The 144,179-nt window shown below is 44.3% G+C and overlaps 3 protein-coding genes across 5 annotated transcripts; 2 read left to right on the top strand and 1 right to left on the bottom strand.

Annotated features, from left to right (window-relative positions):
- Nucleotides 1-49,072: 49,072 nt before the first annotated feature.
- Nucleotides 49,073-90,570, top strand: EGLN1 (egl-9 family hypoxia inducible factor 1). Its single transcript, XM_065400546.1, has 5 exons — nucleotides 49,073-49,951; nucleotides 80,510-80,629; nucleotides 83,813-83,949; nucleotides 87,958-88,025; nucleotides 89,762-90,570. The coding sequence occupies exons 1-5, from the start codon at nucleotides 49,073-49,075 to the stop codon at nucleotides 89,824-89,826; spliced, it is 1,269 nt and encodes a 422-aa protein (XP_065256618.1). The 3' UTR covers nucleotides 89,827-90,570.
- Nucleotides 89,057-119,029, bottom strand: SPRTN (SprT-like N-terminal domain). Of its 3 annotated transcripts, XM_065400543.1 has the most exons (6): nucleotides 118,761-119,014; nucleotides 116,840-116,939; nucleotides 115,838-115,966; nucleotides 114,276-114,546; nucleotides 112,976-113,065; nucleotides 112,097-112,851 (listed from the first exon to the last, which is right to left on the bottom strand). In XM_065400543.1, the coding sequence occupies exons 1-6, from the start codon at nucleotides 119,012-119,014 to the stop codon at nucleotides 112,097-112,099; spliced, it is 1,599 nt and encodes a 532-aa protein (XP_065256615.1). The 3 variants fall into 3 exon arrangements, with proteins under 3 accessions (XP_065256616.1, XP_065256615.1, XP_065256614.1); XM_065400544.1 differs by lacking the exons at nucleotides 112,097-112,851; nucleotides 112,976-113,065 and adding an exon at nucleotides 89,057-89,101; XM_065400542.1 differs by lacking the exon at nucleotides 112,976-113,065 and having other exon boundaries at nucleotides 118,761-119,029.
- A 429-nt stretch (nucleotides 119,030-119,458) lies between these two features.
- Nucleotides 119,459-122,702, top strand: EXOC8 (exocyst complex component 8). Its single transcript, XM_065401125.1, has 2 exons — nucleotides 119,459-120,979; nucleotides 121,662-122,702. The coding sequence occupies exons 1-2, from the start codon at nucleotides 119,459-119,461 to the stop codon at nucleotides 122,268-122,270; spliced, it is 2,130 nt and encodes a 709-aa protein (XP_065257197.1). The 3' UTR covers nucleotides 122,271-122,702.
- Nucleotides 122,703-144,179: the final 21,477 nt, after the last annotated feature.

Raw genomic sequence — 144,179 nt, 5'->3', positions numbered from 1 at the left:
TAAAGAGTGCCATACCAATAACATCCCAACAAAGGGCTCATGGGGGATGGGGAGACCTTCTTGCTGCCATCCTATCATAGCTCTGATGGGGAGGTGTCAACAGAGGCTACCTCACAAAGTGCCCTTCTCAGGTGAGTGTGAAAGGAGTCCTCCCTTCTCTATGAAAGACCAGACTTCTGTCTGACTGAAGATAGCAGAGGAGCAGACAAAGCTTGCCCGAAGAGGAGTGGTGACAGGACCCCCAACAGACAGCTCTTGCATGGGTGACTTCAACATCTGCAGCTCCAAGAAGGGGTGGGGCCACTGTATGAGGGAAGGGCCATTGTGTGCAGGCAGAGCCATGGGGTTTCCATGTATGGTGTGTTCATGCCCTCAGATTGCCTTAATCCAGCCCTGTGGAGGTTGAGGGTTCATTAGAACCAGAACTGCCAAGAGTATGTCTACCCTGCAATTAGACATCTGCAGCTGGCCCATGCCAGTTGACTCGGGCTCCACCTTCCCCCTCACAGGGTCCTAGAGCCTGGGCTCCAGCCCAAGCCTGAACATCTATATCAAAACTGCCCCTTAGCCCGAGCCCCATGAGCCCAAGTAAACTGGCACGGGTCAACTGCAGGTTTTTAATAGCAGTATAGACATACCCCAAGTGAACTTGCAGGGTTTAGTCCACTGTAAATGGACGTGCAGAGTTTGCATAGGCTTAAACAGATTTGTAACACACTCACATGGTTGAATCACCCTTATGCAAATCTGAAGTTTTTATTAAAGTTGCTGCTCTCATGGTAGCACCCATTAGGTAGCTAGATTTGAAATTTACTGTATCTTTTTTTTTCTTTTTATCTCACTGCACCGTACGCACAGAGAGTGATGATGTGATGTTGCCTTGGAGATGGAGAGTGTAAGCATAAGGCTATCTATCATACTACTGAAATGTTCACATCAGGCAGTGTAACTTCGGACGTTTAAACAAATAATTGAGTAAAGTGAAATGGCAAAAAGTGTATGACACTGTCACAAGGGAATCATGTAAACTGTGGTCAATGTGCAATTCAAGGCTGTTGCTTGACCTAGAAGCCTTGCAGCTGGTTGACAAAAGGAAATGGGAGGTCAGTCAGCTGGTCTCTGGTTGTTATAACAACAACCTGTTATGTTTTTCAGGCAATTTTGATGCCCAGAGCCTGTTGGCAGTTGCAACCAGAGGTTTGGTTTGCGGGGGGGGGGGTGGTGGTGGTGTTTGTTTTTCTGGTTTGTTTTTTTGCCTCTCTCTTTAACTGGAATAGTTTTTGAAAATTACAAAACTTTTTCAGTCAGTTGAAGTAGGGACTTCCCTTGGAAGCCGTGAATTCCCACCCTCTATTGTTACAACACTGTGCAAATAGCTTCTGGGGAGGGTTAGCAAAATGATTTTTGCTATACACCCTAGACTTAGCTGACTTATAGCCAAACTGTTTGTGTGTGTGTGTGTGCTCGCGCGTGTGTGTGCGTGTGCATGTGTGTACCAATACTGCTGCAGCGCGTGTGGTGAAGAAGCTCTATGCCGATGGGAGGGGAGAGAACTCTCCCATCGGCATAACAAAATCACCCCTGCGAGCGGCAGACACTATGTTGGGGGTGGGAGGGGTCTCTCATCAATATAGCTGTGTACTCGAGCACTTATGCTGGTGTAACTTATGTCGCTCAAGGGGATGGTTTAATCAGACCCCATAGCAACATAAATTATGCTGGCATAAGCTGTAGTGTAGACATAGCCTCAAAGAGGGAGAACCTTTAGGTTTCCTGCAATCTCCTGCTGCAGAAGTAGACCCAATTCATTCTTTTCAATCTTTGTTATTGGCTTACACTTTCAAGACAGTTTTGGCAAGTGATCAGTTATAAATAACCTACCCATATGGGAAGTTTCTTCCTAGGCCCAAGTAACTAGTGTTTGGCTTGTGAATGGCTGGGTGGTGCTGGCTGTCTAACAAAGATAACCCTTCAGTCTACATTAAAAAATGCTACAATGGAATCAGGAATGAGAATACAACATTAACCCTGCATCTACATTGACATCTCTAGGATAGTAAAAATCTGGAGGCAAATTGGTCTCTCTCATCCCTCCCAGTAATTGCACCCATGCACCCTTTATCCAAAATATTCATTTGGCACTGACGTTAAATCGCGGTTAACAAAATCAGACAAAACAGAGTTTTTCATAGTGTGATTTAAAATCCCTTCCCCTCTCCATTGCTCAATTTTCTGTCTCTTGACATGTCATCATTTCACTAGTTCTGTTATCATAGGCTTTGTCTAGACTAGTGTTTGTCCTCCTGTTGTAATTGATTGCCAATTGCTTGTTAAATGATTGTAAATGCTAATCTAGACACTCTGCAAATGTTTGTATCAGGACATGGGGGCTCAGCCTCAGGCAAACCACAAAACTTTTTGCTCCAGAACAAACATTTGTGGAGAGCTTCAGTTATCAACATAATTAGCATTTATGATCAATTAGCTCAAATTATAACAGGACCACCAACTCTAGTCTAGACAAAGACAAAGCATAAATCCCTCAGGCTAGACAGGACATGGATTTTTAATATAAAAAGAGGCCCCATAAATATATCTTCCCTCCCCAAAAAACCCCAGACAAACAAACACACAAACATAAAATAGCTAGGCCCTCAAATCTTCATGTATTCTTTACACATCCGAAAAAATGAAACAAAGGCACAGTCTCAGTTATTGCCTGTTTACATATCACCTTTAAAAATGAAATTATCCTTTACATTCCTAATTCCCCAAAATCAGGGTAACTGCTGACTTTGTGGGGCTGAAAGACTGGATCTGGGTGTGAAAATTTGTCCCTTTCTACCGTTGCATGTACCGTACATAGAGAACAGAGCGCTGAGAGCACAACAGAAAAATAGGTTAGGGTAAGAGAAAGTCCACTGGGGAAAGAGGCTCTCAAAAAACCCTTGTCTTGAAAATAGCCATGGGGTTGGTTTAATAGTCGAGATTTTTGAAATCGTTTGAGTGAGATACAGTCCCACTAAAAAAAATCACGCGGCATCCAAATTTTACACTGATTGTGTGTAAAAAAAACAAAAAACAAAACAAAACAAAAAAACTTACTTGGGGCTCAAACTGTGGTTCTGATCCTGATATTACTCTCTCAGGATCAATCGTGGATAATCTTCACCACCCACTTCCCTTTTGGGGAAGCAATGATTCAAAAGCTATTTAAGGACTGGGATAGAATGTATGCTGCAAATTTAGGTCATTTGATCAAGTCAAGAGGTTCCCAATATATGTCCTCCCCCTGCATTATGAGCGTCTTTTAATTTTCAACGTATTCTAAAATCCACATGCATAATGAGGTTATCTAGGATAGTGGTATGCCACAACAGAGGCAATGGTGCAAGTTTGGAGAATTTGGTTCAGGTGTTGCTCAGATACTGTCCACCCCCGTCCCAATAAGAAGATTTTAATATTCCAGTTGCTCTAAAACCAACATACATAGTGAAAATAACAGGAGTACTTGTGGCACCTTAGAGACTAACAAATTTATTAGAGCATAAGCTTTCGTGGGCTACAACCCACTTCTTCGGATGCAAATTTATTAGAGCATAAGCTTTCGTGGGCTACAACCCACTTCTTCGGATGCATATGTATATATCCGAAGAAGTGGGTTGTAGCCCACGAAAGCTTATGCTCTAATAAATTTGTTAGTCTCTAAGGTGCCACAAGTACTCCTGTTATTTTTGCGGATACAGACTAACACGGCTGCTACTCTGAAACATACATAGTGAGATTACCTTGAATAATAGTATTCCACAACTGAAACTGAGATAGAAGGGAACTCCAATTGAGATGAATGGGTCATTTCACACCACCTGGAGCTATTGTGTTAGACTATTAATCTCTTTGGGGTGTCCTAATTCATCTGAGCACACCCCCATTGAGGTGAATGGGCCATTCCACACATCTACGGTACTCCTGTAATGCAGAGGGCAGTATAGAGCTCCTTCCTTGGCAGTAGCTCCCTGAACTGGATAGGACACCTGGGGCTCCCTGCTATTCCCTTTGCTACCTCCAGCTGGTAGATGTACTCCTCACAGCCCATCAGTTACCATCTTCCTTTCTTCCCATGGCCCTTCCAGCCCTACCGGGGGCATGGGGGGGGGCAGAAGGAGGGAAGAGCTGGTAGCTAAAGTGGCAGATCATTCCCCTCCCACAGGTGCCCTCCAATCATGCCCCCTCACTAACACCTCTTCCTCAAGAAACAAGGGAAATGAACTGCTCAAAAACGTGGTTAACACAGGCCTTGTTTACACGACAGGGCCTTTGCCAGCATAGCTATCCTGGCAGAGCCCCCTATTGGAGACATAGGGTAAGCTGACAGGATTTCTGTCTACATAGCTACATCACTTCGCCAAACAACATTAGCTAAAATGACAGAACCATTCTTCTCATAGTGTAATTGTGTCTACAGCAGGGTTTTTGCTAGCATTGCTATGTCAGCTGGGGTGTGATTTTTTTCACACTTCTAAAGGACATCATTATGCTGGCAAAACTTTGTAGTGTAGATTAAGGTCTGCAAAGTTAGGGCAACATAAGTTACCTTGTATCAACCTAATTGTGCATGTGTCTACACTCAGATTTGTCTTCTGCTGATGTAGGTGCCTCATTATACTGACACAGTAACTTCACCTCCCCGCATGGTGTTGAGCCAGGGTCGACCCTACTGTGGTTGACGCAGTGTGAGTATAGACATTGCATCACCTATGTCGACCCTGCCATTCCTCCAGCAGCTGTCCCACAAGGACCACTCTGGTCACAATTGTGAATACCACTTCCCAGGGATCACATGCACGGGAAGCCAATTCCCCCCTTTAAAAAGTCCACATATTTTTTCAAATGATTGTCCAGCTTGGTGAGCACACCTAACCACTCTCCATTGTTATATGCAACTGCCCAACTGATCATGCCAGCTACAGATGCGCTCCACACAGGGAGCTGACAGATTAGGAAAGCCTTGTTTACCATACCTAAACCCCCCACACGGAACTCCCCGCCATTTGCAATAGATAAAGATACATGCTAAACAACACATTCATTAACTCGCCATAACGCAAAACCTTAACATCTGGCCTCAGCAACACTAATATTTTTATGGCTGACACATGTAAACTGGCTACACGTGTGATGATGGGGAATATATGAGACTCACCCCCCTTAGTACTCTCTTCAGCTCAAGAAGTGTGTTTCAGATTCCTGCTGACACTGCCAGTATGACATGCCTTCTCTGGCTTGTCAGATTGGGTTTATATCTGCTGGTGAACCACAGTGCCACTTATTAGACTGCTTCCCAGGCTGGTGAACCACTGTGGGTTATTAATTTTATGCCAGTGTAACTCCACTGATTTCATTGAGGTCATTCCTGATTTACACTGCTACAAGTGAGGAGAGAATCAGACCCAAATATACCTAGAAAGCATTACTGATAGGGTAGGTTTAGAACAAATTCTTTTGGAGCAGGGACTGGTCTTTTTATTCTGTGTTTGCATAGAGGCGCCTTGGTTAATGACTGAGGCTCCTAGACACTACCACAATACAGATAACTAATAATAATAATACATTGGGTACAGCTGCTAACTCTGTTTTGAAAGTCAGGGTGACTGATAATTCTCCTGGGCACACGAGCAGTTTATAGACCATGGATCTGACTCACCAATGTGAATGGAGTGGCACCACAGTAAAATAGGGGTAATGCATTGGTGAGTCAGGCCCCATGAGTTCTTTTGTGGGCACTAAATATTCTTCTGTGGTTTAGTTCAGTTTTGATTTGTCTTTTTTCTTGAAAAAGCGTGGGAAAACTCCCACATGTCCCTACAGCTAATTTGCATTTAGAAGGAAGCATTTCAAACCAAAGGACCAAATCCTGACCATACAATAGCCCCTTAATGATGTATAACTCTGCTCTACATCCTATCTAGAAAATGACTAAGCATGGTGTAAGCCTCTGGGCAGAGGACACCTGCAATTGCTCCATGATCTGGAGCTGCTCAGGGTGCAGAGATCTCATTGTAGCCAAATTATAGTGCAGAATTGTTGCACTAGTGATTACTGACTACATCTTCCTAAAGGTGTAGCAAAGATGGCCCTCACTGTGCTCCTCATAAAGAACAGGAGTACTTGTGGCACCTTAGAGACTAACAAATTCTATATGCATCCGAAGAAGTGGGTTGTAGCCCACGAAAGCTTATGCTCTAATAAATTTGTTAGTCTCTAAGGTGCCACAAGTACTCCTGTTCTTTTTGCGGATACAGACTAACACGGCTGCTACTCTGAAACCTGTGCGCCTCATAGAGCTTCTAGACTTTGGCCTCAATCCTCAGCTTCAGGGCTGCTCTCACTTATGCTGGTTTGCAACGTATCCCTAGGGACTGTTACCACATTGGGGACTGTCTGTGAACGTAAAATGCTGCAGCTGCTCCACGCTAATGCTTTAGTGAAGACACTACCTACACCAACATGAGGGGTTCTCCTGTCAGCATAGGTACTCCACCTCCCTGAGAGGTGGTAGCTAGGTCAACGGGAGAATTCTCCTATTGACCTAGTGTTGTCTACACCAAGGGTTAGGTACGTTTAACTGCATTGCTCAGGGGTATGGATTTTTCACACCCTTGAGCGACGTAGTTGTACCAACCTAATTTCCTAGTGTACACCAGGCCTGAATGCAGCATGCTCCGGTTAAATCTCCTCCTACCACAGACATGCCCCTATGCTGGGGAGAACAGAAGAAGGTGTAGAGCTGGCTATGCAGGTTCTCTGGTGGCTGGGGATTCCCCCACACCAGGGGAATCCTAAACTGCTCATTTAAGGCAGCTTGGTGGCTTGTTTCCAGCACAGGAATAGCACAAGGAGGGCATAGCATGGCCCAGGATCTGACCTTTGATATAAGGCAGCATATCTGCCCTCCCTACAGCTACACCTACTGCTTCTCAGCCATTATGTTTCAAATCAATGCACCGATGGCATGTCCTCTCTCCCTGGGCATTTCTCAGACATTATGTCTCAGGTGGACATTCAGGCAGTGCGTACCCTCACACTCCCTAGCTCAGCTCTTCTTAAGTGGCATAAATGAGCCCTTAATGGTGCTAAGCTAGATATTTAATGTCATTTAGTATAAAGGGTGCACATTTAAATAGTTTGTGACACTTGAGAATTATCTCATGATACTGATATTTCACAAGCTTATGCAGCAAATGTGCTGCACACAAGGTTTGACCTTTGTTATATAATGGCTGTCGAAATGGACATCCTTTGTAATCAATAGCATAAGTGTCTTTCTTGGGAAGATTTGCATTACATGATGAACAGCAACATTAGTCTAAACCAACTTGATGGAAGGGACAGTTAATCCCAAAGAACTAAGTGACCAGCATGTGGTCAGTTCCGTGGATGGATCATTTAGCAGCCAGTGTGCAGCTGGATATATCTGTCATATAGTGGTTTAGCTGAAGTTGGTACCTAGCCAGATTTTGCTTTAAAAAAAGCCAACACAGTTGTTCCATAGAAAAAGAACAAGTAATCTACCCATGTGGAATAAATGTGATCAACTTTACTTTCTCCTTTGTTGGCTTCACCCTTTATTAATGTAAAGAGGGTAATGGGATTTTCAAAATGCATAACTAGGACACTTGTTCTGAGTACAGTTGCCAACCCTCCAGGAGTGTCCTGGAGTATTCAGGAATTAAAGATTAATCTTTAATTAAAGATTAAGTCATGTGATGAAACCTCCAGGAATATGCCCAACCAAAATTGGCAACCCTAGTTCTGAGGAGAGGGTAATGAAGGGGTGCATCCAGAAGTTTTCTAACAGTGGTGGGCAGTGTTCCCTCTAATTTTTTACGTCCATGTGCGGAATGAATTTTGTTATGTGCACCAATATGGAGGTGATGTGTGGTGGGGGTGGGGCTGAGGGATTCGGAGTGTGGGAAGGGGCTCAGGGCTTGGGCAGAGGGTTGAAGTGTGGGGGGGATGAGGGCTCTGGCTGAGGGTGCAGCCTCTCGGGTGGGGCTGGGGATAAGGGTTTTGTGGTGCAGGCTGCCCCGGGAGAGAGGAGTCTCCCCAACCCTCTCTCGCTGCAGCAGCTTGGGGGCCGGGTGAGAGGCGCCTCTCCTGGGCCGCAGCAGTTCCAGCAGGGCTGGGCTGGGCCAGGCCTGGGCCAGGCCTGGCTGCGGGAGGGGCGCCTCTCCCCAGCAGCTCTGGTGGGGCAGGGCTGGGCTGGGTGAGGGGCTCCTCTCCCCAGTGGTGGCAACTCCAGTGGGCCTGGGCCAGGCTGTGGGAGGGGCTCCTCTCCCTGGCAGCCTCAGTGGGACTGGGCTGGGCGAGGGGCACCTCTCCCCGCCTCCGCGGCCCTTGATAGCCTGCTGCGCAGCCACACAGCTTACAGGGAACTTAGGTGGTGGGTAATGTGTGCATGGGGCAGGGTTTCTGACTCAGGTAGGCCTTGCACTATTTTGCAGCAATAGACTATATTTGCCTGAATAGCCCTATTCCATCATGGTAGGGTAATGAAAAAGGTTTGATCCTCCACTGCCTTGTGCTCTGTGTATGTAGTGTAGTCGTAACCATGTCAGTCCCAGGCTATTAGAGAGATGAGGTAGGTGAGGTAATATCTTTTATTGAACCAACTTCTGTTGGTGAAAGAGACAAGCTTTTGAGCTACACAGACCTGAAGAAGAGCTCTGTGCGACTCGAAAGCTTGTCTCTCACACCAACAGAAGTTGATCCAATAAAAGATATTACCTCCCCCACGTTGTGCTCTGTGTAGTCATTTATTTCTGTGCAGAGTGAGAGCAAATAGGAATGGTGCAAGTGAATACAGGTGTAAACAACTACACGAGTTGCAAGGCAGTTAGGAATATTGGGTGTCCTAGCCATTTTCAGTACTGTGTCATGTAAACTGGCTCAGAGCAGGTTCAAGCAATACAATGTTCAAAATGCCTGTAGCAACCCTTCAGCACAAGGGTTCTCCGTGTTGCTGACACTGTGGAGCTGAATCAGTGCTAGCAATGGTGAGAATTTTTTAGAAAAAGTCCCTAGTATAGACAAACCGCAGTGAAAAGGGGAGATTAGGTGTTCAATTAGAAATTATGTATTTTGTTTGCAAAGGTAGAAAAGGTGCCCATTTTTTCTCCGAGTGCCACTCAACAGTACACAAAGAAAGTTGCAGCTTTTGGGCACACCATTGAGTCCATCAGGTTATAATTGCCTCTGCCCTAGCACTGTAATGCCTGAAAGAACTCTAGCATTGCAACTCATTGACTTTGAGGTTTTGTTTATTTAAAGGCACAGTCAGCCAAATTCCGAGTTTGTTATTTAACTGTTTAGAGACTGACAGAGCTTATGGCTTGGGCCACCCTGCTTCAGGGAGGCAGCCCAAAACTTGTGGACTAAGGCACGGACCCCTGCTGTACTAAGCGTGGTCCCGGAAGGGTGCTACAGCCACCACCACCACCACCGGTGTATTGTTGGAGAAATTGTCTCTCCATCCTGCAGCACTTGATTAGAAGTACCCTTAGCCTGCCAAAACATACAGCTGTCTGCATGCCCCCTGCTACCAGAGTCAGGTCATGGATCCAGCACCACTGGAAGACCTCCTACTTATAGTTTCACTTTTTTCTGGAAAGGAGCAGATGGCGATGAATGACAAATCTACGGTGTTGGTGTCACTATCAAAAATGAAATGATCAGCCAACTCTGTGAATTACCAGTTAGTATCAGTGAATGACTCCTGTCCCTCTGCCTTAAACTTGCCAAGAATCAGCATGCAACACTCATCAGTGCATATGCTCCAAACCCTTGATGCTGATGATGAAACCAAAGAAGGATTTTATGCCAACCTTGACCAAATTCTCTCCACCATCCCCAAAGAGGACAAGTTCATACTCCTTGGCAATTTTGCAAGAGTTGGATGTGCCTTGGAGCTTTGTAATGGGGAGGAATGTGCCAGACCAATTCCAACAGAATTCTTCTCCTGACCAAATGTGTGGAACATGACCTAATTATCATGAACACCATGTTCTGCTGAAAGAATAAGACATCATGGGAACACCCACAATCGGCATCTGATCTACTATGTCATAGTCCGTGCTCGTGATCATGAAGACATTTATGTTGCCAAAGCGAAGACTGATGCCGACGATTGTTGGGCAGACGGTCGCCTTATCCGCTCCATCACTTCCATCAAACTTGCACCAAAATGACAAATGCTGAACAAATCAGCCAGACAGAAGATCAACATCAGGACTCTTAAGGACCCAATTAAACATGACCTTTTCCAGCAGTGCCTCACCAAGAAACTTATGAATATCAAAACTGAGATGGAGAGCCCCAAAGACCACTGGAAAGTGCTCAAATTGGCTGTGCATGCTGCGTATGGCACAGCCTGACTATAACAGGGTTCAAAAAAGAACTAGATAAGTTCATGGAGGAAATGTCCATCATTGGCTATTAGCCAGGATGGGCAGGGATTGTGTCCCTAGCCTCTGTTTGCTAGAAGCTAGGAATGGGTGACAGGAGATGGATCACTTGATGATTACCTGTTCTGTTCATTCCTTCTGAAGCACCTAGCATTGGCAACTGTCGGAAGACAGGATACTGGGCTAGATGGGTCTTTGGTCTGAGCCAGTATGGCCATTCTTATGACTCAACAATCCAGATCCGCCCCTTCCATTGGGAAATGTCTGCCCCAATTGTGACAAGATCTGTGGATCCTGGATTGATCTCATTAGTCACCTGTGGATCCACCAGCAATATCTGGCTATCATTTTATGGAGGACTATCATCCTCAAACTCCAAGGGACCATGACGATTGTGGTCAGACTGCACAATGTTTGCGAGGTGAAAGGAGAGCCATTTCACCAGGAGTGGATGCAAGACACTGCTGGATTACAGAAAAGTTACATGAAACCAGAAAGTGCACCTATCCTTACTGGGGTGGGATCCCCATCCACAATGGAAATCAGGGATCCTTGTGCGCCTGCATGAGGGGTTTACTGGGTGCTATGGATGAGAAGGAATGAAGTAGTGTAGTATAGTACAGTTTTCTCACACTTAAATTATCCCACAAATTTAGGGGCCAATGCAGCTTATAAAATTTAATAAAAATTGTTCATGAAGCTCCATCTATTCAGCTTATATAGTGCTGTGCTGGTGTTTTATTTTTTATTAAGTCAATAAAATGTATTCATGTAACCTTGGGACTTGTTCTTGTTTGCAAACAAAACACTTGATTTGAAACATGTACCTGTATTTAAATAACTAACAAACTTTATAGGCAGACCAGCTTCAAACAAGAGACAAAAGCCATTAAAACAAAAAAAAAAGTGCAGAATGAACCACGTAAGCAACAAAAGTTCAAAATGTCCAAACTATGTACTGTGCAACAACTACAGTATCACAGGTACTGGAACTGTATGTCCCCTGTTTCTCCTTGCCCCTTCTGGAGAGCTTTGCACTTGTGGGCCTTGGTTGCACAGGGGTGGACTTACAGTGGGTACAAAATTGTTCATTGCCTGGGGTCAGCCAGTCCCATAATTGTCTATTGGTTGCATAGACTGAAGGACATGGTAGTATGGAAGGGACTGAGCTCATGGAGGTTGGACAGTAGCTGGAGTTTCAGTTGGCAATAGAGCTGGTGCTGGGCTTTTGATGTGGGAGTAGATCAAAGCACACTAGGGAAGTGTTTGGGCTTGTGGACCCAGCTGCTGCACACTCTTAGGCCTGGTCTACACTACAAAGGTAGGTTGACATAGGCTGCCTTGCGTCAACCTAGTTCTGCATGTGTCTACACTTAAATTTGTCTCCCACCGATATAACTGCTCCGTTACAGCAGTGTAGTAAAACCACCTCCCTGAACAGTATTGAGACATAGTCGATGTCCTGAGGTTGATGCAGCACAAGTGTAGACACTGCATTACTTTTGTCAACCCTAACAGTCCTCCAGCAGCTGTCCCACAATCCCTGACCCTTACTGCTCTGGTCACAATTGTGAATTCCACTTCCCAGGGGTCACGTACACTGGAAGCCAATTCCTCCCTTTAAAAAGCCCACATATTTTTGAAATGCCTTTTCTTGATTGCCTAGCTTGGCATGCACACCTAGCAGCTCTCCATTGTAATATACAACTCCCCAGCTGACCACACTAGCTACATGGTCCAGACATGCTCTGTCTTGGAGTAGGCAGGAGATATTGGATCTCCTGGACTTGCGGGGAGAAGAAGCTGTACAAGCACAGCTATGGACCAGCGGTAGAAACATTGATATCTACAAGCAGATTGCACTGGGATTCAGGAGAAGGAGTATGACAGGGATCAGCAGCAGTGCCATGTGAAAGCCAAGGAACTGTGTCAAGCACACTAAAAGGCCAGGGAAGCCAACAGTCAATCTGGTGCAAAGTTGCAGACCTGCTGCTTTTATAAAAAGCTGCATACCATACTTGGTGGAGACCCCACCACCACCCCCAGAACACTGTGGATACCTCTGAGGAGCCCAAGTCCTAGGCCCAGGCGTGAACAGTTAGGACAAGGAGGAGGAAGAGAATGGGGGATATGGGACCGGGGGTTCAGCTATGCTGCAAGCCGGGACCTGTTTGAGACTCCAGTGCATTCCACTGAGTCCCGGCATTCAAGCACAGGTGAGCCTGATGCAGGGGAAGAAACTCAGGGAAGTGTGAATTGTATTTCCTATTACAATGATGTACTGAGGGCACTCCCAACTTAGCAGGACACAGATGTCAACTTTTCATTAATTTACTCGTACTAGAAGAGGTAGAGGTACAACAGAGAAAGGTAGTGTTATCTGCTTTTCATTCCACTGTACCATTAGGCAGGATGGGCCATGCAGAGAAGTTTGTTTATGGACACAGGGATGTCCCTTGAATCTTCCTGACAGAACTTGATGAAATTTTCATGGAAGTACTCTGCAATCCCCTCCCAAAGGTTTCTAAAGGATGGCAGCCTCATTTCTTCCTCCACAGTAGGACACTTTCCCACGCCAGTCTGTGATAACTTTGGCAGGGACTATTGAAGCACACAGCCTAGCTGCATACAGGCCTGGGTGGCCTTGGGACACCAACAGCAGCTGTTCTCTCTGTGCCTATGTTATCATCAGGAGTGAAATATCAGCTAAAACCACCACCCCGTGGGGAAAATAGTGTGAGTATTCAGTGCCATTGCCCTATGCTCATAGTTCTTGCAACCGAGTAATTCCCTCCTAATTTCCTTCACCCTGATGGGCCATATTCATCATGGCTGGCACAGGCACCAGCTTCCTCTGGGCCCCAGGGGTACTCAAACCCACACTCTGCCCCAGGCCCTGCCCCCTCCCCTACCCCTTTTTCCCAGCCCCTGCCCTACCTCTTCCCACCCAGTTCTGCCCCCTCCTTTGAGCGCGCCCCATCCTCACTCCTCTCCCTCTCCCATCCAGCACCTCCATCATGCATCTTCCCTGACCAGCTAACACTGATGTCAGTGAAGCATCCCCAGTGATCCACCAACGCTTTCATAACCACAGAAAAGCAGCCCATTCTGTTGATGTACTCTGTGGCAAGGTGAGCTGGTGCTAAAATAGGGTTGTGTGTGTCATCTATTGCTCCACCACAGTTCAGGAACCCCATTGCTGCAAATGCATCCACTATGTCCTGCATGTTTCCAAGAGTCCACATTTCCTGTGTAGCAGGAGATGATTATTAGCTCTGCGCACTTGCATGGCAACGGCCCCCACAGTGGATTTTCCAACTCCAAAATGATTTCCCACTAATTGGTAGCAATCCAGCATTGCCAGGGTGATGGGTTCGGTCACAGAGATCCTCTTGGGACTGTCACCTGATGTGCTGAAGTTACCTCTAAGCCAGTTTTCCCTGCCAGCTTGGGACTCCAGAACCCTGCCTTGTTGAGCCAGACATGCTAGCCTGCTGCAACACAGACTTAGGTCTGGTCCACGCCCCCAAAGCTGCAGACTTTAATTAAAAAACGCTCCACAGGTTCCCTGCCTCCAGCATCCAGACACCCAGCTCCCAATGGGATCCAAACCCCAAATAAATCCGTTTTACTCTGTATAAAGCTTATACAGGGTAAATTCATAAATTATCCACCCTCTATAACACTGATAGAGAGATATGCACAGCTGTTTGCTCCCCCAGGTATTAATCACTTATTCTGGATTTATTAATAAACAGAAGTGATTTTATTAAGTATAAAAAGTAGGATTTAAGTGGTTTCAGGTAACAGACAGAACAAAGTAAGGCACCAAGCAAAATAAAGCAAACATATGCAAGTCTAAGCCTAATACATAAGAAACTGATTACAGGTAATATCTCACCCTCAGAGATGTTCCAATAAGCTTCTTTCACAGACTAGACTTCTTCCTAGACTGGGCCCCAATCCTTTCCCCGGTACAGTCCTTGTTAGTTCCAGCAGACATCTTAGGTGTTAACGAGGGGTTTTCACATAACTGGAAGCCTCCTTTGTTCTGTTCCACCCCCTTGTATAGCTTTGGCACAAGGTGAGAATCTTTTGTCTTTCTGGATCCCCACCCCTCCTTCTAAATGGAAAAGTACCAGATTTAAGATGGATTCCAGTATCATGTGACATGGTCACATGTCCTGTGAGACCCCAGCCTCCATTCTTCAGGAAGGTTTGCAAGTAAACAGAAGCCATTTACAGTTCATTGATTCTGAAGTACCCTTAATGGCTTCCACTTACTATGTTTACATCAGTAATACAAGTTTATATCTTATTCTCCTGACTCCAGACATAGAAATACATGCAAACAAATAGGATGAACACAGTCATAGGCACCAATGTCTGCTCACGCCAGTGGGTGATCGACCCCCCCCTGCCCCCGGCCCCGCCCCCATTCCAACCCCGGCCCCGCCCCCATTCCAACCCCGGCCCCGAAGTCCCCACCCCAATTCTGCCCCCATTCCAACTCTTTCCTCAAATCCCCACCCCAGCCCCGCCTCTTCCCCACTTCTTCCCTTGAGCATGCTGCATTCCCACTCCTCCCCCCCCTCCCTCCTGGAGCTTGCTACGCTGCCAAACACGGCAAGCGCTGGGAGGTAGGGGGAGATGTGGGAACACGGCACGCTCAGGGGAGGAGGCAGAGGCGAGGTGGGGTGGGGTGGGGTGGGGTGGGGAGGGGAGCTTGGCTGCTGGTGGGTGCAGAGCACCCACTAATTTTTCCCCGTGGGTGCTCCAGCCCCAGAGCACCCACGGAGCTGGTAACTATGCAATCAGTAGATTATAAGCTTTGTAATAATACTTTACAAGAGACCTTTTGCATAAAGCATATTCCAGTTACATCATGTTCACATTCATAAGCATATTTTCATAAAGCGTATGGAGTGCAACGTCACAGCAAGTTTCCACAGTGTGATCACCACTCACTTGTCCACTGTCAGTGCAGCCCTTCTTTTGGTGTCCCTGCACTGGAGGGCCAGGGCAAACTTGGCACACAGATCTAGGAATGTGGCCTTGCACATCCAGAAATTCTGTAGCCACTGATCCTTGTCCCAAACCTGCATTATGATTCAATGCCAATAGTCAGTACTTGTTTCCAGGGCCGTCCCTAGGGGGGTTCGGAGCCTGGGATAACCTCCCCCTTCCACCCCAGGCCCTGTCCCACCTCTTTCCGCCCCACCCCTCCTCCCCTCCACCGCTTCCCTCAAGCCACCACCCCTGCCCTGCCTCTTCCCGCACCTGCTCTGACCCCCCCACTCCACTCCACCCCTTCCACCAAACCCCCACTAATCCCCCAGGCCACCCTGGACCCCATGTCCCCCTGAAGTTCTTCTTACAGCTCTGTGAATACCATAGGATTGCTTATAATGCTTATGACAACAGTGCAGAGCTATGCAGACTCCATGCTTCTGTCACAGATGGTATGGTTCTGTGGGATTTTTTTAAAAGGCATGAAAATTATGGGATATAGATGACATTACAGGATGGAGAGTTTCATGCTGGGAAGTTGACCCCTTGCTCCCAGTGACCCCTGCACAACTCGTTTCCATCCCACTATGCATTGCTAAAAATTCCTAAAAGACAGTGCCCGGGATGGTGGTGGGTTTCACACTGGGATACCTCCCCATGATGCACCACACTGCAGAAGCGGATTTACCATGAAACAAACCGTGCAGTGGTACGGGACACCCAACGACGGGGGGCCCCCCAAAATGCAGGACAAATCTCATCTGACAACCTGCCCCTGAGTCCCGGCCTGCAGTGCAGCAGCGCTCATTCAGGCAGGCTGCCTGCGTTCCCGGCTGGTGGCCCCACGCTGCTCCCAGAAGCGGCCAGCTGCTGGCACGTCTCTGCGCGTCCCTGGCGGGGGTGTCTCCGCGCACTGCCCCTGCCCCAAGTGCCAACTACGCAGCTCCCATTGGCCAGGAACTGCGGCCAATGGGAGCTGTGGGGGCAGCACCTGCAGGCAGCGGTGTGCGGAGACCCCCTGGCCCTCCCTGCTTACGAGTCACTGCCAGAGGGGAGCCGTGCTGCCCGAGGTAAGTGCCACCCCCTGACCTCCTCCCGCACCCCAACCCCCTGCCCCAGCCCAGAGCCTGCACCCAGAACCCAAACTCCCTCCCAGAGCCCTACTGCCACACCCCCTCCTGCCACACCCCCTCCTGCACCCCAACCTCCTGCCCCAATCAAGGTACCCCATTTTATTTTCATTTACTTCCTATTAGTTATAGGACGAGGATGAAGAAAAAAGAATGAAAAACGTGGGGAGATAAGAGAGAATGTTCTTTTTCTTGGCTGGGTCCCAAGGGGTGGCCCCCAAAAATGAAGCTGCGCACAGGGCCCCACTAACTCTAAATCTGCCACTGCCACACTGTGCATTGAAACAACTCCTGGTGAGTATACGTAGTGTCGATACAAGGAGCCAAGTATGTACGTGCACAAGTGATATACTAACTGCGGTGGCTTTCTGCCATTGTGACTTGCGTCAAGCAAACACTGATGCGTCAACCAAAGACTAATAAGCAAACACTGACAGAGGCAGATTTTTCTCAAATGTTTACAGTTCATTCTCAGATTTCAACCCAGGTGGGTTTCAAACTTCAAAGTCGCAGGCTTATGTTCAGCATGACTTGCGTCAACCAAACACTGACTGACACATCAGTCAAACACTAATAAACAATGCAGATATGACCTTAGTGTGCAGCAGAACATAAGCGTGGCCATATTGGGTTAGGCCAAAGGTCCATCTAGCCCAGTATCCTGTCTTCCGACAGTGGCCAATGCTAGGTGCTTCAGAGGGAATGAACAGAACAGGTAGTCATCAAGTGATCCATCCCATCGCCCATTCAGCTTCTGGCAAACGGAGGCTAGGGACACCATCCCTACCCATTCTGGCTAATAGTGCAGGGCTAATGAGGGGTAGATTTACACACCAGCTTACTGTGAACTAAATGTTTGTATAGACAAGCCATAAGGGACTTACCCAAAGTCACACAGGAAGTCTGTGGCAGAGCAGGGAATTGAACCCCAGAGCAGAATATTTACATAAAATATTAAACACAGATGATGCTACATGAGATTAAGTTACATCAATTGGCTAGGTTTACCTCCCAGTATTCTGAACCAGGGTAAGTATCTGGTCAGATCTCCCATTTGTTGGTAATGCTGGCCTGGACAGTTTCCCTTGGATGTGTACATTGAAGGGACTCTGTGCATAGAAGCTTCTGTTGGAGTTGGAAACAGAGTGCTACATTCATGATACCAGACACACACACACACACCACAGCACCTCATGCCCATGAGGGGCTGGGCACAAGCTGGCACAGAATGTTCTGGGTGAAAGAACAGAACGTTGGGGCCAGAAGGTTCCATGGAGGTTGGGAATGACAGTTGGAGCAGGGCAGTTGGATGGGGGTGGAAAGTGCAGTGGCAGCAGCAGAACCTTCTAGAGGTGGGGAGGAATGAACAGGCAGCAAGAGAGGGGTGGGGATGGATCGGCGCCTGTCCTATATACCCTATACCCTCCCTGTTCCAGGTCTAGGCAGTCAGGGCCGGCTTTAGACCGATTCCCCCGAATCGGGCCCCTCGCCTAAGAGGGCCCCGCGCCTGCGCCTAAGAGGGCCCCGCACCCTAAAGAAGAGCACCTAACTTAGGCGCCTTTTGAATTTTTTTACTCACCCAGCGGCGGTCCGGGTCTTCGGCGGCACAGCGGTGGTGGGTCCTTCACTCGCTCTGGGTCTTCGGCGGCATTTCGGCGGCGGGTCCTTAAGTGCCACGGAAGACCTGGAGCGAGTGAAGGACCCGCCACCGAAGTGCCGCCGAAGACCCGGACCGCCGCTGGGTATTCAAATCGGGCCCCGCACTTACTAAAGCCGGCCCTGTAGGCAGTGACTGAGGGCCACAATGTAATTAACACACAGGCTAACCTGGGAGGCAGGGCAGAGCCACTCCACACTGTGACAGCTCCAGTCAGAGACATAACTCCCCATGCCTGCCCATAGGCACACAGGAGTAGGAAATAATGTTCCTAAAGACTGGTCCAGTGTTGTTGCCCCCTGTCCATGACTGGTGCAGAGTGGGGCTGGAAAGCAGGACCACAGGCCTGCCTCCTCACCAGCCTTCCCCTCCACCACACACACACACACACACACACACACACACACACACACACACACACACACACACACCATCATGTGCAAGGGCCAGGTGTCTGCCTGGCCCTTTCTAGGAGGGGGGAATGATCTTTGTGACTACCACACCCCTTCCTCCCACCTCTCACCCACACAAGGGCCAGGCATGGTTGGTCTCTAGTCTTGACAAGTTTTCAAAAAAATATTTTAATCACACTATGCCCTGCCCGCAGGGGGATGAAACTGCTCAGCGAAACCCTTTTAATAATCTGTTTTTAAAGAGAGTTTCTAAGGCCTTGTCTACACTACGAGAGTACTTCGATTTTAGTTAATTCGACTATGTGGAATCGATATTACTAAGTCGAACGTGTGTGTCCACACTAAGGACAGTAATTCGACTTTGTGAGACTTTGTGAGTCCACACTAACGGGGCAAGCGTCGACATTGGAAGCGGTGCACTGTGGGCAGCTATCCCACAGTTCCCGCAGTCCCCCCTGCCCATTGGAATTCTGGGTCGAGCCCCAAATGCCTTCTGGGTAAAAAAATGTGTCGAGGGTGCTTTTGGGCGCCTGTCGTCATCCGTCCGTCACTCAAGCCGTCCCTCCCTCCCTCCCTGAAAGCGCCGGTGGGAAATCAGTTCGCGCGCTTTTCTGATTACTGACAGCGCGGACGCCACAGCAGTGCGAGCATGGATCCCGCTGCGACCATCGCTGCAGTTGTGGCAGTTCTCAACGCCTCGCAGCTTCTCCTCCACCTGTACCAGAGGCAGCTGCAGATCAATCATGAGAGGAGGCTACGGCACTACCGTGACGGCATGAAGTCGGACACTAGCTCCGACCTCTCTGAGAACATGAGACCCAGCGCCCAGGACATCTCGCTGTCACTGGGTCTTGTTGATACTGTTGAACGGCGATTCTGGGCCCGTGAAACCAGCACGGAATGGTGGGACCGCATAGTGCTGCAGGTCTGGGATGAATCCCAGTGGCTGCGCAACTTTCGCATGCGGAAGGGGACTTTCCTCGAACTGTGTGAGTTGCTGTCCCCTGCCCTGAAGCGAAAGGACACCCGGATGCGGGCAGCCCTGACTGTCCAGAAGCGAGTGGCCATAGCCCTCTGGAAGCTCGCAACGCCAGACAGCTACCGGTCCGTCGCTAACCAGTTTGGCGTGGGCAAGTCTACCGTGGGGGTTGCTGTTATGCAAGTAGCCAGGGCAATCGTCAAGCTACTGCTATCTAAGGTAGTGACCCTGGGAAACGTGGAGCTCATCAGAGATGGCTTTGCCGAGATGGGATTCCCAAACTGCGGTGGGGCTATAGATGGGACTCACATCCCTATCCTGGCACCGGACCACCAGGCTAGCCAGTACATCAACCGGAAGGGCTACTTTTCCATGGTGCTGCAAGCACTGGTGGACCATCGGGGACGTTTTACCAATATCTACGTTGGATGGCCTGGCAAGGTTCATGACGCTAGGGTGTTCAGGAACTCTGGTCTGTGTAGACGGCTGCAGGAAGGTCTTTACTTCCCGGACCACAAAGTAACTGTTGGGGATGTGGAGATGTCTACAGTCATCCTCGGGGACCCTGCATACCCGCTAATGCCCTGGCTCATGAAGCCCTACACTGGCGCACTGGACTCAGGGAAAGAACTATTCAACTACCGGCTCAGCAAGTGCAGAATGGTGGTGGAGTGTGCTTTTGGCCGTCTCAAGGGGAGATGGAGAAGCCTACTCACTCGCTGTGATCTCAGCGAGACCAATATCCCCATTGTGATAGCTGCTTGCTGTGTGCTCCACAATTTGTGTGAGAGCAAGGGGGAGACCTATATGTCGGGGTGGGAGGTTGAGGCAAATAGCCTGGCTTCTGATTACGTCCAGCCAGACAGCAGGGCGATTAGAAGATCACAGCGGGACGCGCTGTGCATCAGGGAGGCTTTGAAAGCCAGGTTCCTGACTGAACAGGGTCTCCAGTGACTTTTTACTTTGTGGACACAGATGCTGAACCTGCCCCCGTTTCTTTACCCAGTTACTGTTGACTATCCTTCCAAGTTACATACCCCCTTCCCCACCTTCCCAACAAATAAAATCTGTTCTGTTCTGTTAATGAACAAGGTTCTCTTTTTTACTGTTTTCGCGGGAATGTTTTAAACCGGGGACGCAGACTGTGGCGGGGGGCGGGCTTAGTGTTTTGATGCAAATGATGCTTCTAAAGTCCGGGAATGACAGGCTCCGCAGTGCTGGATTGGTTGTTTCAACGCAGCCTGCCAGCAGTCCTGGGCGGGACTGGATGTATGTGTCGGCCAAGTGACTTTCTGGCAGGGGGCGGAGGGTAACAGATCCCCTGCTGCGTGGCTCTGTGATCCAGGATAAGGACCGCGGCATAGGATCTCTAACTGCCCTCCCCCGACACAAAGTCACAGATCAACCCCCTCGCACCCCAGAACAAGAAAACCGCCTCCCAGACTGACCAGGGTAACTGGTGACTGTGCTGTGTATGTGTCCTGATGCTGGACCTGCCCCCGCCTCTGTAGCCTGCTACAGGTGACTGTCCTGTCCAAGTAACAAACCCCTTCCCCCCCTTCAGACAGAATCCCCTCCAAAAGACACTCTCGGAAACAGTACTTAACAGAAACAGATGTTTTATTATGAACCGCACATGAAAAGGGGGGGGGGGGAGGAAACTTGGACATGGGCTAGTGTGAGATGGGTAGGAAAGGACTTTTCAAACTTTGGAACGAGAGCCTTCCATTGCTGCAGCAGTGTGCAGTGGCCGACTGACAGTTTTAACGGACCTTGCCGCCCCTCCTTCTTTGGACTTTTGGTGAGGGGGGTGTGGGACTTGGTGGCGGGGGAGGGCGGTTAGAGATAGACAGCAGCAGTGCTCTGTCCTCCTGCCTCCGGTCTTGCAGAACATCCACTAGGCGCCGGAGCGTCTCCGTTTGCTCCCTCATTAGTCCAAGCAGGGTTTGAGTAGCCTGCTGGTCCTCCTGGCGCCACCTCTCCTCCCGTTCCATGACTGCTCTGTGCATTTGTGACAAGTTCTCCCTCCACTGTGTCGTCTGGGCTGCCTGCTCTCGTGAGCACTCCATAAGTTCATAAAACATGTCTTCACGAGTTTTTCTCTTCCTTCTTCTAATCTGCGCTAGCCTCTGGGAGTGTGATGCCAGGCTGGGTTGGGAGACAGTCGCAGATGTGTCTGTGGGAATGGGAAAAAGGGAGTAAATTCCTGAGACAGATAAATGAAGTTGCTAACAAAGAGCATAGTCTTTCTCTGTGAACAACACCATGCACTGCACCTTTCACATGCGCACTCAGGACAAGGTCGAATTTTCGGCCCTCGCCTTATGTGTCTGGGGTCCTGCAGTTGCGATCAGAGAAGCGTTGCAGGACACCTCTACTTCTGCTGCAGGAAAACATGGTAAGCCGTAGACTTGTGGCAGCTTAAACATGTAATAGTAGCACTGGGCTCCTTTCGCACTGAATGCAAGGCCACTCTCTGCTGGCAGCAATCAGGGAAGCATGAGCTCTGCCCCTGTCCCACCACCTCGCGGCTGTCCCCGGGAAAGATCCCTGTATGCTGCCCCTCTGCCGCCTCCACAGCGTGGCTGTAAAGCAGTCCCAATACTAACATTCCCCTCCCTAATTTAAAGCAGGGCGTCATGTGTGACATAACACTCATGAGGATCTCGGAGACCGAGAGGGGAAGGATGCTGCGTGAAAGCATGCAGAGGCCTGGGCCGTATGCCGCCATGCTGTGCCGCGCACTGATCCCCGACTACCTGATGGACTCATGGCGTGGGAACGTGTGTTACCACGGGGGACCAAACAAGATCGCCCTGCCGTTGAACCTCGTGCGCATGCTGGAGCGGTACCTGCAGGAGAGCTATGCCGAGCTATCCCAGGAGGACTGTCTGTCCATTCCCGGGCACATTGACCGCCTTTTCATTTAAGTTCAGCATTACGGACTACAGAGTGGAGCGTCCTGTGGTGGACTAATCATGAATATCCGGACAGTACTTGATTTTCTATACATAGTTAGGAGTAAATAGTTCAGTAAGCCAACTAAATCATGAACAACAAATTACTAATATAGTTAATATTCCTGTTTTGTTATAAATAAAAGTTTCTATGTTTAAATGAGTGACTGAAAAGCCCATTCTTAACAATATAAATATTCCACTTATGTTAAAATGAAATGTTTAGATGTTTAAAGCACTCACTGCTTGATCCTTCCCCTGATTCGGTGTCCGGGGTAAGGTCTGTGGACGGTTGGTAGGGGATCTCGGTAAGGGTGATGAAGAGCTCCTGGCTGTCGTTGAAATCAGCGGTGCAAGCGCTGTCGACTGCCTCGTCCTCCTCATCTCCTTCCTCATCTTCCCCGTCACCTAACATTTCCGAGGAGGAACCGGCCGTGGACAATATCCCATCCTCGGAGTCCACGGTCACTGGTGGGGTACTGGTGGCGGCCGCACCTAGGATGGAATGCAGTGCCTCGTAGAAACGTGATGTGTGGGGCTGGGATCCGGAGCGTCGGTTTGCCTCTTTGGTTTTTTGGTAGCCTTGTCTCAGCTCCTTGATTTTCACGCGGCACTGCGTTGCATCCCGGCTGTATCCTCTCTCTGCCATGGCTTTAGAGATCTTCTCGTAGATCTTTGCATTCCTTCTTTTGGAGCGCAGCTCGGAAAGCACGGACTCATCGCCCCACACAGCGATGAGATCCAAGACTTCCCGATCAGTCCATGCTGGGGCCCTCTTTCTATTCTGAGATTGCACGGCCATCTCTGCTGGAGAGCTCTGCATCGTTGCCAGTGCTGCTGAGCTCTCCACGCTGTCCAAACAGAAAATGAGATTCAAACTGGCCAGACAGGAAAAGGAATTCAAATTTTCCCGGGGCTTTTCCTGTGTGGCTGGTCAGAGCATCCGAGCTCGGACTGCTGTCCAGAGCGTCAACAGAGTGGTGCACTGTGGGATAGCTCCCGGAGCTATTACCGTCGATTTCCATCCACACCTAGCCTAATTCGATATTGCCATTTCGAATTTAGCGCTACTCCCCTCGTTTTCGAGGATTACAGAAGTCGAATTTAAAAGAGCTCTATTTCGAACTAAATAGCTTCGTGGTGTGGACGGGTGCGGGGTTAATTCGATGTAACGGCGCTAAATTCGATATAAGCTCCTAGTGTAGACCAGGCCTAAGAAGCACAACAAGGAGTCTGGTGGCACCTTAAAGACTAACAGATTTATTTGGGCATAAGCTTTCGTGGGTAAAAACCTCACTTCTTCAGATGAAGTGAGGTTTTTACCCACGAAAGCTTATGCCCAAATAAATCTGTTAGTCTTTAAGGTGCCACCAGACTCCTTGTTGTTTTTGTAGATACAGACTAACACGGCTACCCCCTGATATAAGAAGCACAGTGGCATTAGAGACAGAAGCCAGTTGAAAAAACCAACAGTGCCCTGGAGAAAATTAGAGCACACCGAAAGAAAGAAACTAAAAGTGAAATCCTCCTGAAAAGATAAATACTATCATCTTTCACTGCAGAGTGGGTAGATGAAGAGAGTGTAAATTGCTGCCTGACCTGTTTTTTGTTTATACAGTATATCGAAATGAAAACCTATTTCTTTTATCACCCATGACTACATCTTATCTCTGGGACAATAGTTAGCTAGTTCTGATGAGGAGTAAACATGTAAGATTCAGAAACCACCCAACCCTAATTACAGCTATATACCACACATTCCAGCTCTCAGAGCAGTCCCAAAGAGTTAAAAATCCAGATTCACTCTCCTATAGTTAAGGTTAAAACTTTTTATTTTTTTATTTTATATTTATTTATCTTTTTATTTAAAGCTTGACTCTTATAATTGATCTTAAATCTACATGGCTATTTGTATTGCCTTGAAATTTGGTATGCCTCTGGGGGGTGCATGGTTCTGTTAATGATCCAAATTTGGCGCTATTTGACCAAGTAGTTCCCAAGATACTGCCCCCCAAAAATGCTTTTCTTAAAGTTGACAGATTTTGGAAACCTATTTGCTAACAGAGAGAGAGCTCAAACCAGGGCTCAAATAATCACACTAGAGTTTCCAAAAAGCAAGGGTTACCCCAACAGAGTGTACACTTGCACACACCAGTCCTTTGGGGGAAATCAAATTAAAATGCTCTTTCAAAAAGACAAGAGTTTACTTCTCCAGATAAGCATTAGAATAAACCCAAGAGCCTTTCATGCCTCATAGATCAGGGATTCTCAACCTTTTTATTTCTGAGGATCTCGTCCTCCCCCCCATGCTAAAAAAACTCCATGGCCCACCTGTGCTACAACAACTGTTTTTCTGCATATAAAAGCCAGGACTTGCGTTAGGGCAGGGGTCGGCAACCTTTCAGAAGTGGTGTGCCGAGTCTTCATTTATTCACTCTAATTTAAGGTTTCGCGTGCCAGTAATACATTTTAACGTTTTTAGGTCTCTTTCTATGAGTCTATAATATATAACTAAATTATTGTTGTATGTAAAGTAAATAAGGTTTTAAATGTTTAAGAAACTTCATTTAAAATTAAATTAAAATGCAGAGCCCCCCGGACCAGTGGCCAGGACCCGGGCAGTGTGAGTGCCACTGAAAATCAGCTCATGTGTCACCTTTGGCACATGTGCCATAGGTTGCCTACCCCTGCTTTAGGGGGTAGCAAGCTGGGCAGTTGCCTAGGGCCCCACGCCACAGAGGGTCCTGTGAAGCTAAGTTGCTCAGGCTTCAGCTTCAGCCCCAGGTGGCAGGCCTCGGAGCCCTGGGCTTCAGCCCCATGTGGTGGGGCTTTGGCTTTCTGCCCTGGGCCTCAGCAAGTCTAATGCCAGCCCTGCTTGGCAGCCCCCTTGAAACCTGCTTGCCACAGACTGCTGGTTGAGAAGCACTGTCATAGATTACACTGATCATGCATGGACTGAGGAATTAACATATTGTTATTTGTATGTCTTCACTACTCACCGGATCGGCGGGCAGCGATCGATCCAGAGGGGATTAATTTATCACATCTAGTCTAGACGCGATAAATCAACCCCCGAGCGCTCTCCTGTTGACTCTTGTACTCTACCGCCGCGAGAGGCACAGGAGGAGTTGATGGGGGAGTGGCAGCAGTCGACTCACCGCGGTGAAGACACCATGGTAAGTCGATCTAAGTATGTTGACTTCAGCTACGTTATTCACATAGCTGAAGTTGCGTAACTTAGATCGATCCTCCTCCCCCCCGTGTAGACCAGGGCTTAGTTTTTAAAGTTTCACATTTGCTGGTTAGCTCAAGGAGACACACAGAAGGCCTTTGAATACCAATGTCAATTTGAGTCCCACGCAGGGCAGAAATTTGTAAAAGGTTAACCTGTAAGTTTTTTGTTATTTTATTGGGTGGAGGAGGAGAAATGCAATTTCTAGACTAGATGACCCTTGTGGTCCCTTCTAACTTTATGATTCTATTATTATATTTTTGTTTAAAAATAGACATGTGAATGCTTCCTGGCAGGGGAGGGGACTATTAGGAGGTGAAGAGAAGATGGGGAATGAGGTGAGAGGGTCTTGGGACTGCACTGAGAGCAGGGGGATAAATGGGGATGGGTTATAGGTAGGGCCCTACCAAATTCACAGTCCATTTTGGTCAATTTCACGGTCATAGGATTTTAAAAATCATAAATTTCATGATTTCAGATATTTATATCTGAAATTTCATGGTGTTGTAATTGTAGGGGTCCTGACCCAAAAAGGAGCTGTGGGGTGTAGGGGTCACAATGATATTGTAGGGAGGGTTGTGGTACTGCTACCATTATTTCTGCAGTGCTGCCTCTAGAGCTGGGTGGCCGGAGAGCGGCAGCTACTGCCCAGGAGCCCAGCTCTGAAGGCAGAGCCGCTGCCAGCAGCAGCGCAGAAATAAGGATGGCATGGTATAGTATTGCCACCCTTATTTCTGCGCTGCTGCCTTCAGAGCTGGGCCCTCAGTCAGCAGCCGCCCCTCTCCAGCCACCCAGCTCTGAAGGCAGAAGCGCAGAAGTAAGGGTGGCATGGTATGGTATTGCCATCCAGAAGTAAGGGTTGCAATACCATGACACCCCTAAAATAACCTTGCAACCTCCCTGCAAATCCCTTTTGGGTCAGGACCCCCAGTTTGCAAAACACTGGTCTCCCCCATTAAATCTGTATAGGATAGGGTAAAAGCACATAAAAGACCACATTTCATGGAGGAAGACCAGATTTCATGGTCTGTGACGCATTTTTCATGGCCGTGAATTTGGTAGAGCCCTAGTTATAGGAGAGGTGAGAGGAGTTGTGGAGCTCATGTGAGGGAGAGGGGTAAGGAGCTGAGAATAGGTACGCTTTCCACATATCAGAATCTTTCCAGCAGAAGGCAGGGTGGGAGGGAACACACAGGTCTGTGAATGGAACAGAGCTGATGTTTCAGGCTGTATTCATCTCCTTGAGGTATTCTCTTTCAGCTGAGGACATCTCATTGAGATGAGTGGGCCTGTGACAGTCCACGATCCTGGGGTCAGGGCAGCGTGGCCTAGTGGCCAGAGTCTATAGCGCCACCCTTTGGTGCAGGGCAGCATGGCCTAGCGGCCAGAGTCTATAGCATTGGGGTGCTCTTGAAGAAACCCTAACAACATTGTTCAGGTAAAACAGTATGCCATCAGAAATGTTCCAGCACAATAGAGGAGTACTTGTAAAGTGGTAGCTTGGGAATGGCTTAAACTAAACTCAAAAAAGTCACTGTGGTAGTGTTAGTACCTCATCAGCCCCATAAGTCAAGGGGGTGGGGGTAACACCACCTCTCTACACCCAAGTCCATGTTCTAAACCCCTCTAATTATCACACTGTGACCCAATGGCCAGAGTCCATCTACTTCCACTTTCCTAGTGGGGTAATGCAGCCTAGTGGCTGGGGTCCATACAATGCCCCACTAGGGCAGTGCAGCCCAATGGCCAGAATTCACCCCCCTAAAGTGGGTAATGCAGCCTAGTGGCCAGAATCCAACCAACTCACTGGGTGGGCTACCCCCTCTCACAGATGAGTGGCCAAGGTAGGTGAACTCCCTCCACCAGGTCCCAACCCAGGGCCCTGTTGGTGGCAAGTTCTCCTCACCAGTGGTCTGACAGAGATTCTCCCCAAACACGCCAGCCCAAACAGTCTCAGCACCATTCCCCTTTAAGCCCTCCCTGGGTCACCTCCTACCCATTCCTCAGATTCAGCCAGATCCATGGCATCCTCTACATCCCCTCTGCAGCACATTTGGCCTCTGCACCCTAGGGTGCAGGCCTCTCTTCTGCTGGAGAGCACAACAACCTTTCTTCTACTCTAGTGGTTCCCCCTGACTGAGCAGCTCTGCAGGCTTTTATACCTGACTTCCAGGTGGAGCATGCCCAGCAGAGCCCCAGGGGTGGGGCTTCCTCTGCAAGGAGGGAAGGATTAACGCCCGCCGTACCAGTGCAGGGCTGATCTGCCCCGTCACAGTCATTTTTATACTGGAATAAGAGTGTCTACACAGGGGTTATACTGGTTGGCTGAGAGAAGTGAGTACTTACACTTAATTCAATGCATTTCTCTGTCTGTAATGTAATAACTTTTGAACACCTCATCCAATCAATTCCAAAATTTCAGGAAATGTTATAGGCATCAATTGCCAGAACCTTATTGATTTTGGTGAACTACATTGAAAAAAACAGGAAGAGGAAATGGGGGACACACAAAGCCACTTGCATTTGGCTAGCAGAGCCAGCAGTTTCTACCACCTCTGTAATTAACTATAGATCAAAGAACCAGTTGATGGCAGGCAGCCAGTATCACATTCCAACATAACAACATCCCCCATTTTACCTATACTGCTGATCTTCCCAGCCCAGTACAGTTTAAAACATTGACACCCTGAAAGACTTCTCTCCCAGTCAGAAAGAAAGAAATGAGAAGGTGGTGTGGAGGTATGGGGGCACACACAGAGACCCTGGCATGGGGGTAGAGGGAAAGGAGGAGCACACAGGTACTGGGGCTGCAGAGGGGAAGCCTGGGGATAGGCAGAGGCAGCAGGTCTGACCCCCTTGCCAATGATGAGTGGCCTTTACAGACTGTAGTGTGCCCCAGTGAGCGTGGACTAGATGATGACTGGCAGTAGCCACTGGGGCAAGGTGGGGATAGAGGGTTGGGGGTTCCACTGGGAGGGGAGACCCAGAGACTGTGGGTACTGCTGGAGCAGAACCCTGAGGTAAAGGGGCACTGGGGTTTGGGAGGGACATGGGGCCTGAGGCAGGTGAGACACTGGCCAGCAGAGGGTGCTCTGAGGGTGGAAAAGAGCTAATTCCCAGATAACCAGCAGGAGGTGCTGCACCGGTGAGTCTCGACCTTGCTACACAAGGGTTCTCTATTTTCATTTGTAAGCTCTTCAGGGTAAATATTGTGTCTGGTTTGTTTTTACAAAGCATTGTACATGCTTGCAGCATTACATAAATGATATTGTAATTCCATTTTCCAAGAAAGAAGGGAAAGACCACTGCTCACCCAACAAACAAACAAAACTAAGTTCACACCCATTCTCGTCTAGAAGTTGGCCCATCATGAGATCTACATTTACTGAGAAATAACAAATTCCTCAGTTAGGTTTATCAGTACAAAAACTCTGACTATTGTCTTTTCCTTCCTCTCTTAGATTACTGAAACACACAGACAAGTTTCCCCTTTCATAGCCGCAAATGTTAAGATCTTTCTTGTCTTGGAATTTCTATTACTTATGGTAGATGACTGTCCTCACTAGAAGTGAAGAATGTAAAAGGAGATAAATTAAAATTGATTAGCTGCCCAACAGAAGAAAAGAGAAGAACTGTGCATTCATCCAAAGATTCTAGCTCTTCTAGCAGAGGAGTCTCCACCATTTCCTTAATTGCTTTTGAAATCCTCTCCAGAGCTTTGGATGGGGTGGAGTGGGAACCCCCTGCTCTTGCAGTATTGTTAACAATAAAAGTCATCATTATGATCTGACATTGGAGAAAAAAAATCAGTTGGGTGTTAACCCTCTAACCTTCTTATAGACTGCCAAGGTTTAAAGAGACTGTGTCTTTGAAGCAGCATTAATTAAATTGTGTACAGCAACTTGAGGTGTCTGCATAAAATGCTACAAAATCAAGTCCACTTCAAATGCTCAATCCTGCAAGTTGCTAAGAGCCTTCTTAGAGAAGCTCTCAATTCCCTCTGACTTCTGTTTGTACATTATATATTCTCAAGGAGCCTCTGCATTAGTCTTAGGGATGGTGCTGAGCATGTTCATCTCTCATTGACTTTCTGGGAATTGACGGTTTGCTACGACACAGGAGATGATCAGCGCCTGGCAGGATTGCTAATTAAAGACTTGATCACGCACCCCGTGGAAGAACTCCCACTGTCTCTGATGGGAGCAAGTTTAGTCCCTAAATGTGGTATGAAAACTATTGATGAAGAATATGAAATGCTAAGGGTTTGTCTACATGGGGAATTTTTTTTGGAATATGTTTTTTGCATATAAATATTTGTGAAATAACTAATTGGAAATAAGTGAACCTCAATTGCCGGTTTTAACCTACTTCCCTTCAAATGGGGGACCTCAATCACCCTGACATCTGCTGGGAGATCAATACAGCAGTGCACAGACAATCCAGGAAGTTTTTGGAGAGTGTTTGGGACAACTTCCTGGTGCAAGTGCTGGAGGAACCAACTAGGGGCTGTGCTCCTCTTGACCCGCTGCTCACCAACAGGGAAGAATTGGTAGGGGAAGTAGACGTGGGTGGCAACCTGGGCAGCAGTGACCATGAGATGGTACAGTTCAGGATCCTGACAAAAGGAAGAAAGGAAAGCAGCAGAATGCAGACCCTGGACTTCATAAAAGCAGACTTTGACTTCCTCAGGGAACTGATGGGCAGGATCCCCTGTGAGGCTAATATGTGGGGAAAGGAGTCCAGGAGAGCTGGCTGTATTTTAAAGAATCCTTATTGAGGGTGCAGGAACAAACTATCCCGATGTGCAGAAAGAATAGCAAATATGGCAGGCAACCAGCTTGGCTTAACAGAGGAATCTTCGGTGTGCTTAAACACAAAAAGGAAGCTTACAAGAAGTGGAAACTTGGACAGATGACTAGGGAGGAGTATAAAAATATTGCTCAAGCATGCAGGGGTGTAATCAGGAAGGCCAAAGCACAATTGGAGTTGCAGCTAGCAAGGGATGTGAAGGGTAACAAGAAGGGTTTCTACAGGTATGTTAGCAACAAGAAGAAGGTCAGGGAAAGGCTGCCCCTGCAGACTGCAGCAAACAATCAGGAATGCCCTGCGCTTCCACTTGGAAGCTAGAAACTAAAATGAAATTTTATTATGCATTATGTAAGGATTTCATTAGTCTGTCTGTAAAATTTGATGAAATGCAATTTTGTTATGCTTTGCACAATGATTCCATGAAAGGACATTTTGTTATGCTGTCTAGCACATGTGATTTGATGAAATTGTATTGAACCTCTGTCAATAATATAGTGAATGTAAAGTAGTGAAGTTAATAAAAACCTTCACTGAATATAACACAAAGTTAGACTAGTGGAATATAAACCACAACAAAGAATAGTGCAATCTTTATGGAACATAGTGCAGATGTGGCACGCATGCTTACAGTGCTGTCCTGGTCACAAATGTGTGTAGGTGCAGGACTTCTGACTGCTGCCCTACGCTTGGGATGTAGGATGGTGTCAAAACTTCAATCAGTGGTTTGTGTGCCTCCTCATGGCTGGGCATAGTGTAGCACCTCCTCTATCTCAGTCATGTCCTGCCAACAGCACCTTGGACCAAAGGGTGATCTGTCCCTTCTTGTGACTCAGCCCTCTGGCCAGGTCACTTAGGGTATGTTTACAGTGCAATTAAAAATCCATGGTTAGCCCATGCCAGCTGGCTCAGGCACTCAGGGATTGGGCTAAGGGGCTGTTTAATTGCTGTGGACATTTGGGCTCAGGCTGCAGCCTGGACTCTAGGACCCTGCAAGGTTGTGACCACCCTTCTGCCAGACCTGCAGCCTTTTATGCCAACTGTTGCTAATTGGTCACTTGGTCGCAGCTGGAGAAGTAATAGATCAATCTATTAAACCTTTCCTGGCAGCTGAAGTGTGGGGTCTATGCACCCCATTAGAAATAGTGAGGGAAGAAACAAGCACTCATAGTTATAGGAGTGAAGATGGCCCCAGTTTTCACTGTAGTGTAGTGCTGCTCCCAGTAGGCATTGTTCTCCATGGGCTTCAGGACATGGCAGGGTTGGGCTTGGAGTGAGGTTGCTGGGTGGGAACATTGTACCAAAATGTTCTCCAGCAGGACTGTCTGCTTCTGTATCAACTCCAGCAGTTGTTACTGCATGTTGCTATCTTTCTCCATGCTCTCCCTTGTCAATTTTCTGTTCTCTCTCTGCAAAAAGACCTTTCCCTTCACTTTTCTGTCGTCTTATCCTTTTTCTGGAATGCAGACATGCAAATAGTTCCTCCCTTGTCCTCTTTTTCTTCATCCAGAGATTTGTCAAACTTCCAGAGGATGATAATACTCCAGTCTGTGGGGGCTGCATTGCTTCAGGTGCAGGAACTGGGGGAGGTGAGAAACAGAAATAGTTATACCAATCATTTGTTGTCATAGAGACAAGGACAAAATGTTGCTTGTTCCTCAACTTCAGAAATAAATAAATGAGAAGCCTCTTCCCATTCTTGGGTGAAGTTGGAGATACTTTTCTGCTTTACCTCCCTTTTGTATAGGACCCATGTGCCAAGCCTGAGTTTGTGGTGGGCTGGAAGGGTTTGGGGAAGTAGGGACAAGTTAGTAATTGCATGTGCACCTCATCAGGCTGTCCTTACTTTGGAGGATGTTACCCTGAAGGGTGTCACCAAGAGGAAGAGAAGAAGGCTCTTGTTTGAAATGGCAATGGGCAAACCAGCAAGAGGTGCAGTGATGTTATTCACCAGAAGGATCCCCTAGAGGTGATGCAGGACTGGAAAGGCAGTGCCGTTTGTACAGGCAGCCCCGAGACTGCTGCATCGTCTTGCAATGTTTGTGCCAAAATAGAGCACTATCTCTGCCTTAAATTACCTTTTATAACACCCGCAGATCAGCACAAAGTGCCCTGCAAAGTAAGTTCTGAACCCAAGGGATTAACAATGATGAGAGATTTATTAATAATAGCCACGAGTGCCTTATAATCTCTACGCATTGTGAAATGTCTCATGTTGGAAATATACCTTGTTTAAATGCTAAGATAGCTAAAAGCCCAGGGCATTGTTCATACTGGGAAGCAAAGTATTTTTCTATCTTGTTTTTTCTTTCTGTACATGCTGTTTCCATAAACATGCCTGCCTTACAATTTTTTCAACCCCTGCAGTGCTGCTAGTCTGACAGACAGGTTGATCCAGGTGGAACGCAATGCATTGCGGGATAGTAGTGGGAGGACTGCCAGAGGCAGAAAAGTTAATCCAAAGTACAGATGTGTCCGAATGAACCTTTTTCTGAAATAACTCATCCTGAAATGAATTCACTTTAAAAATGGATTCTCCAATTCACAATGTCGCCAGATAATTTGAAAAAAAAAAATTCTGTGTGTGAATGCAAGGCAGTTTAATTAAAAAACCTTCCCAATGTAGACAAGCCCAAAGAGGAAGTTGGTGATAAGATACAGAGCCTTTCACCTCCAGTTCACTGGTTAGAATCTGTCCCAGTCTGGTAGTGACTGAAAGCCATTGCTAACTGATTGCTCTTTGGCTGTCTATATGAAGTTGGTGAATGGGCTCCATCCAATGTCTAGGAGATGAAGACTAGCACTATGCTTGGCTTCCTTGTTGGCAATGTCTGAAAGATCAAGGACTGAATGAGCATGGGGACTGAACTACCCTGTAATTCAGTGAGATACAACTCTCAGCTATAAAGCCACATGTGTTTCTTTGAGGCCCTGCATGCGGCTCCCAGGGATTCCCTGGGTAGGATCAGAACCTCTCTACTACACATTTTCTTGTGAGGTTGCAGGGGAAGTGCCAATCACCAGAGTAATCAGGACCCCTCCTATCCCCTCTGAGTAGCAGGAAAAACAGGAGAGAGAGAGAGAGAGAGAGAGAGAGAGAGAGAGAGAGAGAGAGAGTGCTGGTCCCCCAGTAGCTGAAAGAGGAGGAATGGGAAGATAGCATCAAATAGATTAAAGATAAATGCAAAATAATTATAGCCTGGCATGGCATCCTAGCATTACTTCGAATTGTTTTCACCTTGATGTTTTCTCAGTATGTTATGATGCTGAATCATGCTGACACAAGGACATGAAACAAACATCACAATGCAAAGTAAAAAGGTTGTGTTATGATTACTTTGTGGCACTCTGTAACTCCATTCAATGCTGATGGGATTCACTTTAGATTTGTGTTACTACTCTAATTCTAAGTGTCCCCTTGACAGCAGCTTTGAGGAACATTGCTGTGGCCAGTAGAGAAGCTTGCCTTGATGCTGCCTCTTCTGACCTGTTTTATACAAAAGGACTTTTGTTTACAGAGCTGTTTATTTGTTAAATATGCTGATAAACACATTCATTTCAAACAGTAAATTTCAGGAAAATGTTTTTAAAAGGTATTTTTTCTGGCCATAATCAGACTTTAAGCACCCGCAAAGCTTGAAGGCTTGCTTGAACCAGAGGGTAAAAAATATGTATGATTGTTAGAGAGGGAGTTCTTTTTCTAGAAAAATCAATGGTTAATGACCCTCCCTCTAGAGTAGTGGTTCTCAACCCGCAGGCCACAGGCTGCCTGCAGTCAAATCAGCACAGCTGCGGCCTGTGTGTGTGTGTGTGTATATCTATATTGTGTGGATGCGGCCCACGTAACACAGAGAGCTGCATATGCAGCCCACTGTGGTAAATAGGTTGGGAACCACTGCTCTAGAGAAACTGCCCAAGCAGTGTGGAACATGCCTTTGACTTTTCACAATACAAAGTTTAAAATGAAGACAAAAACCAGAATGAGATGGTCTTGAACTTCTTGTAAAATCTGGTTACGTTTTCATAGACTGACAGCTACGAATCACTGTCAGCAGTATCCCCACATTCAAAAACATGTTGTTCTGTAACATACAATCTATTCTTCCTTATCAAAATCTAAACATACTGAGTAAACAATTTCTTACAGCGGTCATAAATGCATTTTAATGACGCTCCATATAAATGTGTATCAACCCCTCCCCTAGATCAGGCCACTACATTTTCAGTACAAGATCAACTTGTATTCTGGGAAGGGCAATGCATTAAAGTTACAGAGGGTGGGGCAATTTTAATTGAAGAGCCTGAAGGAATCCTGCAATATTTAAGGCAAGGCTAAATGAGTTTATAGAGAGAATATTGTAGAACCATTCTCACTTGTCAAGAGGATTGAACTAAATGAGTGAGATTATGAGTTTTTCCTTTAAAATTCAAAGTTGGCCAATATTATGAAATTCAATGATTAGCAGCCAAATTCTTCTGTTACATGGGGTTAAATCTGAAGAAATTGAATGGACTTCAGACTAGTGTAAACTCAGAATACGCACATGTCAGAACTGGGTCATGGGCAGTCAGACCTAGTGGTCTGAGCCAGAGTCAACACTCATGACACAGGAGTCAAGAATCAGTTGGGTCAGGATACTGGGAGATCAGAGGCAGGAGACAAACTAAAGATTAGAACCCTGAATCAGATGCCAGGAATCACACCGGGTCAGGATGTCAGGAAATCGAGCTGGAGCCAAAAGGCACACACTCCAGAACAGGGAGGAGCCCTTTTGTCAGACAGCTTCCTGTTCCTGCTGCTGGCTTAAGTATGGCCAGTGGGCCAATCAGCTGTTCTGGGACACCACCACTAGGACCTCAGGGGGCAGAGCCTCAAACTGGGGCTCGGCTTCATGCGTCCTAGATAAGCAGTTGTCAGCAGGCTGCCACACGGAGCGATGGAGTGTGGCTGCTCCTATGGACCCAGTTTTGAGACTCATGGGTCATGACAGCACCCCCACTCCCTTACCAGTACCTTCTGGGTGATGTGGGTCCATGTTTCTCATAGTGGTGCCTGTGGAAGTCCCATACCAGGGTGAGTGTGCGAATGTTTTCAGCTGGCTCCCAAGTGTGTTCTTCTGGACTATAACCTTCCCAGTCAATTAGGTACTGTAATTTGCCCTGCTTGATCTTAGAATTGAGGACTTTTTGGATAATATATTCATCCTGACCTTGTACTTGCACTGTTAGTGGTGGTGATTGGACTTTATGGGGAAATGTGTTCTCAGAATAGGGTATTAGAAGTGAGACATGGAGTATGGGGTGGACTCTAAGGGATCAAGGGACCTGCAGTTCAAAGGTGACCAGGTTGATTGGTCGCTGAATCTGGTACAGGCCAAGGAAATGGTGGTCTAGTTTCCAAGAAGGTCTGGTCATGTGGAGGTGTTCTGTAGAAAGCTATACCTTTTGTCCCACGGTGTAGGTGGGGCCTTATTGTCTATGTTTATCTGCATGCTTTTTGTAGTCCTCCTTTGCCTTCTCAGGGTGTCCCTTCACCTCCTCTTGGATGTGATGGATGTATTGTACTAGATCTGAGGTCAATGGGTTGGGGGGAAGGAGGTTGGATAGTTGTGAGTGAAATCGGGGGGAGGGGGGAATGGTACCCATAGTTGGCAAAGAACAGACTGTGGCCTGTGGATTCATGGTCTGCATTAGTATATGAGAACTCAGTGTATGGTGACAGTGAAGACCAGCCATCCTGGTGATGGTTGATGTATCACCATAATTTTTTTTTCTAGGATCTGGTTGATTCTTTCAATTTGGCCATTTGACTGAGGATGGTAGGCAGAAGACAGGTATGCATGGAACCCTAATAGATGTAGGGTGTCATGCCAGAAGTGGGCCCCTAGTCGGAGGTGACCTGATCTAGAAAGCCATGAAGATGGACCACATTGTTTATCCAGAGCTGGGCAGTTTTCCCTGTGGGGATTCTGGTAGGTCCACCATAAAGACCAGGGAAATGGCCTTCTAGGGCTGAGATGGGGTGTCTAGAGATTGGTGGAGACTGCAGGGTATCTAGCATGGCATCTTGGTGCAGGCACACACCTGGAAGGAAGTGACAAAGGTCTCTATTGTGGAGCGCATACGAGGCCACTAGAAGTACCGGGACATTAATTATCCTGTTTTATGTTGCACCAAGTGTCTATCAGGGTGGTGTCATGGCACAGTTGAAGAACCATCACTCTTGGAGGTCTTGGGGGGGAACATGCATGCAGTCCCTTATAAGCATGATCCCCTCCCGGGTGTCATGTGGTTCTTGGTTGATAATGGCCAACTCATCAGGTGGAATTCCAAAGACAGAGGGAGAGCAGATGAGCATGAGCAGGTACTGGCAGCGGGTTGCATTAAGGAAATTATAGGACTTGAGAATGTGGTTCCGAATTGGGCTCTCGTTGCTAAGAGCCATACCTTTGGGACAAGGCATCAGCCTTGCCACTTCTAGTTCTAGGGCAGCAGGTCAAGGTAAGATTGAACTGGAAGAAGAATAGAGACCACTAGAGCTGTTGCTGATTTAGGGCCTTGGCCTTGCACGTGTACTCCAGGTTGTTGTGATCAGTAAACATTTGGATTGGATGCCAGGCCTCTTCCAAGTAGTGTCGCTATTTTTTGAAGGTGGTCTTAATTGCCAAGAGCTCTTTGTCCAAGGTCTCATAGCTCTTCTCAGCAGGGGTAAGCTTCCTTGAGTAGCAGGTGATGGGGTGCAGTATTTTCTTGGGTCCATGCTTCTGGGAGAGGATGGCCTTGATCACTGTGCTAGAGTTGTTGACTTCCACAATGAAAACTTGCATCATATCTGGATGGACTAATACTGGAGCAATGGTGAAGGCAAGCTTTAGCTGCTCAAATACATGCTGGGCATCTGGCAATCAATGCGACTGGGCATTTTTATGGAGTAGGGTAGTGAGGGGCTCGGCTTGTTTTGAAAAATTCAAGATGAACATCCAGTAAAAGTTTGCAAAGCCTAAAAAATGTTGTAGATTACACACATTGCCGGGAGCTGCCCAGTTACAGACAGCCTGGACCTTGCAAAGATCCATCTTGATTCCTTTTTGGAGACAGAATGAAACTGAGGAACTAAGCTGAGGTCTGATCAAATGCACACTTCTCAAGTTCAGTTTAGGAACTGTGTTGTCGTAGTCCCTCCATGACTGTGCGGATGTGTGTGGTGTACTGGTCCAGGTAATCTGAGGAAATCAATGTGTCATCTAAGTATATCACTACAAACTGGTCCAGTAGGTATTGTAGCACATCATTAATGAATTGCTGGAATGTTGTAAGCTCCCTGAAGACCCAGTCTGATGAATATGCAGGGGGCCACCATGTGGTCCAACAACTCATGGATTAGAGGTAGTGAGTAGCAGTTCCAGCTTATCATCTAATTTAGAGCTCAGTAATTGACACAGAGCCCGAGGCTGCTGTCTTTTATTACGAAAAGGACAGGGACACCGGCTGGCTTAAGTAGGGCCAATGGGACTCTCCTAATAGGACTGGGGCAGAGCCTCAAACTGGAGCTGGGCATCATGGGTCCTAGGTAAGCCCATGTCCACAGGTTGCTACATGCGGGGTTGGAGTGTAGATGCACCCATGAATCTTATAGAGCCAAGTTCAAATCCCTATGTGTCATGCCTTGAAGGGCAGAATTTGGCCCAAGGCATTTTGAATTCTTAACTAGATTTTGTCTCTGATTCTCCATTATCTTGAATCTTGTGTAGTAATTTACACCTGGAAAAAGTGGTTATGAAATGCTACCATTCTGATTTGGTACCATTTTAGACACCCCTTGCACACATAAGGTGCAAGACAGTGGGGAAGCAGGCCCGCTGTATTTTTGAGAACTATGAACCTGATCCTGAAAGCTGCTGAGTTCCATGAATTCCTATTCACCTCAAAGGGAATTGAAGTGTCTCAGCAACTCACAGGATAAGATTCTCTATTTTCTGTACAAAGTAAGAAGACATAAGAGCATTATGATTATTAAGCTGACTTTTCTTAATTTTAAAAAAGCAACCCAAAGTGGTGGTGTTAAACTCCTGTGTAAGAACATTTCCTAGCTTTGCAAAAAGGAAGGAGTAGGTATTACTGAATGGACAAACTGCACTAACCCTTTGAATAGCTAAGGACAACAACATGCAGTCATCAAAAGAGCACTTGCATAGACTTGTGGCTGTACTTTGTACAGTATCTCCTGATTAGAAAGGATGTGAGCTTAACGGAGAATGAAACTCAGACAAACAATCCTTTAGTTTTACCTGGAAGAGCTGCAAACTCACTGCAGTTCACTCATTAGGATGAAAAGCAAGCTTGAAAATTGCCACTGTTTATGTCAGTGATTCAACTCTTTTAGCAGAATGAAACCAGTCTAGCTGAGAGATAGAAGACAGTGAGGTCTGGAGGAATGAGAACAAGTCTTGGAATCAGGGAATCCTGAATTCTAATCTTGGCTTTGTCAGTGACCTCTGTCCTTTTATCTATCTAATCTATTTTAGGATTTTATATTGCCTCCCATCATCATAGTATCTGAGCATCTTCTGTGTAAAACCAATAGCAATAGCAAAACCCCTACTGGACTTCATGGCGTCTGACACTTCTGCCTTTTCTGGGGGCTGGTCTACACTGGGAACTTACATCACCATAGCTATGTCTCTCTGGAGCATGAAAAATCCACACCCCTGAGAGACATAGCTATGCCGACCTAACCCCACATGTAGACAGTGCTAGGACAATAGGAAGAGTTTTTCCATCAACCTAGCTACCACTTCTAGGGAAGGTGGATTACTTATGCTGATGGTAGAACCGCTCCTTTCGGAGTTCGTAGTGTCCACACAGAAGTGCTACAGCAGCAGCTATACTGTAGTATTTTCAGTGTAGACATACTCTGGGTAAAAAGTATGCTTGGAGTAGGGTTTGGGGGTCTTTTATTAATTTTTTAAAAGGTTGATTTGTTCCATGTTTTTTCTTGAACAGTGACTTAACCTTTTGTCTCCACTTCTCCATCTATAAAATAGGGACAATACTTATTGATCTACCTCCCAGAGACTTTGAACTTTCTTTCTGGATACCTATATAGCCTCTGCATCTAGTAGTATTTTATAGTGTCTTCATAGTGTTTATATATAAAGCAATTATATAAATGCTAAATTATTATTACTAGACTCTGAAAAGAGAAATCTGGCCCAATCATCTATCCATTTTAGGTATTTCTAATGATCCCATCACATTAGAATCTAAAATATTACAAAAACTATTAACTTGCATTAAGTGTATGCTAAAAAACCCTGCCCATGACAAGTTGTTTACTTGTTTTTTATCTTTTGTTTGTATTTCTCCCAAGATGATACATCTGACTACTATCCTGTCATCTTTCAAATCTCTTTTCAAGACTGACTTCTGTCACGATAACTACAAGAAATTAGGCACCTAATAATTTTTAGGTAAGAGAGTGGGGAATAATTTATGAAGGGAAAAAAACTAAAAAAACCCAAAAAACTAAACTAAACCCTCCACAAAAATGTTGAATTTTCAATTTGTGCCAGCTATCACCTTGGACACTATGCTTCTATATTGTATCCCTTTCCCCTATCGTTTCCATCCATTGTTTCAGACAAGCTCTTTGGGGCAAAAACAGGGTCTTTATAAGTTGGGAAAGCACTTAGCACATTGGAGGCACTACAGCAATATAAATAATACATTTATTTTCAGTCAATTCTCTCACCTTCTTTCTTCAGCTTTTGTAATTACAGGAAGATTTTTATTAAGCAGTTTTGTTTTGTACTCTAAACACATTAGGGCTTGTGCTGAAGCTAATCTCCCTTTGTAGTGAGTTGTATAGTCATGAAAAAAATCTGACCCTTTACAAGTATGAAGCTTGACTCTATCAGCTTTAGTGTTTCTGTGTAGTACTGTTGTTTTGGGGGGAGTTGTAGATAATTAGGAACCTTAAAAATTAGGACCAGGACCGTGAACTGTCTCCTTTAACAAATGTGGTGGAACCAGTGGACTGTATGAGGCACTGGTGGCCTCTTAGAACCAAATTAGTTCCTGGCTTAATGAGTATTACTAGTTACCCCAGAGATAAATTTGCACCCTGGTGCTTTTTCTTGCTTAAAAGATGAGCTGTTGAGCATTGCAACAATTGGAGTTTCTGTGGCCTTCAGCTTCATTCCTAGATAAAGCAAGTTATATTCGTTGAAGCAGAAGGCAACAAATGCATTCATCTTTAACAGTAGAGTTTTGCTCTGGCAGAATATAGCATCATTACAATCATTTCTTAAAATTCAGAAAATAATGGGCCTGATTCTCCTCTCACTTGTGCCAGTTTTACAACATTGTAAAGCCACTGACTTCAACTGAGTTATTCTTGACTTAAATCCAGTGCGGGGAGAATCAGGCCCAAAATTTCAGAAATTCAGTTTCCTCTGCTTGTAGTTAAAGAACATCTCTCACTGGCAGGCGAAGTATGAAAACCCAGGTTATAACATCTTCCCACTTTAAACAATGGTCTAAAAAACCCACTTTGACCCACCTTCCTTCCTAACTACCACCGCATCTCCCTTCATCTTTAAAGCCATTAAAAATCCTGTACCCAAGCATTGCCTCAAGTTCCTTTCCTACAACTGTGTTCTTGATTTCCTCCAATCTGATTCCCACCCTTCTCAAACTCCAAGGTTTTCAGCAACCTCGTGGCAAAATCTCAGGGCCTTTATTCTATTTGCTGCCTTAGGGTATGTCTACACTACAAAATTAGGTCAAATTTATAGAAGCCGGTTTTATAGAAATCGGTTGTATACAGACGATTGTGTGTGTCCCCACATAAAATGCTCTAAGTGCTCTAGTCGGCGGACCGCGTCCACAGTACCGAGGCTAGCGTCGACTTCCGGAGCATTGCACTATGGGTAGCTATCCCACAGTTCCCGCAGTCTCCGCCGCCCATTGGAATTCTGGGTTGAGATCCCAATGCCTGAATGATGCAAAACAGTGTAGCGGGGGGTTCTGGGTACATGTCGTCAGGCCCTTTCCCCTCCATCAGAGCAACGGCAGACAATAGATTCGCGCCTTTTTACCTGGGTTACCTGTGCAGACATCATACCACGGCAAGCATGGAGCCCGCTCAGCTCAGCTCACCGTCACCATATGTCATCTGGGTGCCGGCAGACGTGGTACTGCATTGCTACACAGCAGCAGCTCATTGCCTTTTGTCAGTAGACGGTGCAGTATGACTGGTAGCCTTCATCGGCGATCTGGGTGCTGGCAGACGTGGGGCTGGCAGATGTGGGGCTGCATTGCACACAGCAGCAGCCCCTTGCCTTTTGGTAGAAGATGGTATATTACGACTGGTATCCGTCGTCATCGTACTGCAGTGGCTGTCAATCATGGACACCTGGCAGACATGCTCAGTCCTATCGAACTGTCTTGATGATGATGGCTATCAGTCGTAGTATGCTATTTTCTGCCAAGCGCCCAGTATTTTGTGCCAAGCACCCAGAAGATGCCGAGGGCTATCAGTCATGCTGCACCGTCGTCTGCCAGCTTAAGATGTAAAAAATAGATTTGTTCTGTATTCATTTGCTTCCCCCTCCCTCCGTGAAATCAACGGCCTGCTAAACCCAGGCTTTTGAGTTCAATCTTTGGGGGCGGGCCATTCTGTGTGACAGTTGTTTGTGTTTGTCCCTGATGCACAGCCACCTTTGTTGATTTTAATTCCCTGTACCTGTACGCCATGTTGTCACTCGCCCCTCCCTCCCTCCCTCCTTCCCCTGGTCCGTCAGATACTAGTTTCGCACCTTTTTTCAGACCAGACGCCATAGCTAGCACTGGGAACATGGAGCCCGCTCAGATCACCGTGGCAATTATGAGCACTATGAACACCATGCGCATTGTCCTGGAGTATATGCAGAGCCAGGACATGCCAAAGCAAAACCAGGACCAGCCGAGGAGGCGATTGCAGCGCAGCGACGAGAGTGATGAGGAAATTGACATGGACATAGACCTCTCACAAGGCACAGGCCCCAGCAATGTGGAAATCATGGTGTTACTGGGGCAGGTTCATGCCGTGGAACGCCAATTCTGGGCCCGAGAAACAAGCACAGACTGGTGGGACCGCATCGTGCTGCAGGTGTGGGACGATTCCCAGTGGCTGCGAAACTTTCGCATGCGTAAGGGCACTTTCATGGAACTTTGTGACTTGCTATCCCCTGCCCTGAAGCGCCAGAATACCAGGATGAGAGCAGCCCTCACAGTTGAGAAGCGAGTGGCGATAGCCCTGTGGAAGCTTGCAACGCCAGACAGCTACCGGTCAGTCGGGAATCAATTTGGAGTGGGCAAATCTACTGTGGGGGCTGCTGTGATCCAAGTTGCCAGGGCAATGAAAGACCTGGTGATATCAAGGGTAGTGACTCTGGGAAACGTGCAGGCCATAGTGGATGGCTTTGCTGCAATGGGATTCCCAAACTGTGGTGGGGCCATAGACGGAACCCATATCCCTATCTTGGCACCGGAGCACCAAGCCACCGAGTACATAAACCGCCAGGGGTACTTTTCAATGCTGCTGCAAGCCCTGGTGGATCACAAGGGACGTTTCACCAACATCAACGTGGGATGGCCGGGAAAGGTACATGATGCTCGCGTCTTCAGGCACTCTGCTCTGTTTCGAAAGCTGGAGGAAGGGACTTTCTCCCCGGACCAGAAAGTAACCGTTGGGGATGTTGAAATGCCTATCGTGATCCTTGGTGACCCAGCCTACCCCTTAATGCCATGGCTCATGAAGCCGTACACAGGCAGCCTGGACAGGAGTCAGGACCTGTTCAACTACAGGCTGAGCAAGTGCCGAATGGTGGTGGAATGTGCATTTGGACGTTTAAAAGCGCGCTGGCGCAGCTTACTGACTCGCTCAGACCTCAGCGAAAAGAATATCCCCATTGTTATTGCTGCTTGCTGTGCGCTCCACAATATCTGTGAGAGTAAGGGGGAGACATTTATGGCGGGGTGGGAGGTTGAGGCAAATCGCCTGGCCGCTGATTACGCGCAGCCAGACACCAGGGCGGTTAGAGGAGCACAGCAGGGCGCGGTGCGCATCAGAGAAGCTTTGAAAACGAGTTTTGTGACTGGCCAGGCTACGGTGTGAAACTTCTGTTTGTTTCTCCTTGATGAACCCTCCCCCCCCCCCCCCCCCCGGTTCAGTCTACTTCCCTGTAAACCAACCACCCCACCCTCCCCTCCCCCCTTCGAGCACCGCTTGCAGGGGCAATAAAGTCATTGTTACTTCACATTCATGCATTTTTTATTAATTCATCACACAACTAGGGGGATAATTGCCAAGGTAGCCCGGGATGGGTGGGGGAGGAGGGAAGGAAAAGGACACACTGCAGTTTAAAACTTTAACTCTTATTGAAGGCCAGCCTTCTGATGCTCGGGCAGTCATCTGGGGTGGAGTGACTGGGTGGCCGGAGGCCCCCCCACCGTGTTCTTGGGCGTCTGGGTGAGGAGGCTATGGAACTTGGGGAGGAGGGCTGTTGGTTACACAGGGGCTGTAGCGGCGGTCTCTGCTCCTGCTGCCTTTCCTGCAGCTCAACCATACGCTGGAGCATATCAGTTTGATGCTCCAGCAGCCGGAGCATCGACTCTTGCCTTCTGTCTGCAAGCTGACGCCACCTATCATCTTCAGCCCGCCACTTGCTCTGTTCATCCCGCGATTCAGCCCGCCACCTCTCCTCTCGTTCATATTGTGCTTTTCTGTAGTCTGACATTGACTGCCTCCACGCATTCTGCTGTGCTCTGTCAGCGTGGGAGGACATCTGGAGCTCCGTGAACATATCGTCCCACGTCCTCCGTTTTCTCCTTCTAATCTTCACTAGCCTCTGTGAAGGAGAAACATTTGCAGCTGGTGGAGGAGAAGGGAGAGGTGGTTAAAAAAGACACATTTTAGAGAACAATGGGTACACTCTTTCACGTTAAATTTTGCTGTTCACATTACACAGCACATGTGCTTTCATTACAAGGTCGCATTTTTCCTCTTATATTGAGGGCCTGCCGGTTTGGTGTGACAGATCACTCACGCAGTGCCAGGCAACAGATTTCGGCTTGCAGGCAGCCATGGTAAGACACAGTCTTTTGGCTTTTTTAACCTTCTTAACATGTAGCGCTCTCATTTCCCATACCAAGCACCCGTTGGGTTGGCCATTTAAAATGGGTTTGCAATGTAAAAGGAGGGGCTGCGGTTTCCGGGTTAACATGCAGCACAAACCCAACTAACTCCCCACCCCACACACACCCAATTCTCTGGGATGATCACTTCACCCCTCCCCCCCACCGCGTGGCTAACAGCGGGGAATATTTCTGTTCAGCAGAGCAGGAAGGGGCACCTCTGAATGTCCCCTTAATAAAATCGCCCCATTTCAAACAGGTGACCGTGAATGATATCACTCTCCTGAGGATAACAAAGAGCGATAAGGAATGGATGTTGTCTGCATGCCAGCAAACACCGGGACCATACGCTGCCATGCTTTGTTATGCAATGATTCCAGACTACGTGCTACTGGCCTGGCGTGGTAAAGTGTCCTACCATGGCGGACGGGATAAGGCAGCCCTCCCCAGAAACCTTTTGCAAAGGCTTTGGGAGTACATGAAGGAGAGTTTTCTGGAGATGTCCCTGGAGGATTTCCGCTCCATCCCCATACACGTTAACAGACTTTTCCAGTAGCTGTACTGGCCGCGATTGCCAGGGCAAATTAATCATTAATCATTAAACACGCTTGCTTTTAAACCATGTGTAATATTTACAAAGGTACACTCACCAGAGGTCCCCTGTGTGCCCTCAGGGTCTGGGAGCATGCCTTGGGTGAGTTCGGTGGTTACTGGTTCCAGGTCCAGGGTGATAAACATATCCTGGCTGTTGGGGAAACCGGTTTCTCCGCTTCCTTGCTGCTGTGAGCTATCTACATTATCTCCATCCTCATCTTCCTCGTACCCCGAACCCGCTTCCCTGTGTGTTTCTCCAGTGAGGGAGTCATAGCACACGGTTGGGGTAGTGGTGGCTGCACCCCATAGAATGGCATGCAGCTTCGCGTAGAAGCGGCATGTTTGCGGCTCTGCCCCGGACCTTCCGTTTGCTTCTCTGGCTTTGTGGTAGGCTTGCCGTAGCTCCTTAATTTTCACGCGGCACTGCTGTGCGTCCCTGTTATGGCCTCTGTCCTTCATGGCCTTGGAGACCTTTTCTAATATTTTGCCATTTCGTTTACTGCTTCAGAGTTCAGCTAGCACTGATTCATCTCCCCATATGGCGAGCAGATCCCGTACCTCCCGTTCTGTCCATGCTGGAGCTCTTTTGCAATCCTGGGACTCCCTCACGGTTACCTGTGCTGATGAGCTCTGCGTGGTCACCTGTGCTCTCCACGCTGAGCAAACAGGAAATGAAATTCAAACGTTCGCGGGCCTTTTCCTGTCTACCTGGTCAGTGCATCTGAGTTGAGAGTGCTGTCCAGAGCGGTCACAATGAAGCACTGTGGGATAGCTCCCGGAGGCCAATAACGTCGAATTCCGTCCACACTACCCCAATTCCGACCCGCTAAGGCCGATTTTATCACTAATCCCCTCGTCGGAGGTGGAGTAAAGAAACCGGTTTAAAGGGCCCTTTAAGTCGAAAGAAAGGGCTTCATCGTGTGAACGTGTCCAGGCTTAATTCGATTTAACGCTGCTAAAGTCGACCTAAACTCGTAGTGTAGACCAGGCCTTAGACACCACTGGTCACACTCCCCTTGAAATCTTGTCCTTTGCGCTTTCATGATCCTGTCCTCTTTTAATTCTCCTTCTGACTCTAATAATTTATTTAATCCTCCCTCCTCCCACTTTCTGGGAGTATCCCTCACTTGGCACATTCTCTCCTCCCTTTACATCCTTTATCTAGGTGACTGCATCTGCTCACTTCCACTAATCACCATTTCTATGCCAATAACTCTCAAAGCTAACTTTCCTATCTGTATTAGTTACCTATACAGCCTGCATTACCATAGTATCTGACTGCCTCACAATCTTAATCCTCACAGCACCCCTTTGTAGTAGGGAAGTACTATTATCTCCATTTTACAGATAGGGAACAGAGGCACAGAGAGGGTAAAGGTGGGATTCACAAAGGTATTTAGGCACCTACCATTGAAATCAGTGGGAGTTAGGTGCCTAAATCTCTGTGTGAATCCCACCCAAAATTACTTGCTTAAGGTCAATGGCACAGCAGCAGGGCCGTCCCTAGTGGGGTGCAGGGCCAAGGACACCCCCCCCTCCGCCCCAGGCCCTGACCCTACTCCACCCCTTCCCCCAAGCATCTGCCCTGCCTCTTCCCACTCCCTCCCGGTCCCATTCCACCCCTTCCCCCAAACCCCCGCCCCACCTCTTTCTGGCTTCTGTCTCCTCCCGAGTGATGCCAGGATCCGGCGGAGCGGGGTGCGCTGGAGCTGGGTCGCTTGCTGCTACTGGCGCCAGGCCCCCCGCTAACCCCCCAGGCTGCCCTGGATCCCATGTCCCAAAGCGCAGGGCCCCCCCAAAGCACAGGGCCTGGGGTGGTTGCCCCAATCCGTCCAATAGACAGGATGGCTCTGCACAGCAGAAACTCAAACCCGGGTCTCTCAAGTCCTAGGCTACTTACTAGATCAGCCGCCCTGGCTGGGCTATCTCCAACCATATCTACATTTTGGTCCATTTAGCTGATATCTTTTGACTTTCACAACATCAGCTTGAAATGGCAAAAACTGACCACCTAGTCTGCCCCCTCCACTTCCTTCTTTCTCCATCAGTGTCAATAACACCACTAGGAATCATCCCTGTCACTAAAGGCCAGAATGCAGATGTCATCTTTGATTTGCTCTCCTTATCTCAAAACATCCATGCTGTTGATCTAAATCTTGGCTTTTCTTGCCTGTCATTTTTATAATATTTTGTACTTGTGTGTAGGGCCCTACCAAATTCATGGCCATGAAAAACGCATCACGGATCATGAAATCTGGTCTTTTGTGTGCTTTTACCATCGGGAGAGACCAGCAATTCTCAAATTGGGGATCCTGACCAAAAAGGGAGTTGCAGAGGGGTCACCCTCTGCACTGCCTTCAGAGCTGGGTGGCCAGAGGGCGGTGGCTGTTGGCAGGGCGCCCAGTTCTGAAGGCAGTGACCTGCCAGGAGCAGAGCAGAAGTAAGGGTAGCAATAGCATACCATGCCATCTTTACTTCTGTGCTGCTGCCTTCAGAGCTGGGCAGCCAGAGAGTGGTGGCTGCTGACTGAGGGCCCAGCTGAAACTGTGTACATGAGAAACCATAGTGTAATTGACTATGCAGAAAGTGTTGTCAAATGCACAATTTTGCTAACCTTTCCATTATAGTAACCTTAGGTCTTATAACTATAGTAAATAAATAATTTTCAGACATAAGTGTGAATTCAAGCTGTTTCCCTTTAAGTGACTTGCCCAAGGCCACTCAGTAGATCAGTGGCAGAATTTGGGACTATAAATCAAGTGTCCTACTATGTACCAGACACACCACTTCTTATGTTTGTACAGCACTGAGCACATGGCTGCTATTAGATAAATAACTGTAGTTCATTTAGCAGACAGCAGTGCAAAGCACAGGGGGGGGAGGGGGGTCGAGGAGGTCAGAACAGATTTTTGTAAAATGTGGGTGCTTGGTTCCAAGGTTTTGGTTTGGCCTCAGCTCCAACTGGGCTCCGGAGAGAGAGCAAAGGGGTGTCTACTCATGTCCTGACAGGGCTGCTTAAAGTGACTGAGGGCAAAATCCATCCCATCTGCTCTAATACAAACAAATCACGGCCTTTAAGGTGGCTGACGAACTAAAACCTCCCTCAGGAGGGGTGTTACAGCCCCACCCCCAACGCTGCAGCAGTGCTGAGCTGGCCCGCACTCCCCCTGCTCTACGGCCCCGCCCCGGCCGCGCAGGCTGGCTGGAAGTGGCGTACGTGCAAAGCGGGCAGAGATAGTGGCGCCGCCTCCTCACCCCCGCAACCCCCCCGACTCAGGCAGCGGCGAGGCGAAGGGAGGAGACGCCGACCCGCACCGGGAAGAGGAGGAGACCCTAGTTCCCGGCGCAGAGGGGAGAGGCGGCGGCTCCGGCACTCCCCGCTGCTTCCCTCGCCGGAGCAGCGATGAGGCGGTGGCGAGCCTGAGCCCCTGGGGAGACCAGAGCGGCCTCGGCTCCCGCGGGTGCCCGCTCCCCACCCAGGAGGAGGCCCGGGCTCCGTCGCGGGAGGCAGGCAGGGGAGCGGAGGCCGCCGCGGAGCAGGGACGGCCATGATGCAGTGAGAGCTGCCCGCCCTCCCAGGCTCCCTCCCAGCGCGGCCCGCCTGAGCGCTGCTGCCCCCCACGACCCCCCGGAGCACCAGGGGCGGCGGCGCCATGGCCAATGACAGCGGCGGGGGCAGCGGGGCCGGCCAGGGCGGCGGGGGTGGCGGCAGCGAGCGGGACCGGCAGTACTGCGAGCTGTGCGGGAAGATGGAGAACCTGCTGCGGTGCGGCCGCTGCCGCAGCTCTTTCTACTGCAGCAAGGAGCACCAGCGCCAGGACTGGAAGAAGCACAAGCTCATCTGCCGCAGCGGTGGCGGCGCGGCGGCGGCAGGGGGCGCTGCCGAGCACCACGCCGGGGCCGCCGCGAGAGCAGGCGGCGGCAGGGAGGACGGAGCCGTAGCTAAGAAGGTGCCGCCGGGCGCGGGCCCCGGCGCTGAGGAGGAGGCTGCGGCTGCGGCGCCTCTGACAAACAACCACGTTCCCACGGCCGCTGCTGCGCTGTCGGAGGCGGCGGCCCCCGCCGAAGAGGAGGCTGCGGCGGCGGCAGCTCCGGGCGGGGAGGCGGGGCTCGTCTACCGGGACAAATCCAACCTATACCCTGGCGGGGGCCAGGCTGGGGCCGGCGGGGGCGCGCTGCGGCCGAACGGGCAGACCAAGTCGTTGGTGCCGCAGCGGCTGGCGCTGGAGTACATCGTGCCCTGCATGAACAAGCACGGCATCTGCGTGGTGGACGAGTTCCTGGGCAAGGAGGTGGGTGGGCGCATCGCCCGGGAGGTGCGGGCCCTGCACCACACCGGCCGCTTCACCGACGGGCAGCTGGTCAGCCAGAAGAGCGACTCCTCCAAGGACATCCGCGGGGACAAGATCACCTGGGTGGAGGGCAAGGAGCCGGGCTGCCAGACCATCGGGCTCCTCATGAACAGCATGGACGATCTCATCCGCCATTGCAATGGCAAGCTGGGCAACTACAAAATCAATGGCAGGACGAAAGTGAGTGACCCTCCCTTCCCCCCATTCATCTCGCGCACACACCTGCGGCTCGGCCTCTACCCCAAGCTCCCCAATACCTGGGGCTTCTCTCCTTGCCCATTTCCTCCTCCTGCGCATGGTTTTGTTCAACATCTTGATTAGTGATCTGGATGATGGGATGAATGGCAACCTCTGCAAATTCACAGTTGGCACTAAGCGGGGGGAGAGGTCGATACACTATAGGGTAGGGATAGAGTCCAGAGTGACCTAGACAAATTGGAAGATTGGGCCAAAAGAAATCTGCTGAGGTTCAACAAGGATAAGTGCAGAGTCTTGTACTTAGGAAGGAAGAATCCCATGCACTGCTACAGGCTGGGGACCAACTGGCTAAGCGGCAGTTCTGCAGAAAAGGACCTGGGGTTTACAGTGGACGAGAAACTGGATGAGAGTCAGCAGTGTGCCCTTGTTGCCAAGAAGGCCAATGGCATATTGGGCTGTGTTAGTAGGAGCATTGCCAGCAGATCAAGGGAAGTGATTATTCCCCTCTATTTGGCACTGGTGAGGCCACACCTGGAGTATTGCATCCAGTTTTGGTCCTTCCCCCCCACCCCCCCACTACAGAAGGGATGTGGACAAATTGAAGAGAGTCCAGCAGAGGGCAACAAAATTATTAGGGGGCTGGGGCACATGATTTATGAGGAGAGGCTGAGGGAACTGGGGTTATTTAGTCTGCAGAAGAGAAGAGTGATGGGGGATTTGATAGCAGCCTTCAACTACCTGAAGGGGGGTTCCAAAGAGGATGGAGCTAGGCTGTTCTCAGTGGTGGCAGATGACAGAACAAGGAGCAATGGTCTCAAGTTGCAGTGGGGGAGGTCTAGGTTGGATATTAGGAGGGTGGTGAAGCACTGGAATGGGTTACCTAGGGAGGTGGTGGAATCTCCATCCTTAGAGGTTTTTAAGGCACGGCTTGACAAAGCCCTGGCTGGGATGATTTAGTTGGGGTTGGCCCTGCTTTAAGCAGGGGATTGGACTAGATGACCTCCTGAGGTCTCTTCCAACCCTAATAGTCTATGATTCTGTCCACCTTTCTAGCAGCTCCTCTAAGGCCAAACAGGGTTAATGAGTTAGATCATCACCTCTCGCTGCCCTTCTGTCTCACGCCGAAGGGGCAACTCAAGTGAGAACTGAAAAATAAAATAGTTTAGTCTGTTTCCTCTTGTCAAAAACGCCACTGACAGGCGAGCTCCACTGATGCCAATATTGAGCATCTTAGTCAATGTTGTCACTGTGCAGCACCAAAGAAACTCTGCTGGTAATAGCAACAGGAGGATTACATGAACAGCGTTTTAACTGCTGTGTTGTCTAACCCTGTTTAGAACACTCTAAAATTCTCATTGCAAGTGTAATCATAGGCTTGGCTGGGGCCAAGGATTGGATAGTCCTGGGAACTGAACAGCTTCTCATTCCTAGAGGGTTGTCCCTAAATGTCAGGGTGGGGTAATGTGTATTGCTGGTGAGTGAGGTAATATCTTTTATTGGACCAGCTTCTGTTGGTTAGAGAGACAAGCTTTTGAGCCACACAGAGCTCTGGGAAAAATCAGACCCGAAGAAGAGCTTTGTGTGGCTCGAAATAAATAAATAAAAAAAAAAGATACCTCACCCATCTTGTGTTTCTAATATCCTGGGACCCACATGGCTAAAACTACACTGCATACAACAGTGATTGCTGCTGTCAGTGCTGTGCTGGTTCTGTGTCTGACTTCCATTTCTAGGACAGTCAGCGGGCATGCTTTCATGAATGCTACATCCCATATGCAAAACTGTAATACTGTATTAAATGTCTCAACTCATACAGCACAATCCTTGTTTGTGAAAGTACAAGAAACACCGCTTCAGAAACACAGCTTCAAATAGAGGTGTCTCTCCTCATGAGAAAGATGAGGCAGATCTGTAATGTCAAGGTTGCTAGAGGACTTTAGTTCTAATTTTCCTCTTCTCTATCCTCTTATATGCACAGCAGTTTTTTATTCTGAATGTGACAGAAAACTCATATTGTACAGGTGGGGAAATAGTTTTGAAAATGATGCAGTTTAATTTGACGGACTTGAGTTTTTTCTTTTTCTTCATAAGTAAAAGACAGGTCTGAAGATATACAGTATCTGCTGTGGAAACTCTCACACTCTACACAAGGGTGAAAATGATCCTCCTTTAAATTCTGTTTGAACTGGTGGTCCCTGAAAATTTGGAATGTGATGGTCACTGTCTGTAGTGTTCCCCTTTTGATATTAAGTAATTTGACCACTTGGGAGATCTCATGCTACAATAGTGTTTGATCAGTTTCTCATGATTACTTCAGTTTATAAATTCTGAAATAGTAATTCTTGTTATGAATACTTCTAGAATTACTTAGTGGGTGTTTGCTTATGAACATGCTCTTGGCAATGGAGGCTTTAGCATGTATGTAGTCTATTAAATTACAATGTGTTGCATTGGTGTAGTAATACAGAAAGTGCTGTAAATAGGTGTTTGCATAAAACTGCCAGATATGGGACTAGGGCTTACAGAGTGACTATAATATGTCAGATTGCAATATTTGGCACACTTATGAATACAACAAAATGGAAATTATTGGGTAAGTGTCCAGGTGTGTGTGTGTGTGTGGTGGTGGTTTTTTTTTTTTTTTTTTTTAAAGTTTGTAACTTGTTGACCTGTAGTGAAGTCATCAGGCAGTGCTGTTTTTATAACCTACTGTAAAATGTAAGTGGTGAGGAGAGGAAAGGTGTGATTGTTTGTGAGATGTTTTCTTTGCCAGTTTTGCCAAAAATGAGTACATTCATATTTTCCTTAGTGGGTTTTTTTTGAGACACTAGCCCTCTTAACATGGAATTCGAAGTTTCATGTCATAGTCATCCTGACTTGCAACTGTTTTCTTTGGGTTCTTAAAGAAAAAAATCAGCCTTTACAGGAGACTGTATAGGACAGGGGTCGGCAACCTATGGCATGCGTGCCAAACACGGCACGCGAGCCGATTTTGAGTGGCACATTGCCTGCCCGGTGAGAGGAGGAGGAGGAGGGGCTGGAAAGCGCCATGCTGGGGGAAGAAGCGGGGGAGGAGGGAAGCTTGGCTGCCACAGGACCAAGCTTCTGCCTCCTGCCCCCGCAGGGGAGAGCGGTGGGGGGGGGGTCCCGGCCCCCTGCCCCACTCAGCCCCCCCGCCCACTGCTTTCCGGCCCCTCCTCCTCCCTGCCGGAGATGGCCCTTGCGAGGGGGAGGGGGAAGAGCGGCAGTGTGCACGCAGCTCCATAGAGGAGGCAGAGAGAGGTAGGGACGGAGCCTGGGGGAAGGGGGTGGAACAGGGCATATCCCTCCCAGCCCCCTGCCCTGAGCCGCTCAGGGCAGGGGGCTGGGAGCACCCCCACGAGCCGAGCACCCCAGCCTTCTGCCCTGCACCCCCACACACCCCCAGCCCTCTGCCGTGACCTCGAGTCACCCCCAACACCCAGCCCTCTGCCCTGCACCCCCCCCACCCCCCCAGCCCTCTGCCCTGCACCCCCCCCACCCCCCCAGCCCTCTGCCCTGAAAACCCCCCCTCCCCCCTCCCCCCCCAGCCCTCTGCCCTGCACCTCCACACACCCCCAGCCCTCTGCCCTGACCTCCCCCCAACACCCAGCCTTCTGCCCTGCACCTCCACACACACCCAGCCCTCTGCCCTGAAACCCCCCCCCGCGCCCCCCCCCCCCCCCCAGCCTTCTGCCCTGCAACTCCACACACACTCCAGACTTATAGAGAGAGACCTTCTAAAAACGTTAACATGTATTACCGGCACGCAAAACCTTAAATTAAAGTGAATAAATGAAGACTCGGCACACCACTTCTGAAAGGATGCCAACCCCGGTATAGGACATCTCTAAGTTTAATAAAGGACTAGTAATAAGAAAAAAATATCAAACATTTTAAACTTTTGCAAAAAAGTTTAAACATCATTTTCAGACATCTCTGACAACTTGCTACTTCTGTTGCAACATAAGAATGTTAGTGTGAACTGCTCAGAAGCAATGTGTGTCTGTTGCACTGTGACAGACTCTGGTTGCTGCAGAGCATCAGCTAGTAGGAAGCTATGGGGGAGAGGGAGAAACTGGAAGGGGGGTAGCCCTGGCCTCCTTTGGGATATAGTAAATTAAATAGATTTCCCTGCTGATGGAGAGTGTGTGTGGAATTTTGTTTGTGTACCTTGGTGTACTGACACTTAATTTGAAAGGCTATTATGTTGGAAACTGCTGGCTGACATGCTATGATTGTGTGGGTTTCTTGCGTAACTCCATAGCGTGGCATTTGTTAGCCAATTCATCCTTCAAGTAAGTATTCCACTCAAAAAAACCTCAAAGTTAAAATATTACAAAACAGCCTCCTAAAATCTGTAGTATTGTTAGATTTAAAATTGGAGTAGTACTATTTGAATGGTAATCCTACATTTTCCATGGCCTCTGCCTTTTTGTAATTCAGACCCCAATCCTGCAGTTTACGATAGATGGGTAGTATGGTGTAAATAGCAAGACGGGGGCTTAGAAGAAGGACTATTGGAGTTGACATACAGCATCAAACTATTAGTTCATTTAGTCTGGTATCCTACCAGCTTCTGGCAGTGGCAGATACCTGATGCTTCAGAGGTGGTTACACCTCCACCTCAGAAACCACCTGGCTAATTGTGAAATGATGTAAATGGGCAGGAGAGAATTCCTTCCTGCAGTTAGTTCTAAATGGAGTAAGAATAAGATTGATGGAATGTGGTTAGTCCTACTTGGATGCAGTCTGTACCTTCTGAAATCTCTGGGGATGTGTTATGGACAAGATCCCTCCAAGAGAGAAAAAGGTTTAGAGAGATGTTGCTTTTCTGAGGTTAATGCTTGTGCTGCTGGGGGTAAACTTACTTTTTCATCAGGGACAAAGTGGAAGTCAGTGAATTGACAAGAATCGTTCTCTTGAGTGGGTTAGGGGATAGACAAAAGGAGAGAAGAGGGAAAAGTCTCAAAAGGAAGGTTAAAATTGCCAAGGTATTCGGTCTAGTGCAGGGGTCGGCAGCCTTTCAGAAGTGGTGTGCCGAGTCTTTATTTATTCACTCTAATTTAAGGTTTCGCGTGCCAGTAATACATTTTAATGTTTTTAGAAGGTCTCTTTCTATAAGTCTATAATATATAACTAAACTATTGTATGTAAAGTAAATAAGGTTTTTAAAATGTTTAAGAAGCTTCATTTAAAATTAAATTAAAATGCAGAGTCCCCCGGACCGGTGTCCAGGACCCGGGCAGTGTGAGTGCCACTGAAAATCAGCTCACGTGCCGCCTTCGGCACGCGTGCCATAGGTTGCCTACCCCTGGTCTAGTGTATATTTCTGAACCAAGCTTATTCACTTACTCCCACAGCTAACCGAGACTAGGAGTGCTATGAAAACGAATATTTATTTCTTCCTACCTCAGCCTCCACCAACTGTACAGAATTGCACTTGTGCCACTCCTTCAGAGTGCTTTCTCTGTTTGGCAAGAGTAGCATAGTGAAACTAATCGCGATCACCTGATTGAGTAGTACAGTTCTGGGGAGGAAAATAGTAGAGATGGAACACACACAAGGTGGATAGGACAGAGACAAAGAGGTGAAGGTGTGAGGATGATTGAGACACCTGAACAGCAGGGGACTGGCTGTGCGCAGACAGCAGTATAATAAATACTATTCATGGTAGAGGAGAACCCAAAAAGTAAAGGGTGGGGGAGGGGTAGAGTAGTGGAGACTTTCCAACCATTGGCTGCTTGATAGGAGGAGGGAAAGAAGGCTCCACATTTATTATACAACTGTTATATAAAAACTGTTATGAAAAATGAGTCTCTTCCTTCCTTCCCCCTTCTTTTTGTCCCAGGGTTGAGGGAATTGCAGTATGTTAAGAGTCTGAGCATCCACATTCCTGGCAGATCAGAGGGATAAGGGGTGGGGCACCACATTGGGTCACTGCCATTTGGCCTTGCTGGTGGGGCACCTTTCATTTTGACCTTTGGTTAACAGGCTTAGTTCTGGGTACTGTGTAGTCTAGTAAATTTTCAAGCCCTGTTCTGAACAGTCCTTACACCAAAAGTGTGCTTTTCTTTGGTAGCAAAAACTGCTTTTCTTTTTTAAAACAAACAATGGCACACTAGAAGAAGTGTGATTATATTAGATTCCCATCTATAACTACTGATCCAGCTTTGTGTAAGCCCCAACCTACATAGGTATCTGGTATAATGCACTTTGCCGTGCTATAGCTTACATATTGTTTACTGTATTAAGTACATTTGGCTCGTTATAGGGACAGTTGCAATCTTGCCTTCCAAACATTGTTTTTTATATTTGTGTCTAATGTTTTGGATTGCTTAGTATGGGTGTATGGAGAATGTAAAAGAAGCCTTATGATGTTTGATATTCATGACAACAAAGTACTTTAACAGGATAGTAGGTAAATCAGCATAAAATACTATGGGCTACAGGGATCATTTTAGAGTTGGCCTTTGCTCTGGCAGGACAAGAATGCTCAGCTTTACCAGCAAGGTCTGGTGCAGTATACTCCCATAGCACAAGCACTCTAAGGGTACATCTACACTACCCGCTGGATCGGCGGGTAGCGCTCGATCTATCGGGGATCGATTTATCACGTGTAGTGTAGACGCGATAAATCAATCCCCAATCGCTCTCCCGTCGACTGCTGAACTCCAGCAGTGCGAGAGGCGGAAGCAAAGTAGACGGGGGAGCCGCGGCCGTCGATCCAGCGCCGCGAGGACGCAAAGTAAGTAATTTTAATTTGATCTAAGGTACGTCAACTTCAGCTACGCTATTCTCGTAGCTGAAGTTGCGTATCTTAGATCGATTTTCCCCCCCTCTCCCCTCCCCCCCGTGTAGACCAGGCCTAAGTAGTCCTACTAAGTGATGTCCCTAAATAGGATTTTTGTAAAAAAAAATTGAAATACAAAACTAAAAGTTGGCCTTCAGAATTGTCTCTTCAATAGTGAAGGTATTTTTTTGTTTTGGTAAAAAAGCATGCATGTAATTTTAATGCACACACTTATCTCTCAGCAGATTTCTTTACATTTTTCTGACTCTAACCTTGATGTTTATACACCTAGTCAAAACAGTCCTTACAACCTGATTCAGTAAAATCTCTTGTCTGGTCTTTTGTACTTGTGTCTAGAAAATAGATTTTTTGTTGTTGTTGAGGGTGTGGCGAGGGTGAGTATTGGCACAGAAGTCACCACAGCATTTTTATTGAATATTTGACCTGTTACCAGCACTGGTCGAAGCCCTGTAAACAAACTTGTTCTGTTAGGAGAAGGAATGAATCATAAATGACTCCAGTCCATAGCCTGCTGTAATAAAAGGGTAGGAATTATGTTGTTTCATAAATGTTTCATTGGTTGAAAACAACTGTAATATTTTACACCTTTTTCAATCTTCTACCTTCTTTTTTCTAGAGATGCAAAAGCAAAAACTCTCTCTGCTTTAGCTGATAGCTGGGTGCCTTTACAGAAGTGAGTGGATTGCTGATGAAAGGACAAAATGCCATTTTAATGGCTAATACTATTGGAAAAACATCCAAAAATTTAAGTAATTGATTTCAGTACTGAAAGTTTTTCCTCAGTAAGCAGTTGAGACATGAACATTCACAAGATCATCAGTTCAGATTTAACCAAGGCTTATATAGTGGTTGGAGCGGGGGTCATTACCATTAGAAGGCTATTTAGTAAGGGCTAGTCTACACTGGCAATGCTAAAGTGCTGCCCCGGCAGCACTTAAACGTGCCTTGTGTGGTCGTGGCACAGCGCTCTTAAAAAAACCCACCTCCACGAGGGGCGTAGCTATCAGTGCTGGGAGCGCGGCTACCAGCGCTGGTGCACTGTCTGCGCTGGTGCTTTACAGCGCTGAAACTTGTTGCTTTTTCACACCCCTGAGCGAGAAAGTTGCAACGCTGTAAATAGCCAGTGTAGACAAGCCCTAAGTGTATGAAAAGGAGTAGTAGCTGGGCCTTGAAATATTTATCTAACATCTACTAGTCTGAGGAATCTTCTCTATTTGGGAGAGTAGACTGATATTTTGGGAGAGAGGGAGGAGAAAGGAAATATAGAGGTGGTAGAGAACACAACATAGGGAAAGATGCATAAGCAAGTGGAGGGACAGAGAAAAAGAGACCGACATTGATGACACAGGAAGAGAGATAGTTATGATCTATTACAGGGAAAATAAAAAAAAGTGAAGTGCAGTCCAGGAAGGGGAAAGACTATAGAACAAAAGCAAGAGGTGTAGTAAGTTGCATTTTTTAAGTTTTATTGAATAAAGGTGATAACGTGTTACAATTAAATGCAATACTCATCTGTTGTACTCTTTTTACATTGCAGGGAGTGTGGCTTTGTGGACATCACTACAAAAATATTTCTTATGCTAGTTAATAGGCTAGGTTTAATCCAATCAGTTCAAATCGATTGTTTGTTTGCCTTAATTTGATAGTTAGCAATGCAAACTAAAATGACAAACTTAAACAAGAGTTTATTTACATTAGGGGCTTGCACTGGTTTAAGCAGATCAATTTAAAATCAACTTCCTCAAACCACAGTGACATTAAAATCTGCTGTATTTGCATTCCTGATCACATTTAACATCACTGTATGAAAGTTTCAGGTGTCTCAGATGACCTTCAGGTAGTCAGAACTTCACTGTATACTCTTTTTTGCAAAGATAAGGTACAAATGTGACCATTCTTTTCAAAGCATGCCCTTTTTAAAATCAGAAAGAATGTATTCCTAGAGCAGTGACTAAAAAGTGGGTAGCACATTTAAAACAAATTGTGCTTGATTCTCCACTGCACTTGGGTTCTGCTTAGAAGCAATGGGGAGGGGAGACTGGGAGGAAGTCAGTTGTAGCTTCCTGCTTGACTATTATTATTTAATATTTGTATTTCTGCTGCACCTAGGGGCCCTATTCAGAGAGCAGGACCACATTGTGCTAGGCCCTATACAAACATGGAACAAAAAGGTGGTCTCTCAGCTATTTTGTCCTGGCTTAAGTTAAAACTGCAAGGTGAGCAAGTTTAATTTACACCGTTGATGTAAGATCTCTCAGGGTCCTTAGTCCAGTGGAGAATTGGGTGTATTAGAGCCCCTCTCTGACATGCCCCTTACCTGCCCAAGTGTCTCCTTCTTCTCTTTACACTAGAGTAAAGCTCCAACACATGGTGCAGTAGAGTTGGCAGAGAAGGCTTCTGAGCTGGTGGTGGAGATTCCCCTTGCACAGGGGGAATTCTCTAGAGACAATCTCCTGGGTGCTTTGCACCATATAAATTCACTTTTCACCACAAAAATAGTGGAAAGTGAACTTTGTGGACTGGAGATTCTGGACTATTGGTTATGAACCCTTAAGTATAACAATGTACTGATTTCTAAAATAACCATTATCTTGCTAAATTAAGTATTATGGGGAATTAAATCCAGTGATAGAGCATGCACCACTGGATTTAATTCTGAGTCTGCAGCCAAGTTGCATTCTGGACAAAATGCTGTTTTGGACTCCTTCTCATATGTTTTCCCTCTAAATTACACCATATGAGAATCTGATAATGTGTCATAGTACTCTCCTCACTGTTTTTCCTGGTATAGGTATTCCTGGCATGTTGGGGATTTTCTTTTTTTGGCAGTATAATTTCTGGCTGTGATTCTGGTCTTTCCCAACCATTACACAGAGCAGGCTTTGCATAAAAGGTCTTTTCTGTTCCTAGTCTGTAGAACTTGGTTACATTAGTAGGATTACATAATAATATTACTGTTGGAAAGTTAGTTTCTAAGAAGTCAAAATTATTTCTAGAAAGTTAGTAAATCCAATCTAATCTTATGAGAGCTCCAGCATCTATGTCCTAACTCTTACAGTACGTATGCCCCCAAAGTCTATCCCTACTATATTCAGCTTTTATATTGTCTACTCAATCATAATTTAATCTCCTGCTGTCAGATTGTTAGTAGTCCTTTCTGGTAAAATTTTACTTATCCAAAGCTATGGAGAAACCTTTTTCCTTGTGTGGTGGTTCATTGAAAGCATATTTCATATTCCAGTATGTGATGTGGCTGGACTAGCTGGATCTTTACTCTCCTCTGCCTTTTGGTAGGGCAAGGGGTTGGACACAACCACCACAGTTATTTCATCCTATCACAGATGGCTAAATCTTGGTTTACATGTAAAATTTAGGTTGACATAGTTCTGGTGCTCAAGGGTGAGAAAAATCCACTTCCCTGAGTGATGTAGCTATGCCAACCTAAATTCCTGCTGTAGGTGTAGCTAGGTTGATGGGAGAATGCTTCTGTCAACCTAGCTACCATTGCTTGGGAAGGTGGTGTTCTAACAGAGGATGAAAAACCCCTTCCATTACTATAGGCTGTGTCTGCTCTACAGGGTTATGCTAGCATAGCTACAGCACCATAGCTGTGCTAGTGTAGTCCCCATGGCATAGATGTGGCCTAAACTTATAGGTTCTCATAGTGTCTACTTCCACCTTCAGTGGTTGAATTACAGTGGGTGATGAGGCTGGTTTATATGTTAAGCACAAAAAAGTGCTAATTCAGCATTGAAGTGAATGTTTTATTCCATCCTTCACTCATCCTTTATTCATCCTGATCCTCGCTTCTACAAAAGGTGATTATATAGGTAAAGAGCCTTTTTATTTTTAAATATAGGGTCCTCAAATGGCCCTCTCTGTTACATGTGTACTCACTGCCCAGTTCTTTAGAAAAAGAATGTTTGGCCATTTGCTTTCCCTCATTTTTGTGAACAATGGTTTAGCAATTAAAAAACTGCCTTTTACTGTGTAACCTGAGTACTGACATAACCACATTGTACATCTGTGTAATATTTCTGTATGTAGTTAAATTGATAATGTGTTTTTAATATACAATAGAGGCAATGTAGGTTAGTTATAAGAATATATACTTTTGCATAGCCTTACTTCATTGTTTTTAACTTTTGTAACCTTAATGTAATGTTAAAGATTTTTATTTTTTTTAAGAATGAGCAGAAACACTACATCTCAGTCTCATTGTTTCCTTTCTCAGCCTCTCCTTGCCCTCTTCTTTTTCTTGTCCCTTCTTCTCAGTCCATGCTTTGTTCAACATTCAAAGTACGATCTACTTTCTGCTGTTCTCTGGCTGCTCCTTCCCACAAAGGTTGTGATGTGCAGCCCCCTTCTGGCATCTAGTTCATGTTTGAATTATTGGTGGAGAAACAAGTTATACACTTTTTTAGATGCAAACTTATTTTTCCTCTCTTAAAGATGGCGTAGTGACTAGGTCTTTGCTCCTGGCTTGAGTCAGGCCAGAATTCCTCTAGGTCTGAAAAGATTCTTGGCCCTTTCACTTTGAGACCCAAATGGGCCTGCCTCCTTTTGAGACCAACTGCCAGTGTCTCAGCATTACCCTTTTAAAAATACCTGTTTTACATTAGTCCCCCTCAGCATAAGTACCAATGAGGTTCATGGTTTTGAAGGACTGTGAGGGTTATGACCAACTACTGCTTCCTCTGCAGCTTCTCCTTTGGTGATGAAAATATCTTACTTCAGAATCCCAACAGTGAAGGCGAGTTGTCCACCTGTTCTCCTAAAGACCCCTCTCCAGATTTTGACTTGGAGAGTGATTCCAGAGTGTCATCCTATTCTAGACATTGTAAGAGTCTACTTCCTCCATGTGCCCTGGTATCCATCCTACTAAGGCCCTCTCTCATTCCTTTATAATGCCTTTTCATAGCCATACTGGAGCCCTGGGGTTCCTTACTGGAAACACACTTCACATACACCATTCCAGAGAGAGTGTGTTTATTTGGAGGCAGAAAACTGCTCAGCCTTAAGCAACCCCTCTTGAGAAGGAACATCCCGAAGAACCATCTGAGGAGGAACAACGTCACGAGGAGGAGGACATCAGTCTGTGCCAGGATGGGTTACTCTCCCAATAAATGAGGCCCCTTTAGAACCTAAAAAAACTGTCTGGCAGATGCCAGCTACTATAGCCCCAACAGCCAAGAAAGCTGACAAAAGGTATTTTGTGTCTTCTGGGGGAGCTGTATATCTGTATTCTTCTCTTGTAGTAAGGCTTTCTTGTAGTAGCAGCTGCAAACAAAAAGAGCAGACAACATCACTCTAAAATAGCCCTGACTCAAAGGGATACAAAATGTTTGGATCCATTTGCTCATAAAAATTATTTAACTCCAAGTTTGCAGTTGAGAATCTGTAATTATCGAGCACCCGTAGTATGGTATGTTTTTTTTTCTCAACTACATTGAATTTGCAGACTTTATTGAGAAATTGCCACAAGATCATAGAGAACAGTTTCTGTAATTACTGAAGGTCAGTTAATAGCGAGTGTCTTTATGAGCATCTCTGGCTGCTGCAGATACTGCTTCATGCTCCATGGCAGGATCAGTGGTGATGCAGCGCCACTTAGAGAGGTCCAATCCACGGTAGAGGATCTTCTGCTCGAGGGCCCCAGTTTATTCAGTAGAAAGACAGATGATGCCCTCCGCACTCTTTAAGAATTTCTGCACTACCTTTGGGTGCCATACACATCTGCAGTGAAAAGGAAGCATGATAAGTCCCAGACTTACCCAAGGCTGAGAACAACCCCCCAAGCTCCTTCTGTTACCAGAAACCCTCAGAGCTTCTTAAGAAGTGGCACAGATTGAGGGGGGCGGGAAAAAAGATCAACAGCAACTATCACCTCACAGTCAAAATTTTCCAGTAAACAATCCTTCTGATTTGTTGAGTGAGAGCTACAAACTGACCCTGACTCTAACTCCTCTTCCTCCTCCTCCTAAAATATTTTGGAAACCTGTTCTTCCTATTTTGGGGTTTATGGAACATTATAACTAAGGTTACGATTTAGTCACGGCAGTCACTGATTCCGTGATTTTACTGGACCTCTGTGACTTCTTCAGCTGTCAGCAGCTGAAACCGTGGCAGGGGCTGGGGCTGAAGCCGAGGCTATGCTCCCCACATAGCCCCACGGCAGGGGCCGCCGCTGGGGCCATGCACTCCTGCCCCGCAGCTTGTACTGTTGTTTTTAGTAAAAGTCCCGGGCTCCATGAATTTTTTTGTTGCCCCTGACCCGTCAGTGACTTTTACTAAAAATAATCGTGACAAAATCTTAGCCTTAATTATAACAGATGTGGGTCTGAGAGATCATTACGTCTAATTATACAGTTCAGTTCTGCACTACACCTACCCACAACCCAGCTTCCCAGTCCTTATTCAGGTACCCCTCTCACATGAGACTAGTTACTTCTTGGCTGAGCGCCCTCATCTCTGAGCTAAAGAGGTTCCTCCACAACACAGAAGAAAAGATTTCTGTTCCGAATACTACTTCATATCTAAGAAGAATGGTGTTGGGGACCTATTCCAGACCTCAAAATGCTCAGCATGAATGTTTGGTGGGAGGGTCCTAGATTGAAAGTCTGCACCACAGTTAAACAGGTCCTTAGCCTGAGTCAGCTGACATGAGTCAGCCACAGGTGTTTAATTGCAGTGTAGACATACCCTAAGACAGCCAGAAGTTGCCTGCCTCAGGGAAAATTGGAGACCGTGTCCATGCTCATCACTCAACTTCAGACAGTTCCTCAAACAACAGCTAGGACTTGTCACAGTGTACTGGACCAGATAGTTTATTACATTTCTGTTACGTTGCATGCCAGACTACACCTATGTTGCATGCAGGGTTGAATGAAGTACATACCTTGTTAGAATGGGTCACGGCTTCTGAGTCACTAAGAGTGGACTATATATAGCACTTGAAGAAAAAGCAATTGCTTACCTGTGTAGGAACGCAGGACTGGCAGCAGGGGTAGTCAGTAGGCAGACTGTGGGCCAAATCTGGACTGCCAAAAGCTTTTGAACAGACTGTGAAATCTTTTTATTTACTTATTATTATCATCATTATTGTTATTTTTTATATTATTTTTCTCTGGAGTCTGGACCTTGACTATACCTTGACCAAGAAATTTGGACCTTGACAAAAAATAATTGATTACTCCTGATCTGGAAGGGACCTCCTGGATCAGAAAGTCCAGCCTCCGGCTATTGCAGGCAACCTAGTCATGTAATTCTGTCTTTAAATTTATCAAGCTCCATCTTAAAACTAGTTAGGTTGGTTTTCCCCCACTACTCATATTGGAAGGCTGTTCTAGAACATCACTCCTGTCTGATAATTAGAAACCTTCTAATTTCCAGCCTAAACTTTTGTAAACATTTGTAACTGGAGTTTTTAGAGATTTGTTCTCCATATAAATATATATTCCAAGACCCACCCTCGATCCCTTCTGTTATGGAGTTCTATAGCATCTGGATTTTGCGGTGGAGAAGGAACTGAGGGTTGGTTGGGCGAGACCTCCCTTTATGCCTTCAGTGCAAAGCACAAAGACACTCGGTGCATGCTTGGCCCTAACGGACACTGCTGGCCAAAAGATTCCAATCTACTCGAGAGCATGGTGTGTGTGTACAACACATCTCAAACTCAAGTTACTGTGCAGATAAGTAATTTCTCTTTGCCAGTGCCTCAAAGGGCCTGAAATTTTTGAGAGCTAAGGTTGTTCCTAATGTTATGAAGGCCAGGAGTCAATATGCAAGAGTAGGAATCCAAGCAAACATACCTTTAGAGAAGCAGCTTTTCAGGTGAATAGTTATCTCTTCTCTCACTAATAATTCAAAAACAAGCTAAATAGGCTTTCCTAAAACTATTTGGAAAATCTCTCCTTAGGGTGAAGGCCAAACATATATTTTATCCGCAAAGAATAACATTTCAGAAAACTCTGACTGAAAAGAAGGCTTTAAGTAGGTTTTGTAACCTAACCCAGTGGCTCTCAACCTCTCCAGACTACTGTACACCTTTCAGGAGTCTGATTTGTCTTGTGTACCCCCAAGTTTCACCTCACTTAAAAACAACTTGCTTACAAAATCAAACATACAAATACTAAAGTGTCACAGCACACTATTACTGAAAAATTGCTTACTTTCTCATTTTTACCATGTAATTATAAAATAAATCAATTGGAATATAAATATTGTACTTACATTTCAGTGTATAGTAAATAGAGCAGTCTAAACAAGTCATTGTTTGTATGGAATTTTAGTTTGTACTAACTTTGCTAGTACTTTTTATATAGCCTGTTGTAAAACTAGGCAAATATCTAGATGAGCTGATGTACCCTCTGCGTACCCCCAGGGGTACATGTACCCCTGGTTGAGAACCACTGATTTAACTCGTGTCCCTTAATACTCTAATCAAGGCTCCTCTACCTCTTGTGCTGTTTGGGAAATAACTAATATGTAATCAGATGAACGGTTCTTGGAGTTTCTCAAACCATGATTGGAAGCGCTTGGTAATACCAGAAAGAGACTTACAGATTACTGTATATTAATGCTAATAAAGTAACATATTAAATGAACAGACAAGCAAATGAACCGACCTTTTCAATGAACGGACAAAGAAAGTTATGTGAATTCCCCAGCTTCTGCTACTTATATGAATATACTGGATATTCTATTATAATATTGTCCATAATAATTCTGCATGCCTCTTGTTAACGTTGTTTCTTTGGCTACTATAGCCATTTTTCATTTGCATGTGAAGAAACAAGAGGATGAAATAAGGTCCATTTTGGAAGTGGGGGAGAGATGTAGAGAATATTTATTCCTATAGGGATGGGTTTTGGTGATGCAGAATGCCAAATTATTAGAATATAGATTTCCTTTAGATGGTAAAAATAGTATAGAAAGCAATGGGTTACATATGAATTTAATAGCCTCTTTTTTTTTTTTTTTTTTCTTTCTTTCTCCCCCCCCCTTTCAGGGACTCAATATTCACTTTCAATGGACCTTTTCAAATCCCATTCCTTTTTGCATAGTTTTTCATGGCTCTTTAAAGGAGGCACTGCAGTGCTAATTGCTTAGTCATTTAAGTCATTTAAGATACCTCTCCTGGATTCTGAGGATGACTGGTTGCATTTTGCTGAGCAAATCTTCAGTAGAGGATCAGAATTAGTTGGCTCATGACCCTGCAAAAACTGCTGGTAAATTGGGATCATAATCTCAGGTTGAAAGCTGCTGAACTGGACACTCAAGTGCAGTGACTGCAGACAAACTCAGTAGCCATTACGTGCTTAACCAGTGTTGTTTTAAGTTAGGCTTTCATTACTTTTCACTATTCACATTGGGAAGAAATACTTGAGCAATTTTAACTCAAAATTAATATTTTTATAGGAATTTGACTATAAATAATACAAAATCCCTTTATTACAAAACTCTACAGCCTAACATCTCAAATTTCTAGTGGGCACTAACAACAACTCTTTAAGATTGAGGATTATTTTTATAGTTCAGTTAATATAGTCCAAACACAATTAGGGCATGATCGAGCTAAAGGCTACTTTTTATGGCGACTGGCCTACAAAAGTTCTGACCTCTACAGCAGAGGGTATTCAGAATTTTGAGGACCCATAGAATGTCTGCACCATTTCTTTCCCAAAACCAGAGTCTGACGCTATCCTGCATTTCAGTAAATGTCAGTCAGGATCTTTAAAACAATGTCAGATGAGTGCAATGAACCATTTTAGGGACCCCTACTATGTTTTACGGGGAGTGGGTGCTTAGCTGGAGTAGAGTTTCTAATAGGCAATACATGGACCGAAGATTTCAGTTTAAGTATAAATATATTTTAAACCCAGCTACTGAGGGATCCCATCCCACAGCCCTCCACTTGACATTTTCAGTTGTCAGGTTAATAGTTTGGGGTTCTTAGCAACGGGATGGAGGATGGAGATTTCTGTATTGACATTCCTTTCCTGTGACTACTAGGTTGACCTGTTGTAGAGCCAAGATCTGTGACCTTCCAGTACTTCTGCAGTTCAGGAGGCTGCGGATATTTTTGTCTATATCAGCTTTTTTTAATTGGTATAACAATGAGTAATTTAAGTTGATAGTATTCAGGAGTTGAATGTGCTTGGAAGTTATGTAATGTAGAACTTTAATTCTGTAGGTCTTAAAACTCTCCATACCCCCGTACTGACAAGAATCTTCCACTAAAATTCCAATAGACTTCTCTGCTTTCTTAAAGATCCTGTAGATGTGGAAAGAGGAGATGATGTACTGGCAAGAAAAGTTTTCAGAGCTGTTCTTGTTCAGTTTTACTAAACCCTGAGTTAATTCTTTACGGTCTCATTTTAAAATCCATTCAGCTAATATTCACCACAACAGTGAAACTCAACAAACAGCTTGTGCTTCATTAGAACATTTGATCTGTTTTTGGCAAAGGGTATCAGGCTCTTATTCATTTCAGTTGAAGTTGTTCCATTGCTGTTAAGATAGCTGGCACATAGCCTTGGCATTGTGAGAAAGGAAGCTGTGGCCAGTTGATAAGGGAATCTTGAGCTAATTAAATTTCAGCTGGCATGTTATATTATGCCCAGTGAAATAAATGGTCAGTCATACTGTTGGATGGCTTAACTTTATTTATGGTCTGGCCAGTTTTGAAACCCTCTTATTCATAAAAGTAAATCCATCTTTTTTTTTTTTTTTTAAAGTACTGTCGTTTTGATTGGTGGAAACAGAAGAAGCTAATCTTATGGCAAGACAGTATGCATCTTTTCAATAAAGGTACAGTGAGTATTTGTTGCTGTACTACAATGCTGCCAGAGTGAGTTGAGCGAAAGTCTGATTACTTCTTACCTTTTAAAGGTGTGCTGTCAACTTGAAATCTGATTAATTTAAAAAGAGTTAGTCTCCAATATTAAACCTGCCATGAGTACTTTTGCCAGTTTTTGTGGTTGTAAAGCTATATTTTTTCCTATTTTAAAAAAATTTATTCCTTTTCTATTGGTGTGTGAAAGACCCACTGAAAGGGGAAAGCTGACTACAGTGAAATGATACAATCCCCCCTCCCCAAACTTTCAAATGCACAAAATGTGGGGGGAGAATGGCCCAATCTCCCCAAACCTCTAGTTTATTTTTTATTTTTTTTACAGTAAACTTAGGTATTACTTGTAAGAGTAGATAAAACATCGTCACATAGGAGTGTTTCCCCCCCCCCCCAAGTCTCTCTCCCCCCCCCAAAGACTCCTACCTTATAATTTACAAAATCAAGCTCTTTTAAAGCCCACAATAAACTGAAATGTTTCAATCAATATTTAAGTAAAAAATGTTTCTTGTTAAACATTTATCTGCATTATTTGCACCTCAAACACTGCAGCATTGAGAGCTTGAAAATGAAACTGATTATAAACAAGACTAAAACTGACTTCATTTATCTTGCTCGAGCTGAGAGAAATTTAAAAAATAGACTAGTATCAGTAGTGGAAAAATAATTTTAAAAGATTTTTAAATCTTGGGTATAGGCAACATAGGGAAACACAGTAACTTGATAGCGTACCTCTATATAAGGAAAGGTGGCACTCTGTACATTAATTCACTGTCACTTTTGGATGCTTGGTTTACATTCCATGCAAGTGAGCATCATGGAATCACTTTAAACTTTAGTGGACATTTGTCCTCATTACATGGCTAACGTTTGGTAGCCATTCTTTGAGAGAAGCCAGGAATGGAACCAGAGGAATGTTTCAGGTTAGGATTGAGTAATGTCGGGAAGTTTTTGCATTATGTTCCCAAGCATGCTGGTTTTTAATCACTCCTATTTATTGAAATTCAAAGCAAAAGGATAGGGATGAGAAGGAACTTAAGTAAAAACTGATATGTTCAAATAGGCTTCAGTGGAGAAAATGCAATGAAAGTGGATAGGTCTCCGATGTGCTCCATGATACCAGTGGGATGAGCAGACTCCACAGTGGAGGACTCCGTACAAAACTGGTGGTTTAGGAGGGCGTGGGTGAGTATCCCAACTGATCTAAGTTGTCCATGTACAGCAGGAAGGAAGTGGAATTTCCTAGAGGACCTGTCTGGTTGGAGACCAGACCCTACCTCTGATGGGATGATACATGGGAATCTGAAGAGATTCTCTCAGAAACTCCCTCTCAACAAGTCTTCTCTTGTGGCTTTTACCACTGAAATGGATAATCTGGCCATTAGAGCTGTTGTTTCAGTTCGTATGTCTACCGACTGATGAATGCTATGTTGCATTCAGAAGACTTTCTTAGTAATCACAAAGGCTAGAAAATTACTCTTTTTTTTTTTTTTTTTTTTTTTTTTAAGAATGTTGGAGCCTGGTAACAGGCCTCAGTCACCTTGGTGGGCTTGGTGTTAATTACTTTTTCCTATAATAGTAATGAATTTATGGGAATGAAACATTGTTAGTGGACTAGCCTGGTACTTGAAAAATATAAATCTAATTTTATACCTATTTTTAGCAAATGTACACTCAAATTGTTTCTGCACTTATCTTTGAGCAGCAGATCACCATTTGGTCATAATATTGCAATTCTGTCAAAGTGAGCCAGTATTATAACAATCTGCTATAACAGTTTATACAAGCACAAATGGTAACTGTTTCTGGAGGTAGAACAACATGTTAGCTTTCCATTCCATTTAGTGTGCTTGGGGGAAAATGAAAGAACCTATCATAACTGAGTAATTTTACCAATTAGTTACGTCAGTTATTGATTTTAGAATTACACCTCTACCCCGCTATAACGTGACCCGATATAACACAGGTTCGCATATAGCGCGGTAGCAGTGGGGCTCGGGCGGCGCTTTAAAGGATCCGGGGCTCTGGCTGCTGCGGGGAGCCCCAGGCCCTTTAAATCACCGCTAGAGCCCTGCTGCTGCTACCCTGGGGTTGCAGCAGCGGGGCTCGGCCGGCGACTTAAAGGGCTCGGGCTCCCCGGAGCTCTTTAAATCACCGCTGGAGCCCTGCCGCCCCTACCCCGATATAACGGCGTTTCACCTATAACACGGTAGGGATTTTTGGCTCCCCACGACCGCATTATATCGGGGTAGAGGTGTACCTGCATAGGATATGCTTAGTTTTATTCATAATATTAATACTTATGTTAAAATAAAAAAGTATCTAAATATGGGATGATTTGGGAATTCAAAGCTCTTGTGTTAAAAGGACACAAAGTTAAAACACATTTTTCTGACTAAGTTTGACCTACTGTTGTAATGCATAAGATTAGTTATGCTTAAGCTAGGAGAAAATACATACTTTTCTTGTCAGTTTTCTTTGTGCATTTGACAGGTCTCTGTGTATCAACAGTTTCCTCGATTGTGTTATCTAATCATTCAATCTCCCCTGTTTGGAATCTTTCACACATCAGCAAGGAAGAGATATAGTTAATACTAATATAGGAAAGGGTGAGGTAAAACTACAAAATTTGCAGAGGGGACTTGGGAGTAGGGGTAGTACTTGAAAATGCATTTAACTTGCTTTATAATTGACAATGTTTCAAGTTGATGGTATCCCTTTGAAAATGACCAACCAAAGCATTACTGGGTCTTGACCCCCACTAATAAGTTTTTCTGTACTGTTGCAGAAAAACACAAATTTTTGCAGTGTAGGTAGAGTCTGGAGATTAGCTTCAAAGGAAAAGATGAATCAGGGCTTCTTTAAATAGTCCCTTTTGTAACCTATTTTTTCTCCAAAAATGTTTTTATTTCACTTAAATTTAGGCACCTTCATTTCCCCCTCCCCCCCCCCCCCCGCCCTGCATGAAACAATGTGTAACTCCTCTTTGATTCTGTAGTGGAAGGAATATGGTCAAGTACTCTATTCTGACTTCTCTTTAACATTTCATTTTTTTAATACCCTTTTAAAAGCTTGTCAACGATTCTTTAAGGTAAATGGTTTTTGTTTCAAATCTGTGAACTTGACTGGAAAGCATTATTTTTTGGAGACCGTTGTTGTTTATATTGTGGTACAATACAGGTCCAAGACTGTTTTGCTAGGCATGTGCAAACATAACAAAAACCGCCTCTGGTCTGAAAAGCTTACAGTCTAGGTAAGTAATGTAAGTGAAGTCCTGACTTAAAATAGTTCTGGAGATAGCTTTCTGTTCTTCGCTGCTGCTGTTAAATTAGAAAAAAGTCAGTGTAAATTAGAGGAGTGTGTGTGGTAAATTTAAATTTGTGCTTTAAGACAGGGGTGGGCAAACTTTTTGTCCCTAGGGCCACATCGGGTACAGAAATTGTATGGAGGGTTGGGGGAGGCTGTGCCTCCCTAAACAGTGAGGTGTGGCCTGTCCCCCGCCCCCTATCCAGCCCCCTGGAACCCCCCCACCCCCGCTCCACACCCCTGACTGCCCCCTCCCCCGGGGACTCCAGCGTCCTATCCAAACACCCCTGCTCTCTGCCCCTTGACCATCACCCGGGGACGCCTGTCCCCTATCCAATCCCCCCTGCTCCCCACCCTGTGACTGCCCCACTGGGGCCCCCACGCCCTATCCAACCCTCCCTGCTCTCCCCGTCCCACGTTACCTGTAGGGTGGGGGAAAGGGGGGCTCAGTCCTTTCCCTGTGCATTTTCCTTGCTTGTTTGGCTGCTCTCCCTGGCAGTCGGGCAGGGCTCGCTTCCTGTCTGGGCTTGGCTGCTGGGGACGGGGCCAAGCATGTGGGGGGTGGAAGGGGGCTCTGGCTTGCTCTGCCACTGGCCCTGGCAGCAGGGCCCAGGCCCCTTGACCGCCTCCCTGCAACGCCCCCTGACCGTGCTGCCCTGGAGCACCAGATCTGGTGGTGCTATAGCTGAGCCACCTGGCCGCAGCTGCAGCCATGCTGCCCAGGTGCTGGGGGAACTGTGACTGTGAGGGAGGCAGGAAGGGAGGGGAGCCCCGCTCACCACGCTGCTGCTGGAAAGTTGGGCTGGCTCCTCCGAAAGCCTGTCCTGACCCTGCTCCCTGGCAGGAGCTCAGGGGCCAGAGGGAAGGGTCCTGCGGGCCAGATGTGGCTTGCGGGCCATAGTTTGCCCCCCTCTGTTCTAAGAGGTGCCAAACTTAAAGCACAGAAACGGAAGCAATCCTTTTAACCATAGAATAGAGCCTTTTCAGGCAGTACCAATGTGAGCGTCCCCTGCTCTTCTGACATTGTGTTTCAGCCGTGTTTAGGGGGAGCATGTTTTGGGGGAGCATTGTCCATACCCATTCTGTCATTGTTATATTATCTAGAGACTGCTAACAAAGGTGTTAATTATGGTGAACTTTCCACTTGGAGCCGATCTGTGGCTACCCCATTCATCTAGGCCACTGAATGATGATCAGATAGTACCTGCTCTTAAGTGCTGCTCACCTGGGCCAGATTTGAACTGTTGATCGGTCAATAAACAGAACTACAAAAGAAAAGACCTACAGATGAAGGAATTGATGTCCCATTATTTTATCTATGTTTAGCAGTCTAATCTCACCTCATGGACTTGAAAACACAAAATTTGAAAAATTTAAGTAAATATAGGAAATAAGATGGTAACACAGCTTTTAAAGAAAAGCTACTGTATAACATAGGATTCTGCATTTTTTAGATTAAATTTAAATTTTCAAAATTTGAAAGCAGCTAGTGAGATATTGTGAGCTAGGAAGTGGATGTTGCTTCTGTTAATAGAACTTGGACTTTGTGCCTTTGATTATTGAAGTTGAACCTGGATAGGAACCAATTAGCTGTGACAAATTCGGTAGAAGATGGAAGTAAAGCTGGTGGGTTACAGGATTCATTTAGAGGACTACGGTCATTCATTTAGAGGGAAACTGTCATCAGCTTCAATTGAGGGTTTAGGGCTGCCCCTTTCTAGTATGGTTTGCAAACTTAGGGTACTTTTGGATCCTTGGCTGTATCTTAATGTGGAGTTACCAGCAGTAGCTCATAGTACTTTTTCCATCTGTGACTGATCAAGAAGTTGCAGTCTTTCTTTGATCTGGATCTGACCAGAGTTATCCATGCTTTTGTCACTTCCAGACTGGATTATTGTCATGTGCTCTATGTGGTGTGGCCTTTGAGAAATCTCTGTAGTGTAGACATTAGCTGGTGCAGAACTCCATGGCCTACTTTCTGAGTGTGCTGGATAGGCATGAGCACACAGTACTTCAGCTATATACTCTGTACTGGTTTCCTATTTACTTCCAGGAGCATTTCTAGGTGCTACTGATACGCTCCCAAATCTGAGATGTTTTGTAATTCATTTCTTTAAAAGATTGCCTTCTTTCCTATGTTGTGCAATTATAGTTAAGGCACAGTGGGGTGGTTCAGTTGTTCAGTGCTTGGCATTTAGTTTCATGGGGTCAGTAGCAGGGCATTCACAATTAAAAAAACATGCTTTTGGAACTTGTTCCCTCAATCATCAAAGCCTGCGTTTGGCAAGCTTTGGATCCTGCTGTAAGTCTATTTTTCCCCCCGCATCTCCCTTAAGTCAGATTCTTGTTTCAACATTTTTTGTCTTGTTTGTTGGATATCTTAAGTCAGTGAAGGCTTATGAATAGTACTAGTGTTTAAGTTTTGGGATCAGTATGTTCTTAATTGTACTATACTAAAAGTCCCATCAATTAAAAATTACTACTTCAGTATCTCAATTTGCTGACCAACAGGTAGTGTTTCTGAAGTTTCATCTGCCATTAAGAGACTAGCATTCACAGTGTGGGAATGACACATCAGTGACACATAATTCTTAAAGGCATGTGAAAGACTGTGTGTGGCCATTCTCCATAGAAGGCTAATTTCCATTTTTTAATTATAGTCCTTGAGTTGCAGTAAAAATTTGGGACTACATACTCTCCTCAATCCATAGCATATCTCCTATTAATTTCAATGGGAGGTTTGCCCAGAGATCAAGCGTGGTATGTAGTAACTAAACTGATTTATTACTTAATTTGTTCAATACTTTATCATTGCATTCAGTATTATTACTGAATGGGGAAAATGTGCTCACATTTAGGAACACTTCTATTTCTGGCGTTTGTTTCTCTTCCTTTCCCCTTCTTTTTTGCTTCCCTGTGTCTTGTCCTTTTTGCATTTCCTTCCTTGCAGCAACTCCCAACTCTTCCTCATTGACTGCTTAAAATAAGTTGTGAAATAGTTAGTTTACACTTTGAAATATCATTAGGTTTTAGAATGAACATGCCAGTGAAATTAGTGGAATGGGGAGTTCACACCTTTGAGCCATTGTTTCAAGGTTTCTGCAGACTTGGGCTGACATTTCATTGGTTTATGCTCTGACATTTGGAAGACTTGTTTTACAACTACTAAAAACACTTTTAAAAATGAAAACGTAGATTCTGCAAATTCTGAATCTCCCATGTTGTTCACAAATATATTGTATGGGCCAGATCCTACCCATGGGCTGTGTGTATGACACCTTTGATCTGAAGTATTATAACTAGTCTTTTTCTAGGAAGTATGGTATATTGAAAAGCCTGACTATCCTCCAGTTTGCTGAGAAGGTTGCTGCTAATTGGACTTGTGGTGGCATGTATATAAGAACTCTCATCTTGCAGGAATACATCTGAGAGGATGGAGGTGCATATTTGCTATCTTGAAATCATTCTTGTGTCCAGATCATTGTGTTGCTCTTTCTTCCAAATGCAAGACTTGTAAGATGGCTTAAGAATGAGCATTTACTGTTTTGTAAGGCTGCCAAGTACTCAGTCTCCTTGTTCTTTGTCTGGTGGGGGATTTCCCCCTTCTATTCTTTCAAATGGGTGGAAGAGGACAAAAACTGTTTTTACTTAGTTTTATTTCAGAGGAATTTTTTAGCTTTCAGTTCCTGCTAACTAGTCTTTCTCCTTGGTTCATTCTCGTCTTGAATGGTGTCTATTTAGCGCAGTTTCCTTGACTTGTTTTCTCACCTTTGTCCCTCACACGGTAGCACTTACCCAGTGTTGTCCACAGCAATTATGATTGACTCTTGTGACACAACTCTAGTCCTCAAACTTAATGATTACTTGCTGTGAAAGATTAAGTCAGCCTTGTGGAATCCTATCCCCCATTGGTATAGGAAGAGCAAATCTTTTTGAAGGGTATATCCTTTATTTTTTCATTATAGTCACTATAATGGTAAAGGGCAGCCTAGTAGACTTTGTGCCTGGTTTTGGTAACCTTTCATGATGGGTTTTCAGAGTTTGGTATAAACAAATTTGGAACAGATCTAGCCAAGTCCCTTATTAGATTGCTGACATCTGGTGGTACAACTGATTGAGTGTGAGTGTGTGTGTGTGTTGCAGGGGGAAGTAGGTGTTTCTTCCAGAATTCCTTTGTTCTCTTCCCGTTGACATCCCTGATTGCAAGTGACCCTCCCAAAGAGAAATGGATGCTGCTCCCTCTTAACTAGTCAGTACGTATCTGTTGGCCAGAGTGCATTATTTGAGAGCTTCTGCACTCTGAAGTGGTGTCTACACTAGGGAATCATAACAAATACAAATTCTTACAAACTGATTCAGTTGAATCTATGGTAGAACTGATAGTTTTTCCGGTTGGCTGGTGAGTCTTGCCCACATGCTCAGGGTTTAATTGATCGCTATATTTGGGGTCGGGAAGGAATTTTCCTCCAGGGCAGATTGGCAGAGGCCCTGGAGGTTTTTTGCCTTCCTCTGCAGCATGGGGCACGGGTCACTTGCTGGAGGATTCTCTGCACCTTGAGGTCTTTAAACCACGATTTGAGGACTTCAATAACTCAGGCATAGGTTAGGGGTTTGTTACAGGAGTGGGTGGGTGAGATTCTGTGGCCTGCGTTGTGCAGGAGGTCAGACTAGATGATCATAATGTTCCCTTCTGACCTTAAAGTCTATGATTTTGTGACTTCTCTAGGTTTGGTGCTGGTCCTGCATCTACTTAAAAGGTGGGTAGTAAATTCTATAATTATAGTAAGTTTAGGCCTTAACATAGGCGATCATAATTTCAAATATCTCATTTTTTTTTAAACCTGCATTTAATTTAAATAATTTTTTTAAAAATCTGATTTTTTTGAGATTTTTAACAAACATTGGTTTTTATCCATCCTGACCTTTCCACATAATCAACTACTATTTACATTTTTATCTAGTTTTCATTCAAAAATTAAGCACCAAGATGCTACCCAGATAATCAGAGTAAATATAGGGTAGTATGTCATGCCTAGACTGGAGAACAGATGTTGGCAGCATTAAATGCTATACAATATGTACAAATTGTCCACTTTAAAATGTGCTTCTTACACATTTGTGCTGAATACCTGTTTTAAAGAGGTGTGATTATAGCAGCAAGCCTTTCTGTTCATTAAGAATTTTAGTTAGTCACTGAGACTTTGACTTGAGCACTAAACATAGATTGTGTAATCTTAATCTGTTTTCAAACATACACTGTGTACCTCAACAGTGTTAAAACAAACATATACTAATATGTTAACCTTCCTATTAAATTGGGTCCAATTCTACTAACCCTTCTTGCACAAAACTTATTTAAGTCAAGAAAGCTAACTTGTAAGCTAAATTCCAGTATTAAAGTTCCTGTTGTGCCTTTAATTAGAAATAAGATAAATTTTAAACAAAGAATGAAGCAGCTAGCTAAATAGGGTTGCCAACTCTCCAGGATTGGCCAGGAGTCTCCAGGAATTAAAGATTAATCTTTAAAGATTGTCGTGTGATGAAATCTCCAGGAATGCATTCAACCAAAATTGGCAATCCTATGGCTAAAGCCAGTATTAGTGATTCCTTTTATTCATGAAATGTCTCCTGGTACTTGGAAATAATGAATTATCCTTCTAAACTTTTATAACATTGGGTGGGGAGGGGAAATCATTAATTTTACACACAACTCCCTATATTAAATTTGTAATGTATTATTCAAGGATGGTATTCATAAGGGGTCTAGTATAGATTGCATGACTTGACATAAATGCATGACTTGATACTGCTAGTCTCTCAGCCACACAATGTTGATTATTGCAGAGAGATTAAATTTGGTTAAATCTTAAACATCTACTCTGTATTATCAAGATTGTTTGTCAGGAAAAGGCCTTGCAGTTCTGCATTACAGGGAAGGAAACATGCTTATTTGGACCTAGAGGGGACATTGGTACCAGATGCAGGTTTTGAAGGAAGTGGAACACTTTTATACACTTTCTATTTATACAAGCACTTAACTTAGTCTCCTGAAATCTATACTGTAAATTCTGTTTCAAAGTCTTGGGTGGGGAAAAGCTCCAAGTTAATGAATGCAGGAATAGCTTTAGGAGCAGGGTCTGTTTTTCTGTGGAAAATGTTTCCAGTTTTTCTAGTACAAAGTAAAACACTAAAACGTTTGTTACAGATTATAGATGATCATTTAACAAATGCCCTATGCTCCTGTTATTTGGGGGGGGGGGGGGGGGGTTGTGACTGTTACAGTATAGAACACCTTATTTCTGGTAATTACAAACTTTTGAGGTACTATAAATAAATAGAACTTTGTGTCCTAGCTGTATGAGGAAGGAGAGGGAAAGTCCAAAGTAAGAAATAGACATAAGCTTCCTACATCAACAGTATATATAAATTAATAAAAAGATAGGGACACACCTATAGTCATTCTCTTTAAAAGCTTTTAACGTCTGCCAATTTTGACAAAGAAAGTGTACCCGCAGAAGGTTTGGAGATTTGCTTGGAGTTAGTGAGCACCCAAAAATAAATAGTACGTCTTTCTGCTGCGCGTTTACTTCTGCATTATTTTCAATATTGCCTTCCAGAGGGTTAGATAGAAATAAAAATAAAGGTATTACACCTTAATTTTATCTATCTATCTATCTATCTATACACATATATATCATACAATGGAAGAACATAGTGTGATTTCATTGTACATATATATAACTGCTGTATCCTTAAGTAGCAAAATGAAAACTCTTAAATATGAATAACTTTGCAGTACATGAGAACATATTTATATTGTTTTGGGCAAAGAAAAAAATACATTTCACAGACACTATGGAAACTGTAAGCTTTCTAATCTTCCTTTAGAGTAATTCAGTTGGGGGCAGGGCGAGGGAGGAATGAATAATAAAGCAATATATGTAAATATAGTATGCAATATCGGTTTATTGCAGTTTGCTTTCCATTTTGCAGTCACCGTTACTGATATGACCAATATATATTAGCTAGATAAAGTGTCACAGCAAAACTATTTTCTTTTAGTATTTGCTTCTGCTACTAATAGACTCTAAAGTAAAAATAAATAAAGCTAGTTTCTAAGCATTGACAGTATTTTAGATTCACATGAATCATAGAAAACACACTCCAGCATTACTGACAACTGACTTTAAACATATTTATTGGAAATTCTACATTAAAGGATTAGATGGTGATAATGGGGTTTTCATTGTACTATCTTAAAAAGGGCTGGTGGGTCTGCGTCTTCAGATGGCTTTAATAGATTCAATAGGCAGAATTTAAATTGTACGATCCAGTCTCCAGGATCAAGTCAAGAAACAGTAAATGAAGATAATCTTCCTGTAACTTACTCATTTGGTTTCCTTCCAGATTTACAAATTTGTGGAAGCTATGTTGTTCTAACTACGGAACTTTTCTTCCCAACTTTTCTTCCCTGGATGCACTTAAGTGTCTTTGAGGGAGTATTTTCTGGTGGTTAGAAGAGCCTGGTATGGGAAGCAGGATTCATAGGTTTTACTCTTGATTCTCACTGACTCAGTGAATGATCTTCAAGTCATTAGGAGAAAATTGAGACAGAGAGGCTCCGTTACATGAGTTTAGTAGTACCTGTTTCATCTGGGTGTTGAGGCTTAATATCTGTAATGGACGTATGTGGCACGTCTCATCCAAACATCTCAAATAACTTATTGTATATATTTTAGTATTCCTTTAAATTTGGATGGAGGTGCAGATGAAATGATAACAGCTGGGGATAGGTGTGGGTGAGGCTGGATCCAGCAAAAACTGGACTCAGCTTTCAAAGCAGTGCAAGTTCTAGAATACCAGACACTGGTTCTGTGGTAGACTGACATTTTTTCAAAAGAGAGGTTGTCTTTCTACGGAAGCCAGTGTCTTCCTTTTCAAAACTAGCTTCATTTTTCATTCATTAATTCCTGTGTATAAAAAACAGGAAGTTGCAGAACACTAATATGACATTGTTTGGTATCATAAACCCACAAAATCTAAACAATACTGAATTAATCTTCCTGTGGCAACAGTGATAAATGTTGACCTTGCCAAATATTAGGTCATGTTTCTCTGTGTAATATGTTTACTTAATGTAAGATCCTGTAACAGTGAATGCATTTAAGGAATTAAGCAAACTCTGAATTTTGTGGGTTTTGTGGCTTTGAGACTTCTGCCGTAGTGTCATATTAACTTAGCTTTTTGCATTAATGTGACTATATGTCCATACTTTAAGATTCACCAAATTTTAAACTTGTATTTACTGACACCATCTTTAACAAAGGGTATATTCTAATTTCTCTACGTAGGACTATATTTGTGTTTAAATGTTAAAATATGTAGGTTGGCTTTTACTCTTGTAGCAAGATCTTCTTTCCTATTTATAATTAACGCATGGAAACTTTAGGCTGTAATAATAGTCTTTACTGAATGAACCTTAAATGCTTTTAAAACCTGCTATTAAAATATTCTCCCATCTATGTGCCAAGCAGCAATTTCTTGCATTTGGAATAAACTCTATAATACCCTATGTTTGTCTATATTATAGAAAGAAATATTTTAAAAAAAGCTTTGCCTCCAGAAATCCTCTCCCAACCACAATATCAAAACATAGTGACGGCAAAGCATGCACTGAAAGATTTCAAATTGGAAGGGGCATGTTTTTAAAATGTTAAGCAAGGCATAAGCTGTACAATTCTTGTTGATTATAATAAGATTAGCATGACTGAAACTTTGCTCAGCCATTTGAAAATTTAGGGTTAGGGTTTGAAATTCTGAGCTAAATTTGTTAGTCTAACTTTAACTCAATCAGTGATGCCTAGGCTTAGAAAGGATCTGTAGACAATGGGCCTTCATTAAGTCTAGTTTGGGGGGAGGAGGGGGCGGAGAGGAAGCCATCATACCCTTTGCAAAAATGCAAAAGTCATAATTTTAGTTTAAAAGGAAAATAAAAAATATTGTGTATGATTATAGGTACTCGGGTATTATGATGATGGGTGGCAGTATAAAATCCTTAGATTTTCATGTGAAATTGCTTATCATGGGGAAATAATTCAGATTGACTTAATTCACAAAAAATGGAATCTGCCACTTGTCCATTCTTCTGTGGCAGGTTTGTTTTATATATAAAAACATTTTGAATGAATGACTTTTAAAACGTAGGCTTTAAGTTTTCATTTGCAGATCTGCCTTTCATTGTGGAGTCATTCAAACAGGTAGGGAGTAAGGAAATATCAAGCAGAACTTCTGTCTCGAGGATTTTTGTTCAGAGTCTTTCAGTGAGTCAGGTCTTGTGGAGCTGAAAGTAAAGAGAATGTTTTTTGTTCTTGTAAATTGTTTCCATAGCTACACCAGTTCAGGGAGCTTTCAATGGATGCTGATGCCTATTAACAGGTGTGAGTTGCAGTAAAAGCTTTAATTGTGAACTGACATAGATGAAGTGCAGAAATCCATTTTTACAGGTAGGAGAAATGTCTGTTTGGTTCATATGGTGATTCTTTGATTGCAGGCAATGGTGGCTTGTTATCCAGGCAATGGAACAGGATATGTGCGTCATGTTGATAATCCAAATGGAGACGGAAGATGTGTCACATGTATATATTATCTTAATAAAGACTGGGATGCCAAGGTATGTAGTTTCTCTTCCTATATGAGAGAAATTAACAAATTTTTTCCACTGTGTGTGTGTGTGTGTGTGTGTTTAGGATTCCTGCTCCTGGTCCTGAAGCTTTTCATTGAGCTCCATATCACTTACTTTATATTTTAATTTAAATAAAATAAGATAATTCCTTGTACACCTTGGTGAGGTGTACCAAATAGTAAGCATTATTGCTTCAGGGTTTTGAAGGATATTGATTGAACCTCCTGGAGTGGGAGGCTGGAAAGGGCTAATAAGCTTAATATGGTATATACTTTTTGTATGTCTTATTTGACATAAAATAAGCCAATTACACTAGTATCTGAGCACCCCAGATACCTAAAAATTATGATAAGCATATGTATGAATACACATTAATGCAGGGGTTCTCAAACTGGGGGTCGGGACCTCTCAGGGGGTCACAAGGTTATTACATGGGGGGTCGCGAGCTGTCAGCCTCCACCCCAAACCTGCTTTGCCTCCAGCATTTATAATGGTGTTAAATTAAAAACACTTTTTTAATATATTTATCAGGGGGTCACACTCAGAGGCTTGCTATGTGAAAGGGGTCACCAGTACGAAAGTTTGAGAACCAGTGCATTAATGTAATATAAACAGAACAAACCTCTTTCCCAATTGATATTAAATAAAAAGTAACTGAAGAGGGAATATATTAATGAGATTAGTATGAAAGTACAAATGAAAGATACTACATTTGCTTCAACTCTGTAGTGCGTGTGGGTTTTTAATTTTTTTTTTTTTTTTTAATTTTGAGTCAAGCTGGCGTTAAACAGTAGCCAACATCCATTCTGCCTGAAGGGAGAAGCTGGAGGTTAAGGAGTTGTTTTAAAAACATCAGTTGTACCATTTTAACTATATCAGTAGAGTTTAAAGCAATACAACCCCCTCTAGTGTGGACTCAATTATACCAGCATTAAGATGCTACATATACTCATACAGGAAGAGGAATAAGCTATACCGGTAAAGCACCTTTATAGTTGCATAACTGCAACCATTCTAGGGGGTTGTACCGGTGTAACTATTGTGTTGGGTTGTTTTAAATCACCGCCAATCAAAATAGTCATACCAGTACAAAAATAGCTTATAGACCAGGCCTAAGACTTAGAAAAGATCTTTTATGAGCTCCCCAAAAGTCTAATGTATTTTATGGCAGAATTAATAAATTCAGGTTCTGAAGGATGTCTGCCTTGACTGGAATCTTGTTGGCAGTATAAGATAATGTCTTCACTATATTGTTGATATACTGGCAAAGCCTTTGTGATATAAACTAGCCCACAGACTACTAAATGGGTACCATGGCTGTAGCGATCACTGTTCTGATCATTCTGTGTGCAGGATCTAATAGAAATCTCCATTTGGCTTTTAGCCAGTAGTTTTCTAGTTACTCTCTAGGATTTGGGGCTTGACTAACATGTCTAAATGCAGTTAACACTATGGAAGTGTTGGTAGCTAATCCAGGTTCAGTACAGCTGAACAAGATATGCAGAGCTATAACATGAATTCAGACCCTGACAAAGATTGCATTGCCGAGGGACTAAGGAGCAATCAGTTATGCAGAGATTATTCCCTATTATTATGTACAGAAGGAAAGCTCACTCATGATTGTCTGAAAAGTCATGTGATTTATCAATACATTTCTGTTGCTTAGCACCTTAAAAGTGAGAGAACTGAAATGGTGAGGAATATTAACCAATCTGATCTCATCTGCAAATCCCTGCGCTTAATTGGCCACAGCTGAATTCAGTGATGATGATTTTCATGTTCAAAGGTTTTCATGACACTGTCTACTTCACTCTACAGCCCTGTGGGGTAGATGGTATACTTGTGTACAATTTGAAGATCTGAAAACTGAGTTGGAGTGAGTGTAAGTAACCAGGTCAGGGGGAGCCCACAAAGCCTGCACCTCTGACCCCTCTATGCAAAATGGTAAACCGCTTTCATTTAAAAAGTAAGTTACTAGCCCATTCTGGCATGGCTGCATCCTTCAAACTGTAAAGAGATTGGTAGGGCTGAACATTTTGATGATTTTTCCTTTAAAAATCGTGGTTTACTCAAGGGTCTTAGCAGCAGCTGCCCAGACTGGCATTTGGAGCACTGATGACTTTAATTTTATTGGGGGGGGGGGTTTATGCCACAGAGAAGGGGCAAAGATTAGCTCATGGCTTTGAGGAGGCTTTCACTAGGTGTGGTGAGTTCTTTCCTGTTCACTGATTAAACTACCTGTAGCTGACCTGCCTCGCCTGAATTACCAGTATGATTTCTGGCCCCAAGGAGAAGCACAAATTGGTGGAGGAGCAGAATAGAGCCAGTCCACCCCATATCCTCAACAGTAGCAGCAGCCTTCCTAGGAGAGGGGTGAACGGATTACAGGAATGAAGAATGGGCAGACTCTTGTGACGTAGAAGGGAGGCATCATTGGGTGGAGAAGGGACCGAAGGAGGGGGGAAAAAAAGAACCATAGCCTCCCCATAATCAACAAACTACTGTCTTCCTCTGGAGAAAATGAAGGCCCATTGAAAACAATGTCAAAGTTGTTCTAGAGATGCCACGATAGCGTATATACTAAAGTACTAGAATGGCTATGTATTGCTAAAAAACTAGGGATATGATACCCTCAGAGCAACCGGCTGGAGGGAGGCGCAATGTGACCAAAGACGACCAGGATCTTTAGAAATATATTCATTGTGAGTAACTCTCTCCTTTTTCTGATGTTGGTATTCTGTAGATATGCATACTCACCCACCTATTTAAGAGCTCCAAGTTTGGAAGGGCTTGAAATAAGTGGACAGTGACATGGCACCCAAAGAACAATGATTCCCCAAAAGCTTAAAAAAAGAGTTGTCAACTTTTTCTTATTTTAAATTACAGCTTCATGATTTTTTAAACGTATCATTAGCAAATCAATAATCGCCCTTGGAGAGAGCGAAACCTAGTGGGACTCAGAATTAGAACTCTGCTATTCTGGGCTGTGTTGATTTTGCTTTGTGGTTTCGGTCACCAACTTAACATCTGTCTCACTTCCTCAAATGGTAATAACAAAAAACCCTTTTATTGTAAAACAGGGGTTGAGAGTTGCTATTTGTAAAGCACCTTGAAATCACTGGATGAAAAGTAAATAAATATTTAAGACTGTTTTTTTTTTAAATCACTTAGGTAAGTGGAGGTATTCTTCGAATATTCCCAGAAGGCAAAGCTCAATTTGCTGATATTGAACCCAAATTTGATAGACTGCTGTTTTTCTGGTCTGACCGCCGCAACCCTCATGAAGTGCAGCCAGCATTTGCTACAAGGTAAGATGAATGAGATATAAGAATGTATTTCATAAAGCTTCTGTTAGAGGTAGAAGAACATATCATGACAAACTAAGAGCAAGGAGGAAATTTTAATATAGTATGGCCTGAAACAGCCCATTTCTTGTACAATTTGAGGCTCCTTTGCAAATATACTACTGATGCTTGATGTCAGAGTGCCATCGTACTGTAGTCTTCCTATGCAATTTCTCCTCTTTCTAGAAAATCTAGTTCTGGGTACAATTTTGGATATTCAGAAAATCCTTTTTGGTACACAAATACTCAAAACAGGACACCACTGGTAAATTTTGATTTCACAAAGCTATATCAGTCTCATAAAGGGCCTGATACAGAGCTCATTGTTAGGGCCCTACCAAATTCACTGTCCATTTTAGTCAATTTCATGGTCATGGGATTTAAAAAAGTAAATGTAATGGTTTCAGATGTTTACATCTGAACTTTCACAGTGGTGTAACTGTGTAGGTCCTGACCCAAAAGGGGGTGTCGTGGGGAGGGGGGGCGCAAGGCTATTGTAAGGGGTCGTGGGATTGCCACCCTTACTTCTGTGCTGCTGCTGGGGTGCTGCCTGGAGAGCTGGGCAGCCGGAGAGCAGCAGCTGCTGGCTGGGCACCCAGCTCTAAAGCCAGCAGAACTGAGGGTCACAGAGTATGTGGGGGTGCTTTACCATATGTCTGGGTTTTCCTGGCAGCCTCGTGCCCAGGACAGACAGCTGGAGCTGCAGCCTTTGGGTCGGGGGCTGACAGCCAACCTCACTTCCGTGCTGCCTTCAGAGCTGGGCACCCAGCCAGCAGCCACAGAGCTTCCTGCAGCTGGGGGAGGTTCCTGGAGGTGGGTCTGACTCAGCTCCAGGAGCAGCTCCTGCAGGGGAAGAGGAAGTCCCGTCCCTCCCTAGCCCAGGCCAGGACTAGCAGATGGAGGCTGGTGCACAATATGAGTCCCTAGCTGGGGTGCCCCCAGCCCTGCCCCTCCCCTATAATAGCCAGATTTCACAGTCCGTGACGTGTTTTTCACGGCCGTTAATTTGGTAGGGTCCTACTCATAGTCAGTGATGTCTTCTCACTGATTACAACTGGCTTTTTATTAGGCCTATATTGTATTAATTTTCCGCCTTGCTCCTAGTTAGACATGATGTGTTTAAGATTGGCTAGCCATAGCAATTTTCTTTGCCGTTCTTTTAATTTGGAGAGGTTACTGTCTTTTTTTTATTTTAAAATTTCCTTCGTTTTCCCCTGCCAGTTTTACACCACAAAAGTGGCTGTGGCTGGGGAAAGGATGGGGTGCTCCTCTGTACTCCGCTCTCTCTATTACATGGATAGGGAGTACTATGTTGCTCCTTGTCTGAATCGCAAACAGAACTTCGCTCTCGCCAATGTGCTACTAATTCTACGGCAGAGTGGTAATGGTGGTGAACATATCTGCAGTCACTGCCAAACCTGTGTCTCCAATGTGGCATTACCAGATGCTATCTGCCAATCCACTGGGGTGGTGACTTTAACTACTAAATCATTGTAATTATTAATTCTGTAGAATCCACATTTCGTGTTGCACATAACATTTTGATATGTCAAGATGTAAAAGCTGGGATGCTAGTAGTGACACCCATACTTAATGTTGCCCAGCATTTTAATTTTAAGTCCTTGCTCTTTGCATAAAGGATAATTAACTTGAGCCAAAATGTTTCAGGCTTTTTTGAGGACAAGGATCATAGGTAGAAAATGTGTTTTCCTGTTTTTAAATTCTTGCTATCTTTTTTTTGAGTGGCTATAGTCAAAACTGCTGGGAGCAGAAAGTTGAAATTAGGTAGGAGGGGGGGAAAAAGATGAAATAGCCCTCATTGAGCCTTTTGACTGTTTTGGTTACATTGATTTGGTGAGGCAGTGTGGCCTAAAGGATACAATAGTGGGCTGGGAGTCAGGAGATGTCAGTTCTGTTCCTGGCTCTGCCACTGGCCTGCTGGGTGACCTTGGGCAGATCACTTCTGTGCATCAGTTTCCTCATCTGCAAAATGGGGTAATGATATTGTCCTTTGTAAAGTGCTTTGAGATTCTATTGATGAAAAGCTCCTTATAAAAGCTAGATGATGTTTATTACATACTATTTGGCAGTGTTTAGGATTATCCCACTTTGGGTGTGCAAGTAATCAGAACAAAAGCACTTTTTAAAGCAACACCCCAAAGGAATGTAGGTATATGTGTGTCAGACTAACTTGGATGCGCAGTGCATGTGTTTGGTCTTGTAGGGAGTGCATTGGATGAATTGCATTGTAAGACCAACACCTCACTCAGTATGCACCTTCTAAGGTGTGCACTCGAGCAAGATGCACATCAGGTGAAGTGTGTGAGGAGGAGGAGCCCTTGGCAGATTTACTGTGCACCTTGCACAGAACAGGGCATTCTGGTGGTAACTAGCCAAATAGGAAAATTCCAGACTATGAAATTTCTTATATTGGGGAAAAAATGGGGGCAGGGAGAGGGGGAAAGTCCATTTAAAAAAAAAAAAAAAAAAAAGTCTAAACCTGTTAAGAGAGTGAATATTCTGATTGCACAGTTAAGTACTCAAAAGTTAGGAAATATCAAGGTCAATGTTACCCATTATTACTCGTGGCAGCAAAGGTTACTGTATTTCAACTCTAGAACAAGAATGATGAAAGTCTAATGACATTGCTGCTACTCCCTAAAAATCTATTTTGTGGAGAATCTCGCATCCAGAACCAAGTACCTGGATCATACAGAAAATATAATTTTATCTTATGTAATCAGATGTGTCTGGTTTTTATGTGAAGTGTGGAGTAGAAAAAAATTCTAACACAAAAATTTGCTCACAATTTATCTGGACCTGATTTTAACTTTGATTTTCCACTATACTTAAGCTGTGGTGCATAGTAAAGGGGAATTCTGCTTAACATCATTTTGAGACTTTGGACTTCAAACTATTTGCTACTTCTAATACTTTAAATAAATCAATGTATATTTAAACATTAAATTTTCAAGTCAAGCAGAAATACTCTGGCTGTATTTTGTTTGTCTGAAAGAAAACCTTAGTGACTAATGCAAGCAACAGGAATTAGATAATTCATGTTTCTCTACATGCTAAGAGTGTAAACTAGAAGCATAAATAGCTTCCATTTATGGAACACTTTTTTTAATCTGAGTCTTAAAGCAATCTACATATTTAAATGTACAGAAGTCAGCTGCTCCTGGTTGAAGCATGTTATTGTTTAACAATGTACAGCAACACTACACAACAGCGTAGGACAGGCAGCTTGTTGAAAATTCATGGGTTTTTGATTAGGCAGAATGTAATAACCTTTATGCTCTAGCCTATTTAGTTCAACACCCCACTTCCTTTGCAAAATGTACCATGGGATTTTTAAATACGTGTGTGCAGGACCTCCTCTTTATTCTGTCTTGTTTTAAACATTGTATTTCCAAAGGCACAATACCCCCGGAAGCTTTGTTGGGGCATTGGTTCAGTACTGATTCAGATGGAAGGGTGCCACTTACTGAAACTACTAAAATATTTCTGAAGTGCCTATCATGCACTATAGAATGCTGGTCGATCTGTCTGGAAGGGATAATTACTTCTCCCTCCCAGTGAATGATCAGCATGACTTCCTGCAGCATGATGCTACCTTGAACCTGCTTAATTTATGAAATGTGAGACCACAACCTAAGATGGTCTGGCTGCAGACTATACAATACAGTTTCTTGAATGTGATTTGGGTAATAATTTTATAGCATTTACTGGAAAATGCAGATTCATAGCATCAATGGCAAACCCACTTTGTCTTTTCAAATAACAATTTCCTTCATATAAATGATATTAAAATAGTAGAAATTAACAGAAAATCTTCTCCCCCCATTCCCCCAATCCTACTCTATCAAATGTACTGAAAAAAACTAACAATTAAATGGGTTGTATTATGTAAATAAACATCACTCTTTGTTTTCCAGGAATTCATTTGTTGTATTTTCATCCATTTTATAGGTACGCAATAACAGTGTGGTATTTTGATGCAGATGAAAGAGCACGAGCTAAAGTAAAATATCTAACTGGTAATTAATCACTTTTGTTTATTATATATATATTCTTGGTTTTCTGGGGAAAAAATCTAAATAGTCTTAACACCAGCCTCCAAGAGGGTGCTACTTTGTAACAAGAGAGGGTTAACATGACTTGTGTAGTCATGTTTTAGAAGAAAGGTTGTCAAATGGTTAGGGCTGTAGGTAGCCTGTAACTTGGGAGATCCAAATTCAGTTCCCTGCTCTGCCAAATGCTTTCTGCATGACCTTGGGCAAGTCACTTAGCCTCTGTGTGTCTGTTCCTGGTCTGTAAAACTGGGATATTACTTCTCCCCATCCCTAATACCTAGGATAAATACATTGGAGAGTAATGGGGGCCATGCAAGTACCTAAAATAGAAGATAATTTTAACAATTGGACAGGACTTGATAAATCAGCTTGAATGGAGTGTGTGTATTGAAAAGCAAAGAAAGCTAAAACTGAATATCTGGAATAAAAGAATTGAGAATGTATTCATTTACAAATGTTGATTTTTGTGATAGTCGCTTCTTCTGCAAGGCTGCCCTAAGCACACTTAGCTAAAATCTGCCTTCCTCTTGTGGATTGCCCTTCAAGAGGAAGTTGATTTAATTTTCCTGTGCAAATAAGCAAGCTTTATCAGAATGAGCAGCTTAGTTCTGCTGGTCCTACATGAAATTAATGTGAAGTAGTTGATGGCATTGGCAGTAAAGGTCAATTTAAATATTTTTGCATATATAGTTATAGGGCCAGATTCCCAGCTGCTGGGAATTAGAATAGCACTAATGAAGTCAGTGGCTCTGTAGTGACTTTCACCACCTTGAGAATCTGGTTCTAATCTGACTTCCTCTGAGTCAATGAGGGTTTTGACTCTGATTTAAATGGGAGCCAAATGTGGGAGCAGATGCACACACTGCTTACGATTCCTATTTTCCCTGGTACAGTTGATGACATCACTGACTACTAAAGCAGTATGTGGAATGTAGCTCTTTCTCTGCTTTAGGTGTCAGTTTTCCAAGGAGTGCAGAAATCTGAGCAGTTCAACTCTGGTCTTGGTAGATGATGGGTCTTTCTTTTGGTTTACCATTGATCTGTATAGATTTAAAAATTACAAAACTAAATACTTGATTTCTGTTAATGATTTGGAGACTTAAACAGTTCTATTTTACTTTAAAGTATTACAGTTCACTTCTAACGAAAAGGGCAGGAAAGATGGCAATTTAGGATATACCTCAGATAGGATGTTCTATATTAAAAAGGATAAAGATTTAACAAACTCTTCTCTTCAGTAATTCTCTTCACAAAAGTAAAATGATGATGGACCAAATTCTGAGGTTCACTTGACTTCTTTGCGAGTTTGCCTGTGTAAGGACTGAGCCCTACACTTTCAAAATGGACTGTCTGAAGTTAGGCTCTTAACTCCGTATTTGAACAGCTAAACAAATGACTCGATTTTCAGCCATAATTCAGTCAATTGACACCTAGGATCCAAACTTTAAGCACCAAAGTTTGAAAATTTTCTCCTGAATATAAAAGTAGCTGCTCAGAATTTGGCCCATAAGGAGGTAACAAGTATATGAATTTGTATTTTATTTTCTGAAGCGTGTTGAACACCATTTGAAAATACCTATTTTGCATGGTACCAAACTTTCAACAGGAAGGCATAGAAGTGGCACAGTAGTTTTATTATAGCACACTCTTTAGCAAATGCTTAAACATTATGCTGATGTATTTTTTTTATTTTTCTGCAGGTGAAAAAGGTGTGAGGGTTGAACTCAATAAACCTTCTGACTCAATTGGGAAAGACGTTTTATAAAGGATTTCATCTAGCAACTCTCCTTGCTACTTCCCCCAGTAAACTATTAACTTTTGAATGTGAATAATGGGATAAAGAAAAATTGACAAGAAATCAACGTTTTAATAAGGAAACAAACACAGCGTTTCAATGTTGCATCAAACAGAAGATTTTGACTGCTGAACCATTGTGCTATGTGACTGTGACTCCAGACCTGTGACTGCTTATGTAAAGAAGATAAGCAATCAGTAAGAAATAGCGTACACATATGGACATGAAATAAGTGCCCTACATAGAATTTTTCCATTCTTATATTTTGCCAGACCTGTCATCCAATTCATCTCTCCCTTTTTTTATATGGTAAAATTTGGATTTGGGGTAATTTTTGTATGACCAGGTACAATTTATCAAAATTGAGTAAAAAAATACAGTATTCTCCAAAATATCATTGATCTATTTTTGTAAAACTGTTCATACTGTTCTCTGCCATGAAAGACCTAATTTAATATAAGAATTGCCAGTAACTGATGATCACTTTAATTTTCTTTACATCTAAAGTCAGAAAAGGAGCACTTTAATTACCAGCTAAAAACCTGATTGTTTTATATTCATATCTCACACTAATTTGAACTTTTAAAGATTGCTGCTGTATTGTTTTTGACTATGTCCTTTTTGAAACTTAACAGAAACAAATCACTATCTTACTATCAGCAACTTCTAATTCATGGTGTTGTATGTTGAATCCACAGAGGGTAAGGATATTAAAAAAAAAAAAAAAAAAAAAAAAGATATAAAGTGACTGGCACTAAGTGAACTTGACACTATCCATGTAGGTGGCTTTGGGGACCTGGTAAATACCGTCAAGTTCCTAGGATACATAAGGGCTTTCCTAGGCTTTTATAGGTACCCAGAACCTCCTCCCTATGTATTTGACAGGAGAATTCCACCTTTTTCTTCCTTTCTGAAAGTTGTTCTTTTACTGTACATAAGTTAATAGAATGTTGAAATTCACAAACTTTGTGTTCTTTCTGAATATTGGTGTCCCGTCTGATCTGCAGGCTGGCTCCTTGGTCTATTATATAGTATCAAGGGAACATTCAATACATTGAGGCTGAAGTGCATCACTACAGGCTTCATGTGTAATACATTTTCAGATTGTCACTCTGCTGAAGGATTTCCCCAAAAAGGCACTGGCCTTTGATCAGTCCTGAGTATTTAGCGCAAAAAAATTACTTTATTTTTACACTTTCATTTTTTTTAAAGGAAAAACGGACTTTACAGAATAAAGATGAGGCATCCAAAAGCTTTGAAATTCTGTTACTTAAGAGATGGATGCTCTAGTCTTGAGCTTTAAAGTTTGAGAGAACAAAGAAAATCCTAAAAGGCAGCATCCATATTTACAAATGTCTTTGGTATTTGAGCTCACCCCTTTCCATTTTTCTATCTGTCCTTGATTTCCTTACATAGCCAAAACAATGTGAGTGTACAGAAATATTTCTGTATATAATATTACAACTTTCAACAATTTTAGCATCTGTATAGTTTGTATTCAATCAGACCTTTTCTATGGAAAGCTCAGTAATTTTTATTAAAAAGATTACTATTCATGTAAAACATGAAAAAACAACAACAACCCAACAACCCTTATTTTATTTAGTGACAAACTGACCGGTATGTGTGTGCGGGGGGAGGGGGGCAGGGGGAAACTCATTATTGTGATACAATGGAGGAGACCTTATGGAAAAACTCTCATTTTGTTCAGACCTTAATTAGTTCTCACTCTTTACAGCTTAGTTTCTCTTTCCTCCCTTCCCAGAAAATCAGACAAGACACCTCTACTGTAAGTGCCTCTGCCAGCCTGACCAAGGAGTGTAAATCTTCATTACGGTCTGGTCTGCAGTGCAGTGCATTGCATTAGGCCAGCTTTAACAAAACAAACACACAAAAAAGCCACCACTTTTAATTTTATCTGCTTTTGTATTATTTTAATGGAGATTTGATTGGTTTTGTTTCAAAAATATACAGCATAAACCTTTCAGTTTTGTTCCAGTCCCTCTGTAATTCAAACTTCTATTGCTGCAGGTATGCAAAGTATCAAATTCTAATCACTGTATAGGTTTCTGCTTGCCAGACAGGTTAAAAAAAGTGCTTAATTTTTTGCTTCATCATTTCTTGTCAATCATTACAAAAGGGTCAACAAATCAGAGCAGCCATTTCTTTAACAGTATCCTTTTAGAATCTGTTCATTTCATGTCAGTTGAAATCTTCAATCTTGAGCGTCACAAAGCAGGTCCCTGTTTAAAACTATTTTTTAAACTGTCTTATGACCTGTATGTGTTTAGTCCTGGTTAAAGATAAAGCTTCATAATACTATTTTTATTCATGACATTAGCCAGCTGTAAAACACAAGACCTTTTTCTATAACAGGCAAAGAAATTCAGGATTCATTTACAGATTGCCTATAAAGTCATGTAATTTGAAAAGCAGTGTTCATTATAAAGAGCTCTCAAGTTGCTTGTAAAGCTAATCTAATTAAAAAGATGTATAAAGGTTCTTGGAAACAACGTGGTGGTTATTTGTAATTATGTAACTTTTTAAAGCCTACTCCGCAGCAACTAATTTATAATCTGATAAAATAGGGGGGGGGTGTCTGTTTTTAGCATTCAGTGACACTACAGCTACAGTCAAGGGTCTGCCATTTGTTTCCTTGATAAACTCTGTTTTTAATTATCCAGATATGTGTGGGTTTTTTAATTGAGAGGAGGATGAGAAAAAATTGGTGTCAATTTTTAGATTAGTGGGTGAGCTGTATTGATGCAAATCATGTTTTACACCAGTGCAATGTGTCTACACAGGGTGGTTGGTTTGTATTAGTTTAGCTACGCTGGTGGGGGAAAGAAAGCCCAACCCTGAATTTTGACCCTTGAGGACAGCAGTAGCCTGGTACAGTGTGAGCCAGGCTTCCTGCTACATGTTGTTCACCAATCCATGCAGGTTATAAATGCTGTTCTCCAAGCCTTCTAGTCAGTCCTTTCCTGGCCACTGTTTGGTGAACAGGTTTCTGTTTGCGCTTCTGCATCACTCCAGCTCTTAAAAACTCTCTTAAATGTACTAGTCTTCCTTGCAGTTGGTTCAGTAACAGTGCCCTGATTTTCTAGGCCTATCAGCCTCTGTTCGGTTTGTACTGCTCCAGTACCTGGGTTTTTTGGTACTTTGGCACATCCGTGGTATTTCTGGCACTTGGACTCAATCTTGCCCTGTTCCATTTTCTTTTATCAATTCATCGATGGCTACGTTAAAGCACTTTTTCAGCAGGCCACCTCAGTGCTTTGTGGTCTGCTCGGTAGTTCAGTGCTAGGTAACTTGTTCTTTGTGTGATCTTTCTATCAGATATGTCTAATTCGGAAAAAGGCCTCTTGGCAGCTTCAGATCATGTCTGTGATGGACTGACATATTTATTGTAGAGTCGACCATGATGTGCAGTGGTATCAGATTTGCCATCGATGTCACACAATAGACTAAAGAAAGGTGAGAAGTGTCTCTGAACGCTTGGAAGGAAGATACCTGTAAGCCTGGTAGCCGACCGGCTCAGAGTGCTTTCAAGCAGAAATACTAGAAACAGAAGCCTGAGGCAGTCAAGACTTCGGGTTACCGTAATTTAGTCCAGGGACTGGGAAGTGAAATGACCATGTTTGCATGCGCACACATCTCTTGAGAGTCACATTAGTGTCTTGAAACCAGGCTAAAACAAAAATTACATTTTAACAATCTATTCAAACATAAACAATTGCAAAAAACAGCAAAGATTGCTAATGGACTATAATACTAACCACAAAACCCAGGCAGTATGGTTTAAAGCAATATCCGTGTACGTGGCCTTCTCACATACACAGCTGCAGACACACTCAAACACATTGTCAATTCCCCTAGCAAATCAGGCACTGAGGCAACCAGACAACCTTAACGCTGCCCTGTATTTTATGCCACTGTTCCAAGGGGATTAATCATTAGTTTCCATTTTCCGAAGGTTCCCATAGGAGTCTTAACTAGTATTTTGCAATACACCTCTACCTCGAGATAACACTGTCCTCGGGAGCCAAAAAATCTTACCGTGTTATAGGTGAAACTGCGTTATATTGAACTTGCTTTGATCCACAGGAGTGCGCAGCCCCGCCCCCCCGGAGCACTGCTTTACCGCGTTGTATCCGAATTCGTGTTATATCGGGTCGCGTTATATCGAGGTAGCGGTGTATTAGAATTGCGGGCTATATAATTCAGGACCAAAACTTCAGACACATGGAGTCTTGTTCTGATGTACCAAACAATGAAACATTATTCTTTTTTGTATTTGTACAGAAAGTAAACATGTAACATTATACAAAAATGGAGTCTCAGAACCAAAACAAAAAATTGTCTTATGTTTGCACAATGAAACAAACTAGTCAGTTGGGTGGGGGGAGTGGTTAGTTTGTTTTGTAGGTAGGCACTCACTAATACCTTTTGTCTGAACTAATTTTCTGATGGTGTTAATATTTCTAGTGAAATCATGGTGCTGATTGGGATCTGTTGTCTGGCTTTAGTTCTACAAATTTGCATAGTTTTTGCTGGTATTAAAATTTCTATTTTAATAGAATATAGATTACTTCCTACCACTTTTGCTTAACCCAAAAGACATATAATGAAAACAACTTCTGTACAAAGAATCCATGTGAGGAAAAACAGTTCAGTGCTATAAAGTGGTAATAGTTAGAAAAACAGCTATTAGAAATGAGGTAGCCATTTATCTGATTAAGTTAATGAAGACATTATTGGGACTTTCGTCTACCATCTGCACTTGGTCCTGTGTGTTGGTCATGAACCTCAGAGGGTGAAGAGCCCAGGTGACCTAACAGTGTGTCTTGCTTACATTGACATGGCTTTACCTTCTACAGCAGTGGTGGGCAACCTGCGGCCCATGTCAGAGTAATCCTCTGGCAGACTGCGAGGCAGTTTGTTTACATTGACTGTCTGCAGGCATGGCCGCCTACAGCACCAAGTGGCCGCGGTTCGCCGTTCCTGACCAATGGGAGCTGCAGGCCACAGGGAGGTGCTGGCCGCCGCTTCCCGCAGCTCCCGTTGGCCGGGAATGGCAAACTGCTGCCACTGGGAGCTGTGGGCGGCCGTGCCTGCGGACGGTCGCTGTAAACAAATTGGCTTTCGGCCCGCCAGTGGATTACCCTGATGGGCCGCAGGTTGCCCACCACTGTTCTAAAGTGTATCTTATAGTAATGTCTTCATTTCTATATAATTCAGCCTTGCAAAATTCCAGTGTCCCCCAGCTCAGTAGGAGATTTTCAAGAGACTTACAAGTGCCATTAACTACTGCAGAATCTCAGCTGCCATTAAAAAAAAATTTTTCCCCCTAGTCCTTGTGAAGAAAACTTTAAATGTGAACTGCTACTGCAACCACCATAGTCACTGTAGAGGGAGCTCTGTTCACTCTGCACTGGGTTCTTCTGAACCTTCTGTGAGCTTGGCTTCCCTAGGCCCATGCAATGGGAAAGTGAGTATTGTTACTACCATTAATATTGGTGTCCTCTGGTATGCAATACTATCATGGTTAATAGCAATGTTGCGTTGGAAGGGTTACACAGCACTTACAAATATCCATGTACACTTGCAGTCACTATAAACCAATCTTCAAAAATCCTGAAGTAGGAGTAAAAGCAAGTATCTGATCCAAATCATTTAATGTGTACAAGAAAGCCAAGTTAAAAAAGGGACGTATAGCTGCTTTCCACACCTATTCTTTAAAAAAAAAAAAATCTACGTGCCCACCCTTACCATGAAGAGAACAATCTCCTTTTTCCCCATTCAAACACACATTCATGGACAAATGGACTGATTGTCTCTGTAACACATTCACACTTCTCTTGCACATATGCACAGTGCAGATGGACTCTCACAAGCATACACCTGGACTCTCATGCCCTTCTCCTTGTATATTCTCACCCCTCATGGAGAGACCTGCTTTTATTCACATTTCATACTAAACTCATTCACACACATTTCATGCCAGTCTTTCTCTCATCTGTCTTGTGCACCAACCCCCACTTGGCCTCATTCAGTTCTCAACCCCACTCAGCTTCACTCCGTTCTCAACCCCACTCATCCCCCCCACTGTTCACACCCCAACTCCACCACCTCTTCATTCACTTACTCTTCACCTTGACATGAGTTCTCTGCATGCCTCCAAATTCATCAGCTCTTTCCCCCAAATTAGTCAACTATCTTCTCTTCTGATTTGATTCTTCTCTCTCTTCACCCAATAAATTTATCACTTTCCTTCCTCCTCCCCCATCTTCCCCTCCTCCCCCCAAAAGACCCCTATTATCTCTCAACAGTGTCTCTTCAGAGCTGCAGCAGGTGCCCTCAGGTCTCGTTGGGTTTCAGGTCTACTAACCTCTCCTAGCTGGCTGGTGACTAACCTCTCCTAGTGGCTCTGCTTAGAGCCATCTTTTAGTCCCGGCTTGTGGGGCTGGGAATTCTGGAGTCTCTTGCTTAAGGAGGGGCCAATAGAAGTCCTGGGATCTTTGTCCACTACCTAGAATAAGGTGCTGGGTAAATTCTGCTGTGCTAGGTTTGGAGATGGCTGCAAAGATGAGCAGGAGTGCTCTGGCATTAGCTTCACCTGACTGGAATGAGGGAGAGGCAGGCAATGGACTGTTACAGTAATGCTTGAGCCACAACTGATAGGCCCCATTATACTAGGCACTGTACAAATACCTAGAGAGAGATTATAATCTAAATAGGTGACAGAATGGGAGAAAGGAAGTGGTAGTAACCCCATTTTACAGATGGACTAAATAAGTGACTTGCCCCACGTCACAGGAAATCTGCAGTGGAGCTGGTAATTGAACCCATTTCTCCAGTCCAATGCCTTAACCCAAGACCGTCCTTCCTTTCAAGTAGCATGTGAGCTGAGAAACTGAGATCTAGCTCTGTTCCCCCAAAGTTCAGGATCTGGATCCAGTGTCCCTTCTGGACCTGTCTATAAATGTCACTGCTGTTGGTTAGAGTCAGGTGTGATTTCATTTCTGTGCTAATTTTTGATAGTAGTGTAGGCAGCAAGCTGTCTGCTTGCTTTTAAATAGAAATACATCCAACATAATTAAAATACAAAGATCTGACTTCCATCCACAAAAGCAAGAAAATGCAAATAAAGCTCATACAAGTCCAGGGGAGAAACAAGGATGTTTTTCTTTATCATATTCACTTATGCCTCAGCAAAGGCTACCCAAAGTGTCTATTGGATGTAGAATACTTAGAAAATATTTCTGTTTTTGCCAAGTCCTACAGTGAGACAAGGGAACTGGGTCCCTCTGGTGGTTGTGTTTAAAATAAGTATATCCTTTTTTTTTTTTTTTTTTTTAAGTATTTTACATTTCCTACTGTTCTCTATTAAAAATGTCTTGGAGTAATGAAAAGGAGGGAAAAAGTCAAATTCTTCTATGTATTTTAATCCATGAAGGGTGGTCTAAGGCCTGGTTTACACTAGGAAAGCTATACTGCTCAGTTGGAGTGTGGAAATTTTTTTTTAACCGATATAGTAATAACAATATAAGCACTGGTCTAGATAAATGTATACCTCTATAAAAGCTACCTTACACCCATATAGCTTATTTTGCTTCTCAAACCATAATAAGCTATACCACTAAAGCACTTTTCCATACCAGTATAACTGCACCCACTCTATGGGGCTTTTAACTACATTGGTAGAGATAGAGCAGACAAGCACTTAGTCTGAGAAACCTTAATGTAGATAATAACTTGGCTCGCTGTTTCTTCGATGCTGCCTAGAATGCTTTTCATGCTGCTTGGAAGAGCCTCCTGGCCATCAAGCATTTTTCCTTCCTTTCATCCTCTTATTAAAGCCTCCTTCTTCTCTAAAGCCTCCTTATGTGATCTCATCAGATCTGCTGTCTTATCCTTGAAGCGTTATCCCCTGGATTGTCTATCCAGCAATCTACCTCTCCAGGCTCTTAGGCCTTGGCTACACTGGCGTTGTGAAGCGCTGCAACTTGCTGCGCTCAGGGGTGTGAAAATGCCCCCCCCCCCCCCGAGCGCAGCGAGTGCAGCGCTGTAAAGCGCCAGTGTAATCAGCGCCTGCAGCGCTGCACGCTCGCTCGCAGCGCTGCAAGCTACGCCCCTCGGAGAGGTGACAGCACTGTGAATTCCCAAGTGTAGCCAAGGCCTTATACTACACCCCTTGTTGTGCTATCCAAGGCCTTGGCTACACTTGCCGATGTACAGCGCTGTGAGTTAAACCTGACTTCGTGCAGCTGAGTAGGGAAAGCGCTGCACTCTGTCCGCGCTGCACTCTGTCCACACTGACAGCTGCCCAGCGCACTGTCGTGGCCACATTTGCGGCAATTGCAGCGCTGTTGGGAGTGGTGCATTATGGGCAGCTATCCCACAGAGCACCTTTTCCCATTCTGGCGCCGTGGATTGTGGGAAGGGGGCGTGGGTGCGAGGGATTCTGGGTCCTGTCCCAATGCCCCATGATGCATCGCTTCGCATCCCAGAAATCCCTTTGTTTCCTTCCACCTTTGGCACCATCTTTCAACGGTTTCAGAGTGCAGCGCGATCTGTCTGCGGGAAATGGAGTCCGAACTGCTGAGGCGTATGCTGACGAGTCTCGCCAGCACGTCACGTTTGGCTGTCGAACTATTCCTTAAGATCCAAAGTGACAGTGAGAGTGAGGGTGAGGAGTCCGACGATGCTATCGAGCCGCGTAACGCGTACGATATGAAATTGCTTGTGGCATTCACGGACATACTCAGCACCGTGGAACGCCGCTTTTGGGCTCGGGAAACAAGCACTGAGTGGTGGGATCACATCGTCATGGAAGTCTGGGATGACGAGCAGTGGCTGCAGAACTTTCGGATGAGAAAAGCCACTTTCATGGGACTGTGTGAGGAGCTCGCCCCCACCCTGCGGCGCAAGGACACGAGATTGAGAGCTGCCCTGCCAGTGGAGAAGCGGGTGGCTATTGCAATCTGGAAGCTGGCAACTCCAGACAGCTACCGGTCGGTCGCAAACCAGTTTGGAGTGGGAAAGTCGACCGTTGGAATCGTGTTGATGCAAGTTTGCAAGGCCATTAATCGCATCCTACTCAGAAGAACCGTGACTCTGGGTAACGTGCAGGAAATAGTGGATGGCTTTGCACAAATGGGGTTCCCTAACTGTGGAGGGGCGATAGATGGGACGCACATTCCTATTCTGGCACCACCCCACCTAGGATCCGAGTACGTTAATCGGAAGGGGTATTTCTCTATGGTTCTCCAGGCGCTTGTGGATCACCGTGGGCGTTTCATTGACATTAACACAGGCTGGCCCGGAAAGGTGCATGACGCACGCATCTTTCGGAACACTTGGCTGTTCAGGAAGATGCAGGCCGGGACTTTTTTCCCAGAGCGGAAGATCATGGTAGGGGAAGTTGAAATGCCCATTGTGATCCTTGGAGATCCCGCTTACCCGTTAATGCCGTGGCTCATGAAACCCTACACAGGGAGACTTGACAGCAGCAAGGAACGGTTCAACTACTGGCTGAGCCGGTGCCGAATGACTGTGGAGTGTGCCTTTGGCCGTTTAAAGGGCCGCTGGCGCTCTCTGTATGGGAAGCTGGACTTGGCTGAAAACAGCATTCCCGCGGTTATATCTGCGTGCTGTGCCCTCCATAATATTTGTGAAGGGAAGGGTGAAAGCTTCACTCAGGCATGAAGCTCCGAGGTTCAACACCTGGAGGCTGAATTTGCACAGCCAGAGAGCAGGGCTATTACAGGGGGCCAGCGCGGGGCTGCAAGGATTAGGGATGCCTTGAGGGAGCAATTTGAGGCTGAAAACCAGCAGTGATATCTGGTGCCCTGCACAGGAGTGAAGTGCAGTAGTTCCAATCTTTAGGAATCAGTGTCTGCTTAGCTGACAAGCAGACTTGCAGTGCCTGTTTAGTTCCTGGGCTAAGGAGTCTTTTACTTTATGCAATAATAAAGAATGTTTTCAAAGCCAAAGAATCCATTTATTGAAAAGAAAAAAAAATTATTTATTGAAAAGAAACAAGGGGGTGGAGTGGGGAACAGTACAATCACAGATTCGCATATGTCCTGTCTGGTGTGCTGTGCAGTGAGTGCTGCACTTCAGGATAGCTATACTGCATGGTGATGGGGGTTGAGTGCAGAGGGTAAGGGTCGTGGTTTTTAGGGCTGGGTGGTGAAGATACTGGTGTTGGAGGCAGCAGGTGGCGTGAAGAACACGGAAGTTGGGGAAAGTGGGTTGGAGATGACAGTGGGGCACAACGGAAAGAGTTTTGGGACAAGGGCTGTGGGGGGGGGGTGGCGTTTGCAGTACTGCTCCTCTTTCTGCATGGCTACCAGCTCCTGGATAGCATCTGCTTGGCGCTCCAGGATGCTTATGAGCCTATCAGTGCTTTGCTGCCGGTGCGTGGTGCTTTGCCGCCGGTGCGCTGCATTTTCCTGGTGGATCCTGCTTTCTCTCTCCCTCCAGTCCTGTGCTTTCTCATTCTCTTTAATAGATTTCCGCATCACTTCTTGCAGCATGTCTTCTTTGCTTTTTCGCGGTGTCTTCCTGAGTCTTTGCAGTCTCTGAGCAGGCGATAAGAGGGACGGCTGAGGTCTCAAGGTTGATGCAGCTGTATAGGCAAAATGCAACATTTAACAGAGGCAGCATTGTTCATACCAGACAGAGTAATGATCCCCCCCACACTTAAGGAGTAGAAAACACACAGGGTCTACACAATAGCATAATTTTCCCATCCGAAACCGAGCACACACATCCCACGGGAGCCTCACAATGGTGAGTAAGGGGGACTGATTGTTTCAGGGCTGCACTGTCCTCTGGGTTTCTGTGTCTTGGGGAGAGCCAACAGCTTCAGGGGGCACCTACACTGAACACTATCCCAACATTTTCCACAGGAGTTCGTCCTGGATGATATCTCGCTGCTGAGGGTGACCTGGGAAGCAAGGGAGGGTATTCTACTGCGATGCGGCTTCCGCCCTGGCCCATATGCAGCTTGCCTGTGTGCAGCAATGGTCCCCCCTCCCCTCGCGGCACAGTGGCGCGGACACGTTAGCCTGGCTGGGACAAGGACCACGGCGGCTTTCCCGATAAACCTGCGAAAACGCATTGCACACGTTCTGGATGAGACATTCGAGGAGATTACCGAGGCCGATTACCGCGATGTGATAAACCACATCAATGCACTATTCCGCATCTAGGCATGCATGCCTAACCGTCCTCTCCCAAAGAGCCTGCACCGAAAAAATCCCTTCCCGAAAAAAAAAAACTGCTTACCGGGATCCTGCTCTTCTGTTTGTCCTCCACCAAGTACCGGCCGCTGCGACTGGCTACCTTCCTCCTGGCTCAAGAAGAGCTCCTGGCTGCATGGCTGCAGGGATTCCGGGGTGTCTCCATCAGGCCCACCACCATCACTCCCGTTTTCCTCCTCCTCTTCCTCCTCCCCCCCCCCCCCACACCGGCTCTGAAGTGTCCATGGTGGTGCTCGGAGTGGAGGTGGGGTTAACCCCAAGTATCGCATCCAGCTCTTTGTAGAATCGGCAGGTCGCGGGGGGAGCACCTGAGCGGCCGTTTGCGTCGCGGGCTTTGCAGTTGGCACTCTGCAGCTCCTTCACTTTAATCCTGCACTGCAGGGGGTCCCGGTCATGGCCCCTTTCCATCATGTCCTTTGATACCTTCCCGAAGGTATCGTAATTCCTACGGCTGGAGCGCAGCTGGGACTGTACAGCTTCCTCCCCCCAAACACTGATGAGGTCCAGCAACTCGCCATTGCTCCATGCTGGGGCTCGCTTGGCGCGTGGAGGCATGGTCACCTGGAAAGATTCGCTGATAGCACTCCACACCACGCCAGGCTGAGCAAACAGGAAGGGGATTTTTAAAATTCCCGGGGAATGTAAAGGGTCGGTCACATGGTTGGTTACCTGAGGCCAGGGCAGTAGAGTTTGAACTGATGACCAGAGTGGCTAGAACAGGCATTGTGGGATACTGCCGAATAATTCTGGAGGCCATTCACAGCGCATTGGGCGGCCACACTGGCGCCGCAGCGGCAGCGCTGCACTCTCTATTCCTCTCGGAGAGGTGAAGTACATGCAGCGCTGCAACCACGGAGATACAGCGCTGCAAATGCCTTGCCAGTGTGGACGGGGAGTGAGTTACAGCGCTGGGGGCGGCTTTACAGCGCTGCAACTCGCAAGTGTAGCCAAGGCCAAAGAACTGTATTAGTCTGAGGCCTTGGCTACACTTGCGAGTTACAGCACTGTAAAGCCTCCCCCAGCGCTGTAACTCACTCCCCGTCCACACTGGCAGGGCACTTACAGCGCTGTATCTCCCTGGGTACACCGCTGCAGATACTCCACCTCCCCAAGAAGCATAAGAGATACAGGGGAGTGGCTAGGACTCACGGGTGTGAGTGTAAACGCTTGTAGCCCTGTACTAATCACCTTGTCAAGTGGCCAATCCTCTCCATTGTTGTGACCGGCTGCAGGAATGGGGAAGTGCCGGTTTCAAAGCTCGTACCACAGAGAAAAAGCAAACATTTTGCTGTTTGCTTTGAGTGAGTGAATGAATGAGGAGGGGGCCGGGAGTTCAGAACTTGCAAAATAGAGAGCTGACATGCTCCAAAAAGTACCCTCCACCCCACCCCCGTTTTGAAAAGCACGTTGCAGCCACATGAATGCTGGGATAGCTGCCCATAATGCACCACTCCCAACACAGCTGCAAATGTTGCAAGTGTGGCCACGCCACTGCGCTGTCAGTGTGGACAGACTGCAGCGCTTTTCCCTACTCAGCTGCACGAAGACAGGTTTACCTCACAGCGCTGTACAGCTGCAAGTGTAGCCAAGGCCTGAGTCAATTGACAAGAGCCTTGGTACAGGGAATTTGTCTTGTATCTGATTTGACAGCACTGTGCATGCTTGCAGCATGCTGCGGACTACAGTGCTGCCAATAAGGCAGGGCATTAATAGTAATAGTAATACAGAAAATCAAGACTGTACCAAAGCACATATCAGAGGTGATCACACTTGGACTCAAGGTAGATCAAAAATTAATTTCTTCAAAATACCATTGAAGCAGCTATAAATTACTTGCATTCATTCCCTGCCCCCCCTTATAGTGGATTTACTTTTTTTCTTTTCTCTAGTGGGCTGTGTTCTCACTCTTCAGTTGAACACAATAAATAAGGCTTCCCTTAACTCCAGCTCAGGGCTGGGTGCACACCCATGGGTAGGACACAATGTTGTACATAGGATGATGGGAGAAATTGGGTTGGGAGCAGAGGATGGTTATACAGGCACAGGAGGGCAATTAGTGGGGTTAGCAGAATGATACAGAAGTTGCATCAGCCTGCAGCCTATTCTGCCTGCCTGCAGTGGCCCCAGGGGTTAGCACAATTCACCATTCAAAAGACTAATGCTGAGGCCAGATCTCAGCCCTTTATTCCATGGCTGGCAGAGCCTGTTTCCACTAGCCGGCAACATGCTCGGTCCCTGAGGGAAGGGAAAACCTTGTGTCGGCCTGATCATGAGAAGGGCGGAGTAGCTGAAACTCCCACTGAAATCCCCAGGCGTTATGGGTGTTGGGTTCCTCCTCAGTGTGGGTCTACAGCACCCACCCATTCAGGACCCTGCATATGGGTTTATAAAAGCAACAGTCAGAATGCTTACAAGATGGTTCATTTCTGGATTTTTCTTTGCATGTGAGGTAAGATGAAGATCTTGGTCTCTGAAAAGTTGCCTAAATTTTCTTCCAAGCCCCTTTGAACTTGTTCCTCCCTTCTGAGGAATTAGACTAACAGTTATGGTCTGTAGACAAGGAAAAGGGTCTAGCCACAATTGTGTTAGAAACCAGAGATCTAACAAGTGTAGGAATTCTGCTTTCTGAATGTCCTAGGAAAAAATTAAACACCTGTTTCTCAGGTCTCCTGCAAACAGGATATCAGAATCTTGGTGCAGAAGATACATGTGAGGCATCTTCTAAACCAGGAGCTGAAATTTAAAAAAAAAATTATGATTAAAATACTCCCTATGACTAGAGTGGTGTAAAGGAAGCCACTTATTACAACAATCTATAACCAACGAACAACCCTGCCCCCAGCTGCTTCTCTCCCCTTCATTTCCTCCCTTACTGACTGGAGGGGTGTTAATGGGCTACTTCACCTTGAATGGTCCATTGAAATATATGTTAACTACTTATGCTAAACAGTCTGTTCCACCTTGTGTTTAGTTGTGACACTCTGATTAAGTTTCCCAGACCTGAAGAAGAGCTCTGTGTAAGCTCCAAAGAGCGTGTGTCTCCAACCAACAGAAATTGGTCCAATAAAAGAGATTACCTCACCCACATTGTCGCTCTACTATACAATTAAGTGGTTCCATCTGTGTTAGAACCTGCCAAGAGTATCTTACCAGCAGGGTTAAAATACAGTAGTCCATAGGTACGAATCATAATACCAACTGGATGTAAAGAGCCTCAGGCAGATCTACATTTAAAAAGCAGCAGTGGCACAGCTGCAGTGCTGTAGCGCTTTAGTGAAGATGCTACTATGCTGACAGGGGAGTATCTCCCATCAGCGTAGTTAAGCCACCTCCATGAGAGGTGGTAGCTATGTTGATGGGAGAAGCTCTCCTATCGACACAGCGTTGTCTACACTGGGGGTTAGGTCAGTATAACTGTATCACTTGGGTGTGGATGTTTCACATCCCTGACCAACATAGTTATATTGATGTAAGTGTGTAGTGTAGACCTGGTCATAGTATAGCCTGGTTTTAAGCTTCAGATGAATGAATTTATCTCCCACAGCTAGGGATGAGTCAACACGATTAACTTGCATTTTAGGTGATCTAGGTATTTCAACCTAATACACAGAGCATTGTTAGCGTTTTTTAAAGGGCAGCTGACCTGAGAGAGGTTTTTGCAAAATGTTTGTAAAGCAAACCCTTGATGTCCTTTTACAAGTGGTACAGTAGAACTGCAGTGTGTTTTGTAGGAGTTTATAATGTAAATATCTGGAAATGGGGTCTTTCAGACAAATTTACTTCCCCCATTAGGATTATAAAGCACCTGTTCAGAAAGTGTTATGAAAAGTTACTAGCTGAGGTATGAAATCTATTCACCCTTGCCCATCAAAATGTACTTATGCCTGGGGAGCACTTCTATAATAGGAACAAACCCCTTTCATAACTGGGTAGGCAGGTGATACTACATCCACATTTATCTTCCTGGCAGGAAAAGAAATACTATGAATTGTTTAGGTCCTCTTGGGTTTTGGTATATGAGCAAGATAATCCAATAACCCACCATCAAATAACACTTTTCCCTCTCAAGTTTGTAGGGCAACCTTTAGCTAACAAGATAAGGCAACATGTATGTCTGGTATCTTCCATTCATAAATTTGTCTCTTAAATATCAATTAAATACACCTCTCTGCCAGCGTGCACCAGTAGACCACACCAGATCTTAAAATTAGGGACAAAAAAGTGTCTGATACAAGGTGCTAAATTTCTTTAAAAGGATTTATTTTAACTGATGGCATAACTTACCAAATTTCATTCTGTATTCAAAATACTGTAACTTTGGGAGGTGTGACCAGGTGTCTGGGATAGACCACACTGGTAATGCCACACTCAGGGCAGACTGCAAGAAATAGGGTAGACAATCCCCCAAAACTGATGGTTTAGTCTATACTTAGAGTGACCAAACCAGTAACAAAAGAGCTTCTGCAGAGTACCACACTAGTTAAGTGTGGTACTGAACAGAAGCCAAACACAGTCCCCTTAATGCATTCCAGCCCCTGGCTCCCTGGGGAAACCCAATCTAATATAGTGAGAGGTTACTGAAAACCCATTTCACCATATGTGAGGTTCTTTCTAATCCCAAAGGATCAGACCCCCCTCCCCCCCCAGGTCAGTATGAATCTCAGATCTTAACCAAATATCACCCTGTCAGCCAATCCTTTTAGTTAGTAAACTAACTAAAGTTTTAATCATACAAGAAAAGAAAAGCATTATAAATGGTTAATAGATCATATACATACAGATTGCAAAGTCCTTATTTCAGGTTTGTAGCAGTGATGGAATAGACTGTTGGCTTGTAAAATCTCTCTGGTAACTTCCAAAAGAATGGAAGCTCCTCAATACATAGTTCAAAATGCTCCTTTTAGTTGTAAAGCCACAGTCCAGAGAACCAGAGCAGGAAAGAGGCAACATGGAGATGTCTCAGGTGTGCTTTTATATCCTGTGGCCGTGTGCATGGACGTTTACTGTCCCAAACAAAGCCCACAGCCCCTGTACGTGGAAAGTTACTGGCCCAAGATGGAGTCCAGGGTCTTGGGAGCATGTCACATGCCCTTGCATGTTTTGCTGAATCACAGGGGATGACCATTGGCTCCTTACTGTCTCAGGCATCCTCAGGAAGAGCTACTGGGTGGGATGAGTTTCTTCACTGGCCCATTGTGAGAGCTGAGTGTCCTTGATGGGCCATCAATACATAGCTGTCTAGCCCTGAAGTAAATCCAGGGATACAACACAGGTTTCTGATACAAGTACATAGCCAATATTCATAACTTCAGATACAAAGATGATACGGGATTTAACCAGGATAATCATACTTGCTAGATTGTAACGTTTCCATTGACACCTTACATGATACATTTTGTATAACAGTGGTAATATAAATGGTCCTCTTTAATCACCTAGCATCATAGGAGGTACTATATTCTTCATACATAAAGTTGAATCACTGATAGAAGTGCAAAACTTACCTTTCTACAAGAAGCACCCACAGCAACACACTAAAATGGGAGCTTAGAGACATGCTAATACCTTCCAGTATAAAATAACCACAGAGTCTGCTGCTTAAAGAGCTTTGAAACTCTTATACAACTATTGCACAAGAAATGCCTGGCTACCATACCATTATACTTAATCATATAGATTTGCATGGGCAGAAAGCCAGATTTTTTTTCAAAATGCTGTCCATGATTGCCAAGTTCTTTAGGCAATCCAGTTTTGATTTGATTTTTTTGAAGGTGTGACAGGCCAATCCAAAAGATTTTTCACAATGCTTTCACACTGTCAAAGATAGAATTTAGAAAAACTCACTATCCTATAAACATCCCCCAAATAACTGATGTGGTAGTTTTTGATTCCGTAAAGAAAGAACACCAGTAGTACATAATATAACATTTGTTAAATTTGTTGTTACTGACAACTGTATAGGTAACACCTAAAATTACTTAGCAGCTTAGAAAAAAAATCTGTGTTCAATTTGTTTACTTTGACACTATACAAAAAAATGATGGCAAATGCAGTTTCACTTTCTCCTGTTTCTGTAGGTCTTTTATGCTGTACTAGGTGAGAAAAAATTGTGAGGGGGAAGATTGTGTAATTGTTAGGACAGAACTTGAAGTGTATAGGTGCATACTTGAAACTACTATTAAATTATTTTTTTTAACCGACTAGGATTTCAAGTTGATAATGTCCCGTAAGTCAGGAAACTTGCTTTCTTTCACTATCTATTACATTTTGTGGAGGCATTTGTACAACTAAAATACATATATGTCCATCTAAACAAAACTGATGATAAAGAACAGGTCACATCAAGTCCTAAGATCAGTAGTTGTGTAATCATTTTAAACTTACTATTAATGGCAAAACATCCCCTATAACTCTATGTTAAGTAAAAGATGGAGACCGGGGAAGACAGTGCAGCCTGTTTTTAACCATCTCTACACTGTTTAACCTGGGGGAATTCTGTACCAAAAAAAAAAAAAAAAAAAAATCTGCATAAAGTATTTTAAAATTCTGCATATTTTATTTGTCAAAATAACACAATACAATCACACCAATTTCAATTATTCTGGTAATTTATTGAAACGACAATACAGAAAAAAAGGCACAATATGTAAACTAGATGCTGAGCTGTAATCTAGCCCCATTGTGCCACTCTGACACGGGAAAAAAGCCAGAAAGCACATAGCTCTTCCTGGCTGAGAATTCCCTTGGTATAAAAGAGTCCTGACTCCTGTCCAATGCCAATCCCTACACATGAAACAGGGAGGGGTGGGGAAAGGAGCCCGGTCAGAGCATGCTACACTCGTGCACTTCCCTAGCTGAAGATGACCCACTGTGGACCCACCAGCTGACATATTTTGGAATAACAGCCCCCCTTCCCTGTACTCCCTACCAATGATAAATAATGTATTGATGAGTTTAAATCAAGCATGTGCTTGACCAAGAAGATGGCTGTACCACTCAGGGGGTCAATAAAGTTAAGCTATTAGCAAAAGTGCCTCCACATGATCTCTGCTGTTCTCTGATGGTGCACAGGGAAAAAGAGAACAAGTCCTAAACCATGTAATGCTTTGCACTGTAGATCAGAAATAAAACTTGGAATTGTACCCAAAAACAAATGGGAAGCCAGTCCAATGAGAAAATGACAGAAAAGCAGCTAGGATTAAGGGCTGCCTATAATCTACTTTGCAGCATCAGAGGATTCTGGGCCATGTTCAAGAGTTCATGGTGCCTGCAGCAGATGACTGACATCCTTTTGGAAGAAGAAATGACTCAGGCAGGGATTCAGGTGAACTGCTGAGATGGCTGGAGAATGGGAGTGGGGAGCATTGGAGACAAAATCCCTTTGTCTAATAGTAATGTATCTAGGTTTGACACTTTATTTCTAGTTATTAGTCAACAAATATGTGCAGCCATATGCTCAATATTAAATCATAAACAACTGAAGACCAAGTGAGAGCTGCGGAATCAAACTCACAATTTATATTGCCTACTGACCATCTCCAGAAAAGTCAGTAGTAAACAGTTCATGGAGAACATTTAATAGGAAGATTTTTCAGTCCAAAAATTTAGACCAGTTCTAATCACTAAGATTATGTCTACACTACAAAGAGAAGTGGACCTAGGTTAGGTCAACTTAGAGCCACCACAGTAATTACTGTGGTGCTCATGTCCACAATACCTTCCTTAGGTCAGTGGTGCACATCCTCACCAGGAGTGCTTCCACCAACCTAAGAGGGGCAGTGTTGAGAGCTCTGCTGGCAGCTTCCTGCCAGGAGCTTGGATACCTCACAGGCTTCTGGTGGGCCGCCTAGGGCTTCTCAGCTCCCCGTTCCCCACCAGGAATGGGGTCCAGACACCCAGCTCTCCAGGGGAGCGGGGGCAGCTGGGCTGTAGCTGCCCAGCTTTCTTGTCAGTTTCAAATTGGCCATTTGCACCACTCTGGCACTGTAAGGGAGCCTTAAAACTTTTACACCTGTTTTATACTCCTGGGGGAATTCACTAACAATGGGAACAATTCACTAAGTAGGCAGTGTTAACATTCTGCTCTGCCTGAGGGGGCCAGGGCCAGCCCACACCTACCTCCTCAGAAACACCCTGAAGCCTGGCCCCTCCACACCAGGACCATTGTGATAGCGAGTGACAGAGTCGCTCGCATAGTCCCACTCCCCCTCCTCTACCACCACTTCTCTGGCAGTGATTTACATCTCCCCCGGCTCCTCCGGATGCCCAAATTGACGCACCCATGGAGGGGTGCATGAGCGCTCTTATGGCTTCCCTTTGCTTTGCCTTCAGAAATCATTTTTCTGCAGGGAAGCAAAGGAAGCTGCAAGGGATATGAACTCTGCGTACATGTGCAGTGGCACAGAATCCCCCCAGGAATAAATATCATTCCATAGCAAGGTTTGGGTTTGTGGGGTAGTTAAGAAGGGAAGGTTGTGCAGATGTTGGAGTAAACTGTTAAAAGTGACTATTGTTGTACAATTGTGTCTAAAGAGCAAAAAAGATGGTCATTGACAGCCATGTGAAAACCAGACTTAACCACCCAAGGTTCAGCATCATGATTTATTCAGAATATGCAAGACATTTTTGTTAAGGTTATTAAAACATTTCTGTAATGTCAGTATTTTAAAATGCAGTTTCTACAAAAAACATGTACATTCTATGCATTCTTAGGGATTTTTTTTCCTATACTTTGAAACCAGATATTAGTTAGCACTGGTCAAATTCCATAACTGTCTGATATGTTTATTCCTCATTTCAGAGGAAGTCAACTGTAAACCACGTTACATTTATAACAAGACAACCTGTATTTACACTTTTGTCTGCATCATAGCCACCCTATATACCTACCAGCAGTACAAAAATCAACCTAGTGTATAATATGTTTGTCTGGAAAACTAGTTTAAACTGTGAAAGTATTGCTCAAGTCACCTACAAACCAGTCAGTTAAATACCTTTAGTGCACCAACAGAACTGTAGACATTTCAGTAGGCTTTATACATCTTACTTGGTATTCATAACATGTAATAGAATGCTGTTAGCATATACTGACTGAACTATTAATTAGGCTGGTAAGGAAGCGAAGCAAAGCTCTGCCACTGATTGCAATCTGATGCCTTTCTGGAATGTGAATTCAATTGGAAATCTTCATTTAAATTCAGGTCTTCAGTTAGAATTCTGTGGCAGGACTAGTGATATGACAATGTCTTCTAGTTTTGCTACTTGTACTCACCCCTATTTTTACTCTTGGTGGTTTTAGCCTTTAGGGTTCAAATATACAGAAATGCATACTACGCATTCTTGGAGTTAGAGTGTGAAAGCCACTGAAGTGTCAATATAAGCAGCAAGGCCAGTGCGAGGGAGAGAAGGAAAAAAGTGGAAATTGTTGGACCATGAATTAGATGTTACTGCCTGCATGCCAACAATGCACATTAAAAACAAGCCAAAGTGGCCAAACAAAAATTAATAATCTTATGCCGTAACACTATAAGGATGTTTAAATTCCTCAGCTCCTATTCCTGTCCCTCTTAACCAATGCTTCAAAACCCAATATGTATCTCTAATAGGTCCTTAAGTCTACAGCCTAATGCTTCATCAAATGCACCAAGCAGTATTAAGTATCTAGAATCCCTCCCATATCACTAATTTTCTACCCATGCTTTCACTTACTCAAGATTATACTAAAATAGACTTCTTGTATTTTTTTTTTTAAACTTCTAAGCTGCTCCCCATTTTTGATGAAGACAAACTATGTCTACACTGCCAGCGAGAGGTGTGATTCCCCTGGTTGTGTATACGTACTTGCACTCTCATCCAACTAGTGCAAATATAAATAGCAATGTAGCTGCAGTAACAGGTAGCAGCAGCAGAGATATGGCTGAGCTGAGTGCCTACCCACCTGAAACTAGTGGGTATGTATTGAAGAGAGCTAGAGCGAGTATGTGTACATGAGCAGGGGAAATCACACCCCTCGCTGGCAATGTGGACATAGCCATAATTTGAATCTAATTCCACCCTCATTCCTACCTGCCCTTTAAAAAGTTTTGGGTGAAACTGATCTCTGGAGAGTTGGTAGCTGTGGCCAAAACACAATATTTGGTGTTATAATAATATAAAAAATGCCCACTAACACATTTTCATTGTGGTAAACTGATACACTGATACCAACTTATGTGGAAGGAGACAGTTTAGAAGTTAAATTTAAAGGTGGCCAGGGGTAAGTTAAAGAACATTTTGGGGACCAAGGAGAAGTACAAAAAGACAAAACATGGTTAAAAATGTTAAGCTGCTTTTAGAACTCATCTAAGATTTCAGAATCTAGTAAGTATTACCATGGGAGGAGACATACTTAGGTTCTGCAGTAAAAATGTAACCCAACCACAATTGTATTTACTAAAATCAGGAGTGTATTTGGCCTGGTCTACACTTCCGACTTTATACCGACATAGCTATGTTGGTCGGGGTGTAGAATAACCGTCTCTCATAGCGACACACTTATTCCAACTACACCACCGACATAGACCACAGCTATACGGACAGAAGAGGGCTTCTGTTGGCACAGCTAAAATCGTTCAGGGAGGCGCTTTTCCCACACCAACAGAATTCCTCCTTCTGTCACCTGTGCTGGCATATATATTTGCTGATGTAGGCTTGGTAGTGTACATATAGCCTTAGGCAATTTTGGGAAACAAGCACCGTGAGAGTATATAAGTCAGATCCTAACATGTAACTCCAAAAAATCAGAATTGCCCTCCCTTCATGCTGAAATTCAGACTCCACTTTACACATATAGGAAAGTTTCCAGCTTGGACAATACAGGCCAGTGTACAGGCACATGACAACAATCATAATTGGATAAACCCTGAGCAATGTAATTTGAAGATTTCAAACAATTCTTAGCACTTAATTGTGAGATTGCATTTCAAAGGTTATGTCAGACAAGAGTCTAGATGTTCATTTATTTTGGTTTCCAAAACCTCGGTCTGGCAAACAGGACAACTAACTTTTTTATCCTGACTAACAGCAGAACTACAACTTTCAGAGGACACTGTTGGTTCAGCATTGCTTTTTAGAGGAGGACTAGTTCTAAAAGTGCCATCAGTACTCTCTCTCTTTATAAAGTAGTTTACAAAGGCAGATTTGTCTTCCATTTTTGGCCGTTTCTGTGGTATACCATCACTTTCAAAGCTGCTATTTCCCTGGGATGAAACCCAGGATCTTGGAGTTGTCTCAGCTTGTCCAAAGGAAGTTCGTTTTGGTGTCTCATTAAAAGATGGAAAAACCGACTTAGCGTTTGTAGGACTTTGGTTCAAATTTCCTCCATTAACAGGAGGAATTTTAACAGGCGACCCATCAACATTCCTGTAAGCTTTTGTATTAGCGACAGATATTTTAGGAAACTTGTGGTTCAAAGCAAAGCTGTTTTTATGCTTGGAGCTATCAGTAAAAACTGGATGGGAAATGCTGGTACTGAATATGTTTGGTTCAAATTTTAGTTCATTTTTAGGAACTGATCTTGCAGTTCCAGCTGCTGAATAACGTTGTGGACTGGGTATTTCTCTGCCCTTAATACTGTTGTTGGAACTTTTGTGTCTCTCGGAGGACCAAAGGCCTGCTCCTCCAAGCTGATATCCTTTTCCACTAAAAGGAATTAGGCTTCGTATATCACCTCCATGTATCCTTCCTGCGAAAGAGGAGTGATTAGTAACTTTGTTCTAATCTACTACATTTGCTCAGTATCAAGTCTGTTAACTAAACAACTTGCTGTTTGAACTTCTAAGAAGTTAAAATAGGACTTGAATACTAGCCTGTTATTTCACAGCAGGCTGGAGCTAAGTTCTGTGGTAAGATCCCCCAAATTCTGACACACTCGTGTGGCAGACAAACTTTTGCAGCAGCTTGATTTAAATAAAAAGGAGCTTTTTAATTAATATAAGCAGGAAATATATATGATCAATACAGTACCCTTCCTGTTTTTTATATTCAATTTTATGCTGTCACCATATTTCAGTCTAATATATTGTATATTTTCATATTGATAATGAAGTAATGCATCAATAGTTGTCAAGTGTGGGGCTGGGGAGAAAATGTTGATTTTGGAAGCTGGATAGAGGACAGTTGTACCACTTGGCAGGTGGGAGAGAGGTGGGGGTTGTGGGTTAATCATATTAGCTAAAGGTTTCTGCTAAAGTCATCACCTGTGAAATAGTGAATACTGAAATTTTACACTCATTTTCAGGAATTAGCAACCCCCTGCGATAAATAAGGTGGTTAATTCATATTAATTCTGGCTGGTTACAGATTCAGAAAGATAACATTGCTTAGCAGGCTCTCCTCACAATGATAAGGACAAGAAACTTCTAATAGTATTGTAGAACCTAAGCCTTTGATTTTGCTGTGCAGGGTGAAGATTCTTCTACAAGTTCTGTGGCCCTGAAATACACAGGGCCATGGCTGCATAACAAGTTTTCTGCTTAAAATACCGGGATGAAAGTTAATACTGATGGAATGACGTTTTCATAAGCTGCGTCCCTTTGAATGGCCAGGTGCTGTGATTTTAATTATGATTCGCTAATAGTAAGACAGATCACAGGTAAATCCAGAAATCTGAGTTATTTATTTGGTCCTTCATATTTTTAGAGCAAAAATATTGATGACCACATAGCGCTGCACAGACCTTTAGCTATGCTATAACTTTAATGGAACACCAGCATTAAAAAAGCATGTGAACCAAATCCAACATTACAGAAAATCTTAATATTCAATTTCTCCAGTAAAAAGCAACAGAGGGTCCTGTGGCACCTTTAAGACTAACAGAAGTATTGGGAGCATAAGCTTTCGTGGGTAAGAACCTCACTTCTTCAGATGCTCCTTCAGATACACTTGCATCTGAAGAAGTGAGGTTCTTACCCACGAAAGCTTATGCTCCCAATACTTCTGTTAGTCTTAAAGGTGCCACAGGACCCTCTGTTGCTTTTTACAGATTCAGACTAACACGGCTACCCCTCTGATAATTTCTCCAGTATTTGATCTATTTGCATTTGTTGGAGTACTGTATAGGGCAGGAGTGGGTCTGAAGGGAAGAAAAGTGAAAACAGAGTCACATACCTTTGGTATCAGATGGCTCAGAGTTTGAAAGCTTGGCTAGCTGGGTTTTCTCCTTGCCTTTTTTAGAATAGTTCTCTGGCTCCTTTACTTTTGAGAATGTGCCTCCACAGGTCTGTTGGTGGTCAGACCACCAGAAGTCTCGCGCAGAGGGTGCCCTATTCATTGCACGTTTCACATATCCATAATAAGGTTTTCTACTCTGACATGGGCCATTACATCGCCACCAGTGTTGGCGATATGAATCCACCTCATCATGAAAGTTGTGATAAATCTAAGAGTAAAACAAAAACACAACAGTCATTTCTATTTCATATTAATCATTCAACTCTACGTGTTTGAGATGTGCTAGCATTCTTTAACTACTTACTACTGATACTCATGGGGAAAATCCTCAGAGAGCCAGGAGGAAAACAGCACATGATTTACCTGCTAGCAGAGAGTCTACTGTATGCATAGAAACCACTTTCAAATAAGTATAATTTTTCCCTCCCTCCAAAAATAAAAAAGCCTGATATATGGACAGCACAGTCTTGCATACTAATAACCATTAAATATTAACTAGCACTCTGTGCACTAAGAGATATTAAGCAATGATGGATCAATGCTTGTTTCCCTTTCATGAAGCTTTATTCTGCACCTAGGCTGAGGAATAAATCAACTCCCCTCCTTGCATCGTTAAGTTAGTAACTGGAGTACAGAATCTTCTTGAATTTTAATGTTATCTATTATTATTATTATTCAGCTAAAGGAAAACTGTTGGGTCAAATTTGGCCCAAAATTTAGATACTGTAAAAACAAGGCTTTTATAAAACTTAAGACCAATAGAAATTTTTGCTGGATATTTTGTTTGAATTCATTAAAAAGCCCTATCTGCAACTGCTGTTTGCTCCTAATCAGTGCACTACAGTAAGAATATGTGAAAACCAGGAAGTAAAATATCAAGTTCTGACTATGAACAAAAGAAACTGATGATTTGGTTTTCATTTTCTAAAAAGAAAAAATATGGAGGAGGAAACACCACAATAAAATGTAAATTGGAGTTTTATTCAAAACTTAACATATTTATCAAAGGCATTAGTAATAACATAGATGTGAGCTTTAAAATAAAAAATTTCGGTTAACCCAACAGTCTCTCTTTTATTAAGACTTAAAAACAAACTGGATTTTTAGTTCCCAAATTGTATCCTGAAGTTGAAGTCTTTTTCCTTTAAGAGTTCATAACAACACTAAAAGTTTAAAAACAATTATTCAACCAAAATGGCTCCAGAGATACAGTATTTAAATATATATTTTATTTTATTAAAATAATATATGAGTTACATATTCCCAAACAGGTTTTACTGCACTCTCCTCAACCTGCTTGCTCCCCAGCCCCCCACAACTAGTGCAGCTGGTACAAAGCTCTCTCTACCCAAAGCTGTTCATACCAGCTATGGACTGGCTAACAATAAATGCCAACATATTTATCATACTGTATTTGAAATATCCAGTTACATAGTACCTGAATAGAAAATATAGTTTAAATTTTCTAGATTGTATTTTGTTAAGTAAAAATGACTTACTGTAACATTGGCTCCAGTCAGGCGATTGATACGACGCATGTGTTTGCAAAACTCTGGCCCATGGGATTCACGGTCTTTGTCATTGTTAGTGACAAATAATAGGGCATGAATCATTTCATGTAAGAGTGTCTGAAACAAAAATCATTTAATTGCTAGATGTTTTCTGAAAAACATATGATATATTATTTTAAAATATAGCTAATAGCTCGTTTTGGCTTTACTACTTTCTATGTATCTTGATACTTAGATTGCAAATGCATGGAAATAAAATTTGTATGGGTCATAAGAATACAATAACAACTTTCTGCTAAAAATCATCCTGTCTCCAAACTGCAAAATCCACACATTCTCTCCATATGTCCTAAAGGGCATTCAAAGGGACATTGCTATGAAGAATGACATATTCAAAATCTGATCTCCCCTGAATTAGGCTTTTTAAAAAAAATTATTTCCCCAGGAGAAAAGTGATGCTTGTGAGCCAGCAATGGGATGCAGATTCTGAGCACTTCAGAATAGGAATCTTGTCCAACTTTAATTTCCAACCAGCTCACAACAACAGAACTGGCAAAGAACTGAGGAACAGCATGAAACTTACATGTATGATCAAATCCTTCATCCTAGTTTTTGTGTTACTGGGCTGCTCAGCCAAGAGATTGAATTGAAATAATTTTATTTGGCATTCTGAAGCCAACTTTACATTTTTAACATTAAGGAAGGGGATATTTTAAATCCCTCAAAAATATTTTTCCTATTTTTGGGAGTAAGATGGGTGGATGACTTTGGCCCTTACCCATAAGGATGTCAGTTCAGAAAAATTATGACTGAGATTAAGTATGCAAAATTATGGTAGACAACCACCAGTAAGCAATTAATACAAGTTTCTTATCAAAGCAAAGACTATTTTATAATCTAGATGACATTGTGCATTACGAATTCCAGTGCAAAATTTAAGATAGGATAGACTTCAGTAAGTTTACACATAGATGAAATGTCTTAAAATACCTCTACAAGATCCTTTCTTGGTCTTAGCTTTAAGAGTGGCTCACTAAGGCGGATGGAACACATCCCACCTCTTCCTTCATAGCTGCACACTCCAGCACATCTTAAAAAGAAAAATAAGCAGAAGGTAGACTTCTATTTGTTTTTGTAGCTGGTGGAGCAGAACTAAGAATTAAATACACAAATACTGATCCTCTTAACATTGCCAAGTAAACCAAGAATTTTTAACAACTCTCCAAAGAACACAACATTGCTAAAGTCCAAAAAAGAAAGAATTATCCAGAGTTTAATCAATAATTTTACAGTACAAACTAGGAAATGGCAAAAAAATTTCTTCTAAAATAGTCCTAAAACATATGAATATACAGTATTGCTACTGCTTTCACTTGAGTTTCCCTTTTCTGAAATCTTTCAAAACAAACATTTGGTGAAAACAAAACAGAAGAGCTACATCTTATAGTAAGTGTAATATGCAGACATACACATCTTGAGTTTACCACACACAGACTAACAGTACTTACTGTACAGCCTGTTATAATGCCCCGCCAGGTTTACCTACTCTAGTGGGAAACACGTTTCTGGTGTGTGAAGCCAAGGAGGGATTTTCAGTTTGTAAGTGTCCAGTCAGTAGAGTGTGACACATGATGTCACTGAACAGGTCACGTCCTGAGCAGAGGTAATAGGAATTAACTATTCCAAGTGAGCTGCTAGAGAGACACCAGCACCTGACCTCGCACCTCATCATTATACACCACCTCGTGGGGCGCTGCTGACAGAAGTCTGTCTGAAAGGCCCAGGCACATCCTTTCCACATCTCTCTCTGCTGGCTCAGTGACCTGCCTGTAGGCCCAGGAGGCGCCCTCTGCCTTTGCAGACGTGTGGTGGGTTTCTCCCCACATCGCCCCCGCCAGGAGCAGATCAGTTTCTGAGAGCTTGGCTATACTTGCAAGTTAGAGCGCATTAAATCAGCCCTGGGCGCCCTAACACTGGCAAGGCACTTCGAGCATCTGGACCCCACGGCTGGAGCGCCCCGGTAATCCACCTCCACGAGAAGCATAGAGCTTGCTGCACCCTGGCTGAAACACCCAGGTTTCAATGTGGACGACATGTTGCATTACTGCACTGTGAATGGCCTCCGGAAACATCCCATAATTTCCTTAAGTCAAGTGGCCTCTCTGGCATTGTTTTGAACTGGGCTGCAGGCATGCGTATATCCCCTTTCAAAGCTCTGTTTCTGACAGCCAGCTTGCTTATCTGCTCTGGGACACAAAGCAACCATTACTGTGGAATGCTGCTGCCCCCTGGCCTGGCAGCCTGTGAGAGAGGGGCAAGGGGAGTGATGTCAGGGTTTCCCCCTGCCGCTGTCTGAACTTACAAGACAGCATGCTGACACACTCTGCCCCCAAAACATAGTCGCTCCTCCCACATGCACACAACACACTCCCTGTCACACTCCACCACCCCTCGCCCATTTGAAAAGCACGCTGCAGCCACTTGCACACTGGGATAGCTACCACAATGCACTGCTCTCTGTGGCCTTACAAGAGCTGCTAACGTGGCCCCGCCACTGCGCTTGCAGCTGACAGTGTAAACACAGGGCAGCGCTTTCCCCGCTGCGCTCTCCGAGGGCTGGTTTAACTCCCAGCGGGCTACATCTGCAAGTGTAGCCATAGCCTGATAGTTTGAACCAGTTCCGCAGCGAAGTTCCCGAGGTAGCGATCCAAGGGTCCCCGAGACCCTCCCGCCTGCCGGCAGCGGCGATCGCGCTTTAACCGGAGCCGCGAGTTTCTGGGAGCAGCGCGGCCGCTCGATCCAGCTCCCCGGGGCCGGTCGCTCCTGCTCCCTCCGCCCCCGGCAGCGCGGTCCCGCAGCGCCCGAGCCCGCCGCCGGACCGCTCCCCAGCCGCCCGCAGCCGTTACCGTACAGCGTCATGCGCGGGCTCCACGTCACCGCCACGGCCGCCAGCTTCCCCCAGAACAGCGTCTCGTTGAACTGCACGAAGAGGCCGCGTACGTCGGGGCTCGGGTCCAGCAGCTCCCAGGCCTCGTCCACCACGGAGAGCGGCCGCGGCGGCGCTGCGGAGCCGGTCGGGGACTCGCTACAGGCCGCTGCCGCCGCTGCCTCCTCTTCCTCCCACTGCGCCTGTAACCGCAGCGCCAGCAGGAAGTCTCCGTCCATCGGGGAGCAGCTCCCTGAACTGCCCCGCCGCGCTGGCTCGGCCGCTGCCGCGAAGGAGCGCGGGCGGGAAGTGCACTGTGCAAGCCCTTCAGGCTCCCAACCGGCAACCGTTGACTCGGATTCTGGCGCATGCGCAATACAGCGGGGCACCCTCCTGTTGCCCACCTCTCAGCACATGCGTATTCTACCATTTCCTTTTGCGCGTGCGCCCATAGCGTCCCACACTCAACTTTACAGCCCCCTCAATCAGCGCTTGCGCAGTACAGCTTCTGACGCAGGAATATTACGCCATTCAAAGCGTGTCGCTCCAGGCGCATGCGCAATATGCCGCAGTAGCTGGCGCGCAATCCTGGCGCAGGCGCAGTAGCACCAGTGCCGTATCTGCTGTCACTGTCTTCCGCTCTCGGTGTGTCGGGGCTTGCGGCCTCCCTGCCGGCGGTACCGATGGCGCTGCCGCTGAGTGAGGGCGTGGGCGGGAGCCGGCTGCGGCGGCAGCTGGAGTCGGGGGGCTTCGCGGCGGGCGAGTACGTGAAGCAGCTGTCGCAGCAGTCGGACGGGGACCGGGACCTGCAGGAGCACCGGCAGCGCATCCAGGCGCTGAGCGAGGAGACGGCGCAGAGCCTCAAGCGCAACGTCTACCAGAACTACCGCCAGTTCATCGAGACGGCGCGCGAGATCAGCTACCTGGAGAGCGAGATGTACCAGCTCAGCCACATCCTCACCGAGCAGAAGGGCATCATGGAGGCCGTCACCCAGGCCCTGCTGCTGCAGGCCGACCGCGACGACCCCGCCCTGGGCGCCCGCCGCGCCGCCGCCGACCCCCACAGCAACCCCTTCCTTCCCCTCTCGGCCAAGGAGGCCGCCGCCAGTGAGGAGGGGCGGCAGCGTACGCTCACCACCCTGCTGGAGAAGGTGGAGGGCTGCCGGGACCTGCTCCCCGAGAGCCCCGGCAAGTACCTCGTCTACAACGGGGACCTGGTGGAGTACGACGCCGACCACATGGCGCAGATCCAGCGGGTGCACGCCTTCCTCATGAACGACTGCCTGCTGGTGGCCACCTGGCTGCCCAACCGGCGTGGCGCCTACCGCTACGATGCCCTCTACCCCCTGGAAGGGTTGGCTGTGATCAATGTCAAGGACAATCCGCCCATGAAGGACATGTTCAAGCTGCTCATGTTTCCCGAGAGCCGCATCTTCCAGGCCGAGAATGCCAAGATCAAGAAGGAGTGGCTGGAGGTGCTGGAGGAGACCAAGCGGAACCGCGCCCTCAGTGAGAAGCTGAGGTTGGAGCAGGAGGCCCCGCCACGGGCTGCTCCCCCACCTCCTGAGACCGCCAATCCCTTTGACCAAGAAGATGAAAAGGAACCCCCACCTGAGGAAGAGACAGTAGATTTGTCCCTGGAGTGGATCCAGGAGTTGCCTGAAGACCTAGATGTCTGCATTGCCCAGAGAGATTTTGAGGGGGCAGTGGACCTGTTGGATAAGCTGAATGAGTATTTGGGATACAAGGCCGTGAGCCAGCCAGTGAGGGAGCTTCGAGCCAAGGTAGATGAGCGAGTCAGGCAGCTCACCGATGTGCTGGTGTTTGAGCTATCTCCAGATCGGTCATTACGAGGTGGTCCTAGGGCCACTCGCCGGGCTGTGTCCCAGCTCATTCGCTTGGGCCAGTCCACCAAGGCATGTGAGCTTTTCTTGAAGAACAGGGCAGCTGCGGTACACACAGCCATCCGTCAACTGCGCATTGAGGGTGCTACTCTGCTCTACATCCACAAGCTTTGCCATGTCTTTTTTACCAGCCTGCTAGAGACTGCCAGGGAGTTTGAGACAGACTTTGCTGGCAACAGTGGCTGCTACTCTGCCTTCATTGTGTGGGCCCGCTCGGCTATGAGGATGTTTGTAGATGCCTTTAGCAAGCAAGTATTCGACAGTAAAGAGAGCTTGTCCACTGCTGCTGAGTGTGTGAAGGTAAGTGTGTAAGGAAGGTAGTATGGTCTGGTGAATTGACCGCATTCCTGGAAGAAACCAGTAACTTCTGATTTCTAATCCTTGTTCGCTTACTGATTACCTCTGTGGCTTTGGTCTGAAAGGTGTCCTTCTTTATGATGTTTGAAAGGCTTTTTTGTTGTGGGTTTTTTTTTTTTTCTGCTTGTCTTTTATCCTGTGAATATCAGCAATACCAAGTTTGGTTTTCCTATATTTTGCCCAAAGACTGATTGGAGATTGCAAAGTTTGTCAGCTCGTTCACATCTTAATTAAAGGGATAAGATTTATTTGTTAAAATATGAATGTGCCTTTCTCCAAAGAGTTTATTGGATTGGATTTGAATATGGATTAACAAAAGTTTTTTAAAAAAATACTAAAAATCCATTATTACTTAATTGCCTAGCTTTCAGGCTCTTATGACATGATCCTATTACTGCTCTACTTGTCCGTAGTGTTCTGTGGCAGAAGAGATCTGCATTTCTAATATAAATATATAAAATCAGTTTCTTTTTTTTTAAGACACTTTTAATCTCTGCCTTATTTTTCATATCTATAAAATAGGGCTGTTACTTTTAAGGGTAACATGGTGATTAACTAAATTAGTCTGTAAAACATTTAGGGTATAAGATATCCAGATAAATATTAATACATTTTATTATTGAAGGTAGCGAAGGAGCACTGCAAGCAGCTCAGCGAGATTGGGCTGGACCTCACTTTCATCATTCATGCCCTGTTGGTGAAGGATATCAAAGGAGCTTTGCAGAGCTACAAAGATATCATCATTGAGGCCACCAAGCATCGCAACTCTGAAGAGATGTGGAGAAGGATGAACCTGATGACCCCAGAGGCTCTGGGGAAACTCAGAGAGGAGATGAGGAGCTGTGGGATGAGCAGTTTTGACCAATACACTGGTGATGACTGCTGGGTGAACCTTAGCTACACTGTGGTGGCTTTTACCAAGCAGACTATGGCCTTCTTGGAGGAAGCACTCAAGCTGTATTTTCCAGAGCTGCACATGGTTCTACTGGAAAGCCTAGTGGAGATCATCCTTGTGGCTGTCCAGCATGTCGATTACAGTTTACGGTGTGAACAGGAGCCTGAGAAGAAAGCATTCATCAGGCAGAATGCATCTTTTCTTTATGAAACTGTCCTTCCTGTTGTGGAGAAAAGGTTTGAGGAAGGGGTTGGAAAGCCAGCTAAGCAACTACAGGAGCTGAGAAATGCTTCAAGACTGATGCGTGTAAATCCTGAAAGTACAACTTCTGTAGTATAAATGAAACCTGTGTGTTCTCTTCAAAAGTCTACAGTGTACTTATCAATAATGTTGTCTATGAAGATATATTTTGTAAATCTTTTCCAAATCCCTGAAAGCTGCAAAATTCCACCTGCAACCTTGTTTTAGCTAAAGACTCATGAACCAAATCTGAAGACAAGGAAGGGAAAGAAAAATCAAATAATTAAGGAGAAAAAGCATTGGGGTCATATAATCTTATATTGCATGTCTCCTTTCCCCATTAATGGCCTCCGTTGTGATGTTTTACATTCTGCTTTGGGTCAAATAAAATGTTAGTGAAATATCTACATACCTGTACTACATATAGCAGTAAAATATAATCTCTAATCACATTTTGAATTGTGTGATTTTAAAAAAATTAACATATTCCCAAAGGAGTATAATTGCTAGGTTTACTTGAAGCATTCCATGAGTGTGGTTCTTTGTGAAGCTCATCCACCTTTCAAACATGAGTAAATTCTATGGATTTGCAGAATTCACGCTCTGGTAGTCTTTAAGCAGAGATTTGCTTGACAACAAGACAGGCAATCAGCACTACAGAGAGCGCATAGTCTCTTCAAAAAAAGATTCTCAGATTAAAGATGTTATTAAAAAAGAAAACATTTCCTTACCTAGTTTAGCAAAAGGACATTGTCAACTTAAAAATCCTACCTCCCTGAAGAAATGCTCTATCTACTGTTAGAAAGAACACCTAAGATTATTTATTGCAATTGGGAGAATTTTTTTAATGTTATGTATTTACTTTGGTTTTCTGTTGACTTCAGTGGGAGCAGGAGTGGGTCCCTTACACACAGACACACACAGAGTAGTTTATTGAGCTGTGGGTATAACTATATTTCTATCCCCTATGTCCCTGTAGAAACCATAGCACAGAGGGCTTCTTGTTTCAAAACATAAATGAGACTGCGTTGTGCGCGTTGGAGGAAGGTCATCATTAAAGTACTACTTCATGTTTAGGAGACTACATTCCAGCTTCACTTGTGCAAGGGGATGGATGGTAGAGACAGGAAGAAACGTTTTTCATAAAGAGAATGACGCTTATGTAGTTCTTCTTAAAAACATTTACCACATGGCTGTTACTGCAAATTTGTTAGTGTTGCTTTCTACAGTACAGTAATTCATTATAAAAATTACCTGTTTCAGTCTTTTTACAACCTTCCCCCTCTTCAAACACCAAACCATAGTACATGTACTTGATTACACTGAAAATCTGAAATCCTTTATCCACCCCACAGATATACTATCCTGCCAATGTCCTTTATCCCTGTTGTAGAAGGGACCACAGCCAGAAATAAGATTTTTTGATCTACTTGGTTTCACTACTGAGACTGCCAACTAGAGTGCCCGTTTCATGGGTATTTTATGTAGATGCCCCTTCACTTGGATCTGAACAGTGACTACTATCTCATTCTATATAGGTCTCTGAAAATAATTTGCAATTTACTATAGACTCAAACCATTGCCCAGTCTTCTGATTTTTCTCAGCTTCCTCTTCTTGTAACCTTCCATCTTCTTAATCATGAGAAAATAATATTGTTACAAATAATTTTGTATTAGAATCATAATAGGCTCTTCCTGGGCATAAATGAGAATCATACTTGTGCACTTTTAAACTTGTCTCTTTTAAGTGAAACTTCAGCAACTTTTGGTGATAGGCACCTTATAAAAGCATGTAGTAGCAAAACATTTAACTAGTAAAAGCAAGTGAATAGCTGATTATATAGAGCCAGCCTTTTTTCTACATTTCTATCTCTTTATTTAATGGCTCATTCTCACACTGGTGACTCTTGGACAGCACTGAAGTCTCATGAAAAACAGAGTGCATTTTTACAGTGTAAGAACCAGTTCCATGGTCTAAGTTAGTTGAAAGCAATTGAAGGCCACTAAAATAATTGTATTTCTTTTATGCCAAATTAGGACAATGAGAGTTACTGCTCAGGCAAATATTCCTCTTAAATCCATGTTCTGGGGTTACTTCATTGCATTACCCTGAAAAGCAGAATTCACCAGGGCAGTTTGGTGGGGTTTTTTTTATAGCTGATACGTTCTTTGAAACTCACACCAGTGCATGGTAAATGCATCAGCCTTAATGAGTTTGGGAAACATTTTCATATTGGTTATAAAAGAGAACCAAAGAGCATCCTTTATGGTTATTATTTTTATGTTAAATATTCTGTATCTTTTTTCCCACCCCACTCCTGAAGATAACACTTTCATTTAGGAGTACAGAATAATTGACTTAAAGCTCATTTGAGTTTGTTGCAGTTCAACAGACTAAATATTAAGGCTCTGATTCTTCACTGTATCTGAGGGCTTGCTGTAAGGAGCAGGGTTGCAGCACCATGATTCAGAGCTTCCCAATAATATAGAGTAGGGGGGGTGTCCTCTGCTAATTGATGCTGTTGTTGTTGCTGATGTAACATTCCTTACTGCCAGCAGAGGATTGAGTGTAGTGGACCTCAGCTCTGCCACATCCTCTCCTGCCCCTGATGTGACCCCAGCCTGCCCCTGATATGCTCCCTCTTTATGCCAGAGGTTGGGAAGCACCCAATATAAGAGGCAGAATCTGCCCAGTGGCTTTAGCAGATCAGAAAGTCCAGGCTTTCATTTGATTTTGTTGACCAAATCTTGTATTTGCTTGGCTGCTATAAATTCACACTAATTTTTGCATATGGAGTTTGGGCTGTCTAAACCACTTTAGGTAGCATTGATGTTTTGTACCTTGTGATTCTGTTTAAGTCACGACTGAGAATTTATGTAGGGCAAAATAAATTATGGCTGAGAAAAGTGATGTATAAATTAAATTGAACACACACTTTGTACGCTAATTGAAATAGTTATGATTAAAATAAACATATTTTGAAAGTCCCTTTTTAATAAATAAAATTTCAGATTTGCTTACACTACTGTTAGGTAGCACTTTTCTTTTCCTAAAACAAAATGCAGGTAGGAAGAGTATTGTTCAATTTTTAGTTTAGTATTTGGATTAACTATTCAGGTGATATACTAATTTTGCAATTTTGGTGGTTTGGAGTGGAGTAATCATATTTCTGTTATTAGAATTTTTTCATTTTGAGAGGCCATTGTGTGTAAAATTCGATAATTCCTTTAGCTGCTTTGATAAAATTGTGAATGTCTGCATATAGTCAAGACATTTTTACTCATGGGAGTTGATGTGTTTCAGATACTTTAATGCCGTAACATTTCTGAGTGGAGAGACCATATACTAGACTTTGTATGGATACAAATTCCTAGTCATATGAATAGATGTGTTGTAGTAGGGGAACAGAAATGTTGAACCAGCCTCCTGATCAGAAAAAAGCTATTGAGGACCTTATCCAAAGCTTATTGATGTCGATAGCAAGACTACCAGTGATTTCAGCGGGCCTTGGATCACACTTTTGAGGTAGATGAAAGCGGCAACTAAATAATGTATCAGTTCAGTTTCTTGCATACAGACTAGGCAATTGACATAACAGGATACAGTTTAGAGAAACAATTTCTCAACATCTTAAATGATTGTTTCTTGGAACAGCTAGTTCTAGAATTGAGTAGAGGCTGTTCTCAACATAGTTCTAAGTTATGCACAAGTATGGATTCAAGAAGTAACTGTAGTCGTGTCACTAAATAATAGTGACCACAAAGTAATTACGTTCAACATCCTGTGAGAAGAAAATGTAGGACAGTGACACTAAATGTTGGAAAGGGAGATTTAAAAAAAATGTGGAAGCTGCTCTAATGGGCTCTAAACTCAATATTAAGGAATGTAAAATTGTTATTCTTAACCATTCCATAACAGAGTCATAGAATGCAAACACAATCCTTAAACCAAAAAGGAAGCTGGGAAATAAAACCCAATATGATTAAGTGATAAGTTTCAAGAGGTTATTTCAATAGGCATTTTTCAGAAAATGGTAATCCAACCCCGGTGAAGCCAATAGAAAGCATAAACAATAGGGGGTAACATAGAAATTAGGAAGGCAAAGAGCAAACAAATGAAGATCAAAAAGACACATTTTTAATGTATGTCAGAAGCAGGAACTCTGCCAGAAAATTGGTGAATCCATAGGACTACCAGGGTGGAGAGAGCCATTAAGGCAGATAAAATCTTTACCGAGAAGCTAAATAATTTGTTTGTATCAGTCTTCACTACAGAAGATATTGGAGAGATGCCTACTACCCCAGTGCTACGCTTTAGATGAAATGAATTGTCAGAAGAGGAGAGGAACAAACTGGTAAGATAAAGAGCAACAAGTCACCAGGGCTACCATGGTATACAACCAAGAGTTCTGAAGGAACTTAAGAATGAAGTGGTTGGGCCAGGTGGCGAACAGTACGGTTGCACTGTTTAGGACAGTACAGTAACTCCTCGCTTAACGTTGTAGTTATGTTCCTGAAAAATGCAACTTTAAGTGAAACGATGTTAAACGAATCCAATTTTCCCATAAGATTTAATGTAAATGTGGGGGATTAGGTTCCAAGGAAATTTTTGGGGGGCAGACAAAAGGCATTATATGCTGTACTGTACTGTGGTGGGGAGGTGCCCCTGGCTTACCTCTGGGGCTCAGGGCTGGTGGTGCAGGGTCTGGGAGGGAGGGTGTGGGAGGGCGCTCAGGGTGGGGGTGTGGGATCTGGGAGGGAGTTAGGGTGCGGGAGGGCGCTCAGGGTGGAGTGTGGGGTCTGGGAGGGAGTTAGGGTGCGGGAGGGCGCTCAGGGTGGAGTGTGGGGTCTGGGAGGGAGTTAGGGTGCGGGAGGAGGCTCAGGGCTGGGGCAGGCAGGAGGTGCAGAACACTTACCTGGGGCAGCTCCTGTTTGGTGCAGGGGGTGTGCAGGTGGCTCTGCGCAGCGTGGCACTGCCCCCATCGCCGCAATTCTGGGAGCTCCCTCCCCTCCCCTCCCCCCCTGCAGGCAGGGCCACACGGAATGCAGGGGCTTTAGGGGCTGCAGGGCCCTGGGCTAAGGGGGCCCGGGGCCCTGGCCTGCAGCTCTAAAGTCCCTTTCGGAATGCAGCCCTGCGAGCACGGGCCGGAGGACTCAGGAGGAGCAGGGGCAGCCGCGCAGCCAGCGGCCGGAGAGAAGCGGTGCTTTCCCCTTCAAAGTGCCGCTTCTCTCCAGCCGGCTTTGAAGTGGAAAGATGACAATAGGAGTTTGCATAAGAATCAAAGACAGAAGACAGCCCATTTTGTAATAATCTTTCAGGCCTCCATCCAGCAAAGCACTTAAGTGTGTGCTTAAATTTAAGCACATAAATAATCCTACTGAAGTCTATAGGACTACTTGTGGGCTCAGAGTTAATTGTGTTGAAGTGCTTGGCTGGACTGTGGGTTTAGTTAGTAAATTTCGGTTGCATTCAGCAAAACTCACTGGGAAGAAATGATGCAGAGGTACTTCCAGAACCACTGCTTTTCTGCCTTTTTTAAATGAACTCTTTGCAAGTACCTGATTTGTGTGCAAAACTGCAGCAACTGCATGAGCAAATTAAGAGTACCTTTGTTTGGCACGTCTAGTTTAGTGTGACACACGGTATGTCTACTCTACACTATACTGCTATGCTGGCTTAGTTTACAGCCATAGCTATGCTAGCGTAGTCACATGCTTGTGTCTTCACTTATCGGGAGATCGATGTGTGGTCTTAGACACGCTAAATCAACCACTGATCGCTCTCCCATCGACTCCGGTACTCCACTGAAATTAGAAGCATAAGGTAAGTCAACAGGAGAGTTTCTCCCGTCGACCCAGCATGGTGTAGACACCGCAATAAGTCAACCTAAGCTACGTTATTCACGTAGCTGGAGTTGCGTAATTTAGGTCGACTTAGTCCCGTAGTGTAGACCTGCCCATAGTGTCACCGCAGCCTATGCCAGTGGAAGGGGAAAGGGTTTCTCCATGGGTAGGACCACCACTACCTCCCTGAGTGACAGTAGCGAGGCTAACAGAAGCATTCTTCTGTTGACCTAGCTGCATCTACACTGGGGATCAGGATGGCATAGCCACAGTGCTCAGAAGTGTGGATTGTTCATGTACCTGAGTGGCATAGCTATATTGACCTAAATTTTAAGTGTAGACCAGACCTCACCCCTGTGTCAGCAAAATCTTTCCTCTAGGCTTCATCTATGGTAGGAAAACTAGGACCCATAATTCATCACCAGTGCAACGTCACAGGAAGTAACAATAACAGTGGTGTTTGGAGGGTGAACAGGGTTCAGGCATTTGTATAACCCATCTCTAAAAGGGGCTAGACAACACCATGCGCAAAATGCCCGACGGCTTGTCTAGGAGGAGACATTCAGAAAAGTGAAAATGAAATGAAAGTCATTAGATAAAGTGCATTAAATCCCTATGTGGATGGTGTCATTCAGAAGTAAAGGTGGATTGTGATTCAACAACTGCTAATGGAAAGAAATCTATTTCAGCTGTGCTAATTGAATAAGACTATTTGGTTAGAAGACTGATGTGTCTAAATGATAATGAGGATGTGTGACACCTGATCTTCACTATTCAGCGTATAAATAAGGTCATAAGCCAAAAAAAAAAAAAAAAAGTAGAAGGAACAATGGGGATATGTTTACATTTCTCCACTATCAGAGGGGTAGTTGTATTAGTCTGTATCCACAAAAACAATGAGGAGTCCGGTGGCACCTTAAAGTCTAACAGATTTATGCCCAAATAAATCTGTTAGTCTTTAAAGTGCCACCGGACTCCTCGTTATTTCTCCACTAGTGGCGGCTGTAGACAATGCTCAGGGTGTGACTACATGGGGCTGCTCAGGAAAGTCAAGATGAAATAACTAAAGTTGTGAAGTAAAAGTGCACTAATTAAAGTGCATTAAACCTCTGGACACTCTCATTTAGAAGTAAAGTGGCCTTAGTTTGCTGTAGTTTATTTGCTCATATCTAAATGATGCAAGTGAATAGACAATCAGCTAAGTGCTGCCTAGAATATTCTCACCCAATGGCCACTCCTGCTGTGGCTGTGAACAACCACTCCTTTTTGCTTAAAGTCTGTTATCATTTAAATAACTATTCACTCCAGAATATCCCCATTTACCCCAGGATATCCCTATGTTTCCCTGGCTGTGTTGTTACACAGCCTGAGACAAACTTTAATTCTCCTAAGGTCTTGTCTATGTGATAACATTATATTAATTTAACTAAACTAATTTAGGATCTAAGAGATAGATCTACAAAGGGAATTAGATGTCTAAGTTCAAAATTTAGATCCTCCAAACCCCAGCTCAGGTGCCACCTAACCCTTTAGGAACCTAAATTGCTGCCAGATGGCTTACATAAAGCCTCCTAAGTCCTGATGCCTCCAAGCTTTTCAGCATCTAAACCCTGATGGGATCCTCAAGATGTTCCGTCACCTATCTGTGGGGACTGATCCAGTAGGTGTTCTCAGAGGCCCCCTGGGAGCATACCTATGGGACTGGGCCCTGCATAAAACAGAGAGGCACTGCCTTGTGTCCAGAAGGGTAGTGGTTAGCGCACTTCCCTAGGATGTTGGCCACTCAAGCTTAAGACCCCAGTCTGCCTGATTTAGAGCAGGTATGTGAGCCTAGGCCTCTTATCTCCCAGGTGGAGTGTGCTAACCATTAGACTGTAGAGTCATTCTTTCTGGTCCAATTAATATCTAAGTATTTTATACAACCTGGAACTGCTTCAACAGGAGAGACTCCCTTGTATATCTGCATAAGACTGACATATACAGAACATCCTATATCCCAGGAGTTAGGGCTCTCATCTGGGAGGAGGAAGACCTACAAGTCCCTATGCCAAATCAGGCACGTTTGAACCTGGGTTTCTTGCAGCTTGGGTGAGTGCTGTAACCACTAGGCCATTGTAAGAAAGGACTGAGCTGACTTAGGTGCCTAACTCCAGGGGAGAGTTCATGACTGTGAATCCCAAGCAGAGACAGGTGCCTAAATAACTTGGGGGGGATGGGACACAGGCCCCACCTCTCTCCTCAGCATTTCCTGATGGCTAGTTTAGGTGGCTCCCCACACAGCTTTCTGGCATTGGTGAATCCCATTCTTAGGTGTCTAACTCTCCTAGTGCACTGGATGGAGTGCCTGGAGCCTAACGTGGGGCTAAGGATTCCGCTGGGTGCCTAAACTTGGGCACTGCAATGCTGAGCCTAGGTCCCCTTTGTGAATCTAGCCCTAAATTAATTAAATCAATGAAACCACTGTGTGTGGACGTGCTTACTTTGATTTCAGAGTGCTTTATATTGATTTAGTTTATGTACAATATTCTCATGTAGAGAGAGACTTAGATACAATCATAAAGTTATTGGGCCTCATGTGGCCTTCAGTTACACTGGCGTAAATCTGGAGCTACATCCTGACTATAGTGAAGTAACTCCAGATTTACACCAGTGTCAACTGAGAGTGTTTTTATGTTATCCAGATTTAAAGGCTAGATTGCAAACCTCTAACACTGGTGAGCAGCTACACTCATGAGTGGATTCACCTTGCAGTCAACGGTGCTACCCTTGTGAGTAAAGGGCTTGTGACCTGCCCCTACATTTGATACCATGTATCTCTAATAAATAGTTTCTCCTGGATAGTAACTCAGACTGTCATGGGGAATTCCAGATAAGCAAATTACAGTCAGTCGAGAATATCCTGTATAGTTTTCCTATTTTATTTTTTTACTTTTAAAGCAAACTCCCAGAGAAAATCTTTACAACAGAGCTAAGGTACTGAGGGGCAGATTTTAAAGATATTTAGGCATCTGAAGATACAGATGGACAACTGGTGGGATTTTCAAAAGCATTTAGGTGAATAACTCCCATTGAAATAGATTATTCGTTTAAAATAACATTATTAGTACTCCATCTGATGAACCAACTGGATCATTTGGTAAGCTGGGTGCAAGCAAATCATATGTGTGTTAATAGCGCTAAATGTAAATGTATGCACCTAGGAACGAAGAACATAGGCCATACTTACATGATGGGGGACTCTGGAAAGCGGTGACTCTGAAAAAGATTTGGGGTGTGTGATGGATAATCAGCTGAACATGAGCTGCCAATGTGAACCTTGGATGCATAAAAGGGAATCTCAAATAGGAGTAGAGAGGTTATTTTACCTCTGTATTTGACACTGGTGCAACCATGCTGGAATCCTGTGTCCAGTTCTGGTGTCCACAATTCAAGAAGGCTGTTGAGAAATTGCAGAGGGGACAGAGAAGAGCCACCAGAATGATTAAAGGATTAAAAGACAAGAGTTATATTGATAAACTCAAGGAGCTTAATCTACTTAGCTTAACAAAGAGAAGGTTAAGGAGTGACTTGATTACAGTCTATCAGCACCTACCTAAGGAACAAATATTTAATAATGGGCTCTTCAGTCTAGCAGAGAAAGTTTAGCATGATCCAATGGCTGGAAGTTGAAGCTAGACAAATTCAGACTGGAAATAAGGGGTAATTTTTACCAGTGGGAGTAATTAACCATTGGAGCAATTTGTCAAGAGTCACAGTGAATTCTGCTTCACTGATAATTTTTGAATCAAGATGGGCTGTTTTTCTAACAGAGCTCCTCTAGGAATCATTTTTGGGAAGTTCTGTGGCCTGTGGTATATATGAGGTCAGACTAGATGTTCACAGTGGTCCCGTTGGGATTTAAAGGGTGCTGCACACTCCCTCCTGTATGAGGCCAACTAGCTCTGCTAGCCAGTGCATATGGGACAGATCCATAGGTCTAGTCCCCATCCCCTTTTGGGAGAATTGCTCCCAAGCAAAGAGCAGTTTCTCTGCATCCCATGTACTCCTTTGAGCTCAGGGACCACAGTTCTAAAAATCCATGACTTTGGTCATGTAAGGTGGAAAGGCTCCTTACTCCCCTCCTCCCCACCTCAGTGGTCTTGTAAGGGCTAGGGATAATCTAGCCCACAGTTAGAGTTAAAATCAAACATACGAAAGTCAGGCAGTTAGAATGCTGACCACAAACCCTAAATGTCAGAAAGTCCGGAAATACCCTGTAAGGTAACTGTCCTCAAAACTGACCCAAAACACCATTTCCCTGTCTCACTTCCCAAGCTAGGCCACACATCTATCCTGTCCTACATACTCGCCTGTAAAATACAAACTCACTAACTAGACCTCTATTACTATAATTTACTGTCTGAAAGTCAGGTCCCAAGAAACTTTTCTCTCCACACACAACTCCTCCTTGTTTGATTATTCTAGTTGTATTTATTTGTCACACTACAGTTTTAAATAACACATTAGCCTACTGTAAGTGTTTATCGAAGTAGAGCCATAACCTCTGAATGAATTAAATTAGCTCTCTCTAGAATTTACATTCCTTTCACTTATTCACTTATTTGATCAACATAATGGCTTAGAGGAAGAGTTAATTGGAAAATGACATGCATTTACCCTCTCTACAGAGGAGAAGATGCTTATCAGATATTTTACTTCAGGCCAGTTTCATTAATTCCAATACTTCTGACAATGTTGGAAAAACCAGCAAGAATTTTAAACAAATTATAAATAAAAAAAGGGCTCCTAATTTCTACTCTGTCTCTTTCGTGGCCTCTCTACAATTTTGGCATTATAATATTCATTGTATAAAAGACAGGGATTTAGACACAGTAATGATCTTCACCATTCTGTCAAAAGCATCTGATATTGAAGATCAATTAGTTTTGCTTCATAATCTTTACCTAATGCAGTGGAGACAGAGTTGTTAAATTGATATGGATCATGATAGCCAGAATGGAAGGATGTTTTTAAAGGAATTCTTTCCTCATTCCTGGTGAAATTCACCCTGTGAAGAGAGCCAGGGCAAGGCCTGAAGGCTTAAACGGGATGTAAGTGATGCATAGACATGTGGTAGCTCTCTGCACGCAAATGAATTTCACCTTTCAGTCCTAAAGCAGTGGGATAGAGTGGGAAGGGTGTGTCTGGTTCATCCAAGATTAAGAAATGATAATATATGAAGAAAAAGATTATTACCTTGTATGCCTTTAAAGTGTGATGCAGTAGCTAAGAGAGCTAACACGATCTTTGGCTGCATAAAACGGGGAATATCAAGGAGGAGTGGGGAAGTGGTATTACCTTTGTATACAACCTGAGTGAAACCATTACTGAAATACTATGTTCAGTTCTGGTGTCCTGCTTTTAAAAAAATGTTGACAAACTGGAAAGGGGTTCAGAAAAGAGCTACCGTAATGATGTGAGGGCTGGAGAACTTGCTTTACAGTGAGAGATTGAAGATGCTCATTCTATTTTGTTTATCCAAGAGAAGATTAAGAGGTGACTGGATCATGGCCTAGCAGTACTTATATGGGGAGATTTCTTATAGTAGAGGGCTTATAATGGGGTGTCTACCGCACACCAGGCCTGAGTAGGAAAAAAGGGCCAACTAACCATGTGGCAGGCTGCACCTGGAGGTGAGCCACAGCTGATAAACTCTAATTGATGGTGAAACCCATCTGGGCAGAGGCAGGCTGAGCAAGTATTAATCCAGGAAGCAGAGAGCAAGAGGTGGCTGCAATGCGAAAGTTGGCAGTCACTCTCTGGTCTTAAAGAGGGAAAAGGAGGAAACCCCAGGAAAGAGAGACACCCTGGGATCTAGGCCTTGAGGGAAGAGTTACCCAGAAGGGTGGAGAAGAAAACCTGTGGGAGGAAGAGTAAGAAGCAGCCCAGGGAAAGAGCAGCAGGGTTGGAGGTTGTGCAGACTTTGGCTGCTGATTGTAGGGTCCCCTGGCTGGAACCTGTACTACTGAATGGGCCCAAGTTCCCCTACCAGTCACTGGGGAAGTAGCATAGTCAGGGCAGTGGATTTGAAGACTGCCTGAGATGGTTCGTCCAGTGGGACTTTGATACCCTAGAAGGTGAAAACTATAGTGACCTGGCCAGAAGGCCAAGCCAGAAACAGGGAGTAACCAGAGTCCAGAGAGAGAGCATGGGGTGAGCAACTGAAGGAAGGGGTGTCAGACTGGTTGAGCGCTAATCCCCACATAAGCCCCAAGGAGGTGTCTGACCAGTGAGTAGCACAACCTGTTACAGGGCTCTTTAATCTAGCAAATAAAGACATAACAAGATTGAATGGATGAAAGCTGAAGCTAGACAACTTCAGGCAGGAAATAAAGGGCAATTTTTTTTACAGGGAGGGTAATTAACCAATGGAATTACCTAGGGATGTGTTAGATTCTTTAACTCAACCAGGTGGAGGTTTGATGGAAAAACCACTGGGTGGAATTCTATGCCCTGTGTTACGCAAGAGGTCAGACCAGATGATCATAATAATCTCTTCTGGCCTTAAAATCTATTAGTCTATGAATAGGTAATGGAATAAAAACTATAATCCATCCACACCCTGCTGGAAAGCATACAGTATACTTGCCAATGTGTACTGCTGCCCCCTCTCGGAAGTAATGTCAGATCTGCTGCAATAGTTGTGTATATATAAGATATATCTCCTGCTAATGAAGATAATTGCTTGCTCAAGTAGTAGGAACACATGGTTTGGAACTTAAGGCTCTGGGTAGTACATGTCCCTGTAACGACTTTGGGCTGGCAACTGTGAAATTCAGACTGCTATGACATTGTTACCAGCATTCATAATAATGCTGTAGACATTGATGGGTATTACTGCCTTACATAGATTCCATCTGCTGTATCTGCATGACTTCCGTTGCTCGCATTGAAGTCAATGGCAAAAATCCCATTAACTTCAATGGAAATACGAGTAACTCCTTAATGTCATGTGGTAGTGTGATCTCTGAGATGTGACTGGTACTATGCATGAACGAACTGATATAGGGACAGAGGACGGCATGCAGGGAAACTGTAAACTCCTTTTTTGACTGATCTATTAGCAACAAATAAAATAGCTCTGAAGGTAGAATTTAAGTGACAATTTGCATTTGTCTCCTGTTTTACTATTGGAATAGCAAACTATCAGAAACTCTCTTGTGAGGTTACTTTGTGGCATTTGTTTCTGTCTTTGGCCCCAGGGCAGTCAAGCACTCAGACATATACCTCATCTTCAGCCCATGCTTAATTCCCATTGAAATCAGTGAGACTTAAGCACATGCTTTGCTGAATCAAGGCCTAAGAAAATACTATGAGTTTTATCATTGAGGGCCACATCACCTTTGGAGATTGCTTATGCTCATTTATGGACAAATGGGTTTCTAACACAGTTTGCCTGGTGATTGTGACCAAGGGCCAACTGTGTCAGAACAGTGATTGAAAAATGGTGCTCCAGCTTTTTAGGCCTTGTCTACACTAGATTACCCCTGAAATTTCCCACTGTTGCTAATGCCGGTGCAGCTCCATACCTTAATAGAGACTGTCTCATGGACACGCCCCATCCCATCTGCAATCACATAACTACCCAGTGGCAACTACAGCAATTGCTTACACTGAAAATGAAAGGATTGATGTATTTTTATCTGCACAATGTGTGAGAAGTGTTTTGTCCTTTGTGAAAAAATGTTAATCAGACTGTCCACTATTGAGCTTCAGTTCATCTTCTTCTTCCCAATATTTTTTCTCTTTTAGCTGGAAGGGAGGAAAGCCACCACTGTATGACCAGTAGCTCTCCCTGGACTAGCAGAAAGGGCTTCACAAACCATCAGTGGTTCACAGATGCCGGTTTAGGGACCCTCTGGGCTAATTGAAACTGAAGCACTTGTAAAAAGAACAGGAGTACTTGTGGCACCGAAGAGACTAACAAATTTATTTGAGCATAAGCTTTCGTGGGCTAAAACCCACTTCATCGGATGCATGCAGTGGAAAATACAGTAGGAAGATATATATATACACAGAGAACATGAAACAATGGGTGTTACCATACAGACTATAATGAGAGTGAACAGTTAAGGTGAGCTATTACCAGCAGGACAGAAAAACAACTTTTTGTAGTGGTAATCAAAATGGCCCATTTCCAGCAGTTGACAAGAAGGTGTGAGGAACTGTAGGGGGGGAAAATAAACATGGGGAAATAGTTTTACTTTGTGTAAGGACCCATCCACTCCCAGTCTTTATTCAAGCCTAATTTAATGGTGTCCAATTTGGAAATTAATTCCAATTCAGCAGTCTCTCGTTGGAGTCTGTTTTTGAAGTTTTTTTGTTGTAATATTGCAACTTTTAGGTCTGTAATCAAGTGACCAGCGAGACTGAAGTGTTCTCCAACTGGTTTTTGAATGTTATAATTCTTGACGTCTGATTTGTGTCCATTTATCCTTTTGCGTAGAGACTGTCCGGTTTGGCCAGTGTACATGGCAGAGGGGCATTGCTGGCACATGATGGCATATATCACATTGGTAGATGTGCAGGTGAACGAGCCTCTGATAGTATGGCTGATGTGATTAGGTCCTATGATGGTGTCCCCTGAATAGATATGTGGACAGAGTTGGCAACGGGCTTTGTTGCAAGGATAGGTTCCTGGGTTAGTGATTTTGTTGTGTGGTGTGTGGTTGCTGGTGAGTATTTGCTTCAGGTTTGGGGGCTGTCTGTAAGCAAGGACTGGCCTGTCTCCCAAGATCTGTGAGAGTGAGGGATCGTCCTTCAGGATAGGTTGTAGATCCTTCATGATGCGCTGGAGAAGTTTTAGTTGGGGGCTGAAGGTGACGGCTAGTGGCGTTCTGTTACTTTCTTTGTTGGGCCTGACCTGTAGTAGGTGACTTCTGGGTACCCTTCTGGCTCTGTCAATCTGTTTCTTGACTTCAGCAGGTAGGTATTGTAGTTGTAACAACGCTTGATAGAGATCTTGTAGGTGTTTGTCTCTGTCTAAGGGGTTGGAGCAAATGTGATTGTATTGTAGAGCAGTGGTCCCCAATGCAGTGCCTGTGGGTGCCATGGCGCCCGCCAGGGCATTTATGTGCGCCCGCCTACTGACAAGGGAGCGCTTCCACCGGACGACCCACCGCGGAGGAGCGCGGCCGCCGGACAACCAGCCGCCGAAATGCCGCCGAGAAGCAGCAACACCAAGAAGCGTCGCCGCCAAAATGCCGCTGCTTCTCGGCGGTATTTCGGCGGCGACGCTTCTTGATGACACTGGTTCTCGGCGGCATTTCGGCGGCGACGCTTCTTGATGACGCCGCTTCTCGGCGGCATTTTGGCAGCTGGTCGTCCGGCGACCACCACACTCTTCTGGGAACATGAATATGCTATTGCAACAGAAAGGTTGGGGACCACTGTTGTAAAGCTGGGTTGTAGACAATGGATTGTGTGGTGTGCACTTGTCTAGTCCATGCAGCAGAGGGCAGCCTTGTCTGTCTGAAATCATTAGCAAGCACATAATACATAATGATTACTTTCCAGGCCAGGTCTATGGTAGAAGCTTTTGCTGGTACTGTAATGTCGCTATTTTTTTTAAATTCTAACAGAAGCCCCAGTATAGATGCAGTTATGCTGGCATAAAAGTGCTTTGGCCAGTATAGCTTATTTTGTTCTGGAAACTGGTATATGCTCTCCTAGAAAAAACACTTTTTTGCTGGTATAAGCTGTGTCTACCCGAGGAGGTTTTGTCAGTATGGCCTTATCGGGGGCCAACCTTTTCCAGTATGTACCTGGCCCCAGTCTGAGAAAACAGTCTCTCACTATGTGGTATGAAAAATCTCAAGTTAACAGGGCTTTACTGATCACACTTAGGTACACAGTAAAAGGTAAGTATTGTAACCTTGGCCAGTATAAGTACAAGTATATCTGTAGCTTTACTGACTGCAATGTTACGATCTGATTCTAAGCTGCCAGTGTGTCCGAGTAGAGCACAGTCCTTCCCTGATTATATTAACAGATTTTCTTCAGTGTTTTATAACTGGAAACGGATACCAGTAACTTGATGCTTTCAGTGTAGTGGGATATTCTTTCTACTTACTATGAAATTAAATTAGGACTTGAACAAGAATTACTACTTCTTTTTCTTCTAGTGTCTACTTTTTTTTTTTTAGCATGCTGTGAAAGTTTACCAAGCTATCTCTACAAGAAATCTATGCACACACAATGACATATTAGATTTTGCTGACGCACTCACTTTCTCCTTGATTAATAAGGCAACCTCTGCTATACACATACAACTATGAAACAGGTGCCCTGCTTAATGGGAATTAATTTAATGTTCACATCTGGACTCTGTATACCGTGGCTTCATTCCGATTCTTCCATCCTTTCTCATTCAGTCAGATAACATCTGCTTACTGTTTGGTGGTGGTGGTAGGGTGACCAGATGTCCCGATTTTATAGGGACAGTCTCGATTTTTAGGTCTTTTTCTTATATAGGCTCCTATTACCCCCCACCCTTGTCTCGATTTTTCACATTTGCTGTCTGGTCATCCTAGGTGGTGGTGGTTGTGGGTTGTTTTTTTTTTTTTTTTTTTTTGAGGTTGTGTGTCCTTGGCACTTTTTTTAGCTAGGGCCTGATCCTGCTCTCACTGAAGTCTACGAGAGTTTTCCTATTGACTTCAATGGCCTCAGAATTGGAGTCATATTGATTTAGGTCTTGTCTAAATTTAGAAGTTGCACCAGTTTAGCTAAAAGTGTGATATTAATCAGATTTAGTAACCTGGTGCAGCTTTGTGTGTGGACAGTGTTATATGGATTTAAACCTGGGTGTATTGGTGTAGCTTGCCCCTGTAAAATAATCCTGCTCAGGAAGCAGGCAATCTGTCACCAATTATACTTCATCAGATAAAATAACTCCCCTCCAAAAGGCAGGCTAGATGTAGAGCTGAGTGGGAAACATTTTTCCTGTAGCGAGAAAATATTCAAATTTCAAAAAAGCTTCTTGTCTCAAAATGGGACAAAAATCAAAATCTCAAATTTTTGCAAACTGACAAACAAACAAAAAGTTGGTTCAGGTCAATTATTTTTTTGTATTTGGCTATTCATCCCCCCCCCCTTTTTTTTTTTTTTACTATATAATTAGTTCAAATTTAAAAACAAAAAGTTATTTTGAACTGGGAAATCTCAAAAAATCCTGGCTTGACCATTTCAAAACTTTTTTTGAGTTGAGAAATCCTTCAAAAATCAGTCATTTCCCATAATGCTTTTGATCCATTGACATTTTTTATGGGAAAGCCATGTTACCCCTTTTTGAGCGTTCCTCCTGGAAGCAGAAATTGATAGAGTCTGGTATTTGCTTTGCAATCTTGTTTACTGTATGTACAAAGTCCTGCTTCTCCAAAGGTAGGAGGAACCCAGAACAAAAGGACCAGTTTCTTAGCTTACTTTCCCAAGCTTCGTTAGTCAACATAATATCCCAAAGCTCTCTCTCTAGCTTTTCCCAGGGTCATGCTGTCCTTACAGGCTGTTGCTTAGCTCTCTTTCTCCTCTCACTCTCACTGTTTCCAGCTTGTCTTTTTTACACACCCATCTCCTACATACCTGCTCACAAAACCAGTGGAACCCCTCCTGTCCATGGGGTGCTAGTGTCTGGGTAGATTCTAAGAGTATGTCTACACAGCAAATTAAAACCTGGGGCTGTTTCATTGCTGTGTAGACTTTCAGGCTCAGGCTGGAGCCAGAGCTCTGAGACCCTCCTCCCTCCCAGGGTCCTAGAACCTGGTCTCCAGCCCAAGCCCAGACATCTACATAGCAATGAAACGGCCCCGCAACCGGAGCCCTGCGAGCCTGAGCTGGCTGGCACAGGCCAGCCGCAGGTGTCTAGTTGCCTTGTAGACATACCTATTAGGCCTTGTTTTAGGTGTGGCTCCTTAACTGTCTCACTACTATCTTAAGTTACGGGCCTGTCTATACATTAATTTGAAGGAGGTTTTAGCTCAACCCATAACAAGGTTTCACCCAGCTCATAACAGTTTCCTGAAAAATTCCCTAACTAGGACAACCTAGAAGTTCTCTGCCTGCTTGAAAGGTCTTGTGACAAGGTTTGAATCCACAGCTTTTATTTTGTCCCCATTCACAAGGCAATTTCCAAAGAACCCAGGCTGTGTAAATACATATATATTCTCTTATATTTGTGCTTATCAGTATAGCTGCCATTTGCAAAGTATGTGTCTAGGCTTGCTTCCATGGAAGTTAGCCATCAAACTCCCAGTGTCTTCCATGAAAGAATCAGACCCTAGAAGAATATTGGGTGTTTTCTACAATTCATGCTTCTAATCACGTTAGCAAGGCAGCAGGGCACCTAGGAAATACTTATGTCCTGTCAATATAGTTCCATCGCCGCACTCCTTTGAGTCAGTGTCCACTCCTTACGTCTTGCGGGTCTTAAGTCAGAGGGGAAGGATGCTCCTGTGACTAAGCACAGCACTGAGAGTCAGGAGACTTTATTTTTTTGAAATCTATTCCTTCCTTTTATTAGCGGATGTCTATAAAGAGGCCAAGCGAATCAACACTGGCATATTCCAGCTGCAGACATTTTTAAACCACTGAAGAAAATGGACCTGACATTTGATATTGTCGCTGCAGCAACATTGAACTCTGGGGTTGTTATTAATCAGTTACTGTAAAAAAAAAAAAAGGGATGTGTGTGTGTGTAACTATCAAAATATGCTCCTGGGGAATATGGGAGAAATCAGGAGATCCTGACTCAGGCTTTATGCAGGCAAACGCCCATTGACTTAATTGGGAATGTTGATTAAGGACTGCAAGCTTCGACCCACTATGATCCGGAGTGATGTTACTCCAGTTCATTAGTAGTTAAATTGTGAGGAGTTAAATCAGAATGTAGGATACAGCTACAGACAGTTTATCAGCTCTGACTCCTCTGAGCAGCATGTTTATGGGCAGATAACCTACAAGTTTGTCCTTGTTTGGGCTCTAATTCTTAAATGGGATTCACTAGGTTGTATGTGTAATGGTGGTACATAGATATAAAGCCATTTGGAAATATATAGCATTACACAGAAATCCTTTAGAAATCAGTCATTCATTACATGTAGTTAATGATCAGTTTGTGCTTTGCTAGCCAAGCACGAAGCTAAGAATGATTAAAACTTAAAAAAAAAAAGTCACTGACTATTCAATGGCTATAGTCAAAGGAATATTTTCATATTCTGGTGGTTGTTACTTTTCTGTACGGGCTCCCATAGCAGTTGATGACGGATATTTCAGCCAGTCACACAGATGGCTCCATTGCAACAAATCCACAAACCATGCTCCCACCACCCTATCAATTATTGGACTTTAGTGCATGGAATATGCTTTAGCAGGTCTTTTGATCTTTAAGCACCTTCCATGTTACTTCTATTTGTCTTAGTGTAGCGCAGAGGAAAAGGTATGACTAAATCTTGCTCAGACAGCTCCATTTATTATTGTCATCTAGCCTTTGAGGCACAAGAAGTACAGACGTGTATTTTGTATCAGAGGGGTAGCCGTGTTAGTCTGTATCCACAAAAACAACGAGGAGTCCGGTGGCACCTTAAAGACTAATGGATTTATTTGGGCATAAGCTTTCACGAAAGCTTATGCCCAAATAAATCCGTTAGTCTTTAAGGTGCCACCGGACTCTTAGATGTGTATTTTGTTTAAAGTGTAGTTGTACTCAGAGAAGTTAGGCCTGGATCCTGCAAATATGTGTGTTTACAGTGAAGCATGGCCTTAAGTGTTTGCAGAATTGGCTCTTTAGTGCATAAAGAAATTATATCACCTGATTTGCATAGCTGCATTCAAGTTATGTCTGCTAATTTACTGACAAAAATGCTTTAACTATTATTAAAAAGCAACAGAGGGTCCTGTGGCACCTTTAAGACTAACAGAAGTATTGGGAGCATAAGCTTTCATGGGTAAGAACCTCACTTCTTCAGATGCAAGTAATGGAAATTTCCAAAGGCAGGTATAAATCAGTGTGGAGATAACGAGGTTAGTTCAATCAGGGAGGGTGAGATGCTCTGCTAGCAGTTGAGGTGTGAACACCAAGGGAGGAGAAACTGCTTCTGTAGTTGGATAGCCATTCACAGTCTTTGTTTAATCCTGATCTGATGGTGTCAAATTTGCAAATGAACTGGAGCTCAGCAGTTTCTCTTTGGAGTCTGGTCCTGAAGTTTTTTTGCTGTAAGATGGCTACCTTTACATCTGCTATTGTGTGGCCAGGGAGGTTGAAGTGTTCTCCTACAGGTTTTTGTATATTGCCATTCCTGATAGCTGACTTGTGTCCATTTATCCTCTTGCGTAGTGACTGTCCAGTTTGGCCAATGTACATAGCAGAGGGGCATTGCTGGCACATGATGGCATATATAACATTGGTGGACATGCAGGTGAATGAGCCGGTGATGTTGTAGCTGATCTGGTTAGGTCCTGTGATGGTGTTGCTGGTGTAGATATGTGGGCAGAGTTGGAATCGAGGTTTGTTGCATGGGTTGGTTCCTGAGTTAGAGTTGTTATGGTGCGGTGCGTGGTTGCTGGTGAGAATATGCTTAAGGTTGGCGGGTTGTCTGTGGGCGAGGACTGGCCTGCCTCCCAAGGTCTGTGAAAGTGAGGGATCATTGTCCAGTGAGAGACCATTGTCTCGCCCACAGACAACCCGCCAACCTTAAGCATATTCTCACCAGCAACCACACACCGCACCATAACAACTCTAACTCAGGAACCAACCCATGCAACAATCCTCGATGCCAACTCTGCCCACATATCTACACCAGCAACACCATCACAGGACCTAACCAGATCAGCTACAACATCACCGGCTCATTCACCTGCATGTCCACCAATGTTATATATGCCATCATATGCCAGCAATGCCCCTCTGCTATGTACATTGGCCAAACTGGACAGTCACTACGCAAGAGGATAAATGGACACAAGTCAGCTATCAGGAATGGCAATATACAAAAACCTGTAGGAGAACACTTCAACCTCCCTGGCCACACAATAGCAGATGTAAAGGTAGCCATCTTACAGCAAAAAAACTTCAGGACCAGACTCCAAAGAGAAACTGCTGAGCTCCAGTTCATTTGCAAATTTGACACCATCAGATCAGGATTAAACAAAGACTGAATGGCTAGCCAACTACAGAAGCAGTTTCTCCTCCCTTGGTGTTCACACTTCAACTGCTAGCAGAGCACCTCACCCTCCCTGATTGAACTAACCTTGTTACCTCCATACTGATTTATACCTGCCTCTGGAGATTTCCATTACTTGCATCTGAAGAAGTGAGGTTCTTACCCATGAAAGCTTATGCTCCCAATACTTCTGTTAGTCTTAAAGGTGCCACAGGACCCTCTGTTGCTTTTTACAGATTCAGACTAACACGGCTACCCCTCTGATACTTAACTATTATTAGTGCTGCAGAGCTAATGCAGCTAGGGCAAAGGCAGAGATATTCTAACTGGAATTGGTCTTAGGCTTTATCTACATCAGCAATTCTTCGGCAAAACTTTTAACCCCCCCGAACAACAAGTTTTACCGACGAAAAGCGCCGGTGTGAACAGCGCTTTGTCGGCAGGAATGCTCTCCTGCCGACAAAGCCACTACCACTCATGGGGGGTGGACGTTTTTTGTCTCTCCTGCTCACAAACAGAAGCTACACTGCGTGCCTTTTAGCGGCACGGCTGTGTCGCTAAAAGCCTCATAGTGTAGCCATAGCCTTAGATACAGAAGCACTGTTTCCTATTAGACTAGCTGAAATGCTTTAGACTTCTGTCTTAGGTACTTATATGGCCTTTATTACATAGTATCTGATCACATCACAATCTTTAATATGAGGTAGGAAAATACTATTATCCCCCTTCTACAGGTTGGAAAATGAGCCAAAGAGAGGCTAAGTGACTTGCCCAAGGTCATACAGGAAGTCTGTAGCAGAGCAGAGAAATGAACTGGGTCTCCGAAGGCCTAGACTAGTGCCCTAACCACTGGACCATATTTCCTTTGGACTTCAGTGCCCATAACAATCCAAAATTCAGGTATTTATGTACAACTTGTACACAGGAGGAGACTGCCCAAAGTCACTGGGAACTGAAGGCACTCAACACCTGG

The sequence above is a fragment of the Emys orbicularis genome, chromosome 3 (genome assembly GCF_028017835.1).
Source record: "Emys orbicularis isolate rEmyOrb1 chromosome 3, rEmyOrb1.hap1, whole genome shotgun sequence".
In the NCBI taxonomy this organism is placed as follows: Eukaryota; Metazoa; Chordata; order Testudines; family Emydidae; genus Emys; species Emys orbicularis.
Note: the sequence above shows the minus strand (reverse complement) of the source record. Positions and strands in the feature narration are given on the sequence as shown.

What these genes read in the sequence shown, in the direction of transcription:
- EGLN1 (XM_065400546.1), top strand. Translation starts at nt 49,073, where the DNA reads ATGGCCAATGACAGCGGCGGGGGCAGCGGGGCCGGCCAGGGCGGCGGG. An exon ending in ATAAAGACTGGGATGCCAAG is followed by an intron (nt 80,630 to 83,812) that starts GTATGTAGTTTC and finishes TAAATCACTTAG; the next exon opens with GTAAGTGGAGGTATTCTTCG. An exon ending in TAAAGTAAAATATCTAACTG is followed by an intron (nt 88,026 to 89,761) that starts GTAATTAATCAC and finishes ATTTTTCTGCAG; the next exon opens with GTGAAAAAGGTGTGAGGGTT.
- SPRTN (XM_065400543.1), bottom strand. Translation starts at nt 119,014, where the DNA reads ATGGACGGAGACTTCCTGCTGGCGCTGCGGTTACAGGCGCAGTGGGAG. An exon ending in TGGAGCCCGCGCATGACGCT is followed by an intron (nt 116,940 to 118,760) that starts GTACGGTAACGG and finishes TTTCTTTTTAAG; the next exon opens with ATGTGCTGGAGTGTGCAGCT. An exon ending in CAAGAAAGGATCTTGTAGAG is followed by an intron (nt 115,967 to 116,839) that starts GTATTTTAAGAC and finishes TTTTTGTTTCAG; the next exon opens with ACACTCTTACATGAAATGAT.
- EXOC8 (XM_065401125.1), top strand. Translation starts at nt 119,459, where the DNA reads ATGGCGCTGCCGCTGAGTGAGGGCGTGGGCGGGAGCCGGCTGCGGCGG. An exon ending in CTGCTGCTGAGTGTGTGAAG is followed by an intron (nt 120,980 to 121,661) that starts GTAAGTGTGTAA and finishes TTATTATTGAAG; the next exon opens with GTAGCGAAGGAGCACTGCAA.